Raw genomic sequence first — 136,350 nt, 5'->3', positions numbered from 1 at the left:
CCCTGCCATTGGGACATTCATCTTTTAGGCTGCTGTTTCCTTAAGCACTCAAAAAGAGATTTTCAGAAAATAAAGCATAAGAAGGGTCCTAAGCTGGGTACTGACCTTGCTACTGAACTCTGTGCCAGTTAGACCCTCAGTTTGTGCTGCTAAATATTGATTTACAGCAATATAAATAGGACACCTGTTTTCAAACTGGCTTTGAGATTTCACATGCACCTCTTTTGGAAAAAAATCCCCTCAGTGTTTTTTCCCTTGCATATATTTGGTGGGGCAGTGGTGAGGGGTGACTGTCACTTTCTTCTCCTGAGGGTGTTTCACAAACAGTGATGGTCACAAAAAGACACAGGCTTCTCTAAGAGCTTCTCCCTTGGGTGGTTCCTTGGGGTAGAGCTGGAGGCAGGTGCTGGCCATCTCCTGTCACTCATTCCCATCTGCAGAATTCCTCCATATGCAGCCTGTTTCCTCCATAGCCAACAGCAGCAGTGAAATCCCACTGCAGTAGGTGACGTGTTGAAGGAGGGGGCTCAGCAGATAGTGTGACACATGAGAAGCATGGGAAACTGTCTTTTCCTGTTTTCCCTTCTGCCTGTGTGTGGCTGTGATCTGGCTGCTACCGAATGCTTTTTCAAGAAGCATCTGGTGGTTTGGGTCAGTTAGTGGCAAGAGAGACTGAGGCTCATAGCTTGAGCCCCTTGGAAAAACAAGGAAGGGGTGGAAACAAGCTTAGAAGAGTCCTTCAGTGCTTCAAAATGCTTCTCTATGCACTCTAGTTTTGGGTAGGCAAAAGCACTGAAGCTGATCTCTCCCACCCATCGCTCTCCTGAGGATTACTATAAATGATGCATGAAGTAAAAATTAATTGCATTTTTCCTGAGATGAATGCCATGCAGGTAAATGTCTTCTGAGCCATAGATGCACCTCGCCTCTGTACCTGGACTTTCATGGCGGGTCAGAGCAGGGTGAGGGTCTCTTCAACAGGCTGCTCATGACCACACAAGCTGAGGTCTGAGGAAGTCTCAGTCCCTGTAAGAAGGCACTGAAGCATAGCTTCCCAACTCTCCCACCTCTGAATTTAGGGGGCCAAGGGTGGCATAATGATCTGCAGTGCCTCACTGGAACAGGCAGGTTTCAGAGCGGATGGCTTTTTCCCTGCCATGTTAAATATTCAGGACCAGCAAATGCTGCCCTTTCCCTAAATGATAGCAATAAATAAATCATTGGTGTTTTTGTGGACTGAAACTGGCTTCTCTAGCTCCTTTAACAATTATTCTGCTGCTGAATTAAAACAAAGCAAAAGCAATAAAACCTCAATAAAACCAGTTCCTCTAGTTTAAACTTCCTGAGCTCTTCGTACACTGGGGTAGAGGCCAAATGTAATGATGTTTTTGTTGCCTGACCACAAGTTCTAGGGGGAGGTATATTACTTAGTTGTTCATTTTTTTCAGTCTATTTACTTCTTGTTAGTTGGCACCTTTCTTTCTTGAAATATCTATTGAAGTGTAGGTATTTTGTGGCACGGTCCTTGCCAAAGGACCAGTGTATTGCTGGCAGGATGAGTGTGACAGTATCAGCTCCCTGGAATGGGTATCTCTCCATCTCTTGCCAGCACCTTAATTTTGAAGGAGGCATAGTGGGAATGTGACTTCCCCAGCATAACCTTCCACGCACCCCATGTGTTCCTCTCCCAGAGCTTTCTTGTGACCACACCAACTGTTCAGATTTCACTTTGTTTTCAATCTTCTCCCTTCATGTGATAGCTGCCTTTCTCAGCCCATTTCTCAAGCCCTCAACTGTGGTTTCATCCTTTGGCTTGCAGAGCCCATGGCACTTCCTGCCTTCTCCCATTTGTGCCTGTTGGATGCCATTGTTTAAATCATTCTCTCTGCTTTCTGAAGCCAAGCAAGTAACCTCCTTTATCAGTTTTCTCCACATCTGCAAGGACTCAGCTCCGGCTGATGTCAGAAATGCAGATATATTGGAGTACTGATGAAAATCTACCCAGTAAGACTCCCAGTAAAGAAAAGGAAGACATATTTTGGGGAAGAATGAGATATGGTTGCCTAAATCCAGCTTTCATAAGTGTCTCAACATGAAGTGCAAATGTTTTAAGGTATATTTAAGGACTTTCTACCATAGAAGACATTCTAATTCTGTCATAATTCAAAGCCTATGAGCAACTTTATACTGCCATAAAGCAAAGGTGAAGCAGATATTCCGCATGGCAGGACATAAATCCTAAAATACTGGCAAGTAGGATCAACAATGAAATTCAGTTTTCAAGCATTCTTTCAGTGCTCATGGTATAACACTTTTTACATCTCGGTTTATGGTTGAAAGGCAGCTGAAGCTTGGCTTCCTAAATTTGATCTGAAATCAGAGCTTCTTAAACTAATTTTGAACTCTAATATTTTGCATCTTTATAATGCATTAAATCTGAATTCCTGCCTTCCCGTGAAGAACACAGACTTACATCTCTTTGAAGTAAGGAAGTACCCTTCATGTGGAGCAGGAGAAAATGAGGTCTTTCAAAATTGCTATGCAGCTGTTGCAAAATTCTGTTTTCCTACCTATCTGAGAGCGTTGTTCCCTCCTTGCTTTGGTGGGTTTTCAGTTGTATTTTTTTTATTTTTTACATGGACAAAATATTGGCTTTGGGTTTGTGGTTTTATTTTTAGGATTTTTACATATCTCTGTTCACAGATGGAATTTCTTGTGCTTAGTTTAGCAAATTGCAACAATAATTTCATCAGGCTGAGACAGATGGATTGCTACCAGACCCACTAGAAAACCTACTTTGGTTCTTCTGCACTATCCATCAGACACCGTGTGAATGTAAATGTCAGATCTGCAGTAAAACAGCATTAGTGCTTTCAGCTCGATCCCGTTATGAATTAAGCTCACATCATATATCCATGACTCCTTATAAATCAGCTGAAGCATCCTGAGTCTCATCATCTTGAAGATGACAAAGGATCTTGCTGTGCCAGTGTTGAGAAGTAGGGCTGTAGTCCTCACTGGACTTGATATCACACTCTCTGGTTCATTCCATCCTTGTGAATACAGGCCAGTAAACCACTGAAGGAACAAGAGGTGGTAAATTCTGGATAAGTTAGGGTTATAGCAAAATGAGTCACTTAAAATAAATTGTTGGATGCTACCGCATGGCTCTCTCTTTTGTGCATCAGAGGAACTAAATCCAGTTGACAGTACTGTGGTATAGGTGATTTATCTGTTTTTCTAGCCTAACATACACCTGAGGAACACTTTGATTGGAGAAGAGTCTGTCAGAACAGACTCAGATGTGCTTCATCTGCAATTGAATCAGAAACACCTTCTCACATGGAAAAGCTGCAGATTTTGAACTTTTCAGACACAAGAGTAAGGGGTTTTTTTTTGTTTGTGTGAGGGTTTATTTGGGGTTTTTTGGTTTTGTTTTTTTAGTTCAATAAACTCTGCCTGCTCAACACCATCAGAGTGAAGGGTGGAAAACAAAGATTGCCATGTGTCATCACCAGAACTCTTCACACACAAATATGATTCATCTTCTGCAGAGATGAGCCTGCAGAAACAGAGAGGGTTTCACAGCAGGGTAGCACAGGGCAGCACCTGCAGGCTCCAGAGGTGTGCACGTAGAGCAGAGAGCTGAGTTCATCCTCCAGACAGAAAGTACTCAGCAGGAACCCCTCGGAGTGCAGTCACAGCGGGGCTGCCAGGAAAGAGAGCGAACCTCCTGGGAGCAGCAAACAGCAGGAGTCTCTGTGTAGAGACATTTCTCATCAGCACCTTCTACCTGGCTACAGGGTCTCTCCTCTCCCAGGAATCTTGTCTCTGGAGCAGTGCAGGTGATCAGATCAGCTGGGTCTGCATGTGAATGTCCTGCACAAGGGTGCTGCATCTGGGGTGCAAACACCCAGCTCCAGTCCTGCTCCCTTGGGTTTGGTGGGTACCCAGCTCCCTGCAGCTGATAAGGATTCCTCCAGGTCCTGATGCCTGACAGTTTTGCTGTCTTTCACCTGCATAGCTCCCACTAGGACAGTAAACTACTTGCTGAAAACCACACAAAAAATCTTTGGCAAAGCATCACATTAAACCTCTATCTCATACCCCTGACTAGGACTACAAGCACTCGTTCTTTCTCTCTCTTCACACAGGCAGGAGACTAAAGCATAGCTTTCTTATCTCCCTTTGGGCTCTGCCACTCCAGAAAATACATGTGGAAGATTAGGAGGCAGTGATGAACTTAAAGGGAAGAATGAGGACTAGCTTTCATTGCAAAGATGGCTCATCTCACAGTACTTTCACAAAAGGATGCCAGCCCCCAAGAAAGAAACTAACAAGCTGTAGTGGAAAGCAAGTGGGAAACACCAATTGCAAAGCCTGCTGTCCATCAACCAGAATGAGCTTTATGTCTTCCAGGTAGGGAAAATCCTCCTGAGACATTGCCTATCTGAATACATCACTTAATCTTGTAGAAAGCTCCAGGACAGAGAGGTTCTTCCTGTTTGAAATTGCATCAAGTAACCTTATTGAAGATAAATGGCTTTGAACTTTCATAGCAACAGTGATGAAATGCTTCAACATCCATGCAGCACAGACTGAAAAATCAGAGCTTTTAGACAAAGAAATAAACTTATTCAAATGCAAATGTGAGATTTAGGGCAGAGTTTCCAGGTGATCTTAAAAGTACTTTTCTTATTGCTGAGACTGGATATCTGCATAGCAAGAGATATTTCACTGCCAGCCAGGTCCTACTGGCTTGAGTTCAGGAAAATCTCAGATATTCTTTCTTTCTCTGCTAAGTGAGACCACTTTAAAAAGTAAAACAAGCACTGTAATGTATGAAAAAAGTCTGGAAAGGATCTTTGTTTTCAGATCAGACTGCCTGGTGAGCAGACTATAGGGAAAGCACTACATCTTCCACCTGTTCAAGATGAATCCAGACTGGGAAGCACAGTCTATTAGAAATTTTCTTCATGTTGCAATCTCTGCTTCAGCCACTGAAGATAGCAGCTGCCAAGCAGCTGGTTTGAAGGCTTTGATGACTCTGAGACTGTTCCCTAAATATCTACTGATATTGACTTTTAGGCTGAGAAGGTTTCAGGGCAGGAGACAGCAAGGCTCCACAGAGGCTCTGCAAGGCTGCTCAGCATGAGTGCATGATGCAGGCAAGCCTTACATCTCTGCCTCTGCCTTTCACAGCAGGACCACTAGATACACCCACAGGGATCAGTCTGGGTCTTTCCCAACAAACTGGCAAATAGCTGGGCCACAAAACTAGATGCTACCATTCTAGAGTGGTTCAGTTTAACAGCAACCAAAATCAATGTGAATTTCTCCCTCAGTTTTGAGAATTAAACCAGGATCTAGCACATCAGAAACATTAGGTACATCCTTATCACCATCAGATACTTCCTATTTCAGGATACAGGTTCCTCTCTGGCTTCTGACAATGACAGAAGACTACAAAACGTGGCTGGGTGCTACTGCAACTTCCACAGTATGGTTCTGATCCAGAGAGAGATCTACAGATCTCCAGAGAGAGAGGGAACTACAGTAACACAAATGAAAAACTGTATAATATACTAACATATAATAACGCAGTGAGGGCTGATAACATCTTTAAAAGTAGCAACTGTTATTGAAAGGGGTCTTAATTTAAAGTGAGCTTCAGGAGAGGTGTGTGTTTCTGTGTAATTGAGATGTGGAGGGAGATATCCAGAAGATTGACAGTCTCAGGACTACCCTGATTACTCAAAGAAATACTGAATGAAAAGAAAATCAGCTACAAGGGTCCTGAGTGAAGCAGAAACACATTGCTGTTGCCTCTGGGCAGCAGTTTCTTATGGCATGTGTCCTTGGAAAAGGAATTCCAGTAGGCAGAGAGGGTTGAATTTCAGCATGTCACAGCTACTGCACTGTCACTTTCAGAGTTTTTGCTAAGAAATACTTAATCAGGAGTGCAAAAGAAGAGTATAAATATCCACTGGATGGTGTGACTGGTATGAGAGCTGCCAAGGAGATTTATCTGGCTTCCTCTGGGTAAGCCTGCACGCAGCCCCTCTGCTGGATTGGCAGAACACAGGGACAGCCCCAGGTATGAGGAGGACTGGCTGGATTCCTGGCAGACTGTAAATTGTTGCTGCAATTGTACAGTGACTGTGAGTGATAAACTCCCACGCTGAAAACCAGTGGAGATTAAACCTGGGCCCTCCAGCACTGTATGTCTGCACTGGCTGATGCTGACAGCCAGGCTGTGGATTATGGCAAACTCATTGGCCTTCCTGCCTATTACACAGGACTGGCATGTGTTGGGGGTTGTCTAGTCACTGAGAAGTCATGTTGAAAAAGGATTTCTGCATGAGATATGTCCTTAGTGTACTGAGGGCAAGCACATAACCATACTGTCTGTGCTGGATCACACCTCACCCATGCCTCCTGATTGCTCTTCTCTCCCCTGGAAGCCTGGATGAACCACAGCTGAATCATCAGCCATGGAGATCTCCAGGCACTGAGGCCTGCAGCGAACACCTCAGGAGAGTGTTCATCCTGGAGAACCCATGGCTGTGCACAGAGAGAAACACCAGAGAGCACTGACTCAAATATGGAGAAATCTTTGTATATGAGCCATATACACACATATTCCACATATCAGAGGATTTATTTCTGCAAAACACACTCATCTTCACTCAAAATGCAACCTAAGTGAAAGCCTTGCCATGACTTATGAAGTTTCCACATGCAGTGGTGGTTGCACTCCCCATTTGGCCTCAAAGGCTGCCAACTGAGATGAGCTCTCAGTTCCTCAGTGACATGACTTTCCTCTGTGGGCACAGTGTAGCTCTTCTCCAGACTTAGTGATACTCCCCTAGGTGCAGACTTGCTGCAAACGCCCCCTCTGCACCATCTGGCCACGAGATCAGAATGATCCTTCCCATCCCCAGACCTGGAAAAGGTGTTATGTTCACCCTGCCTTTGCTGGGAGGTCTGTGGTCTGACTACAGCACAAGCATCAGAAGCCATCCTGCCATAACAGTCCCACCTTTGTCAGGTTAAGACATTTGCTCAGCCATGGTGGGCCAGCTGCCCATCCTGGAGCTAAATTAACCCTACACATTACACCCATCTACAAGGCTGATACACTGTCTAACAAAACAAACCCCATTCTCCTCTCCGGTTTGCCTTGAACAGACACATCAGCCAGTTCTAGAGACAGCTCTGAACCATCACAGCTAAATTAGAAGCTAATATGCAGGTGAAAATTGACAGTGGGACAAATGATAGTAAAATTTAATTTGGGTGCAAGGACTAGTGGACTTCAGCAGCAGCTCAGAACAAGAACGAGAAGTGCTGATACTGATTATGGTAAATGGGGATTATGGTAATGTGTTCAAATGCAAAGGTGATAGGAAAAAGACACTCCTAGGTCAAGAGGTTTTTCTGGAGCAACCTTTAGTTTTGGTGTTAATGCCCTGGCAGAAGGCTGACACAGCTTGGCTTTTAGACCAGTCAGGTTGGGCAGCAGCCAAGAACAGCTTTTATTCATTACATGTAAACTGAGCAAATTGCTCAGGGAAGGGAGTCAATAAACATGGAGCCTCATGGCACAGTTTTCCCAGAGTGACCTTTCAAAGTATAATTGCATGTTAAAAGACTCGATGGGAATTGTCTCTGATCAGAGAAGCACTAATCGAACTGGACTGGGGACTTATTTGTACTCAAGTGGGAGTGTGTCAGAAAAGGGCTCTGTAGTTAGTGACTGCTTTTGGCTAGCTCCCATGTGAGGCTGTGATCAGGAGAGCTTCAAAAATTTTTAGCCTCAGGCTCTCTGGGGAAAGGAAGAAATTACAGTGGTGATGCTGGGAAGCATCTTCATTATCACTAAAATCCCCATGGCTTACTGCTCTCTTCTCATCCAGTGGTGATAACCACATTCAGATCACTTTATCTAGGGGAGTTTTGATTGTGTTCATGGAGATGCATGACCCCAAGCATCATCCTCAGTCCCTCGGACCACAGACTTCAGGCTGCAGCTCCAGCTCAGTGTCATGGGGTATGGGGTCACCACCCACAAGAAGAGCTGGCTATCCTCTCATTAGCCCACTCCCACATTTCTTCCCTGGCAAGCAGCCTTGTCCCCCTCCCAAACACCCCCCAAAACTGTCCTTGTTCCTCCACAGGCAGCAATCTCATCCCCTTACAATGCTTAAAGGCCCTCTCTTTAATTCCCTTAAAATGAACATTTTCCAGCTGAAAAAGTGAACCCAAATCACCTTTTTAATATGTCAAGATAGTTGCACAAGCATTCATATCCCCAGAGGGTTAGGTGATCCTGGGCTTCTCCTCAGCCTTGTGTTAGATACCACATGCCATAACACAGTGTCATTTCCCAGAACAGACACACTGAACCCTAAGGCAGACTAGCACAAGGCATCACAAATCACACAGCAGTCAGAAAACCAGAAAGAGACTGAGAGACATCCTTCCAGTTCCAGTGAGTTAGAAAGAGACATCAAGGAGTGCACTAAGGAGTGCTTGGAGCTGGGCTGGCAAGGTGAGCACCCCTGGAACTTGGCAGAGGACTAGGAAAGAGAGGGTTTTCTGGAAGATGACTGCTGCATCATTAATGACAGTTCAGGGCACTTAATCCAAATGCTTAGATTATTCTCTGAGATGCTGAGGTGTGTCCATCTGTGAGCATCAAAGACAGAATTGCAAAAGCCCATTTCCTCTTTTAAAATTCAAGCAGTATCACTGTGCTATTATGTCAAGAAAATGAACCCTTTGAGAAATCGAAGCTATTCTTTTTTTCAGATAGACAGTGCAAAGCTAATCCTTACAGAACCATAGAATTGTCTAGGTTGGAAAAGATCTCTAAGTTCATTGAGTCCTACCATTAACACAGCATTGCCAAGGCCACCTCTAAACCATGTCCCTCAGTGCCGCATCTCAAATCTTTCAAATACCCCTGGGGATGGGGGATTCTTCCTGATGTCCAACCTGAACTTCCCCTGGAGCAGCTTGGGGCTTCATCCTCTCATCCTGTTGCTGGTTACCTGGGAGAAGAGATTGACCCTACCTGGCTGCACCCTCCTTTCAGGCAGTTGTAGAAGTGATAAAGTCCAACCTGAGCCTCCTTTTCCATAGGCTAAACACCCCTCAGCTGCTCCTCATCAGACTTGTGCTCCAAACCCTCTCCCATCTCCATTGCCCTTCTCTGGACACACTCCAGCACCTAAGAGTCCTTCGTATAGTGAGGGGCCCAGAACTGAACACAGGATTTGAGGTGTGGCCTCACCAGTGCTGAGTACAGGAGGGCAATCCCTGCCCTGCTCCTGCTGGCCACACCATTGCTGACACAGGCCAGGATGCCATTGGTCAAGCACAGACTTGAAGACAAGCACAAATAACCTGCCTGAACTCAGGTAAATGATGCCAGAGTGGAATTTCAGTAAAGAAAGTAGCATAGGAATGGATTATTTACTGTACAAATCCTAAGCAATGTTTTTCTCCACACATATTTTGACATATATTTGTATTTGTTTCCATTCATATGCCACTGTTTCTGCAAATATTTGACTTTGACTTAACATGTTACATTGCATGAAGTGCTCTAACTTAACATGCAGTGGTACCTCAGAGAGAATTTCTTAATCTGAACCAATGTATATAATCTCCTAGAAATCCGTATGATGATGTATTATGTGAAAGAGCAGCAATAAAGCTTTTTGTGGGTATCTGTAAAACATTTCACAATATGTGCCATGCAAATCCTATTTGACATTCTCAGCTTGTATCACCTGCTTGCATTGGAGGGCTACTTTTATGAAGAGGGTGGTGTATCATGAGACACTTGAAATGAAATACTAGGAAGAAAAGAAAAAATTGCCAAAATGCATTGCCTGCTAAAGCTTTTCTTACAATTTGTTTGCTGCATTTAATCTTCTACAGTCACAATTGGTTTGAAGAGAAAAGTGTCACCATCACTCACACAAAACAGAGGTCCCTGTACTCCTGCTTGGACTGTCCCTCATCAGCTGGATTTAGCACCACCTGCGATTTGTGTCAGGAGCTCCAAAATTCACGTAAGAATCAGAGTTTTGGACCTGTGTATGGCCCAAAGCTGGTCCTGTGGGGAAACAAAGAAAGGGGCTCTTGACATTTTCTAATATTTCTGTCATTTCATTAAATGGAAACAACTTGAATCTGCTCCTCATTTCTTGCAGGCTTTGGGCATCAATTTTTGTCTGTTTGGGTTTTTTTCTTCTGGACAATTAACAGGGAATATACTTTAGCATTACCACATAAGTTATCAAAGACCTTCACAGATTAATTACTTAATTTCAGGTTGGTTATTTGCAAGTTCAGATTTGGGCAGGATCTCTAACCCTATTGCCTGTCAATTCCTTTTAACATAATTTTTTTTTTTCTTTTCCTTCTTATTGCCAAAACCTTTTTCAGGCACTCATGAAGCTTGATAGAAATTGCTTGAAAATTCATCTGAGTGATCAAAACTGACCAGACATGCAAGATGAATATTCATGGTTTATTGAAGTAACCTCCACCCTCCTCTCAGAGCAGGATACCTTCAGCTGACCTGTTGTCTCTCATACAAATTACTGCCTCATTACCATTCATTCCTCTGGATCTTAGCTGAAAGGGACATCAAGCTCATGTTAAATAATTCAGGAAAAAAGTGAAAGAGAACTCCATCTGATCCAGAGTGGAGGCACCTGAAATTCCCTGCTGTATCTGCAAATGGAAGTAGACTCAAAGGGACTACAAGAAATAGCTTCACCCACTGGGCATGAAGCATGGGTGTTACCCCCTTTGATTTTAGACACGTGGAAGATGTCTGCATTTGCTCAGGTGACCTACAGCTTCTCTTGTGGAAGGTGGAGGTAGGGCACTTTGAGGATGTGATACATTTCTGGTATTTAGACATCGACTTTGGGAGGCAAGGAATAAAATCCTTACATTGCTCACATCAACCTCCGCTCCTCTGGGGGTTCAGATCACCAGGAAAAACAGACTGAAACCTATCCCAAACCCCATAGGCTAGGAGCAAAGGATATTTTGTGCTTGCACTCTTCCCATACGTTAAAATTGCCAAGGAAGATCACTCCTTTACCAGCTGGCAATAACAAAAGGTTACCAAAGGAGCATCTTGGGCTAGCACTGGGCTCCAGTTCAGCAGCAAACAGAGAATTTGATTTTCATTGTCCTCATTTTTCTGGCCTGCCAGAGCAATCTTAGCCTTTCTTTCACCAAAGTTCGAACAGGACAGCTGCACCCCTTTCCTGATTAACTTTCTTCACAACACAAAAAACTGCTGATGATAGAGGAAGGAGATGTGAGAGGTGATTTTCCTCCATTTACCCAGAGACAAACACACTGTTGGTTGCAAAGCAGACACTGATTTGCAGAGAAGTCATTTTTGCCTTAAAACCTCAGGCAGGAAAGGGCACAGGGCCTTTTGTGGACCAAAATGATGTTTGGGGCAGGCATTGTGGTAACTCCTTTAACACAGCCAGATTTCATGTGCAGCAAGATGAGGGACTAAAAATAGTGCAAGATGCTAATGAGGGCCTGGCGCACACCATCTGCACAATGAGATGATGATTCTTTTTGAAAATGCAATAATTTCAGGGGTTGTTTCATTTTGTTTCTTTCTGCTGCTGCAAAATGTTCAGAAACATGAGGCTGTTTGGGTCTTCAATTTTTTCTCCTTAATCTTAGGAAAATGAAATTGTAATGGACAAAGAAGAAAACAACTAGAAGCAAGAGTTCCTTTATTTTTCCTGAGGCTGCTCATATGTGATCAGCAAACAAAGTGGGTCAGAGCAGGCTTTCATAACACTTCAGATGGATTTCCACACAGCCCAAGACAGGGGTTCAGGGTATTTTTTATGAAGAGGGTCTTTGACTCTTTTTCACAATTTGCTGCCTCATTTGCAGGCACCACTGGGAGCTCCCTGTCTTCATCTTGGTCACCTCTACACCCAAAACTCACTTGGCAGCTGCAGGTTAGCCTGGGACGCTTGCTTTTGTGGCACACCACTGATTCCTTGTCTGCCCCTTTGGCTCACACACAGACTTTCCCTGGGAATGGACATCCCACTGCTCTGGGAGGGAGACAAGGCAGAGGGAAGGACTTGCTGATGTCTGTTAGGAGCATGGGCAGAGCAGAACCCAGATCCAGGCTGGGATGCAGCTGCTGGTGGGGAGGCTGAGCCATCCCCAACTCTGGTGTACCCAGGCAAAATTGCCCAATGGCTTGGGCATGATAAGGACTTTGAATGATGTAGGCCTGTGTAAAGTACATCTCTGAAGGAAAACCAGCTGAAAATCACAGCAGGAAGAGAAGTGCTCTGGAAACATATCTTTTTTTTTCTTCCTGTCAGAGAGAGCCAACTGCCTGCCTGTTAGCAGTCTGTGCTGGTGGGCCATAAAAGCATGAAGCAGATCAAGAACTGTTTTCTGTGCTTTCTGGCACAGGCACACTCATCTCACACACTCACTCATCTTCCTTATTTATAGGAATAATTGCTATTCTGGGAGGGAACAAAACAGGTATTGTCTCTTAATGCTCCCATTAAACAGAGCACACAGATGGTAATTAATACATCATGGCATGGCTAAGTTGTAAGGAGAAATTGCTGCAACAAGAAGTCACCCCAAGAACAGCAGGATTCTGATTAGTGTTCAACTGCTTCTTCATTCCTTGAAGAGCTAGGGACCAGCAATTCCACATTATGGAAGATTTATTTGTCTACTTTCATGAGTTTTGTGTCACGATGGAGCTTTGTTAACTTTAATAGATTCATGTACTCCTTCCCTAGTGCTTTGTCAAATAATAATACTTACAAGGCAATAAAAGGGAAAAGAAAACACAAAGTAAAAAACCACCCCCCGTGCCATAAGTCCTGGGTAGGTGAATGTGTGTGTGTTTGTGTTTGTGTGTGTGTGTGTGTAGGAGAGGGGTTGTTTACTGCACGGTCCGGCACAGAATTAAATAATTTATGTACCATCTACATGCAAATGTATCCCTTATTTAGGTAATAAACTGCACCCTTGTATGATTTACCCAAACAAAGGAGCTGCGAGGACACTGCCACTAATCTTCAAAAATCAACTGTGCCTTTTCAAAAGGGATTTTTGTCTTTCTGTGAATTGATCAAACTTGACAAGTAATTTCAACCTAATGTTCACGGCTACCCTCCTCTCTCCTCACCATCTGTAGGTGAGAAATCCTATTTTCTGGAAGTGACAAGGTAATGCAGGAGGCTGCAGACATCTGTAAAAAAAAAAAATAAAAAAAAAAATTGGTTTTCCCAGAGCTAAAGGCAAAGCAAGGGTGGATTCAGGAAGGATATGAATGGTTTTTAACAAATGACAAATTCTTTATGCCTGAAACTGTCCAGATGGAGTCACGTATTTTAAGCTACTAAGTTTAATGAGAGCATCTGAGAGATTAAAACGTCTCTGTATTTAAAATGCTATAGTAGAAATGCTTCTCTGGAATTGCCTTGCTCTTGTTAACAAATAAAGACTCTCAGAAGAAATTAATTCTGCAAACTTATTGCATCAATGAAAACTACATTATAGACCAAGAGACTGAACGCAAACTCAATTTGCTCCCAGATTTGTTTATAAAAATACCGGCTTTGACTGAAAGCTGATCAGTCCTGCATCAGGCAGTAGAGGTGAAATAGGAAAAAGGTCAATTTTCATGCCAGCAGGATCACTGACATGACTGAGATTAATCCAAAACAATGACAAGAGAACCTTGTGCAAATTTTGGTGCTTTCTCACAGGAAGTACAATAATCAGACTTAGGGCCATTTTGGGCCGTATCAGGACACTTCAGGGAATACAGTGGATGGAGATTCTTGTACCCCTAGGCCGAGAGTATCCAACCTCAAACATGGGCACATCTCTTTGTAATCCATATAAATACGCCCATGCTGAGGGAATCATTATTTTCTTTTTACTATGCACGTGCTTTCTCCCTTTCTGGATCACTGCTGCTCCTGAGAAATTGTTCAGGGTTATTTTCCCGAGCAAGCAGGAGGTTTTCATGTGATACATCAGATTCTCTCACACCCTGCTCAAAGAAAAAGTGTCTTTTATTCACCATGCCTCAATCTAGAGAGCTGGAGCCATGAGTTCCCTCAGCTGCTGGGTCCTGCTGCATATGTTCTGCCTCCAAGAGCCAAAAGGAAAGCTCTTCCCCACACACCCCACACAGAAGCATCCCCTACATCCTCCTCTCTTCAACTCCCTCGTGGGCAATGCTTATTGGCATCTTTGGGACAGATCTGCCACTCATAAGCTGAAGTGCTCTTGAGTAGGAGGAGGTGAAGGGGTGGCCAGCAGAGGGGAGTTAAGGCCCAAGGCCAGCTGAAGGTCAGGTTAAAGCTCCTGGCTGGGCACGGCACAGGGGCGGCTGGAGAGTGGCAATGCACTTCGGTGTCACGATAACTTTTGAAGTTCTGAAATCTGCTTTAATTTCCCCATTAGAAGAAATCCCATAGCTTCTGATGATTTTCACAGCAGAGGATTATGTCAAAGGAGATTGAAAAGGTCCCTTGGAAGATTGAAAAGGTCAAGGTTTTCAGGTCTCTCTGTATTTCTGTATTTCTCCTCTTCCTCAACGATTTTGCCAGATGGTCCACCTCAAACTTCACTAAAACAGAATGGAAAACACGGTCAAAATCAATACATAATCACAAAATGTCTTCTTCACAAAAAAAATAATAGAAACTAGTAAAAAAAATTACATTTTTTGATTAAAAAGAAAAAAAATCTCTGCCACTAGCCTAAATGTATTTTTGCAGCCATCCCAGCTGAAAGAAAAATTAAGCTTCTTTTTGTTGTCAGGTAGATGGACACTATGTTAGCTCCTCAACCAAGACAATTATCTTCATCTCAAGTTTGGTCATTGCTGAGCCATTGGTTTTCTGATTGCACAATGAAGAGCTGACCCCTCAGATTTGCCCTGTGAGGGCACTGGCAGCAGTGAAGTCAGTACAGCAGGGCAGACTGGCCATGCAAAGACAGAGGTGAGACTGGGTTTGGCCACAGAACTCAGCAGAGCAGACCTCTGAGGCAAGAAAAGGCCAGGTATGTTTGTTTCTACTTCAGTAAGGGGGATGAGATTTCATTTTCATTTTGTGTAAATAAATAGATATTTGCCAAAATATATTGACCTATACTAAGAACATTACTATTGCACATAAAACAAACCATTTATAATAATTAATCAATTTCTTGAATCATTTGGTCCTGAATAATGCTATTTTTTCCCTCTTTGGGCTTCCTGAGGTTGTGGGCTTAAACCTATCATGAGGTCAGAGAGACAGACTCCTCTCCTCTCCTCTCCTCTCCTCTCCTCTCCTCTCCTCTCCTCTCCTCTCCTCTCCTCTCCTCTCCTCTCCTCTCCTCTCCTCTCCTCTCCTCTCCTCTCCTCTCCTCTCCTCTCCTCTCCTCTCCTCTCCTCTCCTCTCCTCTCCTCTCCTCTCCTCTCCTCTCCTCTCCTCTCCTCTCCTCTCCTCTCCTCTCCTCTCCTCTCCTCTCCTCTCCTCTCCTCTCCTCTCCTCTCCTCTCCTCTCCTCTCCTCTCCTCTCCTCTCCTCTCCTCTCCTCTCCTCTCCTCTCCTCTCCTCTCCTCTCCTCTCCTCTCCTCTCCTCTCCTCTCTTCCAGGACTGGACCTGCTGTTCTCACCACCAGCAGAAAAAGGTTTATTAAGTTTTCCAGATCGTTTGGGTCACTGAAGGGAGCAGGGCAAGACCTCAATGCCAACAAAACCTTCATTTTTCTCTGAAAGGAGAGGCAGCAGCCTAAGTTACTGCCAATTTTCACAAAGCCATAAAAGTCCAGCAGTATCACGAAGATAGGATTCAGTCCACGGCTCCTCATTATTCAAAGGGATGGGAGGATATGGAGACACCAGAGTAATCTGGAGCAGACAATGAAAGTTGTCAAGTCTCCTCTGATTAAAACTGCAAATCCCAGCACCCTAACCCTAATCCTCTCCCGTGGAAAGGGGAGATTAGTCTGGGTCCCGAAAAAAGATAACTCTATCTTTTCCTTAAATTACATGTTAAAATTCAATCTCCTCTCAGGAGACGGCAGGCATGGATATTGCTTTTTCTCTCCCTCTAATTAGAAAACCATAAGTAAACACTGCTGCTTGCACAGTGACTGCCAGAGCAGAGCTCTCTGCCCTCTGATTGCTTCATTAGCACCCCAAGACCACCAGCACGGCCAGGGAGCCCAACCATAGGGATCTTTTTCCAGCCCTTGGGGCTTACAGAGTGTTCTGTAAAACACTGAAGCAATCTATAAACTTTTGTTTCCATGAACACAGGTGTGAATCATCAGCAAGTGGGCATGCTGTCAGGGGGAACCCCAGAGTGCCAGGGCACCTCAGCCCCTCTGCCTCTTTGGTTCTCTCAAGGAGGGAAGAACTCTTCTTCATTAGGAGCAATTTTTCAGTGGGATTATATTCCGCATGATCTGCATAACCAGGGGTGATCTTGATGTCTCTGAGGCTCCCAATCCAACCAAATCTTAACATCCCTAAAAGCTGCCTTTAATGTCAGCAGGACAGGCTGTGAAGGCAGCTTTCTCAGCAGCACTCTGAAGGGATGCAATTATGTGTTCCGTAACAGGGCACTCACAGCCCATGGCAGAGCCTGCAGTGGCCAATGTCCTGTGGGGACAGGGACAGAGGCAGCCCCATAACACAGCTGGCAGCCAGTGGGGTGAGATTCAGAAGAGGCTCAGAGCTGGTCCATGGTGAAACACTCCCCTCACTGGTGTCCTCTGCCATCCTTAGGTCCAGTGAGAGCCCCGTGCATTCTCTCCTGGCTGACACCTTGGCAAGAACAGAGGCAGGCGTGCAAGGTCACTAACAGGGAAGGACCGTACAGAGCAGAGGGGCTTTGTCCAGCTCCCACTGGTGTCAACGCTTCCTCCTCACAGCATGGCACATCCCTGACAAATTTCCTTCCCTCAGTTTTTCAAGCCGCTGTGCTCACCAGTGCCTCCATATGGGGCTGCTGTGTTTCAGCAGGAAAAGGCCAGTTTCGGAGTGTAAGGTGGAGCAGAGAAACCCACCTGGAGAAGTGCAGGGCAGGGGTACCACCACAACCCCACCACAGTAGGGGTCAGTAAGACCTGCTGAGGGGCACTAGAATGAGTCTCTGTCTGTGAACAAACCCTTCAGAAAGCCTGGAGAAGATGACAGAGTAGCAGCCTGCATTGATGTGACAATTTTTTTTTGTTAGCCCAGCTGTGAATGTGCTCAAATAGTGACAATAATAAGTCTCTGTGTCTTGGTTTCCAAACCAAACACAGATGAGACCTTTGTGATCAACTGGAAACCCTGCTGATGTCTTTAAAACATGTCCATAGGGGGACTACAAAGCATTAGCATTAATATTTATTTTTCACAGCATAAGTCTTTTGAGAAGGGGAGGGCAATGCTCATTAGCAGCACAAATGTACCAACCTGTATTTTCAGGCTATTAATATGGTGGCTAGTGTTAATGGAAATATAATGGAACGAGATGCTTCTAAAAGTGTGGGATTTAGCACAGTCAGGGAAAAAAATCAAAGACATTACTGAAATTTTAATGAGAAAATCAGCTTACAGTAGTTTTACAGGTAATGATTATTTTCTTGATTTGACTGCCCTGAATAGCTTTGTCTTTGGTATGATGCCCTTGCAAGGTGTGCACATGAGGGCAGTGAATGATGCACTACAAGTCACAGCCATGACTGTCCTGGGAAGGAAGCATGGTTTGATGTACAGAAGATTGTCTGCCTGGATGAAAGCCTAGAGGCTGACCCCCCCTTTTCCACCAAAGAGCAAGTGAGGGATCTTGGACCTGCTTTGTCCATTGGCTGCTGGTGACACACCATATCACAATTCAGTTGTTTCAATATTTGGAATCACCTACCCTCCTCCTTTGGAGCTGGAGCTGAGGCTCTTGGCATAGGTGGTGCATTCTGCCCTCCAGCAGCATGTGCTCCTAATTAGGCACTCAGTACAAACTCAGTAAGACACAGGATTTTATCACTACACCTACAGACATACGCCCATCTTAGAGAGGTTTTCTCTTTTCTAGGAAGTGGCCAGTGCTTTCACTCCCCGCTGGGGCTTGCTAACATCACAGCTGTCCATCCGTGAAGATGATCTGGAAGGATTTGTTTCACCTGCCTTAGGGTGCCAACAGAACCATCATCTCTCTCAGCTCACTTTAACTCTCTGCAGGGAGAAGCAGGTGCATTTAGCACCTGTCCCACCTGACTGCTTTTGGACCTCTGGACTAGGAGAGACCTTGCACCTTGAAGGTGCCTGATTGCCTTCACTGAGATACCACTGTTTCAAACTGGGAGTTTGAAACCTCCGCAGGAAACTTCCCGTTTGAATGCAGACAGACTTGGTCTGCCCTCCCAAGAGTCTCCTGTAGTGAAGCTGGTGTACAGACCTACATCAGTCTTCTCTGCTGATGGCACCAGAAATGCCCAGGGGCCCAAGGAGAGAGCAAGAGGGACGGTGTTTCACAGACAGATCCATGATGGTTTCTACCCTACAGTTCCAAGTGAGGTTGCTTGAGCCTGCTCTATAACACCCTCTAGGTAGGGAGGATCAGACAGGAAAATGTCTCCCTTGTCACACAGAAACAGCATCACCATGAGCCTCTGCTTGGAACACATCTCACTAACCTTGCAGGACTGAAAAATTAGTTGAGTAGCAGCTGTGTGCATCTTAAAGGACATAGCCTCAAAGAGACACTTAGTGCTGTTCCTGGAGTCTGACATCTGGAATATCCTCTCACCCTTCTCCATCTCTGCACTAATTACAGGGATAACTTCTTCTGTAAGACATATTGTCTCTGGTCCCCCATAAAGAGCTGGATCATTGTAGTTAGCCAGGGAAGAAACTCCCTGTCACAAAGACTTAAAACTGCTGGTGCCAGCCACTACTGGTCCAAAATTCATACATTTTTTGGGAAAGGGAGGAACAAATCCCTTAGAATGAGCCCTTCGACGACATTAAGGTCCAACTGATTTTGCTCACTACTCTGAGCTCAAAACTTCTTGCTGAGCTGTGGCACGCACTTTAGGAGAACATCCAATGGCTTTCCGAGGTCACTAGTGAGAAAACAAGACTGAAGGCATCCAGGAGGACTGTCACTTATGGTGACCTCTTTCTGAGTACTGGTCATGCTTTGCATAAACAGAAAACTTCAGCCCTGTCAGACTGAAATGATTTGTTAATTTTATGCTCAGTGTTCTGCCTCCACTTTTACTGCTCACTCAGCTGAACGGTGTGTGAGTCTGCAGTGTGGGAGCTGTGTGCTTTGACAGGCTAAAATCCAGGAAATGTTATTACCTGAGCTTTTCTTTTTTTTTTTTTTCTTCTTTTTTTTTTTTTTTTGTTTCTTTTTTTGTTTGTTTGTTTTGTTCTGGATTTAAAAGGATTGAAGTGAAAACTCAGCCAAACCTTCATGCCTGGACTTCAGTGACTGTAATACAGCAAGGTAGCTCTGACCATTTCAAAACTGTATTACCCACGAAATCAAGTGGACATCTCTGACACTCAGAAGTCACCAGAGGGACCATCCATGATTTTATTTTTCCCAGTGGATCAATTTTGTCACTAATTTTTGAGTTTTTTTCTTTCCAACATACCATGAAATTTAAAATTAAATATCTACTCTGAGGAGAAAGAAGTGTAAGAAAAGTTTTCATTTATCTAAGGTGCTAAAGAAGAAGTGAACAATTCAGCAAAGATGTTCTTTTATCATCTGCCATTGAAACTTGAGTGTATTACTCTGAAACATTCTGCAAAGGACCCTTAGTGCTATTTGCAGTATTGCTTTGAGCTTGGCTGTTTGCAACTTAATTTCTCCAACAGTTTCTACCTAAAAGCAAATTTCATATTAGGAAATGGCACAGCAGACATGGATCACTCAGAAACACTTTTCAGTATCAGCAGAAGCATCAGGGGAACTGTGGGGCTGTGCAGAGCTCTTGCCTATCCGTGCACATGGAGCCAAAAGAGGTGAAGAAATCTGTGCCATTATCCCGTGACCATTTTCTTGTGAGCTCTCCTGCAAGTATTATATTAGTGAAATATAATCCCACAGAGTTTTGTTTTAGTCCTTATCACAGATAAGTATACATAAATAGCCACATTTATTTTTTTATTTTTCAATTTGATTTCCCTCACTGAATTTTTTGTGGACTCAACTTTTTTGCTTCAAATCCTGTATCAGCAGAGTACACAAACATGCATTTATTACTCAATGGGATATTAGTAGAATTTCTTGTAAACACTTTCAGGATGGGAAACTGCCTGTGCTAAAGCTCTCTCTTCCTATAGAGGAGGTAAACTTATGGTAGTGTGTGAACGATAGTGAATCTCTTCAATTTTTTGCTGTTGTCAGCTTTTTTTTTTATGCAGAAAGCTGGACTTTGCAGCAGCAAATGTTTTAGCATGAGGAATCAGAGAACTTTCATCCAGCTTTATAGCTTAGAAATGTAGATGTTTACACCTAAAGCAATTATTGTGGCTTTCTTTATACCCAAGGAAATAAGCACTCGGGGGTTCTGGCGCAGGTCCCCCCGTGGCTGCAGACCCTCTGCATGCTGGAGACCAGAGCAGTGATGGGTCCCCACTGCCTTCCTCAAGGGTAAGCCAATCCTTTCCTTAAAACTTGAGAAGCAAATGTTTCCAGCACTGAGCTCGTTGATTTCTTTCTTCAGTGAAAAAAAATGAAGCTGGTTTGCTGATAGTGGCGGTATTTCTTCCTTCGTAATCCCTTTGAGGGAGGCAGGTAGCTCTACCACACTGTTCAGTTCATGGGATTTATTTGTGTTTTCAGCTCACTGTGAAGCTTCAAAGTGCTGTGTACGTATTACTGGGGCTGTGTTTTCATGACTGTCTGTTGCCAGTCATATTCATCCATGCTTGAGCACACAGCTATACTTTGTAAACATCAAACCTCCCCCACCCTGGTCTTGTATGGGCATTATTTATTTATTTATTCCTGGACACCTTTAAAGGATATGGAAATTAATTATATTGAATTCCATACATATATATGTGTGTGTGTGTACACATGTGCATGCACATATGTATATATGGCTCATATATATTTTATGTATTTATGTGTTATAAATTGGAATTATGTTTGAAATAGGTGATCCAGAAAAATAATTAACGAAGCACAGGCTGTGCCTCTTCATCTTCATTTTGCCTCTGATACACGTGTTTGCCTGAGTGCCTTGTTTCCACTCTTACTGCCTGCATTAGTGCAAACAAAACCTGGTAAAATAAATGTGGGATGGTGAAGCTGCGGTGCTGAGGAAGCAAGACAGCTCAAATGACTGGGAAAACCCTAACCATAGTACTTCCTGGGGTGTTCACGTGGCACACATATTACTTAGGTTATTAACAGGAGGGTCAGAGGCCAGGCAGACAGGAAAGCTATGGCTGCAGATGAACAACCCCCAGCAAAGAAAGTCATCCCAAGTGATGCTTGAACTCCGAGAGGCTGCAGTGCTGCAGCCCAAGCCCCGAGACTCGTTTCCCAAGCATGAATGAATGCAGCAGGCAGGTAAGCCCCTTTCTGAAGACCTGGAAGTTGTCAAGGAGCCTGGCAGAATTCCAGGGCGTGTCAAGCCCTAAGGTAAAACAGATAGGTCTTCAGACTGTTTTGCATGTATTTAAATCCCTTTCCCGGAGATTGTTACTGGGGATAACTTTTATTAAAGCACTGTAAAAACAAAATGTTTTTTACATCTGCCTCTGCCTTCACCCCATCTCTCCCAGAGCAAGTGGGCACTGACTGTCCCTCTGTCATAGCCATAGGGCTGGAAGCAAGTCTTAGGGAGGGCCCTAAGGGTGCTGCTGTGCTGGGACAGTCTGGGTCTCAAGGGAGGGAGTGGATGAGCTAAAGTTTTGAAATCTGAGAGCTGACTTGCCAGGAGGTTGCAAGTCCTGGGAAAGGGGCTTGTCATCAGTTCCTTTGCCTAAATCCATGCTTCACATCATGACACATCCTCCAAATCACTTCTTGCAAGACCAAAACTAATAATGCCTTTTGTCTTTGGGTGGAAGGACTCTTTGCAACCCATAGTGAAGCACAACATAGCAACTTTTCTAACATGAGATCTCCCTTTTCACGGAGAACTCAGCTGGATTCAGGCAAACACAAGGGCCTTCAGCCATACCTGGCTGCTTTTTCTGTTCAGAAAAATTAGCACAGCTGCATGTCTGAGCAAGTCTGTCCTGCTAGGAGCTAAGGAAGTTTAAAAGAAGGTGGCAGGTCTTACTAGCATAGCACAGCCCTCTACACCTATGCACTTGTGAGCTACATCTACATCAAGTTCCACTGTGTTGGAGTGACAGCCCTGTGGCTGCACTCACCCTGCAGATTTACCACAAGTTGAAGTGGTAGTAATCTCAAAGCTAGATTAAGAGGAAACATTTCAAACAGGGCAAGGCCCGGCCCTCCCTTTTGCCTGTAAAATTTGTATCTCTATGTTTGCACTTGCAAAATTCTTCTCTGGGTACTTGCATCTCTCCCCATTGCCATTTATCCCAGTAAATAGCTGAAGATGGAAACAATTTTATCTGAGCTTGCTTTTCAATCCAAGTAGAAAGAGTCCATGCACACTGCAAGGCTGACCTTCTGAATATGAGGCCTTGAGTTACCCCTCTCTTGTATTTAACTTAAGATTTACCACATGGTGCAAAGATAAATTAGATAGGTTAATTAGGAAGCTCTGGAATACTGTTCATCATTGTGCTATGCAATTGTAGATACATCTTGCTTTTAGGACCCTGAATATGCTGACATGAAGCCTGTTCTGCATGCCAGCCTCATGGCATCTGCATCACAGTAAAGCAGAGGGAGGGGAGGATGGAGTAGCCAAGCAAATCAGGAAAAACAACCAGCTAAATTGGGTGCTTTCTAATCTAATGCATATAAGTCATACTCAATAAAGCTTGCCAACATTCCCTGGCCTCTCTGCTGCAGAGTTCACAGAGGCATCTGATTAGAATAACATGTGTCTTCTAAAAATCCTCTTTTAAAAAGATTTTCATTCTGGATAGGGAATATGTAATGAATTGGAAATGTCCCTCTGGGAGTGTGGGGTGAAGAGGGGCATTCAGCAAGCCCACCCAGCCCCAGAAGTCTGACTGCTCTCTGCGTGCCACAAGATGGAAAACCCATCAGCTATAGTAAGTCTTTATTCCCTGACAAAAAAAAATAAATATAAGAGAAATAGCCCTGATCAGTTCTGTATTCAACTGTCTTCCTGAAATTATGTGAAATCCAAGCCCGGTTTCCAATACCAGCAATGGCAGTGACATATCCAAGAGTACCCAGGAACCTCCTTCTTCAGAAAAGTGTCAATTTCAACATGTGTGTTACATGACTATGGGTAACTTGTTCCAGGAAAGGCTTTTGAGGTTTAAGGGAAGACAAGGATTTGAGGGGAGATTAAGGATATAGTGAGAAAATGGATAACCACTGTATCGTATCATATCATGAGCAGAGGGGAGAGCCAAGGTGTGGCATGGGCTGTCAAGAGTAGAGAGAGATGTTTTTTTCTTTTTTTTTAAGACTAGTTAACTTTTGTGTCTGAGTCTTGAAAACCAGACCACGTGGTATGTTGTAAAAGAGATTGTGCAAAAAATGCTTTGTCTGTGACTGTATATTTACCTGGAGCAGCTTCATGGACTGTGTGCATCCATGCTCTTTTTTTTTTTAATACTCCCTTGAAGAGTTTGAGCTTTCTCCACTTACAGAATAGTTGGTGTCAGTTCCAGAAAAAGAGCACTTCTCTGGGCAGCTTTGGTCAGGATAATACTAAAGCTCTGGAGATGTTCTCTAGCAGTGTCACTTGCTGCTTCCCCTGCTGCCACCTTAGCAGAACACATCAGCCTGAATAATGTCATAAGTGGAATGTCACACCTTCGTGAGCAGGATTGGGTTGGTCTGTTGTATTTCACACAGGTATTAGAGCCAAGAAACCCCTCAGGTGTCTCAGAGCACACCTGAGCAAAGCTTTGCTGGCAATGATGATGTTCAGCATACCTTCCCTTATTACAGACCAGTTTCTCCAGACTTCTGGTATCTTTGCAGCCTGGGAATCTTGGAGGACATAGGATGGAGAAGCTGTTTCTGTCCAAGACATGCCTATAGGTGTAGTGGAGGAGGGGAGAGATGGGTGGATATTCAAGAGAGATCCATACTGGCCTTGGACTCAATGACCTTAGAAGTCCTTTCCAGCCCAAACAATTCTATGGTTCATTGCTCTTATCCAACGACTTCCTGAACTGAAATACAGCAAATCTCAGGGCCATTTGGAGGTCTTTATGCCAAATCAAAACTCTAGCTGTGGCGTGGTGGGACAACCTCTTTTTTCTAATCCAGCTCTACCTGTGGGAGGTGATCAAATCTGCATGGCCCTCTGCTCCTTGCCCAACACCCACACCACTGTAAAATCCAGTTGATGATAAAAGCCTGAAATAGCTGAAAAATGTACAGTCAAAACAGAATTTCTGTGTAGCGGTGCATGAGAAGAGCCTGTGATATCAGCCATATTCTTCAGTTGCATCTGCAGTCCTCACGACCTCACAGTTTCTTCGGAAAACTGGACAGGAATGAGGACATACCTCATGATATCTGATACCTGGAGGACCTGTCTTGGATTTGCAAACACACTTAAACTGAGCAGTTAACCATTCTTGAAACTTGGTACCAGACTCTGCTTTTTTGCTCTAATAAAAAGGTTTCAGTGTAGTGCTGGTTTTGCCAGGAATTAGAATGCCAGCTTTTGCGTGGCATATGGCATTTTGTTGTATCAACAATTCAGTATTTACAAGCATGTCATTTTATGCCTAAGGCCAGCTTCTGCCAAGCAGGGAAGATTTGCACATATGGTGCAGATTTCTATAAACAAGGAGCTTAGGTAGAATAGCAAAGTACTGGAAGATTGTGCTCAAGTCTGATTGTACCATGAAGGATTGTAATTTCTCCTTGCTTGTTCCATCTTGGTACAGCAATGCACTACCCTTAACCATTCCCTACAGTGTGTGACATAGAAAATAATTTCCCATTCTCATTATGGAATTAAAGTAGCACTGTTGCAATTCCTCCTTCAGGACGTTTAGGAATATATAAGGAACTTGTTTCTAATCAGCTGACTCACACACACAGTTTTATACTTCCAGTATAAGTGAAATTTTCTCCAATCTCCTGGTTGCTTCCTTGTCAAGTGCTCTTTTGCAGTGCATATGAAATCTCTGACTTTTAAAATAGCTAAAAATAGCTATGGGTTAAGAGCACTTGAACCTTCTCATACTCTTTGAAGACTAATTTAGGAACCTGACAGGGTTCATCATTCTGCTCCTGATCACTACAATCTATTAACAGCGTTGTCAGTGAAGTACCAGCTAGACCAAGGGAAAATGACTGCTCTCAAGTAAGCTGTTGAAATAAAAATATATTAAGCAAAATGCTTGGACATAATTCAGTAATGACCTTCATCAGCTGAAATGGTTTTGTGTTTTAAGTGAATTAATGAGCTGTAATTATTAGTGGTCTTGGAGATGGTGATCAGAGAAAGCATTTTGCATAATGCAAACAGAACAACAGAAATGGAAGCCCCGTCTGTCTCAATCAGACACGGTCTCTTTTTTAATAATTAAATATTAGCACCTTCATTACTTTTTAAAACGTGCTTCACAGTTTATACTTTGACATCCTCATACCACCACACCATTGCTATTTATGGTACAGTCACATCTGCCATAGCAATGGAGGTTTTGAAAATGTTTTACCTGACTTTTAACAGATGGATGTTAATGGGATATTTATTTACAGAATAAAATTAAATTGAAACTGAATCTTAATGCATAATTTACATAATCAGCTTTGTTCTGAGCTGGTGAGCTGTTTTTCCAGCACTTGGGACCCTTCAGTCACAGCTGCATCAAAGAAACAGCCACTGAGAATGGAGATTAAACAATTTCCTGAAGCTAGAAGTCTTGATGAGAATCTATTATTCCATATTAGAATCTCATAATTTCTCCAGACACTGCTATAAGATCAAAGATGTATGTTAAAGCTTTGGCATAGCCCACAATCAAAAGGAAGATGTTCAATTTACATTCAGAAAATATTTCGGCCAATTATATTTTTCTGATAATTTGAAAGTTTTGTGATTTTTACCTTTTGCACCAAAAGCATTAAAAAGATCTATAAAATCAGAAGCACAGGAAGTCTGAAAAACCAAAAGGTATGTACTTGCAACAGATTATGAGAGATTTGCTCACGCTATTTGTGCGACCTATATATAACCCTCTGTCCTGATGATGCTCAGCTCAGCTGGAGTTTTGGCACAGGCTTCAAGAGGCACAGGACAGAAGTCTCAGATGTAATGCCAAAAACTTGCTAATCCCTAACTCTGAGGCTGTGTGAATGGCTGTAGGGCTGCATGGGGTTGTTCTGACCCAGGTGTAGGACCCAGAATTTTTCCTTGTTGAACCTCACACAACCGGCCTCAGCCCACTGATGCAGCCTGTTGAGATCCTTCTGCAGAGCCTTCCTGCCTTCCAGCAGATCAACACCCCCTCTCAACTCGATATCATCTGCAAACTGACAGAGGGTGCACTCTGTCTCCTCACCCAGATCATCAGTAGATATTAACCAGGACCTGCCCCAGCTCTGAGCCCTGGGGACATCACTAGTGACTGGCCACCAACTGGAGGTACCTCTTTCACCACAACTCTCTGGGCCTGGCCACCCAACCAGTTTATAACCTAGCACCCATCCAAGCTGTGAACAGCCAGTTTCTCAAGGCGAATGCTGGGAAAAACTGTGCCAAAGGCTTTACTAAAGTCAACACAGACAGCAGCCTTTCCCTCAGCTGTTAGGCAGGTCACCTTGTCACAGAAGGAGATCAGGCTGGTCAAGCAGGACATGCTTTTCACAAGCCTGTCCTGGCTGGGCCAGACCCCTGGTTGTTCTGGATGTGTCATGTGATGACATGCAAGAGGATCTGCTCCATAATATTTTCCAGTACCGAGGTCAGGTTGGCAGGCCTGTAGTTTCCCTGTTTGGCTCTCCTTCCAATTGACTGGAGGTTGGAGAGTTGACTCACAGTTAGCCAGGACTGCTGGGGAATGATGGGGAGTGCCTTGATGAGCACTTCCACCAGGTCCCTCAGTATCCTTGGGTGGATCCCAATCGGCCTCATACGCCTGTGTGTGTCTAAGTGATGAGGCACTGACCGTCCACCCTCGGACAATGGAGGCTTCATTCTGCTCCCTGCTCCTGTCTTCCACCTCAGAGGGCTGGGTGCCCAGAGAACAGCTGATCTTACTGTGAAAGCCTGAGGCAAAGAGAGCATTGAGTAGCTGAAGTCTTTTCTTCATCCTTTGTCACAATGTTTCCTCCCACATCCACTTAAGGGTCAAGATGCTCCTTAGTTTTCCTTTTCTTGCTGACAAATTGATCGAAACATTTTTTACAACAGTAAGCACATTAAGTTTGATTTGGAATTTGACCCTTTTAATTTTCTCCCTGTATCACAACACAACATCCCAGTGCTCCTCCTAAGTTGCCTGCCCCTTATTGTCGTAAACTCACTTTTTTTTTTCCTTAGGTCCATCCAAAGCTCTCTGTCAGCCATTCATCAAGCGATGTGGCCATCTCCAGGACTCAACTCTCCCCACCTAATCTTGGCCCCTCCAGGCTCTCTGCAGTCAGCAGGGAAAGACCTGTACCCTCTGGCAATCCTTCCTACCTCCACAACTGCAGAAGTGACCTCGGGTGGCCATGGGTCACAGTTACTGATTTCATTTAAGTGTTTCCACCTAGGTGAGATGAATACTGCTTTGGAAGATGTGGTAGAGTTTTAAAGCTTTCTGCTTTAAAGCCAGCCAACAGCCACTGGAAGAAAGAATTCCTTTATGAAACTTATCTGAGGAATTACTCCCCCATATCTTTTCATTTCACTGCAGGAATATTTTGAGTAGTCTATGCTCAAATTGGATGTCAAAAAAAGACAATGACTAGTTCAGCACAAAGACTGGGTGAAAGACTTCCACTATATCCTGCATTTAAATGTACAGTTATGTCTAATTCTGAGCTAAACTGGAATTGGCTGGGAACTGGCTGGGGAAGAACAAACTGGGCTGCTGAGAGCAGCAACAAACAGTCTGCACCACCCTGGAAGGCATGGCTTTTGGCCAGCACAACTGCTTTTGTAGTATGTCCTCAACTTCATGAAATCACAAGCAAAATTCTGGGAAAATTATCTTCAGCAGTTAACAGGAGCAAACCAGGGCTCAAGGAAGCTCATAACACTTTGAAAAAAATTTCAAAATTGCAATTTAGGGATGAGAAGATATAGTGGTGCTGCTGAGATGAGCACAAAAGGCCATGGTGGGTATTCTGTGAAGATAGTACAAACCCAGATATATTAGACTGTCCAGTAAGAAATGAGAACAGGAAAGTCAGCATTTCTACAGAGCCCAGCTAGAGGCAATCATCAAACTTACAGGGAAGTAAGAAGCTGCTGGTGATCTTGCCAAAAATCCAGTCTTCCAAAAATAGTACTGATAAATGAGTAGTAAAAAATAAGGACCTAATCAGCAACAATAAGGAGAGAAACAGAAAGTTTGTCATCCTGCAAAAGGTAAATTATGCACTATAAGAATGACATCCATCCATTCCAAGCCAGAAAAGCTACCAATTTCCAGGGACTTGTAAACCACTGAGCAGACTAGAAAAATGTATTAAACTTAGTCCATTTTTTCCCAAACCTGCTTAAATTTTATGATAATTAATAAGATCTTCCTGTGAATGCCTGCTTTCTTCCATTTGTACCTGGAACTGTACAAAAGCTGTCAGTCCAACCATTCTCACCAGCACACGTTCTAGAGATGGAGACCTGTAGGTTGGCTCCCACTGAGCTGGAAAGCGGCACTGACTGGGGACATGGAACAATGCAGAAAGTGGGCCCTGCTTAGGGCTCTCCCCATGCAGTCCTGTGGCACTCTGCAGTCCACTCGGACAGATCTCACTGTCTGTGCCCTTAGCATTAACAAGTCAAGTAATACTCGTGATCATCTGCCTTTCCAGCAGCACGAGAAATGATCCTCCACTGTTGTCACTGAAGCCCAGACTGGAGATTTTGTACCTTCTGGGATTATGAGAATGTCCTGGGGTGACTTTATGATGCTTGTATCCCCAGTTGTCTGTTCTGTTATGCTGCATTTAAGTTCTGCACATTTAAGACTGGTTCTGAGAGCAAAGAGGGGGGAGAAGAAGCCACAGTTTGTTTGCAGAAGCAGCACTTGCTCCTCCACATTCCTTCTCTGGACTGTGCCGTCTGCAGCACGAACAGTGAGAGAGAGCTCTCTGCTTTTAGTTAGTTTTTTAGCCAGTTGAGGCAGAGAAGTTCCCTGGACTGTGGTTTTCCTTGGAACTGTTCAGTCCTGCACTGGACTGAAACAAACACCAGGAGCTCACACCTGTGGCCCACCGGGGCTCAGGACGCGGCATTTTCCAGTTCAAGAGGGACTGACGATAGACTGAGTGAGCTGAACTACACCCCACGGCAAGGACTCTCTCTCTCTGAATCTGCCATCTTTTCAGAGCAGTGAATTAAACAATTCCATTGTTTAATATTATTAATTTTATCATGATCATGAGTACTTTGCTTGTTAAATAAACAGGTTTTTCCACTTTTCTCAAAGGACATTTATGTCTCCTGAACTGGTGTGGGGAGGGGTTGCTTGAATTTGTTTTCTAGAGGGACGCCTTTGGAGGTTTCCTCCAAAATTTGCCCTAAGACAGGACAGAGAGTTTGAACAGCATGGAGTCCTCTGCAAGATTAAGTGCTGGGCAATCTTTTAGGGACAATGTCATCTCACTTGACAGACTTGAAGGGATGGGAAATTCAACTTCTCTGTGAAAGATGCCAAAAACATATACCAGGTATAGACCTTTTTATAACCATGATGATCGAAGATCCAAAGAAGTGATCAGAGAGCAAAGGACTCACAAAACCTAATTCCTTCCAAAAACATCATTAGTATTCAGGAGAAGTAGTGTGCTCCCCTCAGGATCCTACATGTGTCTGCATGATATTTAAGCTCTGCCCAAACTAACTCAATTTTATTCACAAAGTAATAATTTCTCTACACAATAGAGAGATCTGAATCAGCTGCTTAATGAAGGCATCTCACGGAAAGCTAAGCCAGGGACTGGGACACACTCCCAAGCCTGTGCCACTTCACCATTAGATGAAACATCTCCTCTGCTTGGAACTGCCAACTTTCTCACTCAGAGAGCTCCAAACCAAATGTCTATGTTGGAGTTAATTGTCCTTGAATTAATTATAGAGGCAACAGAGAGAAACAAGGGACTCCAGCTGGTGACAGAGCCTACTTTTAGTCTAATAGGAGGCAGATTAATCAGAGCCTGAACATGCCCATTCCTTCCTACAGGACAGAAAGGAACCCCAGGGAGACTAGCTGAGATCTGGATGTCCTGCCTGGATGGACACCTGACATTAGATGAGATGACTCCTCCCAAACACCTGGTAGAAAGTTACACTCCCAAATGTCTTTTTTGCCCATGTAGAGGGACATGGCAGGAGTCAGTATTCTGACCACTGGCAAAAGAGCAGTTCATTTCTTCTAATGGGACACAAATTAGTTTGTTAAGATATGAACACATGATCAGAGCTTTTTACTACTGTTACCTTCCTCTGAACCTCTTCATTAGGGTCTCCATAGTCCAGTTTCTCTCTCTTACCAAACCATGTGTTCAAACCTGGTGATGGAGATGGCAAAGAGAAAAGCAACCTGTCTGAAGGCACAAAAAATGTTCTCCAGCACAGTGCTGAGGTATTTATCTATTAATAGCTGTGACCCAGTCATTAAGCAGAAGCAACTTGCTGTCTGCACATCCACCTATTAATGAACATCTCTCCTCTTCTTCTCCTCTTCTTCTGATCTTTACAGATGCAGCCCTACCAACACCACTGAGAGCCAGCCATTTAACTTCATGCATGAGAGATTGGCCTCAGCACCCCAAAACCAAATCAGCAAAAGAAAATACCTGTTGTTTTAAGCCTCTGAAGTAAACAGTCATCACTAGTACTTGGCATGGTCTTGTCTGAATGAAATACAAGGTGAAAGATAGTTCATGCTTTAGGTAATTCAGTGCCAAATCACTTAGAGATTTTTAAACTAGAGTGAAAACCTGCTTTTGGGGTCCTGTTGAAACAGATAAACCTCACTGTAACCTCTCCTTTGCTTTACAGTAATGCTCCTACAATTGCTCTGCAGAAGTCTCACTGCATCTGTCTTGTCAGATTACTTAAAGGCTCCCATATTCTGCCTGAAAGATTGTGACAAAGTGCACTGCATCCAGACTGTCCAGGACAGAGGAAATGTATTTCCAGCCACTCTGGCCACACAACTGAGACTAGACCAGAATTTCAAACCTGAGCAGATCAAAAGGCTCTCATTTCTGTGTCAGCAGATCATTGGAGATTGACTTGTCCATTATAGTGTGAGTAGATGCCCTTTTAAACACTGGGTTAAGCCATGGAACAGCCACCAAAATGCTGCTTTTGGCAACCTACTTTCTTACTCTGGGGCAGCTAAAAGCCTGCTTTATCTGACTAGCCAAGAAATCAAGAGCGACCTCACTGCTTTGTGCAGGAGAAGTCCTGCTGCCAGCTCCATTTCTTCCTGTGGCCCCCACCATAATGCCTGGGAGCAGTCATCCTCCTTTATTAATCCACGCTTTTTTAGCAGAGACTGTGAGTATGTCCTTGGACTACAAGCTGGCACGCTGTAATCAGAGTTAAGATCCTCAAGCAATAGCCTTCTGAAAACCTAGACTTTACTGTAAGAAACTTTGAAAAAAAATGCTGAAAAACATTATTCCTGAGGCTAGGCAAATTCATTACAGTCACCTACACCATCTAACCAGGAGGTGAAATATTTCTAAGTAGTGCAAGAAAGTTTCAGAAAGAACCAAGGTTCCCCAGATGTCTTCAGGCTCTACTGGGATTTTATTAGGCTCCTGAAGAAAGGAGGGAAGCTTTCTGTCAACTGAGCTAGCAGTTCTTAGCCCCAAGCTTCACACATGTCCAAGCTGATGCTTTTGCCCTGCTTCTTCATACACTGGGGAAGTGATGGCAATGATCTCCTTTTCCAGCATATCCATTTGAGCTATAATGTCTGACACAGTGTTTTTCACAGCTTTCAGCTGCAGCTTCAGTTTATGGTAATCTTCTTGGAAGGATCTGCTCACATCACAGACATTGTGACAAGACTGTTTCTCCCCAGAAGGATGGTTCATTTTTAGGAAGGTGTGGAGGAGCTCACACAGGTCCTGAAGAACTCGGAGGATTTCATGCTCTCCCAGCATACTTGGGGCAGACTCAATCTTATTCTGAGTTGGAGTAGTGTTCTTCCTTCTACTTTCATGTTCCTGCTGGGGGACTGGGCTGGGGTTACCTTTTTCCACAGCTGCAGTGGTGTCAGTGTTCTTCTGAAGGTCTGAGCTGGCATCTTCACTCTCTTCATAGACTGTGATGGCCTTTTGGCCCTTCCAGGTAACAGGGAGTGCTTTATTCTCCTGCTGGAAATCCTCAAATAATTTATTCTTTTTCTGGACTGACTGGAGAGCTTTGTTGTCCAGGCTGAACTGAAAGCCTGTGCTTCTCTCTTGGAAGAGTGGAAATGGCTTATTTTTGCTCTTGAGACATTGCTGAAGAGCATCAGAGTAAATTACCTGGACAGATTTGTTCTGTGACTGGAGATACTGTAAGGCCTTGTTTTCTTCCCAGAGCATCCTGTTTTTGATCCAGAGGACTTGGTTTTCCTGCCAGAGTGCTCTATTCTCCTCCCAGATGCTCCACTCATTCTGTGCCTTCTTGCTAAAGAGTCTCTGGTGGGAAGGACAGGGTGGCTGGCAGCAGGTGTCATTCACCCATTTCCCATCAATAAAGACGAATATCTCGCCCCTTGGCTTCACCCCAGGGGTGATGTATCCTGTCTCAGGCTCTGTGTGCTGCCTGCTCTGGTTCCTCTGGTCAAAGCCAGACATGGCCCTTCTTTAGCAAATAGGGGGAAGGTGGGAAAAGGCTTCTTCCAGGGCTTCTGCAAGAGGCTACTGACCACTGTCAGGGAGGAGGTGGCACAGTGGGGCTGGAGAAGCTTGATTAGGGCTGAAAGAACAGGGAACACAAATGCGTAGATTTACTGCCAAAATTCCAAATCAGAATTAAACTACATTAATGACAGGAACAAGCAAATATATCAGTTCTCACAGGTAACCATGTTGCCCCTTTGGTGCTGAAAGGTAAGGAATCCACCAGACACCTAGCTAATAAAAGCTGAGAAAACTGGCATTGGTAGATAAAGCGGCACAATGGCAGCATTAAAAGCTTTCTTATAAAAACCTGGACTTTCCCTTTATCTCTCTACCTCATCTTTACAGACCTGTAGTGGACTAAAATGAGAGAATATTTTCTGCCTCAGAATAGCCTGCTCCCAAATGACTGATGCACAAACACATTAAAAATTGTTATGAGGCTGAAACAAAATTTTCAGAATAAAGCATTTTTAAAGGTTCATATAAAAATCTGGCCTTGAAAGCAGGTTTCTCTTGCTGATGCTGAGTAGCCTGTGTTAACAGGATGCCACAAAAATGCAGTGACAGTTTTGCTTTTTGATCTTAAAATCCACAATATGCACAGATCATTTGAAACTCCAAACCAAAGCTTTGGGACATCACAACCAAGACAGCTTTGTTGCTCTTTGCGCATTTTTTTGACAAGTTCCCATCACCATGGTCCAAAAACTGTCACAACCCATAGATAATTCTCCACCTTTCATTCTCATTTCTCCCATCAGTCTTCCTCTTTATATCTTTTGATAGCTCTGTTATTTTTCTTGCTTTCTAGCCCTGCAATAGTGATTGCTTATCTTTTTCCTACAGTCCATCTGCCTCTTTTTCACATCATCAGAAAACTCATCTCTAAAATCCATACTGCAGGGCCAAGCCTCTAATGCTTCTCATTTCAGACACAGAAACCTCAGACTTATCTGTTGAACAGTCTCCCCTCCTTTCCCTTACCCAAAATATTGCAGCTTAAATTACCTAACCATAAGTGAACTGGGGAAAATGAAGGATTTCAGTTTTTTACATAGAAAAAAAAAAAAAAGACCAATCAGACAATCAAAAATTTTTGTTTTGCGCAAAAAAACCCCTTGTTTTCTGCAGCTTTAACCAAAATTTAACTTATGTGATTTTCATGATGAAGTTATTTGATCAGAGGTTGAACTATTTTTTATAACCAAATTGTTGGAATCCTCTGGCTTTCTGCACAGAGTTTCTAACAGGACAAATGTGACTTTTTCTAGCTAAAAAGAAAAAATAAAGCAGTTACTTGCCAAATTTCACTCAGGTGTATTCTCCTCCCCCTGCTGAGGCCTCCCAGCTTCCCTGCTGTCCCTTGGAAAGCCCAGTTCTGCCTTTCTGTCTGTGAGGTGAGTTTTACCTTCCTGAATCTTGCCCTCATATCTTTACCCCAAGCACTAAGCAGAGAGTGATCACAACGCACAAGCCCCTCATATCCTCCAGCTCTGCCATCACACTGTGCACCCCCTGTGCTATTGTTGCCCTCTCCTTTTCAAAACCTCTTGCTGTCCCTTTCCCTGTCATTTCCACCAAACAACACTGCATGTTCAGGCTTCTCCAAATTGAGAGCCAACATCCACAGATGCATCCTGCATCCCCTTCCCAAGGTTGTCCAAACACTCATGAAAGTAGTACTTCATTTAAAATCCAAAATTCCTTCATTTAAGAGAAGAAGGAATGAAAATTATTTAACTTAGGAGATATGTCTGTTTGCAGTAACATTTGATTTTATTGCAACCTGTTTACTCTCTGGATTTCAGGGCTGTCTTCCACATTCATCTGCTGCTTTATCTCACGTCAGACTTGTGTTTTCATAATATCATGCTTCTGCTAAAAAGGTATTCCCCAAAAACTCTGTTTTGGACATTTCTTTTCCACTTACACTATGTCCAGAGCCGTGCATTGCTCCCTCTCTTAAACCCTGCAGCCTTTCCAACACATTCCATTCCATTTGGGTGCCCAGTCCCATTTTTTTCCCCTAAAAGTCCCAAATTGGGGGCATGGTGAGGCATGAAGGGGAAGAGAGCAAATCAGCCACAGAGGTAATTTTTAATATTTAATTTATTTAATTTTTAATAATTAGACCCCTAATTATCCAGGGAAGATGCAGAACACATCCAGCATCAGAAGCCCAGACCCACGTGCCTATCATGGACAAGCAGCTACAGTTCTTAAAGTCACTTACAGATAAAGTGTTTAGATTGCACATTTTCAGGACAAACAGAAATGTATAATAGATATGACTTTGAAGGACATTATCTAGGGGACAATTAAACTTGACAGTGGCTCTGTCAGCTCTTTTGCACTGCCAGAGATATATTGACCCAAGGTTTAGAGAGATACTTTAAGTTTCCAACGCCTCCCATCAAATGTTTTTCTGTCATCTCTGAATAATCCCAGGAAATGCTGGGCAGCTGGGTGGATGGGCAAGGCAGCCAGCTGTGGGGAAACCACACCAAACCAAGACAGGCTGGGCAGTTTAGAAGCACAATGTGACACACCCAGCACATGCTCACCTTCTCAGCGAGGCCAGCGGTGTTCCCTCTCTCCAGAGCCTGGTGAAGCAGCCCGGTCTGAGGTCTCGCTGCTCCTGGGGTGTCCAGAGGTGATGGATGCACAGCCAGGGACAAGGGACTGGGGCTGATGTGACCACTGGCAGTGACCTTGCCCCAGAAGCAGCCACCTGCCCCCGACCCTCCAGGGGCTGGGAGCTCCTGCACACCCTCCTTGCACAGCTCACTTCTGCGCTCCTTTCCCTCAAGACTGGCTTTGACTTTTCTCAGCATTGCTCTGCTGGGTTATTTCTCATGGAAATGACCTTTCTGCTAGTTCAGCTCCCATGCCCTTTCCTGAACCCAGACTTCCTGATCTCCCTTTGATGCTCATAACTGAGGACAGTTTGGACAGATTCTTTCTCCATCACACCCTCTTAAAACAAATTTTGCTTTTGATTCTGAATCTTTCAATTCTGTCTGTTGAACTGATATTGATACATTCACAAATCACTTCCTTGTATGCGCTGTGAGAGTTGAAGTTATTTTCCAAGGACAACATGAAATTCTTTTTGACTGTAAGTTTAAGAGCAGACTATAGCTGAAACCTACTAAGAAGAAAATAGAATATATAAGGGATTCACACATTGCAGGTTTAGGTATTATTTGTAGCAGCTGTTTCCACTTCCATGTCTTTACATTTCTAATGAAGTCTTTCTTATTTGCTACATCTTTCAGAAGTGTATTTTTTTTTTTTAATCAAGGTTCTTGAATAATAAATATAGCATTTAATTTCTTTTTCAGTGAAAATTACCAAGTTGACATCACCCTCAAGGTGACTGCTTTTGCTTTAGGAACTTGGGGGCATAGTTCAGCTTTGCTGTTATATGAAAACTATAAACTCGGGTATAAAATCCTTCTCTGTGATTGTTCCCTTGCTTATATTTAATCTTAGACAACAAAAACACATCACAGGTTACTCAGGCAACTCCCCAGGGAGTATCCTTCTTTATTTGAACTCCACTATCATGTACAGGAAAACAGAAAAATGTCCTCAAAAGAGAAAATATTTTATCATGGGCTCTTTGTGTTTGGCCTGCCATTAGATGAAAATTTAAGGGTGCTACCCAGAGCAGAGACTTCTCAGGAAATGTCCAGTCTGAACTTCTGCAGAACTGGGGCTATGGACCACCAAAAGTGATCTTTGATGAACATTTTAGGATCTAAGAACTGACTAGAAACTGAATGAATAGAGAGAAGTGCAGCTGCTTGATCCAGAACCACAGAGAACTAACTTGGTAGGGAGTGTACCTTTGCTTTTCTTATGCAGTATTTTCCTCAAAGTTTTGCTAAGTTCTTCTGCCAAGTCATTTTTTTTCTGAAAATTATGAATTTGAGTGGCAATACATTTGGGTCAAATTTAGTGAATATCATCAGATATGTTTACACACACCTCAGAACTGGAAATGCTTCAAGAGCTAATAGCAGAATTTTTAATAGCAGCTACACTGATTTCTGAGCTGGGCTCTCAAAACGACTGAGGTGTCATTCACAAGATTACAAAGGCAGAAATAATGCTGAGTGTGTTCCAATATCTGCCAAGAGACAAGTAATTCCTGCTCTGTAAGAAGGTTTAGAACTTGCCAGCTGAGTGTTTTGTCCACGGCTTCAGACTATTCAATTTCTCAGAGATGTTTCACTGTACAAATAATCAAATATTAATTGGAACCCAAGCTTTTTCCCCCATCCTACCTGCACACTTTATTCCAGGCTGCTCAGCTGACTTTGCTGTCCTTCTTCTTGGAGATTGTCTGGTTCTAGAAAGGATGCAGTGGGAAGGAGTGTGTGGTCCCAGACACACTCATATAATATTCTGCATGCTCCGTGCTGGGGTGCAAGAGGTGACCATCCAGTGACAGGCTGAAAGCCAGGGGGAAGAGCAAGGTATGATCTGCTGCCATGAAGATTTTGCAAGAAGGACCCTGAAGACCCCACACCAGCCTCCTTTCTATTAGATAGTGGCATGTACCTGCACTAAATGTCAGCCCTTTCCGTCCTTTGCTTTTGGTTTAGAAGACCTGGTAAAGTGTCTGAAGTCAAAATAATTGGGGGGGGGGGGCGGGGGGGGGCAGATTTCTAGTAAAAAGCATGCTATAGTCCCAAATGTTTATTTGATAAAGCCAAAAGCATCTGCTGCCACTTTCTACCATGCCAAACACATTTGTGCTTTTGAAATGCCAGCCTCTGTTCATGTCAGTGCAGGCTGGTCTCACCCCACACTCATCCACTGTTCTCCAGGACATAAGCCTGGATGTGAATCCCACCTAGTCACTAAAAAGATTCTTCCATATCTGAGTGTTCTTGAATCATTTCCTGACTTCAACAACTGGCTTGAGAGTAAAAATCATGTTTTCTCAGTTTCTGAGTCAGAGAAGTGTCTGAAGGGAGAGGTGACGATATCTCAGCATTTGTATTCTGCCCAGGAAGAGACAGTCAGCACTGTGAAAATCAGTAATGAAAAACTCCAGACGATTTTCTTTTCAGGCAGATAAATGGCCTGAGTGACACACCTATGTCATCACCTATTTGGACTAATTGTCCTTCCAGGAACACTATCACAGTGCTGCTGCCAGTATGGCTCATACAATGTTGTGCAAATCACCAGCCCTGTATTCATCTGTCAGGACTGGGTCAGCTGAGAGCTGAAATGAAAGGTGGAAATATCTACTTTCATACCTTCCCTCTGATCCTAATTTTACTGTAGACATTGGGTAAGTCATTGTTTCCTCAGGTTCCCAATGAGTTTGGGATGCTGATTTTCTGATGCAAGCTGTCAAGAGAATTTAGTTCTTCCTTGTAAAGTGCTTTGAACATGGAAAGCATGGCAGCAAAGAAACCCTACACACCACTCTTATTTATTCCCCTGATTGTAATACACATATGGTTTACAGGTTGAAGCAAAACGTTTTAGTATTGCTAGTAAGTGACATCTTACAGACATGACAGGCTTTGTGTTGCTCCACCTTAGATCTCATTCTCACTTTGCTTGCTTTGTACTTTAGCTATGAATATTTAAAAAAAAAAATCATCAAAACCCGTGTGCAGTCTCTTGGTCAACTGAAAGCCATTTCCTGTCAATGCTGTTGCTATGTGTTGAGCCTCTGTGAGCCTTGCCCACAAAAACCTGCCCAATTACCATGTCACTCTCCTAGTCCTGTCTGAACAGATCAAAATTTACAGAGCACTCCATGCTGCTGAAACAGCCCTTTGTTCACTGCTGAGTAAATACTAGAAGAAATGGTCACTGGTGCACTTGTTTCTGTTCTGAGGGCAGAGGGGCAGAGCTGACATTGCCTTTCTGTACACAGGGACAATTTGGAAGGGCACAGTCAGCTCAGTGTGCCATGTGTGAGCACGGGGTACCCCATATGGCCTCCCTGGGACACCCCAAGTGCAGTCTGTGCTGGACATTCTGGCCCTGATCTCTGATATCCACAAACTCCAAACAGCAATAGGCAGGCAGGTCTCTGCTGACTGCATTTGAACTCTGAGATCCTGTAAACAGGTGCAGTGTTTTGGGGGAATTTCAGCTGACTCTGAACACAGAGCAGCTCTTCCATGTGACAAGTCTCTCTTGGTGAGAGGAAAAGTCAGTGGCTCCATTCCTGATTGACAGGGAGAAAATTAAGGGTTCAGGCTTATTAAACAGTCTCTAATAGTGATTTATGGGGTCCTGTACATTTTAATCTAACAAAAAAAAAATTTAAATCATCTAATTAGCTAAGTGTGTAATCCTGTATATTAATTGTCTATTAGCCACTTCTTAATTATAATGGAATGCTTATCAAATAACATGTGATAGCCACGTAGCACCAATTTAAGTCATTATCAGACTAGCTCCTACTTTAATAAGGATCTGTTAAACTGTAGTCTAACCATTTCATTTTATTTTAAAAGCTCTACAGAAGAGGAAGCAATCACCTCAAAAAACCAGAATTCCATTAGGACTTTCTAGTCCCTTTACCGTAAACAACACTACATGAAGAATCACAAAACAAACATAAAAAATCCAAGGAACTATTTAGGAACCTGGAAACCCAGATCTTGTGTTTAAGTTTGTCCAGTCCTTGCTCATGCACACAGGCCTTCCAGCATTTTAGCTCAACTTTGTCTTTGTTGGGATGCATCACCCCTGAGCCTGAAGGAGGTGATCCTTGATTATTAACCAGCTTTTCTGGGCCCATCATCTTTCCAGAGTATTCTACCAAGCAGATTCCTGAAGAGATCACAGTCTGCTTTCCCAATGTCCAGGTGAGTTTCTTGTGTGCTCTCCTCAATTTCCTAAGTATTCTAACTCTGTAATTTTGCGGTCACTGCTTCCAAGGCTGCCCTATGAGCTTCACATTCCTCATCAGATACTCTTGTTGGTGAAAACAAGGTCCAGCACTAGCACCTCCCCTCATTGGCTCCTCTATCACTCGGAGAAGGAAGTTATTATCAGCGCGTTCCAGGAATTCCCTGGATGGTTTATGCCCTGTTGTGTTGTTCCCCCAGGAGACACCAGGGTGGCTGAAGTTCCCTATAAGGACCAGGGCTTGTGAACATGAGATCACTCCTACCTGTCTACAGAGGAACTAATCCACTCAGTCTTCCTGGCCAGGCAGCCCACAGCAGACCCCTACTATAATGTCACCTGTCCCTGCTCTCCCTTTAATCCAGACCCATAAACTCCAAGGTGGCACCTGGTCCATCTCCAGGCTGAGCTCCATGCGCTCCTGCTGGTCGTTGACATGGAGGGTGACACTTCCTCCTTGTCTCAGCACCCAGTCCTTCCTTAAGAGCCTGTATCCCTTCACTCCAACTACAGAACCCACTCATCACAGCCCTGCATGCACAGGTCCTCTAATTCCTCTGCGTTAATCCCCATTCTGCTTGCATTCGATAGAGATGTTTAAGCTGGGCCCCCATTAAGCTGACTTGCTGCCTGGAGTGGCTGGAATCACCCTGTGCTGCTCTTCAGGTGCTCTCCTGCTGACCTGTGATGTCTCTCCAGGCTCTGAGCATCTCTGGCTGGAACTGGCATCACACTGGTAGGAGTGGGATGGATTTAAGTTTCCTTCCCCTGGAAACATTAGTTTGCAGCCCTCTCCACCAGCCCGGCAAGTCTATGGGCAAAGACACTCTGGCCCTTCTCTGGCAGATAAACCCCATCAGCCCTCAGGAGCTCAGGTTTCTCAAAGAGAATCCCATGACCTAAGTAGCTGAACCTCTGGGTGCAGTACCTGTGCTATAACCATCCTAAGATTTTATATGGACTCTTCCCCCGCTGCCCTTTCTGATTACTCATGTGTCACCTTCCAAGAAATTTTGAAATAGCTTACTCAGAGTTGTACCCATGTTCTAATGGGCAAACACAGCTGAGTGCAACTCTCTCAGTCCTTACAAGCATGCAAGATTTGTTCTCCCGATTTTTTTATCACTAGATCTGCAGGAGCAGACTTCTAACAAGGCACCAGATCCGTCTGGTAATCTCATTAAAAATCAGATTTGGCTTTCAGAATCAATCTTTACCCAGTGAGCTTCTCAAATGGTCAAAAAACCGCTGTCACCTGGTTTTTGGAAAGATCTCTGCACTCAGCTCCCACGACTATCCTTCCACAGCATTTTTGCTTGTTACAATGGTGCACAGAATTTTACTGGAGCTGATGGGCTTGTGCGAAGCAAGCATCTTATGAAAGATATAAATATCTTGAAGGATGTCTGAAGCTTAGTGCTAGACAGTGTAATTTTGCCAAGCTAGAAATGCAAAAAACACATTAAAAAAAGATAATATAAGCTCATAACTAAAATTAAATGTGGAGTGGTACTGAAATGAGATAGTTTCAAGCACTGTGGAGCACTGGTTTACCTTTTCTAGCACGTATCAAGCTTTGATGGGCCACGGCACACTTTGCTTAGAGGAACACAATTTTAACATCTGCTCATCTGAGGGTTTAAAATTGGTGCCAGAGTACCCTTTTAATGGTATGCCAGAAGAAGAGAGGTTTCAGAAATGAAATAAGAGAATAAACAGTTAGAACCCAGGTAATACTGTTAAGCACACCTAGGAACAATTAAACAGGCAATTTTAGAAATATTATGTAACCCCTAGGAATTATTTTATGCCAGAAAAGCAGCCCCTTTTACCCATTTCCCTCATCTTTAAACCTGCAAAGTCTGTCCTGAGGTGAATGGAGGTTACAAAAGTTACATGGTTTTCCAAAATCGCCTGCAAATCTCTGTGCAAATTTAGGGTCACTGTGCCCAAGTGCTCTGCAGTGGCACTCGAAAAATAGCTGGAACCAGAACACACATCCACCCAGAGATATGCAATGAGAAAGAAATAGGTTAACCTCTCTTCATATGTGTCCAGAGGATATCATTAACATTAATGTAATCATAAAGCAGCACCTGCTGGCTCAACGCAGCACATCTTTGCCTACTACCAATTAACTCTTCAAAAAATAATAGAGAACAGTTTTTGCCCTTCTGCCCCAAGCACAATAACTTGTTTCCTGTTAAGCATTATTAATTATAATGTCCCTGCTGCTTTGCCTCACTGAAATGAACAGTCCCATTAGTGACATAAGCTTCATAGCAAGGTGCATCTCAGCAGGAGCAAGTGCAGAGTTATTGGGCTTTAAAAATACTACACTGCTTTTTACTACTATTGTTGCTCCTTACTTGTTGTAAAGGTTTCACTCTTAACCATCCAGAAGGAAAAAAAAACCCACACATCTCAGTCAAAGCACAATTCCCACCTAGGTAAAGGCACAAATTCCACAAAGAATTCATATTATGGTAATGTCAATGATTCAGTGAGCAAAGTCCAAGAAAAGGGCTTAGGTGTGGCAAGTTGTGCGCTGAGATGCGCAGAGACACACCCCAAAAAAACCTGTAACTGTTCTGCACTGCTAAATGTGAACTGCAGTCAGACTGCTGATGGCAAGAGTGAAGGTGGGGGTGACCCTTCCTCTGTGGTCAGGTGTAAGGTCCTGGGTGCTACCAGCTTTCACAGGCCCTCGGATTTCCTCCAGGCTCCTTTTAGGATCAGCTCTTCCCCAGTGCACTCAAGCAATGCAGCCACCCCTTGTGCGAAGTTTCTGATACAGTGTCCAGTGAGATCACTGACATATACACAAACTTTTTATCTCTGATTTACAGTGTGAAGGTCACTGTCTCTTCTGCAAGGTGTCGCTCACAGCCTATTTCATGTTCTGTGGCTGAGCTGTCAGCCCTGTCAGAGCAGACACCACCAGGTCTGAGCACTCCTGGTCTGAGCAGAGTTGCTGTACAAGAAGCAAAGCTAACCCTGTACTGCTTAGGGAAAGGGCAGCTCTTCCCTTTCCACCTGTATGCAGTGATGAGGTGGCAGATATATGCAATGCCTATTAAAATATTTTGCATGGTTTTTAACCTGAGCATTTTGGCAGAAACCATAATCCATCTGAGCTGTCTGTACAACATAAACATACAGTACATGGCAGCCAGCCCATTAACTGGAGTGCTGTTTGGCATAACACAAACACTGAGATTACACATTGTGCTTGTGTTACCCTTCCTATCTTACCAAAATCACTTTCTGCATACACAGGAATATGATTTGCTGTTTTTACCAGGAATATGATTTACTGGTTTTGCCTGTCAGTGCATTCCAGGTGATCACAGACCAGGTATCAATTGCTGAATGGACAAACACCAAGGATGCTGGTTCCTGTATTTAGAATAGAAAAACAGCAATGTGCAACTGGTTTCTGTCTTAATCCAAGTTGCCATTAGTAGCTTGTAGAAAGCTGCACAATTGCTCCTCTAAAAGAGTGCCTGTTTGCATGTTTATTCACCAGTTTGAATGTACAGAAAAGTGCAGTTGTTTTGGCTGCCGAGTCTCTGTCAGCCCTCCTTTTATGAGACAGCCAAGTCTTTCCAGAGTCATGAAATGTTTTGTATTATTTTCTGCCAGGATTGTCACTACTTCTGTATCTAACAAGGTACCTGGAGACCGTCCATCTATTTCTAGCAAAGATTTCTACCTGACACTAATAAGAAGACAGCATCCCAACACCACCTTTTTGAGGCAGAAAGGGGCACTCCAGTGAACTGGGAAGGCTCATCTGAAATTACTAAACCAAAGCCTTACAGACAAGGTACATGCCATCAGCCCATATCTCCCTCACCTTCCACCTCAATGCTGATTAATTTCTCCAAGTCTCATCCCAAGAATTGCTGAATGACAGAAAAAGAGATATTTCTGTGACTCACAGGCTAGTTTTTGCAGTGCATCTTTATCTGCTTTGCCTGATTGACCAGAGATACCATTATCTGCTGTACTCTGCAATCTCATTGACTAGGTTCAGCCTTGCTAACTTCTAGCCTTCAACGATCATAAAGCTTGCTAAAAATAAAGTTGAAAAAAAAAAAAAAAAAAGGGCCCTTCTTTTTTTTGACTGGATTCTGGATCTTTATAGAGGTCAAATTTCCTTTCCACCCCTCACAGAAGTCACTTTCTCTCTGATGACAGTGGATGATCTCTTGCAAATGTTGAGACATCTGCCTACTTACTTGTCTTTGTTTTTTCCATTTCTTTGCATCAGCTCCACCACACCAAACACAGAGCCTTTAGAAACCATAGCCAGCAAACTCCATTTACATCTACACATATCCCCCATATTTCCTCTTCTGGGGAAGCCCCAGACAGTACTGTTTAAAGGCAAAAATTCAGATGCAATAAACACACTTGGGCAAATGGGATCAGTAATTGCTTGCCTCATTGTCAACTCCCGTCATCCTTGATGCACAGCTGCCACCAGTGGACAGCCATACCTGGGGGATGGCAAGGGCTGAGCTGCAGATCTCCTGGGAGGCCTGCTAAGGAAACAGCTTCTGAGATCTAGGTGAATGGTAATGCCAAGTGAAACTGCTCTTGTTCTGTGGGATACCTGTGTTCTTCATGAGGAAAACACAGAACTGGAAGCACAGGCACTTACAGAAATCTGAAGCAGCACTCCTTCCATATTATGCATGTGAAACATCAATATCTGAGAAGTGACATCCCACAACCTTTTCTTTCCCCCAAATAACAGAATCACTGCAAAACTTCCTAAGAAAAGCAGATGTAGTTAACAGAAGAACTAAAATATGGTTGGCACAATAAGTTTATTAAAAAGATAGTTCTTTTAAATGCCTTGTCATTTGCAAATACATTTAAAATAAATGATTGAGGCTCTTCCTTATACTGACATCTTTTGTACTGTGTCTGAGAAATCAGGGGTACAAGTTCACATACATGGCACCGTGCAAAATGCTTGTGGCAATCATTTTCATGGGGAAAAATAAGCACTTGAAGGATCATATATTTTATGTCATGAATTCAGTTAATGCACACATCAATCAGATTGTCAAAGCTGTTTACAGCCTATGACTGGATATTTCAAGCTTTTGACATATTATATCAAAGAGAAGCAGAATCCTTGAAACTTAATTTTATAGCACTCTCCCTCTCTCTCTACTCACAGCTTTCTTCCCATATTCAATTTTTCTGGTAAGCTCTTTATATCATTTGCAGCTGCTTCAGAATTCCACTGTCACCAGCTTATTAACAACATCAAGATCACATTATTCCTCTTCTGAGAGCCTGCCCTGGGTTTCCCCCAAAACTTACAAGGACTATGATTCACAATATTTAGGTAGGTTCAACTACCACATCCTTCTAAATTAAATTGCTTTGGTATTCCTTCACGCATCTGCACATCACTATCTAGTTTCTTCCATCCTAGTTCAAAAATGTACTGTTATTCTTTTTTCTCCATGGTTCTCTTTTTTTTTTTTTTTACTTTTGTACTTAATGACTTTATGTCTGGCTGTTGACTGCAAGCTGTGTTTCCTTTGGGGTTTGTTCAAAGTTTAGAACTAGGCTAAGATATATTAGTCCCAAAAGAGTGTGTGAGAAGGAAGAAGGGTTGGAGGATCTAAATTTTTTCTTGGGAAAATTTAGAACCCTAGAATTAGAAAAGACCCTTTCTTCTATATTTTTCCCCCAGATGAAAATGATGAAGAAATACCAAGTTTTCTCTCCATGTATACCACAAGTAATAAAACAGGGATTTTGGAGTCAAGTATTTCAAGCCATGAAGACACAACACTCACTAAATTAGTGAGTACCAGCATAGAAAATTTCTAGCAAGGTGCACTGGAAAGATAAAAGCTCAGATGTGCTTTACACCATCTCCAAATGAGATCAGCTCCTCCTGATGACTGATGGACAGTGCTGATGGACTGTCTTTAAGAGACAGACACTGCACTTGACAACCAGCCAAAATGGTTCAAAAATGAAGATGTGTGATTTATTCAAAGGACCAAATATCTCACAAAACTGGACAGGGGGAAGGGACAAAAATGCAGGAGGGGAGAGGGGTCAGAAACAGTCCAAAACCTGTGCAGGCAACAGCAGCATAAAAACAACCAAACAGTACTACTCCAAGAATTTGGTCATAAAGTTTAATGGCTTGTTATCTATGCGAAGCCTTCAGCAACAGAGTAAGAAGTGCCTGTTTTCCCTCATTTCACATCTTTACTGTTCAATGCTTTCTTTTCTCTCTGTCTCTCTCTCCATTTTAATCTAAACAATATATCTGGTTTGAGTGTGACTATAAAGCAGACACTTAGCAGGGACAGAGGTGTGTGCCAACTGGAAACGGCTCCGCTCCCATCCTTTCCCAAGGTCGTTCCTCACCAACCACACCTGAGAACAACAAGCCTGCAGTACTGTGATCAGCCAAGAACGTGCTCCAAGGGTAGCAAAGAGACAGCATGTCCCAGTAGCTTGCTGGGTTGTGCTTGCAATACAGCAGGATTTCAAGTCTTTGAGGTGTTGTCAAACACTGTTTTCCTCCAAGACGTTCATTTAACACTAGATTATAGAGTGCCCTGGTAGGTTTGCATGAAGGACATTGCGAGACTGACTGATAGACTGATGGGATAAAGATGTCAGGAAAACATTCAAAATTTACTTTTGGCAGAAGTCGAGAAAAAGAAGTTGAAAGCCTTCCAAATCTTGTTGCAAATAGGCTTTCCCACAGATTTAATGGGAAAAATAAATGTGCAGATTCCGAGACCCTAATTTGAATCACATTAGTGATTTGAGATGCTCCATCATTCTCTACATCATATGAGCTGCAGACTTGTGATTTCCCAGACTCTGCTAATAACAAGCCGTATAATTAGGTATCTGTCCTTTGCAATTAGCACTACAGCTTTCTGTTCATAGGAGTGAAATTGTAGGGTGGGAGAACCACTCAAGAGCATAGGAAACCACTGCTGTACTGTGGCTGGCTAATGGTTAAAAATGTTATTAGGTATGTAGCATGCTAATAAAAATGTTCTTGCTCATTTGTCTGTCTGATTGAGCCCACACAAGTTTTGGGTGCAAGCTCATTTTCTCAGACTCCAGTTAAGTAACAGATTTCTTCTGATTTTCTGCTCCCCTGTACCCATGAGCCATTTGCCTGGATGACTGGCCACAGACTGTTCCTGCTCATTAAGCAAGATTTGCTTTTGAAGTTTGATACTGCAATATGATGTGGAAAGGCATGATGGAGAGATGCTGCCTAGGGATTTACTCTCCTATTTTACCCTGTTTTTTATTTTGCCCGTGCAGTTTGCTGGTTTCTGTTCTTTGGCTCAAAAAGAAGAGCCCAAGCATGTCAGCAGGTAAAAATCAGACTGTTACTTGACTATCTTGTAAAGATTTGAGAGGTAGCAACAAGTAGGCTTCAGTGTAAAACCTTGGCCTGTTGAAGTCACAACAACATCAAATGTGTGAGGGATTTTACATCCAAAGGGAGAGACATTTTGCCAGTCTTATCACAGCCATTAGAAGCAAGAGAGAAAATTAATCCGATTACACTGCCTACAGTAAGGCAAAAGTCTGCTGCTCACTGCATTGCACTTGAGATCACAGCAACTCCACAAGCCATTCTGGTGGTTTCTCTGGACCTCTCTTTTGTCTGGAGAAGTAAGTTTCCTCACCAAGTTGTCTCTGACTACATTTTAAAACTAAATTTAATGCCAGTGCATCCCATTCTTCACTCCAGCAAAACTGCCTTCGGAGAAAGCAAGGACAGCTCTCAGACGTAATTTTCTGCCCAGCACTTGCTCGAGAGTCTCTTCATCTCTGAGGTTTCCAAAGCCAGGAGGGTTATTTTCAGGGACACAAATATTAAAATTAATGCTAAATCCAAAGGACCGCATGCTGTGGGGCTTGATTGGGTTTGGACAAAGACTGTCACTTTCTGAAGTCATCCTGCATGTAGATAATTTTTTTTTTTCCTCACCTAATCATAGTTGCGAGAACGTAAATCATGCGAATTACAATGAGCGCAGCTGATGAACGTGCGCCACAGGAGCTCCAATCCCTCTCGAGGTCACCACTGAAGAAAGTCCCTTCCCCGGGGCTTGATTTCTACTGCTGGGCACACTCCCTCCTTAGCCACACTCTTTTGAGCACCTTTGTTTCTGTTTTGTCTAGTGTCTCCTTTTAATGGGAAAATGAAGCCCAGTAAGTAAAGGCTTCCTGTATTTTTTCTCCATTCACTTACAACCAGGCTCTTAATAATTGGATATAAAGTGAAAATCCTCAGGAGCACAAGAGTGAAGTCTGCAAGTGCACGGGAATTCAGTCCTCTCAATATTTATGTTTAGCATTAAATACTTCATGCAAAAACAATGACTTTGACTCCCAAGGCCTTCCCTCTCTTATCTCAAAAACTGTTCATACACATGCTCTGGGATCCCTATGCAAATATAAAAGGGAGATTAAGTTGTATGTGCAGTAAATCCTGCTTTTACACTAAATAGGCAAGAGCTAACAGAGGGCCTTTGGATTAAAAATAGGTCCTTGTTTGCTGAGCAGACTAAAGTATTCTTACCTCTGGCCTCCCTGCCATGCAGGAATTGACTTTTTCCTGATGAGAAATTAAAGTGAATTATAAAATCTATAGTGTATTACAGGTATGTTCTGTGAAATAAAATATTTTAATTTAAATAACTGTAAATTAAGAAATGTCCCCTGCCTCCACACTTCTTGTTTTGCAATGGAATTCTGTGCCCCAGCCTGTGTATGACAGTACTATTGCATAAGATACTTCCATACCCTTAAGGAAATATTGGGGACACAAGGTGAAAGTTAACATCACAGCTCTCTGAGTAGGAAGCAAGTACTGCCCCTGGACCCAAACATCAGTTTTGGCCATCATCTGGTGTTTTCTTTCTACCCTTTGCAGCAGGACCCAGGAGGAGGAGAGCTCCTCCAGCCCCACCAGAACAATTGTTACATCTAGGACTGCACATCAAACACATTGGCATTTTGGTTCAATTTTTATGGCTTGTCCCATGGTGAGGAAAATCAGGCTGTGGCATTCAGCTGAAGAAGGACACAGAAAGCAGAGGGCTCAACAGGCAGCCCAGCTGTGTGACTGCTGACCTGCTTAAGTGCTTTTTTGTTTCACCCATTTTTATTTGTTCCCGAAAACATTTTTTTGAAACACCAAAACACTGCTGAGCAGAAGGCAAATTCCTCTCTCTGAGTCTTGTGAGACCAACCCCTGGGTCCACAATGAACACAGTTCATTGCCAGAGTAGAAAATACCCCACAGAGTCAGATGGAGGGACTTAAAGGAACTGACTGCAGAGGGTACAGCAGAGCTGGAGGAGGCAGAGATGCACAACTTCCTGACAGCCCCAGTCAGGGGGCTGGGGCTTCCTTCTTCTTCTCACAGCTGGACTCAGGCAAACATTCCCTTTAAACCTGCTCCTCTCCCTCTCCCTCTCCCTCTCCCTCTCCCTCTCCCTCTCCCTCTCCTCTCCTCTCCTCTCCTCTCCTCTCCTCTCCTCTCCTCTCCTCTCCTCCCCTCTCCTCTCCTCTCCAGAAATCTCTGGGAGAAATGTAGAAGCAGTTTTTGCCCAAGTCATTGGCCTTTGCAACTTCCCCAGGCCCTTTCAGCTCAGACACTCAGCTGCCAGAATAAACAGCAGCCTTATTTCACCTCTGGATGGTAGGGAAAAAAAAGACACATATACAAAAGACCTAAACCCAACAAGCTGGAGAGCTCTATTTGAGGACAGCAGGGGTTACTGACACACTCCAGAGGTGTGAGGATGTTGAGTGAGAGAGGGTGAGGATGTTGGTGTGCTGTGGCCCACAGGGGCAGCTCATGCCAGAGAAGCTCAAGATGTAGCACAGAGGAAAAAAGAACAGCAAGGCACCCTTGGGTGGAACCTGCCCACCATGACTGAGATGATGAGACACCCAGGCTCTCCTTTAGGGGAAGCACAGAAGGGCAGTTCACCCACCTCCCCTCAGGGCCTGCCAGGGCCAGGCTGCCTCAGGTGCCGGCAGTATGATCCTTCCTCCAGACAAGCTCGCAGGCCGGTGTGACATCTGGCCACTTCCAGCATGCCAGGCAGGTGTGACATCTCTGGATGTGATCTCACACGTCCTCCACCACTGCAAGTCACTGTCCCCTCCATCCCCCAGCCCTGGCCAATCTCCCACAGCCCCACCCAAATATCCAGGTAGGGCTGCAATCTGGCAGGAGCCCCCACCTCCTTGACTGAGAAATGTGTCAGTGTGGGAACTATGGCAACAGAATCCCCATAGAATCCCAACAGAACCCCAGTGGAACCCTAATGGAATGTGTGGGGGTGGGGGGCCAACAGCCCCGCAAAACAGTGACAAGAAGAGTTCCAACAACACCCAGGGACACAGAGAGCAAAGAGGGTGCCTCAGGCCTCTCCCAGCCAGCAGACCTTTTCCTGGTCCTTGTGGTGAGAAGCCTCCTGGATATTCCTGCCCAAAGAGGTAAGCCTGCTCTCTGACACCTGTGCAGGGTTTGATGGGGAAAAAGCTTTTTTTGTGGCTATCAGATGCTGCTTTATTATTTTTCCCCCATGTACTCTTGTTGAATCCAAACTTGCTGTTCTCCTTCCCTGGTTTCCCTTTCACATGGGAGATGAAAACCAAACCTCTGGTGGGAAAAAACCCCATCCTGTATGGGAGTTAGGTAGGATGGAGGAGGAGGAAGCTGCAGGATGCCTCAAGGGCCATCGCTTCCCTGCTGCAGGCAGGGGTAGAGACAAAAGAGTGGGTAATGGCAAGTGGAGAGATACAGAGCTAACCTCCTCCCTCAGCCCCTCAAGCATCCCTGAGATCAGACTTTCCTGAGATGTACTTTAGCAGTTGAGCAGACCACACTATAGCTTAACAAAAATTAAAAACAGAAAGGGAAAACTAAGAAAAACATTCTCAAATATACATTGAGCCAATCCTTGGGAGAGCTGGAGTCAGTGCACCCTCTGCCCACTCTGCTGTGGCTGCAGATACTGCCACAGACCCGCAGGTTGGCAGGCCCTAGAAATGGCACATGGGGACAACACATCCTGGCATGTAGCTTTTTGCCAAGGTGCCAAGGTAGGCAAGAGGTTTTTAAGGCATCTGGTAGGACTGTGCCTCATCAGTGCTGACAGCATTGTCCCTTGGCATCTTTCTCATTCTCCATGTTCTCATCGTAAACAATATTCACATTCCTTTATCTCTTGATTTTCTTCATCACAAATTTCTATTTCAGGACTTGCAGTTTTAATAGACAGTTCTGTGAATGTAAATATTTTTACCTTTGATGTAACACAACATTAAAATATCTGGATGTGCAGCATAAATAAGAGGCTCTGTTGAATCGCCAGAGAGCTTCTCAGCTCTCAGTACAACTGGCTCAAAATAACTGTGATTTTTCTGCTCTAAACCTAAACAATTTTAGTTATTCAGAATCACTGCAAATTTATACCACTGGTATAAATTGACTTGGTTTGACTTGGGTGCATTGTGACTATGATCTTTAGTTCTATGTTCAGGGACCAATGGATTAGTTATGTATTATTTGCCACCTCTTAGAAATGTTCTCATCTCCACTAAAATATTCGGCAGCTGAAGAGGGCAGGACAAAAGGCAGTGGAGCTGGGGCTCCCTTTTTGCACTGTAAGACATGAAGCAGGAGAGACTGTCCTGCCAAAAGTCCTTTGTGTCCATGAGAGGATCGGGTCCTGCAAGCCAAAATGAGGAAAAATGTTTCTACCTGCAGTTCACTGCAGTGTTAGAAATCAAAACCACAGCCAGCAGTAACCTCAGCTTCGTGTTACCCAGAGCCAAACCAAATAAATCCCTTGGCGTTGCTGTCAGATGAGTCCTTTATTCTTCCAGAGCATGAAACAGACGGCACCACTGGCAGTTAATCGGGGATTTCTGCGCTGTCAGACAGGCCAACTTCAGACCACTTCTTGTGTCTCACGCCACAAGTCCCAGTGCACACACAAACAACCATGATTTATGGCTGGAGCTGCTTTGCTTTTCTGTGTAGTGTAATTGCTGTGCTCTTGAAGTGCCAGGCTTTCGGAAGAGCGTTCATGGACTCTAGCTCCTCAGCTGTGTGCTCTGCCTGCTCTGTGGCCCAGGCAATGGCATCTGCCAAAGTCAGGTTTTAAATCCCAGCAGAAGAGATGCGTAGTCTGATTCCACATACCCCTCTTAAGCTGTTTATGCTTACACGTTACAAATGTAATTTTTTCTGACTTACCAGAAAAAATGGGTTCCTTTCTTAATTGTGGATGTTGCTGGTTGCAAGCAGAGGCAGCTGGTTCTCATCCCTGCACCTGCAGAACTAGCATGACCTTTAAGACCTTGAGGCTGAGTGAATTTTCTGAGGCCTGGGTCATCACAAATTTGCCATATATTTCTGTATTTCTGTAAGTCTACTAATGGCCACTGCATGTTACAGAGAGGTAATCAGCCACTCAGTTGGAGCCAATGTCACTTCCATGGTGAGACCCAGGCTTTTGGATACAGCCCTTCGAAAGGAAAGACTGCTGAGATGAGTATTGCTGGCTCTGCTGGTGCTTACAGGACTGGTAGGATGCAACAGGCACAAGAGCTGCACAACAGGAGACCACTCAAGGGTCTTCTGTGTGATTTACAGCAACCAATTGCTTTCCAGACATCTTTCAAAGTGTAAAGTACAGAAACAGAGTTATTTTAGGAGGTTGTTTTCTCTACAGGAGTTGTGGTTATAACTCAGAATTTGGAGACCTGTTCTGGACACAGCTGCAATGGCAGAAGTAGATGAAACAACCTGCTTGTTTTTAATAGGTTTGTTTGGCAATTGAAGTCCATAAATGTGTTGGGGTTTTTTAGAGAGATATATATTCTATTGCATTATGTTGTGTTTATGTATATGTATATTTATGTATATTATGTATATAATGTGTGTAATAATAACAACAGTACAGTGTGCATAATGTGCACACTACTCTCAGTCTGTAAATAAATGCACACTTGTATGTATAAATACACAAACATATCTGCCTCTTTGGCACTTAAGGAAGTGTGGAGTCCCCCAGCCCAAGCTGCCCTCGGTGGGTGGTGCTAAGCTGTAGCTCTGAGCATCGCAGCACCCGTGGTGCCAGCAGGTCCCTCTGTCCCAACAAAACGGGGAGACTGCAGTGACGCTTTACTGGAGACCCCAGTCCTTGCTGGACTGTGGGTCTGGCACCTCCTGACATCAGCTATTGCATTGGAAAGTCCTGACAGAAAGTCACATCTAAATAAAGTCGAGGCTCTGTCAGATGCCTTTCATTGCAGTGGACTATAAACTAGGAGATTATAAATCCCATAGGATCAAGCAGGCATTGCTCAGTGGGCAAGTTTCCCTCTACAAGCACAAATACCTTGAAGATTGCAGTGGAAAGCAGAGGCTGAATAAACTCCTATTTACACAGTATTCTCTCCAGACCTGCTGTGGTACAGAAATTCCACTGCAATGTCTGTCTGTGGATGTCTCTCTAGTCCTGTGTACACAGCACTACTCTACCTTTCGGGATATGTGCAGGCATCTTACAATCGGAATTAATTTAATTGACATTTTGAAGTGTGACAGAGCTTAACTCTCATTTGATGGCATTGCACTCTCTGTCTTCTGCCTCTGCCTGGGGAGTTACAGACATACAAATAAAACCATTTCCCCTGAGATGATCCCACAGGGAAGGTGTGCTCTCTTTTGCAGCATCCTGCAGAGCCTGCCTGGAATACTGGGTCCCACCAGGTGCTGCCAGTGAAAGAGCTTGCCAAGGGATGTGGTCATAGAAAGGGTCAAGTCAGCTCGATTCTTAATGGGGGATGATGGGAGAGCTCAGAGTAAGGAAAACAAGGCTTTGATGGTGAGGCTGGCCAGCTCAGATTGCCAGCCTCACTTTGTTCAGGGAAGTGCCACAGGATGGGGATGGCAGGAGGTGCTGCTGTGGCCTCCCCTGGACACATCCAGCCTGGCTGTGTCTGAGAGCACAGGAGTGGGGAGCTGTGAGATGAAGCATGACAACAAGAGCTAAAGAAATACCGGGGAAACGGCACCAGAGAGGCAATTCCACTGTTATTCACACAAAAACATCCATTGCTCTGCCTTTGTCTCCCGATGAATCAGAGGAAATTGCCTCCAGAGCCCTTCGCCTTCCAGCTACTTCAGCTGTGTTTTGTTTCTCTAAGATTCAAATATTCTGACGAGATCTCAGCATATTATTAAGAGAACAGAAGAGCTATAGAGAAAGTGAAGCTTCACAGAGGAAATAGCCAGTAAATGTTGCTTTGAATTCTCTTGCTTTTTCTGGCAAACTCTGATGTCAGGGACAGATAGGGCTTTGGAGAAGATGTGTTGCAGTGCTGCAGATGTGAATACTTAGTGACAATCTCCTGTGACATTGCAATAGGCAGCTTACCATCATCTATGAGATTTTTAAGCCTGCCATTTGGATGTAACTGATTCTTCTATTTAATGCCATCCCCATGAACGATGAGCTTACAAAAGCAAAAGCACTCTTCTTTGTGCTGCAATCCTATCTGGCCAGATTAGCAAAATGTTCTATTTGCATTTTACAAAAATATTGGACTTTGTAAGAAAAATATGCATCGGGTCAAGTGAAAAATGTGAAGGTTTGATATCAAAATCCCAGAATGGCTCATGATGGAGAGGGTGAGGCAAACTTCCAAAGTAGGAATATTTTATTTTGGCACTTTCAAAATGTGGCATTCTGTCCCTCTAATTTGCCATGGGCTTTTTGTTTCAAACATTTCTTCTGATGAAAAGAAGCATAGAAACAAAAAAAAAGACCCACTCCACATTTAGAATTCAATAAAATACTTCATTTGATCCTCTTCAGTTTCTTTGAAAAGTTCAACATGAACACTCAAGTGCTGCATTCCTTCAAACTGTGCGGAAACTGCTGATCCGGGAGTTGTGCAGCTTTCATGTGCCAAATGCCAAGAGAGGGTACTCTAAAAGCTGCTGTAATTCAGATTATTCAGTGGGACTGTCCTGAGGAGGGGGGGAAACCTCAGTCTGGCAGGCACAGTACAAGAACAGAGACAGAAATTTTTTGTGCTGGGGGCTTTACCCTCCTGATCTATGATTCCCATAGGGTCAGGTATCTGTTTTTGTGTGGAGTGACACAGAGAGAATGAGATAATCCATTCAAAACATTTTTCCACCACTGGAAGAGCACCTCTTGTATGAGGTGGTTTTTCTCTTTTGTTTTGGGGAAAGTCAGGATAGAAAGGGTGACAAGGCAACATATAAAGGACAGATCCTGTCCCACTGCTGCTGCTGCATGGGGCCAGGCAGGGAGCTAAACCCCCAGGTTCACAGCTCATGCTCTTCCACTGGGTTTGAGAAATGCTCAGCTCAGTTGTGTTTTCATTTATTCCAATTCCCCATTTTCAAGGTTGCGAGAGAAAATATTTTAAAAGCCTTACTAATAATACATTATAGAGCATCCTTTAAAACATTCATGAGGAGGAAGAGTTCAAGGAGAGCAGTCAGTGATAAGCGATGGTGGTGTGCAGGGATGCACATCAGTGAAACTCTGTGCACAGACACAAGGCCAGGACAGCCCTTGCACACAGACACTGTGAAAGGGGCACCAGCTTGCCCCAGAGCAGACTCTGAGCTTGCCCAGATCCATGCACTGCAATCCCAGGCAAATGGCAATTACAGGGCACTGCAGCAGGCACACGGGCAGTCCTGAGTTGAAGAAAGCTGCAGCCAAAACAGCTGGGTTAGATTTGACTTCCAAACACAAGGTGGGGAAACACACTTGTTACCCTCTGCTTAGCAATGGAGAGGCACATCTGGAATGCTGTGTCTTGTCTGGGGCTCCCCAGTGTGAGAGACTACATACTGGAGCAAAAGATCACCAAGACAGGTAGAGGCTGGAGCTTATGTGCACAAGAGGAGGTTGAGAGAAATGGGTCTGTTCAGCTTGGGGGAGAAAATACTCCGTTTCCTCTCATTGCTGCCTGAAGCTGCCAAATGAGAGGGTGGGGACGAAACAGACTTCACAGAGCTGCACTGTGGTGGTATAAGGGGCAACAGACACACACTGGAGTATGGGAAATTCCAATTAAATATTAGCAAAAATATTTTCAGCATGAGGGTGGTTAAATATTTGAGTTGGAAAGGTTGTAGAATCTTAGCTTTTGGAAATACTTAGAACTTGCCTAGGCGAAAGAAAACCCAAGGACTGATCTAGTAGACTTGCTTTGAGGTGAGTCCTGGACCCTGGTGACCCCCAGAGGCACCTTCCAGCCCTGCTTGTTCTACAGCTCTGTGACCACAAAAACTTGACAGGGAAAGTTAGAATGACAGCAGTACAAAGATCAGCAGAGCAAATTACATAGAGATGTCTTAAAGTCTGATTAAAAAGCAAAGGGTTCTTAAAAGTCTGTTACAAGAGAAATGACAGAACTGTTCATGAAAGGCAGAAATGACAGACTTTTCCAAAACCAGCTCCCTAAGGAGATTAAAATTAAGAAACATAATTAGATTACATGATAATAAGATGCTTTATGTCCCAGCAATGAGGGATGCAGTGTAAAGCTAGGTTCTTCACAGTCAGGTGTTGCCAGCTAATTTAGACCAAACAGTAGTGAGAGAAACCTTTGAGGATATTTCTCGGTCCTTTACAATCAGTTTTCACCATTACCTGGATCAGAAGGAAAGTTCCAGAAAACTGAAAAGAAAATTATCCCAAGAGAAGGATAAGAGGAGAATTAAATGTCATCCTTAATGTGAATTCAACACTGAGTTAGGGAATATGGCTTTTGCCAGACCAATTAATTCAGTGATTGCTTTTAATGAGATATGGTATAAGTTTGATTGACAAAGGTGAAAATACCGATACTCCATATATGTGTTTCTCCATAGTGCTTGAGTTCATTGTGTCAGGCACTTGTATTACACAAGTAGACCAGTTTAGCCCTGTGGATTCAAACATGCTAAGCACTGTGTCTCAGACTTGCAGCCTTCAGTACACAAGAAATGGTGACAGAGGAGCATTGCCAGAGTACCTCAGAAACAGCCCTGGCTGGGACCTTGCCTGGGCAGGGTCCTCACCTTGGACAGTGCTGTGCTGGTCCTGCTTGGCCCTTGCCTACTCCCTTCTCAGAAATTACTCCACTGGGGAAGCCCAGCCTAGGGGTGAGGAGCATGTCCCACTGAGGGATCCCAAGGGCACCTGCAGTGACTGTGTGTGTCTGTGGGCTCCCACAGTGCTGGCAGAGACCCCTCTGCCCAGGCAATGGAAAGTTTTGGGTCTTCTGCATTGATAAAACACCTGGAAACAGCCATCTCAGTTTGCAGTCAGACAGAGCAGAGGAGCATCTTTCCTGATGGGAATTGACAGGGAGGGGCAGGCCAGGAAAGAGGAGGTTGCAAAGCACTAGTTCTGCCAAACTAACCTTATTATTTTCCCTCCTTTATCTTTTGACATTAAACAGACTGAGTGGGTGAATGGAAGATGCAGACACAATTAAGCAGATATTGCAAACAGGAGGGTGAGTTGCTCTTTATGGCTAGTTTATGTTTCAGACACACAACTATACAGAATAATGCAATAAGAAAAACCATGCAGTATTTACCTTGGGTTTATTCACTGCAGGTCCTCTGAGAGCTGCTTTTGTTTGTCTTTATTTAATTGGCATGGCTGGATGGCCACCAGCAGGTCCAATTAAACAGATTCAATAGATTCCACTGTACATTTTTATTCTTTTTCCCCATCAGTGTGTAGCAAAAACTGTCCAAAATAATTTGTCTGAGTACTAGTAATGAATATAAAGTGCACTCTATTCCAGCCTGCACACAGTAAGTTTCAGCTGTACAGCATTTTACAGCCAAAGCAAACTGGGTTAATAATGAAATCACTGATGCAATCTTTAGTACAGCCTTAGTGAGGAAGAGGGTAACACAGTGCACTATGATATGAGATATTTGATTGCTCAACTTTGGGCATATCTGAAACACAGACAGGCATTATGTCATCCTTTGTAGCTATCTTAAGCTTTGGCTATAAGTATTAGGTGGGAACAATTTAAGAAAATCCCACCAATAGGACCTGATCATGCCCTTAATATCAGGTATTTGTTTAAGTGCTTTGTTGAATTGGAGCCTAGTAGATCCTCTTGAAAAGAAAGTGATTTTCAATCTAATAAGGTTATCTTAGTGTGAACATTTTAACTACATCAATCAATATGCCCATCAGGAGTAAGTGACTAATGGGATTTCTCCTTTCTTTCTTTGTTGCAAGAATGATGAATTGACTTTGCCTGTTGCTAAAGATTCTCATCTCCTTAATGCATTGCAGATATGTTTCATGGACACAAGCTGTCAGACTCTCGCAGTAACCAGTCCCAACCAAAAATATTTCCCTTTCGGATTTTGTCATTATATCCCAGATCTGTTCTCACAGTGGAAAACTTGAAAAGGTTGGAAGAGGAATATGCAGCTTCTAAAAAAGCCTTCAAAATGCAGAGAATGCAAGATTATATTGAGCAGGTTAATCTTGCTCTCTTCAACAAAGAGACAACTAGGACAACCAGCAGAGATTTTGTCTGTGATGCAGAGCCTGAAGGAGCCTCATCATCTCTTCCTGCAAAACAAGCAAACATTGTAATTGAGTTTTCTCAAAGACCTCTGAAGAAAGAAGAGAGATTGACAGGTATTTTTAGCAATCTGTTACAAGGAAGGAGAGAGAAGTCATCTGTTCTGGAGCTTTCCTACATTTCTCTCTGCATATCATAGAATCATAGAATGAACCATCATAGAATGTTTTGAGTTGGAATGGACCTTAAAGATCATTTCGTTCCAACATCCCTGTCATGGGCAGGGACACCTTCCACTAGACCAGGTTGCTCAAAGCTCCATCCAACCTTGAACAATTCCAGGGATGGGACATTAACAATTTTTCTGGACAATTTGTTCCAGTGTCTCGCCATGCTCACAGTAAAGAATTTTCTCCTAACACCTAATATAAATCTCCCCACTTGCAATTTAAAACCATTCCCCCCTGTCCTATCTGACTATTTAAAAAGTCATTCTCCTGCTTTTTTATAAGCTTCCTTTAAGCACTGAAAGACTTCTAGAGAAGACTCCCTGGAGCCTTCTGTTTTCTGAGCTGAACAATGTCAGCTCTCTCAGCATGTCCTCATAGGAGAGGTGCTCCACCATTCTGATCATCTTCATGGCCCTCCTCTGGCTTCAATCCAGCAAGTCCATGTCTTTCTTGTATTAAGGCCCCCAGAGCTGGACACAGAACTCCAGGTGGGGTCTCACAAGGACAGAGGGTCAAAATCACCTCCATCAGTTAGGAGGAAATTCTTTACTTGGCACAACCATGCCTTTTGGTGCAGCCCAGGATGTGTTTGGCTTTCAGGACGACAGAAGAACATCAACCAGGTCATGTCTAGCTTTGCATCCACCAGAACATCAAGCTCTCTTCCACATGGGCTGCTCTCAATGAGTTCTTCCCCCTATCTGTACTCATTATTTGGATTGCCTCAACCCAGTTGGATCACCTTGTACTTGAACGTGAACTTCAGGAAGCTCTCATGGGCCCACTTCTCAAGATTGGGATCTTCTGGATGATATCCCACCCTTGAGTTGTGTCAGCTGCACTGCTCAGCTTCGTTTCCATCTGCAAACCTGCTGAGACTGCGTTCCATCTCACTGTATCATTGATGAATATGGTAAAGAGCACCAGTCCCAAGACAGAGCCCTGAGGAACACCACTTGTCACCAGCCTCCGTCTGGACTCAGAGCCATGTACAACTCTGCCTGCATCCCCCAGTCAATGCCTTATCCACTGAATAGTTTACCCTTCAAATCCATGTTTCTCCAAATTGGAGAGAAGAATCTGTGTCAAAGGCCTCAGTCTCTCTCTCCTTGTTGAGTGTTGCAGTCGTTCCATCATATGGTGAAATATGAGTGCCTGGACACCTAACCTGGTGATGGGTTGTGAGGAACAATACATGCCTGCCTTTCCCTGCCTGAAAGTGGGGGCTGCATTTGTGTGGACTGCTGGGCTGGTTTGTACCATGTTTTGGGCAAAAAACACGGAGCTGTGAGAGCATGGTAAGGCACACCAGCATCCAGACCTTAATCGTAGCCGATATCACAAATGTGAAGTATGAATCTGTAAAGACAGGAAAACCAGAATTCAACCAAGAAATAATTTAAACACAAAACCCACCCATCCATTTTAGGAGCATCCCTTTTAATTTTGTTTGGATCAGAGCTGCTCTGTTGCATGTAAATGACAGCAAATAGACAGTTATCTCTCTTACAAGACTCTTCAAGCTCTGTTTACTTCAGATAGATAGATAGATAAATAGATATACAGGTAGGTGGATATAGGTAGATATCCTGCTTTTAATGACATTTTACAGCTCATTCAGTAATCCAGCCAAGACAAGGTCACAGCTGTCCCCTGTGAGTGGGTGAGGAAGGGACAAGGGGCTCCATCGAAAACGCCGGGAAGGGGACAACACAGCAGCCCTGGGGAACCACGGCTGATTGTACAGAGAGATGTCTGGCCTTCTGCAACACAGACTGGATAACAAACTGGGGTCCAGGTGGGACAGCTTGGCCTTAGTCTGAGTCTAAACCATGTTTTTGGAGGAAAAATTGGACTTTTTCCATTAATTCTTCTTTGAACATAGTATGAGCAGGGATCTCACCTGCTATAGGAGAGCCCCTGGCACAGTTTGCTTTGGTACAGTCAGAAATGCACAGCCAGCATGAAAGAGTCAGGCTATTCCTTGAAGTAAAGGGTTACCTATTTCCTAAGGAATTCATACATTGGTTCTCCTTGGGGGTTATCAACAGAAGTGTTTTCTGCTCACTTCTGCATTTTTCTCAATTCAAATTTTCCAGCTCCAGAGAATGAGAAATTTAAACTGTTCACACACGTAAGGTTAATGTTTTAAAGAGCTTTCCACATGGAAATCAAGTATTCTTATCAGGGATACATGTGAGCTGCATCCTTGAGGACAAATCTATCCTGGCAAGAGGCTGAGAGTCAGAAACTACCACAAAAGACAGGAAGCAAATGCATGCAGAAACCTCTCTCAGTGCTATCCTAGGCAGTCATTTCTTGGATTTGCACATCACAATTAAAATTCAGATGATATATGAAGTTTGTTTCAGTAGAGAGTTAGTATGTAGACACAGGAAGATTTACCAAGGAAAATCAAATATGGGAATGCCTCATTAGGGACCCAGTGTCAACATTTAATATGTCTTCAAGAATTTGTACACTTCAGTGGTTCACAGGGCTTTTTTGGCTTCTTTTGATCTCTTTTCATTGTTTTTTGTCTTTCATAAGAGTGGCTTATGTAATCTGAGCAGTAACCTGCATTTTGATGCTTTTTCTGGCTCCCCATCACAGCTATCTATACCTCTCTTTTTTGCCACGTGTCTTACTCTTATACATTTTCTTTTCTACCGTCTCCTCTGCCCCCCTGCTGCCCTTGCCAAATGCTTCTTTGTCCATCCTCTTTCCTCTTCATGTCCACAGGCACTTCCCCTCTCTCCCATCTCCTTCTGCATATGCCTGCCCTACATCTCTTCCCTCCGTCCCCTCTGATTTTTTTGGAAATAAGACCACTTGCTATAGAGACACTGAGGTAGGTTGCACGAGATCTGTATGACCTGACAGAGCATGTGAGACAAGCCTTCAGCTGACCCAGAAGGTGTAACAGACCCCAGGTCTGCTGTGCTCAGAATCAAGGCAAACCTGGAGGAGAAAGGTGCTGCTCTGGCAGCAAATCCCTCATGGTACCACACGTGGTTGTGCATCCACACGTGGATGTTTGGGCCAAAATCACCCATTTGGGTTCACTTTCCATTCTGGCAGCATCGTGACTTTCCCACAGAGGGGCACCCCCAGCCCCCTTCACCCCATTGCCCCTGTGCAGCCACACAGGGAAGGTAAAATAGCCGTGGGAATGTGCCCTTCCAAAGAGTCTCTAAAATAAGGAGATCCAAGCTGTTTACAGATGAAACCTGAACAGAAAGGCAAAGTAAATTAGCCTGTTACTCTTGCTCCTTCCACTGCAAAACCTGCCCTCAGTCTCCAGCAACCTTTTTTACAGTTCATTTTCAGGACCTTTTTCTTTGCTCTCCCTCAATTTATTATACCATTAAAACCGATGGAGAAAAATGTTCCTCGTTAAGGTGAGAGGGTTTTATCTGAAATACAAAATAATGAAATGGCAAGAAATCTCAAGGCAGGAAAAAACCCCAACCAACCCACTGTTCTACACAAAAAGAGGATTTTTTTTTTTTTAATTTTTAAAGAAAGCTCTTTCTCTCCCCTCCAGCACTGTATTCTCAGCCCACTCAGCCCACAAGACTTGTGCCAAAGAAATCCAGGTAAGCAGAGTAATTGGTAACATTTTTCTATATAATTCAGTCACGTTAGGCTGTATTTATGCCATACACAGGAGGAACACCAAACAACTGGAAATTTACAGTGTGCCTGAGACACAGCCTGGCAGCCTCCGCTGTGCCCTTGCTATTAATAAACTGGAAGTTATGTCTGTCCAAGGGGCTGTCTTTGGGCCCCTCAGCATCAGCTGTTTTAAAAGGGATGCTGCCAGCCTCTGCAGAAGGGTTTTTTAATTTTTTATTTTATTTTGCTAGACAGATAAATCCTACGCAGCATCTCTCAAATCAACTGAGATGTGTGATTTTTATTTTACAGGCTGCTCTTCCAGCTGAGGACAAAAAATAGGTCTGATTCCCCAGCCACAGTAAATCACCATAATACCACCCATCCCACCACCAATGCTGCTGCAGAAAGGCGGATTTACACCATCTTGGAGACGTAGCTCCCTCCTCCCATCTGCCCCTTATAAACATACAGACGTATCTAATCCTCCCTGCAGAGAGAAGGTAGAGAGAGAACATTGAAAAGACAGCTGATTCAATTTAATAATAAACAACAAAAAACAAAGACCAAATTCTTCTTTTCAGTGACTTTAAGCAGCACTCAGTTCATTAACAACAATCTTTATAGAAATATCCAAATGATTTTTTTTCAGACTTCTTTCTTCCCTTGGCACCAAGAGAAATGGATATAAGCAGCTATTTTTGGGAAAGCTGTTACAGTGTTACATGAATAGACTGCAAGGTGGTTTTTGCATTGTATCTTATAAATTACATTCATATAAATTGTAAATATGTTACAGATTTTAATAAATATTTAAAACATGCTTCACTCCTTACCTTGAATCAGATCACAGTCAAGCCCCAAACACAGTTTGCCCAGTATGTTATTTTCATGATTTTGCAGTTTGTTTTTTTTCATATGACAATGCCACAGGTATCTTTAAATTAGTATATCACAGGGTCTGTAAAAAAATTATCCCTACATAACACAGACAGCTGTGGCTGGACACCTTGATAGTTCTGTGTTGTAGGCTCAGAATGATCTTGTAGCCTGAGTGACAGCTTCAGGTGAGAGTGGAAGGGTGTATGGAAAGCCTCAGTTGCTGCTGGACATGCTGTGGTAAAAGAGGGGTGTCCCAGCAGAGTCCCAGCCCAAGTGCATGCAGAGGGATACCATACTGTCAGCAGAATGGGGGACACCTACTGCCATTTGCAGAACTGTGTAAGCTGAGATTGGCAGGAGGGTGATTTTAGCACTGATAAAATGTTGCTTTGTCCAGTGGCAAGGAAAGCAGTCAGACCACAAAAGAGTCTGCACAGCTGCTACCAATACTCTCTGTCCATTCTGGTGTGCTGTCCTTAGCTCTGTGAGGGCAATTCTCTCCTCTGTTTGCTGCAGAGCTAATTTCACAGGGATAAATGCTATTCATGACCTGTATCCTGAGTTCTGTTCCTCTCCTCTTAAGCAGAGTACCCTCCTGGTCAGCCAGGGCAATGCTAAGCCCCTCACCTGATAGCCCAGCAGCTGAAGAGCATCATCAAGAGGGCTCTGAGGAAATGTGACCCCAGTCCACTCTGTCAAAGAGTAGGGACTGGTTGATTTTGCTGTGAGATGCTCCTGGAGGCTGCTCTCCATCACCACCCCAAGCCATGAGGCCACAGCTGAGGGATGACAGCTGCTGAGGTGGGAGGATGCCCAGAGGTGCTCGTCCAGCCTGAGACAGCGTGGGCTGTCTCAGCCAGCAGAGATGGCTGATTGTGACCCAGAATGGAGGAAGAATATTCCAGTCTTCAGCTTCTTGATTTTAACAGGCCTCCTCAGCCTGATGGTTCCCTCACTTTTTGCCTGTAAAGGGGAAGTTAATTCATTTGAAATTCACCATCAGTTTGATGGTGCTGTCAGCCCATCCATCAACGTGCTCCTCTCCCCCCTGGCATACCCAGTCCTCAGGTTGTGCCTCCTCCTTGCCACCAGGTAAGGCGGGCTTCAAGGCCAGCATCTTCTTTTAGGCTAGCACAACTCCTGACATCCAGATTTCAAAGGACATCTGAGGGCCTTCTGAACCATTCACAAATGTGATTCAAATCAATCACATTGATTTCCAGGGGCTCATTAGATGCCCCATTGTTTTAGGGGCTCCTGGCCTAAGGGTTTCTCCAGGAGTGAAGCACAACATAGTCACCAGGCTGTCTCAGCCCACGAGGGTTTATGAAATGCTTAGCTTGCAAAACAAAAAGCATTAACTTCTCGGCTAAAGCTTTCTGCCAAAAGATAGGCAGGTCGTGCTTCAATGCAGATGTCTGAGGGAAAAAATGTGCAGTGCATTAGAGAGCTGTGACTCATAGAATAATTATCCTTGTTTCTCATAGTTTATTAATAATTTAAACCCAATCTTGATGTTATTGATCTATCATTGAATTGGAGATTTATTTCAGATCTGTAGTCACTGAAGCAGTAAATTTAATCCCCCTTTCCTCCCGCCCTTCCATCCACTAAACTCACTTTATAACTAAAACATGATGTTTAGGCTGTTTCAGTAATAGCACAGGAGAATAAGAGCTCAGAGGCAGTGGGTGGCAGGAGCCGCCTTAAGCCCACAAAATACCGAGGGAGGGCATATAAGGTTCTGGTTTTAATACATCATTTTGACCAAACCATCCTCTTGCCATGGTCTCAGGAATGACAAAAGGACTGGAACTTACTTGCTGGCATGTGCATCACAACCAGATCCTGGACCAATTTTGCCTGTTTTCATCTAGATTGGATTATCCACGCCCACAGTTAGCCATCAGTTTTGCATGCATCACACCGGTTGTGTATCCCACTCCTACTCTTTGTCACAGATACGAGTTCACCGAGGTAAAAGTGCCCACAATACGTAGGCTGTTGCAGGGCACATAAGCTCCTGGGCCCGATAATAATCTTACTTAAACTGGTAAAAACCTGAAGCAGCTGCCTGGGTATCCCAGGAGCACCATGAGTGTAAAATCCATTTATGTGCGTGAAGGATCAAGCCTAGAGAACTATAATGTGAAGACTCCTACAGCAGTGCTCACTGGGCTGTACCTTGTGTCTGCTGAATTCAATAATACAGCAGCAAGACTTGGCCTTTCAAAAGAAGCCAGGAATAGAAAACAACATCTTTTATGGCTATAATGTGCCCAGAAGGGTGATTTTTGTAGGCAAATGAAGTACATTTTTATTAGACCAATTGTAGCGTGTGGTTGGGTAGGAAAATGTGTTCTTGTCTGTACCAAGTCTTTCTCAGGTCTGAGAGAAAACAAATGAGCATAAACAAGTCTCTGTTCTTTTCCATCTTATGTTAATGATGATTGATACAATTAAATATATTTCCATCCTCTGCCAGCCTATCCTTGCTGCTGACCTCAGACCTGCAGCTGGAACCACAAGTGGGGTCTCTTGGCCACCCTCGGGGTCCCTGCAGCTATAGAATGTGTGACAGGGCCAAGCTGTCACAGCCTTGCTCCAAAAACCAAACCAGATGGATGTCATAGAACAGAGAGGATGTGCCGGTGTAGTAAGTGCTGCATGCACCCACAAGTGTGTGCTCTTAGTGTGCCTGGTGTTTCTTGCCCATGGAGGAGACGTTCCTAGAGAAGAACAGCAGGAAAACAAGGCACAGCAAACTCTGTGTTTCCCAGAGGTATCATTCCTAATGAAACTGTCATGAAGCTCAGCTTTCCTTGGTTTGGATTTGGGGAGGTTTTGGGTTTCAGTTGATGTTAGCTAAACCTGAAATAAGACCAGGGAAGTGCTGCTTTTTCTTTGATCCTGAAGGACAAGGGCTGGTGCCAGCAGTAACACATCGGGGTGCAGGTGCTGGGTGTTGCAGGGCTTTTGTGAAAGGAACAAGCTCAGGGAAGTCCATGTCTGGAAATGCTGCTGGATGGCTGGGTCCCTGTGTCACTGGGTCCCACTGCACTGATGTATGTACAATGTTTGTACAATGACAATGTACCATTGTCATTGGCAGGTAACAGCTCCTGCAAGGCCCAGGCTCAGTGGCATTACACCTTTCTCAGAGGCCTGGGAGCCTTCTTTGGTGAGTTTTCACCTGAAGCCATGAATTCCTGGGAACTGGGGCTCTCCTGCAGTTGGAAAAGAGTGACCTCCCTTTCTCCCTGCCCTTGGTGAAATAGGTGGAGTGAGTGATGGCAGGCACAGGTACCCATCACCAGTTCAAGTCTGTCCTGAGCACCCACCTGTGATGGGAGGGAATTGGTGCCTCTATGTCTAAACACATAACCTCAACTCCCAGTTTAGTCCCACACCAGGCAGCTTGGAGAATGTTTTCAGTACTGAGCAGCCAGGTAGAGAAGCTGAGCACTACTTCAGGGCTTGGTCCCCCCAGAATATGCCATTTAACATGTCTAGGTCTCATTGCACCCTGGTAAGGTGAGGAAATGTCTTTTGCTGCCCTTTTAGGGTGGGCAGCTAGAGAGCTATGTCTGCATCTCTTTCTCCCCAGGCTGACTGCCTCCCATTCTGACTTGCTTGCTGGAGTTGTCTGCTCCTTGCTGTTGACAATATTAGGCTTCTAATTCAGGTTAAGCTTCACTTTGGGTGTTGACCTTGGGCCCTGGTTCAGCTCACACAGGACGTGTTTGCCTCTCTGAGCTGTGAGTACACGTTGCTGGGTTGTGTTGAGCTTCTCTCAACCAACACCCCAAGTCCTTCTCCTCAGGGCCTCTCTCAGTCCACTCTCTGCCCAGCCTGTGTTTGTCCTTAGGGCTGCCTTGTCCCATGTGTGGGACCTTGCACTGGCCTTGCTGAACTTGGTGAGTTTCACATGGACCCACCTCTCAAGCCTGTCAAGGTCCCTCTGGATGGCATTTGTCAGGCAGAGTGGCTGTCCAAAGCAGAGGATGTGCACTGTGGTGAAGTCTGCTCCAGCATATTCCAGAATAAACCAGGCAGCAGGAGTGTCAGCTGCAGAGTCACTGCCTGTGCCACTTTTTTTGCCCACCCCAAACCTCTCAGTCTCCCACCACTGGGGTGCAAGAGCTTGAAATCCACTGAGGTAGAATTCCTGGAAGTCTGGCTCTATGCCTTGCCCTGCCCTGCAGCTTGTCCCAGCAGCCCCACTTTTGCTTGCCAGGCATTTGAATAAATAGGATTAACATCCACAGCTACAGTTAGCTAGGTTGCAAATTACACAGGCTATCAAGGCTCGTGCTTCAGGGCATACACTGATTACCATCAGAGGGGCAAAAATGAGTTTTTCCAATAACAGAATATTGCGTGATTGACTGGGAACATTACAGGGCAGAGTGGATTAGCCTTTGCCATCAGTATCAGTTAGATGTCATTACCACATCAAAGCAGCAGCCCGCTCCCACTCAGGCAGTGGAAGGCAGCTGGGTCTGGAGGAGCAGGGCTGGTTGTCAAACCCGACACAGATTTTGGAGCTGTTTACAAAATGTGCCTCCAGCAAGCCGTGCTCCCTGCTGCTGCCTGCCTGCCTCCTGGGCCGCACACCTTCCTCCCCTCCTTTGCCTCCTGGGGTTCCCTGGCTCTGCTGGGATCACTGCTGGGCTATCAGTGGACCTGGGACTCACTGCAACAGAAGGCTGGGAGGCACCTTTACTTACAGGTCTGCTGGTGCCATCCTCATGGTGTTTCCAGAGGCTTGCAAGAGGAGCTGAAGCCCCTGTTAGCTTTCTATTATGGATGAACAGTTTTGCCCGCTTTCAGGTCATCTCATTTCCCTCATCTTGGCAGCAAACGATTGTCTCATTTGAATGGAAGAGCTAGAACTGGCAGAAAATCTAAAATAAGAAACATAATTAGCAGCAAAACTTTTAATTCTCCTTTCTAAGCCGTTTCTAAATGTGTTAGTGCTTATTTATTGAACCTGGCTTGGCATTTAGACAGCTCCTTTTAGTGCTAATAGGGTTGATTACTGGGTTGAATACTACAGCTTTGAGAAAACGGTTGCTCAGTGTTCAGAGATGCCAAGTTCCCTCTACACAGACATACCCACCTTCCTTCACAGGAAATGTGTTTTATTTAGCACAAATATATTAAAATAAGGCTGTCACAGGAGCCACAGAAGTCACAGATGCCACACCGGCAGCCCATGCATGAGGTGTGTGACTGTGGGACGCCAGGGCTTGGCTTTTCTGGGGCTAAAAACTCCCTGCAGCACAGGCAGGACAGTGCCAGCCTCTGTGATGGGATCTGGGACGGGATTTGCCCCAGATCATTGGCTTGGCTCTGGTGCCAGGGGTTATCTGGGGTGGCAGGACCCCAACAGCGATCCATGGGGAGATCTGAAGAGGAGAATTAGCAGAGAGGATATAAACAACCAGAGATAAGAAGAAAGGGGAGGAGGAAGAGGAAACTGCCTGGTTTCTCCAGGTTACAGTCAAAATCTGGGGTTTCCTACCCTTGCCCATTTGTAGCTCACGCTGAAATCCAAGACTTTTGTTTTCCATCCAGAGCCAAACAGAGCAGGGTCTCCTTCCTAGCAGAAATCTGGGAGCAAGAAATGTGGGTGGGGATTTTTTTCCCGTAACAGTCATTTTCAGAGTAGTTGCTTCAGTGTGTGTAATGGACCTTTTTGTGTTCCCTCTGCTGAAGATCAATCAACAGGACAGATGTCTGATTGTCCTCCTGTTCCAATGTATATCATCATTACTCCTTTCGGAGCTGCTGCAAAATAGCACAGGTGTCAATAAAAATGGAATTTGGACTTTCATTTACTTTCATTTAGGCTTTATAGGTGAAAATGGTAGGTTTTCAGAAAATAAGCCTCACCTTCACATTACTGAGCATGTCAACACAAGGCTGCTTGGGAGATGCAGCAGCCTCCAGAAACAGGGCAGGCTCCTAAAATCTGTGAGTGTCAAGCCAGCCTGGCTTGATAAACTTTGCCAGTGGCTAGCCAAGTGCAATGAGATTACCCTGATCTGGGGAACAGAGATACTTGAGCTCAGGAATTTCTCCCTGGGTGTGATTATCTTGAAATAGCCACTATCCCTCATTCTCATTTCTAGCTGGGAAGGAGGTGCAGAGTGAGTTTGCTGGTTTATATCCACCAGCTTGTAAACTGCCAAGGCATGGCTTTTAAGGCAACCTTGGAAAAGTGCACAGGAACACAAATGTCTCTGTCACTAAGGCAGTGAGATTTCAACCAGAAGGGTCACTTGCATATTGTGTCAGTGCAGCATTCAAGTGTTTTTTTTTAATTTACTGGGGAAAATTTAGCAAATCACTCAGATTTGGATTGACCATTAGAACCACTGCTTTTTTTTCTCCTCCATCACTTGTTGCTCATACCCAGGCATTCTCTTTCAACAGTGCCTTGGAACAATAAACCCAGGGTGACCTGGGCCAGAAAAAGTGGGATGCACATGAGAGGTCTGCATGGAGAACAAGGCTGCAGCCCTTGGTTACCTGCTGCATTCCAGAACATCTTGCCCTCCAGCTGAGAAGCTTGTCTGTGCAGCTGAAGACTTTCTTTGAAAAGTGAAAGTTCTTCTTTGGGAGCTAAAGAAAAACAGGATGCACCTGCCTGTGGGTCTTGGTGGAAAGACTTTTTAAAGTGAAAATTGTGCCTCATATGGGAATGGTGACCGGCAAGAGCACCAGACACCCCAGGCTTCATTTCAGCCCTTCCCCTCAGTGAGATACATGCCCTGGTGTGAAATGCACGACAGAGGGATGACTGAAAATAGCCAGCCCCCAAAATACACCTGGCCCAGCATTCTGCCCTGAGTGAGACCCAGCAGATGCTCAGGAAATAATATAAAAATAGAGCAAAAATTTCTTTTTACTTCCCAGAATACTTTCCATTTCCCCAGTGGTTTGTGACTCAGGAACTTTCTGAACTGTAGATGCCATCTCTGCATTTAATAGCTCTTGATGCATTCCTCTTCTATCGATCGGCTTACACCCTATTGAACCAACACAAACTTTAAACATCCACTGTACCCCATGGCAAGGAGTGCCACAGCTAAAAATCTTCTTTGTTTATTTTGAACTTGTCACTTGATAGTTTTCTTTGATGTTCACTCTCTTCCTTTGAAGAGCACTGAATAATATGAACAGCTGTTCCCCAGTCACATCGCTCTCCCTTTCACAAAACTTGGTCATATTTCTTCTTCAGTCATTTTTTTCCTCCAAGATAAATAGTCTTAATCTATTCAGTCATTCCCTGAATGGAGGCCCTTTTGTGCTTTTGATCATCTTCAATTTCCTTCCTCTGTAACTTTTCTATTTCTTCTGTATCACATTTGAGATCAGTGAAACAGGACTGCACAATGGCATTCAAAGGGAGGGAGTCCATGGAGTTATACAGCAGCATAGTGATTTCCCCTGTTTTGCTCTCTCCTCCTTTCCTAATAATTCCTAGTTTTCTGTTTGCTTTTTTTGATTGCTACTGGGTCTTGAGCTGACATTTGCATAGAGTTATCTATTATAACCTGAGGATTTTGTTCCCAAGTGGAAGTAGCCATCTTGGAGCACATTATTTTGGAAGTAAAGGTAAGATTGTCTTTTCCCATGCATATCACTTTACATTTATCTTCATCAGATTTTATCTGTGATTTTATTATCCTTTCATTCCGAACCAAAAGGATCTTTCTGAAACTATTCACAATCAGCCCTTTGCCTCAAACACCCTTAAAATCATCAGCAAACTTCTCCTCTCCCTGCTTGCTACAGGGATTATTTCTGAATATTTTGAAAACATGGGACAATGTTTTGGCTAATTTAACAGCTTCCCCTCTCAGATTTGAAGTGCCAGCTCCCAGGGAGAGGGGAGAAATGCCACTTCCTGAGCTCTTGGGGTGTCACTGGAGAGCAGCTGGGGGTAAATGGCATTGTGCCTAAGCAGCACTTCTACCTCTCCCCTTGCTCAGGTAGGATGGGGGGTGATGGCACTTGCTGGGATGTGTTTGCCCTGTACCAAACCAGCCTAAGATGGGCCCAAGCAAAGGAGGTGAGCAGAAGCCCTGGGGCCCCAGGAAAGGGCGCAGGGGGGAAGCAATGGATGGCAAAGCCTTTCTCTGGGAAAACCCCTGCACCCAAAGTTGTGTTGAACAAACAGGAGCTAACTGGGAGCTCTTCCTCACAAAAAGCTCACTCTGGGAGCCTGTTAAGCTTGCCCAAGGGAGCCCAAGGCCAGAGACAGACAAGGAGCCTCTCTCCATGGGATGATGGAGCAGTCACTGCCCTCTGCCCAGGCAAGGTGAGACCCAGCCCTAGTTGTTTGGTGAGATAAAACCAGAAACGATCAGTGAGGGGCGCTTTCCCAGTGGTGTGTTTTCCCTGGGAAGCAGCACCTTGCAGCAGTGCCTGGCAGGGGATCAGAGTTGGATAGCAGCAACAGGGACCTTTCTATCTTCTGGGGGCGTCCTTGTTTGGGGGAAGAGGCTGGACAGTTGCCTCTTCCATTTGTAGGCAAAAGGAGACAGACTGAGCATCTCTCCAGCACTGCAGGGGAGCATGAAGTTAATTCACCTAGAGGGAAAAAACAGGACAGAGTTCCTCACCCTTGTCCAGTGGCACTACTCAGAGCCACAGGGTCACACAGAATTTGTTTCCTTCTGATCTCTGGTCCTAGTAAATGCATGTTGTAGCCTCTTGAGCCAGGCAGTGCAGGATTTTCCATCTCTTTGGTGAGATGCCTTTCAGAAAAGGCACATGGCTTTCAGAAAAATGCTCTATGGAAGTGATTTGATGTTCCCGCACCTGCAAAGGGAAGAAGAAAGTGCCTCTTCTATGATGATAGAGCAAAAATTGCTTCAAAGGGCAGAGGCTCTCCCCTTTTAAGAGAATTAAGCTTGACCATCAGAGCACCAGAACCCTTTTGCTAACAAAAGAAAAGAGCAGGCATCAGTGACTCAAGCACAAAGGGTTTCTCGTGCTGTGGGAACACTTTAGTCTCCTAGCAAAAAGATGTCTGTGCACATCAAAAAAAAAAGACAGAATGGTTTCACAGATTCAGGGGGCAAAACAGAAATCTAAAAGAAAGCCAGTGGCAGACTCACCAATATTGCAGCCGCCAACCCCCTGCTCATCTGAGTGGGGAAGGTGCTCAGCTACCGAGGCACAAGTCCTGCTTTCCATCCCAGCCTTTCTGCTCTGGCCATGCCCCTGCCCACTCCAGGGACTGAAGCTGAGGATCAGCACGTCACCAGAGCTCCTCCAGAGTGGCTGAGGATTCCAGCAGCACCTTCACCTCTGTAAGGGTAAGGTTTGGGTTGGGAACTGTGTGGTGTGCCCAGTGCCAGCCCAGCACGGCTCACACATCTGCACAGCCCTGTACTGTCTGTACTGACAACAGGCATAAACAGGTACAAAATCAGCCCCTCTGGCTCCTGTTACAAACTTTGCTCTTCATTCAGGTCAGAACTGGAGGGTCTTTGCCTGTCTCTCTCAATGGGAGGATTTGGGGAAGAATGAATATAAATGAAGCTCTTCTCACCACCAGAAAGGCAGCTGTGGATCATACACAGAGCACAGGTTTTGTATGAGCAGAGGTGGCAGCAGCCTGTGCAACTCAGCCAGCACAGACCCACCATGTCTGCAAATAAAGCCAGAGGAAGATGCAAAATGTGCAGGTGTCATCCATTGGTCCTGGTGGCACCAGGGTTTGTGCTGCCAGCCAGCTCACCCAGCTCTGGACCACAGCTGGCTGACAGATAAAGAAAACCCATCTGGAAAGAGTCCTGGGGAAAGACAGGCTGTGTTTAGGTGACAGGACTGATCACAGTAGAAGGCACCAGAATGGCCAGTACTATACCAGTACCATAAATACTACAGAGAGGAAAAAGGCCCTCACTGCTGTTGAGCCATTATCATACAATCACAGAAGGGCAGCATGGTTTGAGTTGGAAGGGACATTAATCATGTCATTCCAATCATGAAATTCCAATCATGTGTTCCAATCTCTTCACTGTTGGCAGGGACACCTTCCACTAGACCAGGTGGCTCCAGGCCCCATCCCAGCTTGGCCTTCAACACTTCAAGCAATGGGGCATCCACAGCTTCTCTGGAAAATCTGTTCCAAGTACTTCATCCCCCTCACAATAAAGAATTGCTTCCTAACACCTAATCTAAATTCACTCTCTGACAGTTTCAAGCCATTCCCCCTTGTTGTATCACTACATGCCTTTGTCAAAAGTTCCTTTCCAGATCTCCTGAGCCCCCTTTAGGTGCTGGAATGTTCTATAAGGTGTCCCTGGAGCCTTCTCTTCCCCAGGCTGAATGTCAGGCTGGAGACAGGCTCTCCCAGCCTGTCTCATAGAAGAGGTTCTCCAGCCTTCTGACCACCTCTGTGGCCCTTCTCTGGAACAGGTCCATGTCTTCCCTGCTCTGAGGCCCCCAGAGCTGATGCAGCCCTGCAGGTGGGGTCTCAGCAGAGCAGAGCAGAGGGACAGAATCCCCTCCCTCATCCTGCTGCCCCCACTGCTTTGGATGCAGCCCAGGACAGGTTTGGCTATCTGGGAAGCAAGGGCACATTGCTGGGCTATGTTGAGCTTCTTGTCAGCCAGCACCCCCAGGTACTTCTCCCTAGGGCTGCTCACAATCCATTCTCTGCTTGGGAAATCCCCAGTCAGGAAGGAGAAGAGCTGACCATGAATGTTTCCATTGCAAATGCTTTGCAAGTGCAGGCTATTTTACTTTCCAAAATGCAAATTTTCTAATTTCCCTTGAAGATTCTTCATATTAATGTTGTCTTAAAAACTGAGTGTGTCTTGACTTCCAATGTAGTTTCTCAGGGTTTTATTTTTAAAGAAGAGTCAGGAGCTTTTTTTAAAAAAAAATATTTTAAAGTTTTAAGCCTTTTAAAAAGGCATAAAGCTTTTTTCTTCCCACTTTCTCACTGCTTCACAGGATGTTAAAAGAAGGCCAAATTCCCAAGTTGTCCACATTTTCATATGAAAAACAGCTACAACTTTCCATTGAGCTCTTAAGGAAGTGTAAACATGCCAACTGTGTTTATGTAGGAGCACAGATAATTAAATATAACCTACATTTCCTGACATTTTACATATATATATATATATATATATATATATATATGCCTTTATGAACACAGTCTAGATCTACCGTGGTTGATCAGAAGGAACAGGCACCAGGAAAATGTGAATCTACCCAAACTGTGTGAGCATGGCTGTAGCACAAGTTTCTCCCTGGTAAAAAGGGACAGTGACCATCCCAAGGCAGTGGCAGGGAAACAGACTCTCCACACTTCCACACCATTCACCTCTCCTGCCCTCCAAACCAGGTTGCTCCATTCAAACTACCCAGGCTCCTCAGCTAGGAATCACAAGGAGAAGTGCTCCTGGTTCCAGGCCAACAATTTAACACAGGCAAAAGCTTTCCAGGGCTCAGGCTACCTTGAATTCCTAAGCAAGGACACCACCACTGAGTCCAGCAAGGGATGGGTATCCTAGGACATCCCCTCCAACCCAGCTTCCAAGAGAAGCAGCTCCCCAGGCCCTGTTGTCCCAGCTTCTGTGACCCTGGAAGGGCAAGCAAGGACTGGAGCTCTGCCCAGTGAGCCAGGGGCTGGAAGGGATCTGCCTGACAGCTCAGGCCCCTGCAGCATGGCTCCTCTCCTCCCTGCCTGATTCTCCTCTCCCTTCCCCAGCCAGACAGCACTGCAGTTTCTGTCAGCATGCAAGAAAATTACCTGTGATTTATCACACAATCAATGATTTTGTTGGCTTTTTTATTCTGGACATAGAAGCATATTATACTGCTCTCCCACACTGAAATATAGGGGTAGCAAATCTGCCTGTCTGGGACTGTCTTTTTAGCCTCATAAAAAGCCTGAAAAAATGAAAGCAGGAACAAAATCCTCAGTTTGTTGCTTTTTTGTTCCCCTCTATGCCTTATAAGCAGGAAGGAATTCTTACCTCTGCAGAGCCAAAGGCTGCACCTTCAGGTTATGAAATCGGGGCCAGAGCTATGGCTGGAGTCACCCACTTCAAGCATGCAAAATGCCTCCCCCTGGGAGCTGCTGAGGACCAGTGCCTCAAGTCCCTGCCACAGACACAGCCCGAGCACAGTCCCTTTCTGCAAGTGAGAATTGGCTGCTGCATTAACAATGATCTCTCTGCTTCCCCCTCTCCTAGCTGCTCCCCATTCTTCCCAGAGAAGCAGGTGCTAATGCTGCTTATTTCTATTAGAAAGTATTAAACCCTGCTCCCTTGTAATGCTGGGAGCTAAGCCCTTAGTGAATAAATGTTTCTATGTTCCTTGTCAGTACCTTGCAGGATAAATTACTTTTGTGTCTGATGAAAAGAGGGCCCTCAGCAAGTTATATCATCAGAGAGCAGCTAATAACATAGAATAAAAAGAGTTATCTTTGTATATGAGATGTGAAAACACAGAAGTGAAGGATGAGTTTCCCTCAGTTATTTGAAAGGGTTTAATAAACAGTAAGCAAACAAACAAAAATACCCAAGGTGAGGCAGAAAGCACAGAGTGTGATGGTCTGGCAGAACTCTGAGGTTGGTGCCAGTGGAGGGGGGAAGAAGGCCTGGGGCATCACATTCCCATCCCCTCTGTCCAGGCAAGCATCCCCAACACATTTCCACGTGGAGCCCCAGGTGACCAGAATGGAAAAATGTGGCCTTGTTACCAGCACCTGTGAGGGGAAGCTGCAAGAGTTGGTTACCTTTAGGTTGCTGCTGGATTGTTTCTCATCTCCAGTGAGTGCTCCTCGCTAAAGAATGACTTAGGTGACCAATTTCTTGCAGTCTACGTTGTTATATGAGGTGAGTGATGACTTTAGTAAAAGCTGCAAGCATCTGAGCCATCAAATAATAGTTTTTGACATCCCATTCCCAGTCTCCAAAGTTTCCCTTCAGAAAGCTCGTATGTGGGGGAATCACTAAATCCCATCTCAATTTTACAAGTCCTCCCTGTGCTGAGGCTAATTAATGGACATCTTAAATGTCTAACCAGCTATAACAAATCATTTTAAATAGCTTTTGCAATAATGCTTCCATCAGACTGCTGCAGTCCTGCCGTTTGCCTGCAGACATGTTGGTGTTCCATCCATCACTCAGCAGCCAGGTTTTACAGCCTGACACCGAGGAGATCCTGGGCAGCACTAGAGCACCGCTGACTTGCCACGAGTCTCTCCCGACCTCGCAGGACCGCACGCTGCCCATCGGTGCCAGCCACGTTCCGGCTGCTGGCTCACCTCCCAGCTGGGGCTGGCTGCTGCAACACACACAGCCTCACCCAGCACCTGCAAATTAAGGGCAGGGCTAAGTGGCCACTCTGATAGATACTTGTGAATAGAATGTGAGATTTGGGATAGGAGGAAAAGAGAAAACAGCCAGCTTGTCCTGCTGACAGACAGGCTCAGCCTTGCCCACCGGTGCTGTAACGCATCACAGATGCAAAGTTAGAGTTTTTCCTTCCTGTTGATTCTTCTGAGCTGCAGCACAAGGAAACACCGAGGGAGACCAAGCCACTTTTGCAGCCTGGTGGGAATCCACTTCTTCAAGCCTGGGCAGGAAAAACTCAATGCAACACATGCTGTGAGTGATAAAAGTTCCCTGTGTGCCACAGCTGGGGGATGCTCCAGCACCCGGAGCCATCTACCCAGGCTGTCATGAGATGGGGAGCACCAGTTTGTACCTGTATGTGTAAATTTGGGCTGCTTTCCCTCTAATGCTGCCTTTCCCTCTCCTCTGTAGTTTGGTGACTGCAGAGGGCCATTTCCCACACCCAGCCACACACACAACCATACACACATCTGTGGAAGACCTCTTTTCAGGGACTTTCAGCTGTAGATGTGCAATAGGGAGAGACAGACTGTAGAAAAATAACCAGGGTAAAAAAGATAACAGTGTGGAAGTTGCTGAGGAAAGCACAGCTGCTACTCCCTGGATGGAACATGGTGAGCATACCCAACCTTCCACACACAACACAGCACCATCTAAGGGGGACTAAGGGAGGGTGGAGTGGAGGTACCATGGCCAGGCTGTGTTGAAACCCTTGCAGAGAAGGGAACTCAGTGCTGGTTTCCAGCTGATAAGCCCCACAGCAGCTGAAAACCAAGGGAGATAAAGGAAGATGTCCTGCTGTTGAATCAGCAACACTGGTGAAATCACTCTCCTCGGACTGGCACATGTCCCCATCACAGAGGTCCTAGCTTTCTCAGGGTGTTGGCAGACCAATCAAATACGAAGGGTTTGAGTTAATCTCCGCTTTCCACATGACAGGGATTTACACACACAGCCCATACTCCACCCACAGGGTTTTTCTGCCCTGTGGGTGGAGTATGGGCTCATGGTACTCCAAGAGGCCATCCCATTTCTGTAGCATGCATTTATCAAAGGACAAAAACCTACCAAAAACCAGCCTCTGACTTGATGCATCAAGTCCCAGAAGCAACTCTTGAATGGAAAACTGGAAGTTTGGTCCAATTGCAGACAAAATGTGGGACCTGGGACCCAGAAGTTGTTTGGACTAAATTCACTCAGCTGAGTATTTCTCCCCAGAGCCACCCGGGACCCATGTACTGGGATCTACTTAGGGCAGGAAAGGGCCAACAGAAGCACTGATCTGGCCTGACTTCAGCCAGCACTCTCACAGTTCTCCTTTCCAGCCCCTCACCATGGAACAGAAAGGCCACATCACCATTAAATCCCAGATTCAGGATCAAAGTGACTTACTTTTCCTCAGGCACAACAATCCTGTCCGTTTCAATGCGGGGTCCCAGCTCCTGGTGAGCACTTGCTGTGATATCCCTGCTTGGCCAGCTCCTGCCTACCAGCTCCTTGGAGAGCAGCAAGGAAACCACCAGTGGAGATAAACCTGGGACTGCTGCATGGGACTGGTCACAAATTTTCATGCAGAAAAATCGCTGTTTCATTCAAAACTAAATTTCCTGCCTATATGATTCTTAATGAAATTCCTTCCTAGGAAAGCATTAAGAGAAGTTGAGATGCTGTCACTGAAGGGTAAGAACAAAACTCACAAATCCATTTTGAAACATGGTTTCTTTTCAAAGCATTAATATTAAATGTCAATATAAGCACAAAGCTTCTGATTTTATCTAAATAGCATTTCACTTAACATGAAACAAGCACGTGGGGAGAAGAACACCAAAGTCCTTTGTTATTTGTTGTCACCCACTCAGGTTTCCCACCTCTGACCCTTAGAGGTGGAAATGCTGTTCCGTGCCAGTGTGACTGTCCCAGACTACTGGTCCGTAACCCTGTCCCTTACTAGAGGCAAGCACGACTGGTCAGCACTGAAATCACATATTGTCCACGCTTGGCTGGGGGCTGAGGCCTCAGGGGGAAGGATTCAAGCTGTCTTCCCTGGTGCAGGCATAGACCAAATGTTGCCAGCCCTCACAGCAATGCTCTGTACGTGGTCATAGGCACATCGTTAATGGAAACAAACTCTGCAGTGGCTGCTCAGGAGGGTGGCAGCGAGCCAAGGCTCCAGGTGTGCAGAACCATAAAGCTCTGGCTACTGCTCTTTGACCCCCAAAATCCAGACTTCTTCTCAGGACCATCTGCTTTGTTAGGTAAGGAAGTCATCTTCCTTGTCCCACTACTTCTGGGCAGCCTACTCCCACCCAAGCTGGCTCAAGCCGTGAGTTCTTTGCTCCTCCTTTTCCCCTGGTACATGTGCTGGAAGAGGATCAGCTCCCAGGGGAAGCTGTAGGTAGTGTGCTCCACGGGCATGAAGGGAAAGGGCACATTGCATGGTGAAAGGCTGGGTTACAAGAGATGCAGGATACTCTCCCTCTCAGCCCCCTCAGAGAATCTAGCATTAACATCCTTCACTCTGCACGGCCTCTCTTTGCAGCTGAAAGATACAGAGAAAGGATCTGACCACTTAGGAGGCCAGAAAGCAAAGAGGAGCTCCTCCTTCAGTTTAAAAACATTCAGCTCATGAGCCTGCTCTCCAATAATCAGTGCTGCAATACTTTTGGCAATCTCTTTCTCAGTGATATCACGCCTTGCATTTCGTTATCTTCTACCTGCATGAAATAACTGAAACGCAAGAAATCAGTGCTCACAGGAAGCAGCTACATCAGCATTTCAGACCAACTTTTCCCTTATCAGGGTGGTAACAGTCACTTTGCAATAAAAACAAAGCTACTTTCTTCAAGCTCACAATGCCCATCTGTACCCCAGGTCCTTGTAAGCAGGATTGCCTCAGCTGACAGCATGTGATGGATCAGCAGGGTTACACACCAAACCCACGGTGCCTTGAAGCACATGGCTTCCATACTGCAGCTGAGGAACTGGAAATTTGGGAACTGGTTGTGCCAAGTGTGACCGACCAGCTCGCTTTGGCTCTCGGCCAGACACCTGGGCTGGTGCAGAGGGGATGGCAAAGAGCAGCCTGGGCACAGGGACCAGGGACAATCCAGGAGAAGGAAGCCATGAGGTGTCTCTTGAGTTTTCAGGCTCCAGCTGATGACAATACCCATGGCTTAGTGGCACGTTGGCCACCACTGAAAGGGAACAACTGATTCTTTTTCCTTTTGCTCTATTTTGAGGTCTTTATATCGAAGACCTGACTTGCTCCACACATTGTCTTGGTTTTAGGGCTCAATGAGAATGAAAATGCATAAGAGTAGAAAACAGCATTTGTGGAGAGAGCTGGATCTACCTGCTGTCACCAGGATTTGCGTCAGCAGCACAGACTTTTCCCCCTTTTCACACCCACATCACTTTGTCAATATCAAATATGCATTTTGAGAAAAGGACTATTAAGTTTTGCTTGGAAAACACATGGCACAGTGTTAAGATTTTGCTGTTGTCCAAAAGCTGGCCAAGCATTCACTTCATTTACAAGATGCAATCCAAAGGGCCAGACCCCTAGAGGAGGCTCCAAATGACCAGGAAGCTCTAGTCACACATCACTGCCCCATACCTCTCAGATAGAAGCTAAATTCCACAGGGAAGGAACTTTTACATCGATAGTTCATTCAAATGACATTGTGAAAGCCAGAGGGTAAAGGGAAGCCTCATGCTGACATTACAGGGGACAAACCACAAGCTCCTGCATGATGTGTACACCACCAAGGGCCAGAAGAGCACCACAGGGTAGTGAGAAACTCTGGGCAGTTGAGTCTGTGAGTAACCAAGCAAGAACAGTCATCAAACACAGTAGTATTTTTGTTTTCTGCCACCAGCTCTCAAGCTCTCTTAGTAAAAGCCAACTTAGTTAAAATATGTTCTTATATTACAGCTGTGGTTCAAACCTGTGGTTTCTTCCTCCTAACTAAACTGCAAGGAAAGAGACCATTTAGTCACACAAGACTGCTTGTCAGTAAAGAAAATACAAATTTACTTTTATTATAACCATTAAGAGGCATTAATTTAACAATTAGCTGTACATTCAGCACTCAGGTATATATCTGTGCCAAACAGACTCAATTCTCTTACTGCTAAAAAAAGAACACTTCTCAGCAATGCACAACTTGTGCTTACAAGATGTTTATTATCTCTGTATTACAGTTATCTTGACAGACAAGCCTCAGGATACAGAATAAAGCTTTACTCTTGGACCAAAATAGGAGGCAACATTTTTATTTAAAAAAATTAAAAACGGCAAGTTTCTAGTCAGATAATATAAAGCATCTTAAATTAATCTTTTGAAAGTACTTACACTATTTGTAAACGTAAATATCTGAAACTGTACATGTTTAAACAAATGTTCATTTAGCAAACAGGCTGTATAAACTGATTGCTCTTCTAATCCTTCCACCAGCTGTCCTAGAGCTGTTTGGGTACTCTAAGAGAGAAAAAGATCCCAAGCACAAGAGCAACTGCTGCCATGGTCTACCCTTCACGTCTCTTCTGTACAATGTCTGTATTAAGTCAGTCATAACTCTGTACAGTGACCATGCAGTCCTTCTGAAAAACTTTATAAAAAACAAATATACATATATTACAATGCACTGGACATTATTTTACAGCCTGTATTTCTACATAAGTAAAGGGAGAGGGCGAGTTTTTCTCCTTGTTAGTTCCTTTACTTAATTTTTAAGGAGTCATATAAGGTCCTATGAGTACCATTTATGTATCTCAGCACTACTGCTGTAACACTTCTTGTGGTACCTTTCAATCCCACCATCTTATACTCCAGCCTTGTTATTTATAACAGGAAAATTATTAAATTGAAATACCACCAATGTGCAAGGAAATTTCTTCATATTCAAACGTATACAGAGCAGGCTTTATAAATAAGTTAAAAATCTGTCACATCACCCACTACATTTTCATTTTTCAGTGGTGCACAACGAAGATTTACACACTGAGACACCCTGAAGTGCTCATTCCATTAAGAGCCAGGCATTTAGCATCCAGCTTTCCACACTAATGTCCAATTAATGTTCACTCAACAGTTGCACTGTTTACAAGTTACTGAGTACTTATCCTCTCTTCACAATGCAGATTTGACAGCCTTGCACATCAGGTTTCAGGTCCCCACAACCCCTGATTAGCACTTTCTCCACGGCACAAAGGCTGTGCAATTCCAGACCTCATTCCCACTTTAAGTTATGTGACATCACCACTTGATCTTGGGAAAGGCAAAAAAACTAACTCTGCCCTAAAATTTGGTAGCTGAAAACCTCAATGCTAAGCACTGCTGTCAAGCAGCTGAAAACATGTGGTTCCCTCAGAAACAACAGAAGTTATGTTGCACAGCTTTCCACTGCAAATCCCAAGGATCTGAGACTCTTCACACGGAGAAAGGCTAGAGTATGACACTTCAGGTCAGACCTCACAGCTCCCAGTCACAAGAGTGTAAGAAAGACAGCCCATCCTGTGTTTCAAGAAACACTTCACGTGTGGGAAATTAGGTTTTCCCAAGCAAGAACCTCTGAATTACTTTCAAGCACATGGTGGATTACTAGGATTTTCAGGGAAGTCAAAGAAAAATTCAGAGTATGCCTGCTTAAGTCGAATTGTCATACCAATGTGGTCATCTCCCAAGTCTCACATATATCTATTGCTCTCATTTGATTCCCTGCACTGTATTTCCAGCGTCTCTTTGAAAGTGTGGCTTCCCACTGCATATATCAGCTCATTAAGGGAAAGCAGCAACGGTTTTTACATTAAAAAAAAACAAATAAAAAAGGTTTTCAGTTTTGAAAATATCTGGAAAAGGCAGTAACTGAGCTTTCACATGAGTGATCAGCAAAGGGGTTTTTGTTTCATTTTCTTCTGTCCACTGCTCAACCCAGTGAACAAGAAGACCTTTGCCATATCAACAAACCTGTTCATTTTGGTTTTTTTCCCTAAAACAGGGTTAAGCAGCCTGGATAGTTTTGATGCAGACCAGACTGCACAGTGGGATCCTTCATTTACTTCAAGCAAATGTCTCTGCATTCCCTTCACTGCCTAGCATTTGGCTGAAGCTTATTCCAAGCAGCCTCACTGCTGGGCTACTTGGACATCGACAAGAGTAAGTTCACCTGAAAGACAAAAAGAAAGCCTATGTTAGACAGAGCAGCCAAGTTTCAGAACTGATGTGTCATATTTTAACATTTAAATAGGATTCCTAGGAAGCACATTAATCAGAAGACAGTTACAAAGCAACAGCCAAAATTTCCAGTCAAATGCCTACTCACAGGCTTTTTAAAATGTAACTGTTGACCATGCTGATCACTTATTTCAGCAGTCACAAACTACTGTGATAAACTTCCTAAGATAACTTCACGTGTTGTCAAGAAATTCCAAAACACAGGCACACTGGCAAAAAATGTTACCATTCACTTCAAATATCTGAAACACATTTGGGATCCTTCATAGTACTCGTTTCCCACAGATTACAATACGGTTTCCCACACACTTCAGTTTGTAGAGTAAGTGATCCTAAGGTTCATCAGATAAACAATTAGAGGAGGCCATCTCCCTCAGGATAAGCCCAGCTCCTTATGGTGCATCATTCCCACTCAGTGCTCCAGGACAGTTATCACACATTGCTGTGGCCGCACACACTGCAAGCAACATCCTCTAATCCATAAACTAGATTACCTGTTTAAATACTGGCATCCTGTGATAATCAAGATTCTACCCACATCTCCTAGACTACTAAGGTCAAAGTGACATTTTTAAAAGCCTACTTGGTTTCTGACAGGGAATCCCAATACAGGGAATTCTTAACCCAAATTATCTCTGAGACTAAAGACCACATAGGGTTATACTTCCATAAACATCTGCACACTTTCTCAATACAATTCACTTTAAATGCACTCTAGTAATTCATTCTCATGCTTCCTAAATGTACAAGTTGCTGCTTTCTGTATTTGTCAAAAGAAAGACTGCCTTCAAGTGCACAGGTTTTTTTTAAAGGCATATTCACTGGCTTGATACCTTTCCAAGACAACAATGCCAGGAAATGGCAAGACTCTTCTACAATGCTGTACAACTCAATCCCCAGCAACATCAATCACCACCTTGGTTTAAGAAAATCTATCAGACATTCATTAAAAAACCCCAACCAAACAAAGTCCTCTCCTAGCTGAGAGTCTTAAGATTAGATAAAGCCCAAAGTTTAATCATCCAGGATTAAGGGGGATAAGAAATAAATAATGATTCTGAAAACTAGAAATACGAAAAATGAAAAAAAATCAATGTTTATGAAAGCCAGTCACATGAAAGAGTAACTGATAAAATAGGGAGCTTCAATATATACCTGTTCCATTGAAGGACAAGCTATGATCTGGAGGTCTTCATTACTAAATTCTTCCTTTAACAGAGCATGGAGTTTCTGGAACATTTGCTGAATGTTATTCTTTTAAAGGAAATGAAAAATCAGTATTAAAAAACACAACACCCAACTTAAACATGAAGCAGAACAAACACAATGTACACACAATAGCTACTGAAGTGACCTGGTGGGGAAAAGCAGTCAAGCTTCAAGAACTCTTCTAAAACAAGCCCCAAAACAGCTACAAGGAATCCACATTAGTCCTGTGATAAAAACTTCAGCTAAGATGTGCTGAAGTGAAACAATGAGTCCTAAAGACTTAACCTGGAAGCTTAAAACTCAAGCTTGGCTCTTCAGGTGGTTTACAGCAGGTTTTCCACTGAATCTGTATCATCCTCTCTGACACTGACGCTCCTGCCCATGCATAATTGACCAAAACTGACTGGTTTGGTGTGGGACAGCATTGATTTTCCTTATGGTAGCTCATTTGGTGCCAAGTGGAAGATTTACACAGCAAAGAGCAGCAAAGTACACCCTGTACTACGTGTGTGTTGTGTGGAACAAGAGAGAGCAGTACAGCTGTTTGGATTTGGCATTTTTAAACTGATGATATCACCATGAAACATCTGCAGGAAAACATGGCAGCAATACTCACCCTGACTGGCTTAAACAGAATTAATTCTGTATCTTTATTGGACAAGTATAAGGACATGCTTCGTAAAGTTGATGGCAACTTTGTTTTTATTGTCTTGTAAGTGGAAGAGACCAGATCGTTGATCTTTGCTGAAAGTAAAAGAAAATGTATTTAACAGGCTAAAATGGAGTTCTGCTTGCTGAAACCTACACTCCAGAAAATCACCTCCGCTCTCCTGGGGCAGATCATTACCACAGATTTGAGTGGAAGGGAGAGAGGGGGTGCTGGGATGTGCAGTGTCAAACCCATCACAGGACACAGCCTGCCAGACACTGCTGCCTTTCCCTGCAGAAAATGTACCCACCCCATTTCTGAAAGCTACCACATCCTCCTGAGGTTTCTGAAACCACAGCCCTCCAATAGCAATGAAGTTTTACATAGGCTACAACCCAGAAAACTTACCTGGAAAAGAAACTGCTGGGAAACAGTGCTAGTAAAGAGAACAGAATATCACAAATGTTCCTTACTGATTATAGGCCATGTCTGTGAGAGGAAAGGCTGCACGGAAATCTGGATTTTGAATTAACCAGACAGGAATCCTCTGTCAGACAAGACCTTCTTTCTTTATTGTTAGGAATTTTAATGATTTTACAAGATCATTGCTTAAAGGCCAGGGGAAAAATATATTTGTAGTTTCAAAGTACTGAAGTTAATATCCTATGTGGGTTTTCCCTCCCTCAGCTTCTGCCACATCTAAATTTTCTGCCTAGTCTCACTGCCCAGACAAATGACTCCAGGAAACAGCAGAAGCTCTGCTTCAATCTGCTTCTACACACATAATTATCTCCAAACAAACATTAAAAATACTCCTGAAGAAGCAGGAGATGTTAAGTAGAAACTTGAGTTAGCCCTTGAGAGTGTCTGACCCATGGAACAGCACTGAATTATGTATGAACATAGCTGGCTGGCTTTGCATCTTAAGAAAATGATGCAACAGAAGGTTCCAATATATGATTTGGAATAATCAGATTTTTTCACCCAGAAGCATAACTTTGTCATGTGAAGACAAAATAACCAAGGAGCATCTAAAACTGCTCCAAATGTTCTCATGAAGTGTTCATATTTGAATTTTTAAAATGAGGGAAAGAAACCCAGATTCCATTTCTGCGTAGTGACAGGAAAACTGAAAACAAAGTAAATACCAAACGTACAGACAATAAGGGCTTCAATGGGCATTCATTCTTTCCTACAAAAACAAAAGCTTCTTCATAATGTAATCAACTAATTCCTTAAGCACATTCTGTATGCACTTGCAGAAATGCTGTTTACATGCAAGAACAATCACAGCTTGAGAAATACTCGAGGCATTCATCTACTGCACCAATTGAATATATATTCTGAAGTTTTTCAGGTTTTTAGAGCTGGCTTAAGACATTTCAAATAGCACAGAGGCTAAAATGGAAGTCAGGATTTGCAAGAAAAAGGTAGATAGTTCTTATATGTAGAGTTTTTCAAAATCAATCAGTCTCTCAGTCCAAGTTATTCTGACCACCTCTTCAGTCCTAACAGTAACATGAATACAAACCAAAGTAAATACCTGGTTGTGCCCAAGGTTGCTGTGAAAGGCTGTAATTGGGACCTCCTTGAGTGGCCATTGTTTTTAAAGCAGCTACCTAAAACAAGTAAAATCAACAAAATCATTTTTCTTTCAGTTGAGTTCACAACAAAATGACCAAGTAAAAATTGCACAACTCTCTTAGATACCACTGTGTACAGAATCTTCACTGCTCTGTCTCCTCTACGACCTGACTTAACAACACACAGGGGAAGCAGCTTGACAGAAATGCAATTCAAAATTACAACCCTGATCAATTCTTGAAAGTAAAATTCAAAATGGGATTAAATTTACAAAGATGCTTAGGCACCTAAGGATACAAAACCTCAAAAGAGATTTATCCTTAAGCAGCTTAGTGAAACTCCCCAGATTCCAAATGAATCATTGAGATCACTCAGACAATCTATCAATCTCACCAGTTACCCATCTATACTTTACGCATGCCACTGACCCCTACCCCAGCATGATGGGCATGAGTAAATTTAATACTGTAATCTTCTAAATTCTAAAAAAACAGAAGCTGGGATATCTGCAGTCCATGCAATGCTGTAGCCCCAGTTGCTGAGAGGTCATGTCACTTACCCTCAGGACCTAAGGTTCAGAATAGATCCTACTGTGAGGCTTTTTCAAGGTACCTAGAAATCCTGACCTCTAGAGCAGGTTTCTAGAAAGAAATTATAAGATATCTAATGCTCTAAGATCTCCCTCAAGAACACACATGACCCAAGGGTGATTTTGAAGACTTACAAATGCAGTCAAAAGTAATTTCTGCAAAAAGAAAAGCTCCTACCACACACCTGTTAAAATTCAAGGAAAAATTAAAGCTTCTTGATCAAAGAACACAAGGGTTGCTTTTAAAAACAATGACATGTTACTTTAACTCATTAATCTCAAAAATGCCTGGAAAATTGCTGTTGGAACTTAAAGGAAATCACATTATCTTCAGCTAATCACATAGCACTAGCAGCTTGTCATATACCCCATTTAAATACCAATTCCCTTATCCTACCAGTATTTCAGTTAGGTTAGCAAACATACACACATTTGTACCTTTGTCATGAACTCCTCCAGCTGTTCTATAAACTGTTTGGTTTGCTGCTGAATAAACTGCTCACAAGCTGATTTCAGATGACGATCTACGTCTTTCTTGGAGTCAATATAATGTTCTCTGATTTCTGGAGTACCCTTGAACAGAGAACGACAATTCTCTTCTTTTACTTGCCAGAGATCACCACACACTTACATGACCCAATTTTTCTTAATGCAATAAGACTGCATTACCTCCAGTAAGAACTGTATCAAGGCGTTGTTGCTGTTTAGTCTAAAAAATCTTGAAACTGCCTTAGGATTCAGGATTTTAAATGCTGCATCTGTGAATCAGAAAGTCACTCACACTGTAAGTCAATGCCACTCAGCTCCAGAATCTACAAACTCTAATCACTTATTTATGCATAAAAAATGGCCCAGCATGAATGATTATGACTGTAACATTAATGATTCTAGCACTGCTGGGGGTGGATGCACAAGCACAAAAGCACACAAGGCTTAATTCACTCCTTTTCAATGGCACCTATGATACACCTAGACCTAACAGTTGCACAGTCTTAACAGATAAACACATTACAGGAAACTAACAAGTCGCTGATATTATCTGCAGTTGAAAATTGTGCAGCATGAAAATTGTGTGAGCTCTCCTCTTCTTGTTACTGTATCTTCTAGTGGAAGACCTTTACATGTGGAAGCTAGTTAAGCATTTACAAACAATATACAAAATTTTGCACACATTGCCTGGGAAAGCCAACTATAGTTGCATGAAATAACTTTGAATTGGCACTTTTTTTTCCTCTAATTAGCTGTTATAGTTAGGACTAAACAACAAAACAACAAGGTTGAAATAAATTCATGTTTATATTCTCTACAGAAGTCTCAAGAATGAAAAGCAATAATGTCTGTAATTAACACAAGATACTGAAATTACACCTATAGTCCTAACAGGTTGCTGTCAAGATGAAATCTAGCTAAATTGGGAAAAAGAAAATTATTAGTTGCAGTATAGCTTTTTACCCTACTGTCAGCCATTTATCATCCTACACACCCATCTGCTTTTTTTTTTTTTAATTTCAAAAGAAATTCTGCACTCTATATAAAACAGGGGGAGGAAAAAAAGACATAAGAGTAAAAGAAATGCTCTTTGAGGCATTAAATAAACAGAGAATACCAAATATACAGGTTTGTAGTTATTGCACTGAACTAAGAATCTGCACTCCTATGCAGTGAAAGGTGAACACAGAGCAAGACTATTTCTGTTCTCTGAATTTTTTACCAGCAATTTGAGAAACCCCAAAATTTCACAAATTCTTGATTAGAAGATTATGAGCTAGTCCTTTTTCCCACTGAATATTTCAGTTCCATGAACCTTAACATTATACTACTTCAAAGAAATGGGGCAAACACATGACTTTTAGAGTAAGCAGTATCACTTCATCTGTAAATACCAAATAAAAACTTAAACTTGTGTGCAGCAAGTTTGGCTAGAACACAGAAACACTATTAGCCGTGTTATTCTTCTTCTACAACTCATCCCAAACATAAAAGCCCTACTGGCCTATGCTAAACCACAGTAAGAATTAAGCACAACATACATCTTTTCAATACCACTGCCACCACCAGCCAATATAAAGAATTTTTCATTACTTACCACTATCACCTGCAAAGCACTGGCTGGCACAAAAATTTATTCCATTAAATGAAGATGGAGAACAAATTTGTGTGTCAGCCAGGGCAAGACACCAAAAGGATGTATTTGCCCTTTACCCTCCAGTCAACTAGAAACCACTCAACAGGTAGGAGGTTTCATTGATGTTCAAATGCAACAAGTGAAATGGTTAGTGTAAGAAATGCTTGCTTCAGAGTAAAGACTGCAGCATATTAGCAGGAAAGAGAAGTTATTTCTTCAGCTCTTACTTCTGGAATGAAAGGAGAGAAACTTGACATGCTTCCAACAATTTTTCCCATTATCCTTACAACTTGGAAAGTGTATGACAGTTCAATTTTGTATTGAGAGCTTTTTTCCTGAATTTTACAAAGGAACAATAGTACAATTTCAAAAACCATGAACATGGCCACTACTTCTATTTTCTTACAAGAGAGATGATTCCTACATAATACCAACATTGTTTACTGAACTTGCAAAATAAGAAATCCTTCTCTAATCAAAAACCTCACAGAAAGGTCCAGGAAATCTTAATTTCCTTTTGCTAAGTTGGCTACGTATTGTTAGATGCACCTGGTAAGCAGCAGTAAGGAAAGATAGTCCTTTAACAAGTCAGAAAAGAGGAAAGACATCTCTGTGCAATAGATCTGTAGACTACTTAGCTGCTCTTAAAAAAGACTGGACAAATGAGTTAGGTCAGCAGTGAAAGCAGGCAAACGCATTTCATACAAAAATAAAGAATTTATTAGACACATCTTGAATTGCCTTGAGTAGGAGAATGGTTTTGGGTTTTTTCAGAGAAGCTAGAAACAAAGCAAGAGATTAGAAAAAGCACACAGGTCATTGCAAATGAACATAAAATAAACCCAAAACTTTTGCTGGCACAGAGGGAGGACAATCCCATCCCATTTTGTAGCCAGCAACTGTTTAGTACCTCTAGTTTTCTTAAGGTCCAGGGAAATCTCCTTAATGGTGAAATCTGTGTGGAAAGGAGCAATTTGTTCACGAAGAATCAGAAGGTGTTTTATTAAGAAAAGCTGTCCATCAACCTGGGTCTACAGCACAAAAAAAAGAATATGCATTACACGTAAAAAATAAACCCCAAACAATTAAATGAAGAGCAAAGTTTCAACGTTTCCACTTTTATTAGTTAACAAGCTTTTTCCATTAGCCTGTAGAGTCATTAATTACACTCTGAGATCAACAAATCCCACTTCTGTACTATTCCTAATACACTGCACTATGGAAGCAGATTTTATTCCCATTTCTTAGAAGAATTAGATTATACAGCCATATTACTAAATGTCCTCATTAAGTAAAGATATCCACTATTTGAAAGATAAAAATTTATTCTTCTTCAGAGAGAGGAATTATTTCATGTAATTCATATAAAGTTGAAAAACATGAGGTTCTAAATTTGTTTTCATCATGACAATGACTAAAAAAAGCTAATGTTCCTGTAATAACCTTGATTAACTGTGCTTTTCTGCAAAGGTCTTACAACACATTTTTCTCATGTCATTAAACACAAAGCTTAGTTAATTTCTAAACAGTACAGCAAAGATACAAAGAGTAAAAGAAGGCCAAGATCACACCATCAAAATGATCATCTTTGTACTGCTTGTTATTTTAGCTACATGCTTTACACTGTGTGCAGGTTTTAATCTTTAAAGTTCATGGCTCATTGACACAAAACAAGGACTCTAGAATTCAAATTCGCTTTTGCAAGCTGGAAGAGACCTTTCCTTGATATGATGTTAAATAAAACAGAAAAGGAGAAACCAGATTTAAATCTGCAATTTCAAGAAACAGAAATTTCACTAAAAATGAGTGGTGGAAAGGGCTTCTTGAGTAGTTTGGGTTTGTTTGTTCATTTCCAATCACAACCAGAACCTTTTTCATTACTAAATATTTACCACTTATAAAAATCCAACAGTTTTAGCCTACTAAGATTTTTTATTTTTTTTAGTTCACTTCCTGGCTGTTAGGAATTCACAAATTACTACAGGATTTAAATGAATTGTGACAGGAAAAAGAAAGTTTACTCCAACTACTTAAACACAATTGAAGTTTAAATGACTTGATGCATTGAATTCTGAGCAACACACGAGATCAAATCTTTTCATAATACAATTCTGAGCAGAGAATACTTAAAATTTCTTCCTAGTAAATATAATACAGAAAGATTTTTGAAAATGCAAATAATGAAGGCAGAGAAAAAAAGAATAAATAAATACAGAGAGCAAAGTCCTCTTGCAGAAATTTCTCTTTAGGCATCACTTTACTGAATTCCTATGAGTTAGAGCAGCCTGTAAACACGATTGCTATGATCTGTATTCCACCTTTTCAGACAGGCTAGCATGTGAATCATTATCTTTGCCCCGCAATACATTAACCATAACTAAGAACCGGGAAATCCATCAGTCTCTGAGGGCAGAGCAACATGTTTTGACTGAGATTTTAACAGAATTCTGAACCACTGCTTCGTGACTTTAGACATACAAGGGGCTGGGGGCTGTGGGAATCATAGCCAAAGCACAGATTCTGACCTTATTTTTGCTGATGGAATCAGCAGCTCCCAGCAGTGACTGGATGCAGGCAGATAAGGCCTCTTGCGATAATCCCTGAAACACTGCCCTCTGCAGGGAAGAGGAAATCAGACCAACAAAAGAGGTTTTAGCAAAGCTTAGGCAGAATTTTAAGAGTTGCACTTTGTGAGCAATGTGTTTACCAGTTTATAAAACTCCGTATTAACTAGCTACATACATGTTGGCTAAATGCAGTGACGCAGGACAGAACACTCACATACAAAAGCTTGCTACAAGCACTCAGGCTGTATGCAAGTACCCACACAAGCATGCCCTGCTCACCCTGCAGCTCTGAATTGGCACCTGGGTAGCAACACAGTCAGTGACACCTCACACATTCAGAGCCAACAGCATGAATGGTGTGTGCTGGGTAACCTGACCAGACACCTCTTTGTATGTCAGGGCAACTACCTGTGCGTGCAAGCCTCATCTGCAATAGACACGAGATCATTTGAGTGAGCTTAACCTCAGGCAGACTCAAATTACCTCACATTTGTGACAGCTTAGTAAACAAACATGACAGCTGCCATGGCCCAGGGGACACAGAGCAAGTCCTTAAGTGGCAGCAATATGATCCTACAGCTGAGCCAGTCATAGGAACACAGCTTGCCCCCACCAGCACTGCAACAGAGCACAGGAGAGCCCTGACTGCCCCAGACTCGCCAGCTCCACTGAATTCATGTCTTCCCTACCTACTGCCTGCGCAGGCAAGGGCTACTAGTTCTTGCTACAGTGTCTCAGGGGAAAACTAAATTAACCTCTGTGCAGACACACAGTAAATGAGCCTTGTGAACAATGCAGAAATCACCTCATTTACAAAGGTCTAGCTGAAAACAAGGGGAAATATTCATCTATCTTTAGCAGGATTGACATTTTAAGCAATAAAGCATTAGCATTTTCCAGCTTCTTTTTTAGCAATAGCATCTTGGCAGGAATTTCATGTAACACCCACCAAAGATATTTTTAAGTCCATTAAATGTATCTAATAAAGATACAACACAGGCAGAAAAGCAGAAATACTTGCATTAGTCTCCTCAGTGACTTATCAGCTTTATATGCTGTTAAGTGAGCAACACAAAACAGATTCTAATGGGAAAGTCTTAAAATATGTGTTAAGTAAGCACTGCTTTTGTTTCTGCTAGACATGAAGATTTCCACTGTTATAAACTTTGGAAATGGGTTTCTGTTTTGAAACATGAAGAGATGCACCACAAAAAAAAATTTCACAATGTTTTCAAAATGTAGAAGTAGTAGAGTCACCATTTTTGAGACCAGAGACATCACACAAACACATTCATTCAGTAATTTCAGCAATAAAATCAGTCCCTGTAATTGACCCAGAACTTTCTATTTTTAATTGTCCTATTCACTCCTCAGCTTTGGTGAGACCAGTATCTTGAACATCAGACACTAAATTATTTCTCTAACGGCAAAAGCAATAGATGTATAAATCAGTGTCATTTTTCTAGTTCTACAAATATAAAACTGTCTTGGAAATGATGACCTAAATTTGTCAGTTCCCTTGTTTTACACAAAGATAGCAGCAGAAGGACCAAGAGGTTAGAGGCCAGTAACTGTCCACTCCTAGTTTATATTAAAATATTTAGACATGGTGCTCCCCACACTTTATAACTTCACCTAAATAAATTAGAAAAATAAATTTTTGCATACATCTATACATCTGTAGAGTTTTGAGAGACACACTAGAGTCCTTCTGACAGTAGGATACCACATTCCATGCAGATCTGCAGGTGAAATCGTGCTCTGATGCCTGGGATTAAGGGATTCCGCTGAACCTGTTTAAAAGTAAATACACACATGAAAAATTTGCCCATCTGTCCTTTCAACTAAAGGAGACTGTAATATCAACCGCATTTTATACTCTCTACACAGAAATATGACATTTTATTTTACCCAAACAGGTTAATTATTTTTTCCTTCTGAGCAGGTCAGTACTAGATTTCTGATGTGAAGAAAGCACAAGCCTGTGAAAGACATGAATTTGCTTTCAGGGGTGGCCCAGCTCGACCTTTTTTAATGAGTTAGTTTTACAGGCAGGTCTCCAATGGCACACACCTTTCACTCAACTAAACAGCTGAAATGATCAAACAGTTGATGAAAAAAGAATAGCATAGGAGAAAAGAGGAAAAATAAATGGTTAGAGATCACAGAATTACAGGAAATGCTTAGAAAAAAAAAGGAAAAAAAAAATCTATTTTATTTCTTCATGCTTTTCTTTCTGCTGGGGATAATCCTACATAGATTATACAGTTGCAGAAAACATAGGGTTTAAACATAATTTTAATAATTGTAAAAATAACGGCAAAACCAATTTTGTGATGAGGTTGTTATAAACATAAAAAAGTTCTCCTCCTGGGTAACCTTCTTAATAATTCTGTATGCTCAAAATAGATTTTCACAACACCTAACAGACAGAAGTCTGCTTACATTTTCATTGTCCCTAAATCAAGCTGGGAAACAGCTGAGTCAATAACATCAGAACCAACCAATAGCATCAAATACCAACCATTTAAAAAAAGTAAAATTTTTATAGTTTTACAACTATATATATATATATATATATATATACTGATGGAAAATGCACTTGTGTTTATGTGATCAGCACAGAAATCATCTGAAATAATCCAGTAATATCTTTCTACCTTTTGCAACTATAAATTTATCGTCACAGTAATTAGGAAGCCTGTAAAATCTTATGCTATCAGTTTGAGGTTCCTAGGCCATTTATTAGTCACTCCAGCTACTCCTCCAGGTACTGAAATGAGAGAGGCACCTCTGAAGGGCAAATAATACCAATTATCTCAGACACATATCTTCAAATTATACCATATAGGTTCCCTCCATTTCCTGTGTGCATGTGAGATTTACAAGACTTGCAAGTTCCATACACCTGGGGTGAAGTATGATGAACTCAATGGGATTTGTGGAGGCCAGCTAGAAACACCTCTGCAGACCTTCCAAACCAAAAGCAAGAAACCACCATGTAATCAAAAGGAATACAAGAAACAAGTGATAAAGAGCTGAGAAAGATGCTGCTGGGGAAATAATACTGTACCACTCTGAACACTGATAAAATAAAAGGAGAAATTCTTCATGGATCTTCAACAGCAATTTAAAAATTTGTAACATTCAAATGACTGGCATCAGAACAGCCACATTTGATGAAATTTTTTTTTTGCAGTTTGCTGTAATTTACAGACACATAAGTCACATGTTTAAAATGTCAAGTCCTAAATTCTGAATTATTGTAAATATCTATAATTTAAGAGATGTAACTGACACATTAAATCACCTTTCTCAGCACAGCTGACAAACAGAAGCATCCCCAACTACACATCGTGATAGCAGGGATACTTTCCAGTGGAGAATACAAAGCTCAGGTTTATACTAAGCACAGCAGATGCTGTTGGCTGCAAAAGAAGTTGCTTCACATAATGGACTGCACTGGAAGCACAAAGAAATGGCACCAAAAGAACAAGATTAGGCTGTTTCTCATAAAAAATACAAAACTAAAACTTTGAGACAAAGTTCACCTCTCAAAATCGCTTATGAATTTGTCTAGCAAAATAACCCTTTAAGATACAAGCAAGTTTCTCACAGATGGTTCAAGTTAATGCTCACATCCCATGAGCTTTATGCATTAAACTGACAATATGAGATGCATTTCATACCAGATTTAACTAAGCTGCAGGACTCGGGATCTTCTAGCCGGACATCTGAAAATGAAGCTTCAGATGGCAGCTTCTTCTGTTCCTCTTTCAAACTCTGTGCAATTTGCTGCAAAGAAAGATACACAATAATATTTTAATATCACATAACACTACTTCACAGATAGAAGCATAATGAATTGCAAAGGAAATCAGCTACACTCAGCTTCCAGTGTTTCAAACACATTTAGAAGAAAAAGGCAGATGTTTCCAAAATAGTAGCAGAAATATTGCAATACAATAAAGATTCACAAATACATATCTGTGTAAAGCACTGTTCTTTCATTTTGCCTGTTTTACTGATCTCTCAGTAATGACCTATAAAGCTATCTAGAAAGGAAAGGTCAAAATAGGGTAACCCAGTTCCACACTTACTTGGATTTTAAACAGATCATTTTTGATGGCTTTATTTCCATAAATGATATGTGCAAATGGCCCAGAAGTACTCTCTAGTTTATTCCCTGCAGGAGTTCAACCAAAAGCTTTCTCCTAACATTACTCAACATTTCCACACTTCAACCTTTTCCACTGCTTGGTCTGCTTCAAAGCAACAAGAGGCAGCAAGAATGGGCAAAGAACTGCATTAATATCTGAGCAGAACAGCACAAGAAACACTTCTGCCCTGTGCTTTTAACATCTTAATAATTCATTTACTAAGACAGAAGGTCTCTCTAAATAGCAAAGTTTTGAGGTTTAAAAGCAATCAGTAGAAAAATGAATCTCAAAAGAGGCAAAAACTGATGTCTTACGAGGACATATGAAGAGCAGCATCATTTCTCAATTTGGCATGAACTTTCCCTTGCTTAGCTGAAAGGCCATAGGACCACTTTTAGAAAGTAAGGCCTCATACAGACCAAACATCAGAATCACTTGCCTGAAGATGTTTATTACTCCTTAAACTTTCAGTACAAACAGCATGTACTCAACAAACTCACTAGCTTCAGGGTTTAAAACCCTATGGACATCCCACAAAATTGCCAAAGTACAAACTATAGCAAAGTAAAAGCTTTAGATGTGTATAAAGACAATATCATAGCAACATGGGTTCACTACTGATAATTTTCTCACAGTGTTTTGTCTGTTGGCAGGCAAGAATTGAGCACAGGTACAGTTATACAATGTTAACTTCTTTCAGCCCACAGCAAAGTACATATTTTTTAGGAAGGCAGAGAGAAGAGAGAGAGAGAGAGAAGATAGATAAGACAGACAGACAGACAGACAGACATAGATAGATAGATAGATAGATAGATAGATAGATAGATAGATAGATTAATAGACAGACAGACAGATAGCTTCTGTATTTTTTATAAGGAATGTTCTGATTCTGAAGTCAAACAGCAGTTTCTCTGCCAATTGGTACCAGGTGGAACTAAGTCCTACAATTTTCTAAGCACCCCCAGCTATTCTGGCAGCTAGGTGCAAAGCAGAATATAGCAATAAAATTTGGATTTGCCAGTCCATGTTGGAAAGGCCAGTCTCAGTCACCTCAGTACTTTGACAGCTTGGGCCTGCCATTATAAAGTGAATGGCAATAGTTATTTGGAGCGGGATCTTAACTATGCTTTACTGCTTCCATGCAGTCCTCATGCAGTTGCAGCTTGTTCTAGTCAAAAACCCATTAAAGGTTTCTCACTGGGCATTTTTTTATTCCTGTGAGTTGTTTCATTCTGAAACTTTCATCAGTATAATATTAACCTTTTAAAGTAAGTAGAATTAGTTTGATACATTTCAACAGGAACATTGACTCAAAAGGCTTGGAATGACTAAAATAACAGCTAATAGTGATAAGAACTTGAAAAAGGCTTCTGGAAGCCATTGCTAACATGTTTAATCATTTAAAGCAAGTCTCCTCTCACACTGCCTGAGCACAGGGTACACACATGCCTACCAAAAGCCAGTTGACCAGTAATTCTGAAAACAAACTTGCAGCTAACTGTGACTGTCTAAAGCATCTCTTCAATTCCAGCTCAACTAGAAAATACATTGGGTAATACCTATAACTTATTAAGGTAAATAAAAGTTCAGAAGCTTCAAGTTTTGATAAAACTGTTAACTGTGAACTATTGCCACTGTCACTAAGTTTGACATAAAACTTTGACATCTAGTTTAGAGTCATAACTTAATCAGCAGGTGTCAATTTAAAAATGCCAGTAACCCTAAATACACCTAAGAGCAGGAAAACCCAAGCTGCAAAGCACCATACTGCACTACTGCATACACTGCATGTACAAAGTCAGGGAGAATGAAAAAGCTGAGGCTGTACCTCCATCATTTCCAGTTTGTCAGGATAGGCGAGATCTCCTGGTGCAGGCTTGTAGCCAGTGATGTCAGTCTGAATGTAAATATGTGTCCGATAGACAAGGCGCTCTTGTACATCTTCCAACATCTGCTTGACACCAGCCGCAAATGCACCCAGTTGTTCAGCTGACAAAGGCAAGACAAGGCACAAACTTGTTAATTACAAAACAAGATCACAGAAACACACGTTTGAAGTATCACATACAGGACTGTAAGAACCTGACTCGCTGTAGAGGGAGTCAGGCTGTTTTTGGAACAGTGGCATGCAGACAAATCTGTGACAAACAAGGAATTTACTCCATACTGCAGCTGGTTTGGCTCTCCAGATTTTCATTAGCCTATGAAAATGCAACCTCACACTGATGACATCAGATGCCTTGTTAGAATTAAGGGCTCTGCTTATTTCAGACCTGAGTACATTAAGTGGAATTTTGGTGGGAACAACAAAGCAAGGCGGCTTTGGTTCTATCACAACCAATACCCGTGGTGTGGCTGTTGGAAGGTGATAAAAACAGGTGAACCAAAGCATCAAACTTAAGAAACAAAGCTCACATCAAATGTAAGAATTATTGTATCAGCCCAAATTTAAGTAGTAGGAAGACACTTCTTATAATAAGCCAAAAGATTAAGTCAGCAAGTTTTTGCTCATTCCCAACAGTGTTGCAATTATACTTCCAGGAAAGTGAACAATTCTTCATGATTATTGGCACAGCTTCAGCGACAAAGAGCTACTCTGGGTGATATACCAGCTACCAAGGATGATTTCTGTTTATTGCCTGGTGCAATAAAGACTGTGAAAGGATTCCATTATGCACTGGTCATACTACAAAATGAGACACCAGGTCTGCTCACTCCCATGATACTTTGAGCTCTCCATACTTACAAAACTCCAAAATATACACTGCTACTTAACTCCTCTGCTGAAGTTACAATTTCTAGTCTGGGAAACATGACATTAAGGAGAATTGAAAAAAAAATCAGTTTGCATTCCTTCGTTTTATCCTCATTATGCAGAAAGCTCTACATGGATGATGCATTAGCAGGGCCAGGTGAAACAATTTGCTCATTTGAAAAGTTAATTTAAATCAACCCTGGTGCATGCATACACACTGGGTGGATGCTTGCTAGCATTTGTACAGTCCAGAGAAAACATGACTAATATCAGTATGTTACTTTAAATGATGCTATGAACAGACCCAAATATACAGAACTTCACTATAAATGAAAACACATAATTTTACACAAACCTGTCAAAGATGAGGTTAGGCTGAGATCCACTAGAAAGAAATAAGCATCTAAAATTTCTATGCAATTAAGTAATTTTGTCAGTTAAAAAAACACTTAAAAACGATCATCTTAAATCTATGAGTTACCATTGTTCTGTACATGATCCTCAAGCATCTCATTTTTGAGAATCCCACAGAGTTCAGAAAGTGTCTCTAAGTGAATGACATGGATGATCATTGGCCTCAGCACATCATACAATGAAAGACACAACTTCTCCAATAGTTCACTATGAAGGAAAAATAAAGCAAAATACTTTCAGGATCCCCCAAAAGCAAAAGAAAATTTTATCACAAACATAGATTATTTTGTGGCAAAGATTTTTGAAAGGAGGGTGAGAAAACAAGTGTCACAGAAGACTTCAGACAAGACTGTTTAAAACATAAGCCCACTATTTCCTACAAAGTAGGAAAAGTTTTCATTTTAAAAGATGTGGCATACCAATTGCTTAAAAATGGTGTTACAACTTTTAATTAATTTTAAAATAAAATTTTAAAAACCCAAATAGACTAAACAAAAAACCTACACACACCAACTCAACCTGTCACAAAGGGAAGATGCTGCAAAGTGGTTTACTTGGCTTCTGTGTCAAAAAATGCTCCTGCTGAGCTCAGAATCATAACCCAAATTTTCCCTTGAAAAAAGACTCATCTGATACCAAGTACTCAACAGTGTATTAGAATCAGAAACACACAAAGAGGGACGCAGGAGGAGAAGCTTGGTAATGTTTTCTGTAATAGCTACCAACACCTCAGAGCACACTTTCCAATCTAACAGAAGTTACAATATCAATGCAGTGACACACCAGATATCCCACTTAAATTTATTTTTTCTTTCATGTTCAAAGAGATGCATATATTGTTTAAAGACACCAACAGCACTCACTCTAGACATTTTTGCCATTCTCAATGCTCCCTTCACTAATCATATATTAGGCACTAATGCTATTGCCAGTACCTGAAAACTCAAGTAATTTCCCAATTAGAGATGGACATATAAACATCAAGAACACTGAAGTAATTGCATGTGATAAGGATACTGAATTTATTGCACAATTTATTTTTTTTTATTCACTAAGAATGTCTGTCAATAGGACAAGGATACTTCAGTTCCTCAGACAGGGAACAAAAATGCTCATGAAAAAATACTCAGAAGAAACATTTTGAATGCCTCTTCCTTTGCATCCTATAGCACTATAAGCAACTTGCTAAAAGAGTAACTCTCCATGTTAAAAGCAGAAACAAAAGAGAAAGTTTCACCAGCCTTATTATTAAATACAATTACTATACAATAATTGTTATTGAATACAATACTCAATGTAAGATCTCTACTCTTAGGTAAGAATAGGTAGAAATTGGGGTAAACTGTTATCTCTACATAGACACCTGGCTGTAATTTCTTCAGAGCAGCTTAGCATTGCAGAAAAGAAAATGTGGCTATGTATTATGCTTAGAGAAACCTAGTAATGTAGCTACTATCTGAAACATTTTTCTTAAAATATTTTTATTTATATAAATATATATTTATATATTTCTTAATATAAATATATTTATTTATATGTATTAATGTTTATTTAGTTCTTATGAAATTAGGTAGTTACATTCCATCAAAGTTAAAAAAAAAATCGGAAGTCTATTTTCATTCTTGGTGTGAATAGCCCTAGTGACAAAATTTCTGGCTGAACAACATTTTACACTGATTTCAAGTAGGGATATTTACTCCAGGGTTGCACTGAGATAGCTGAACTGATTCTTATCCAAATTTTTTTTGGTCACCTCAAAATCTGAGCATGCCCATAACTCAGATAATTGAGGCCACAATTCCTCAGAAAAGACTGGGCTTACTCTGGCACTGTGGTTTATCTCTAGTGAGGCTTTATGCAGTTTTGGTTTTCCTTTAGCTTTGAAGGATGGGGAGGGTTGCAGGCAGTCTTTTTTTCAGGTTACACATTTGTCCAACTCAAGCTGCACTCGATTTAAGACATTGCAACACTCAAAACCAGTGTCTCAGTTATATTAATAGGAATAAATTTTAGTTAGGAACTTTCTAGCACGAGAACGTGACCTACCCGAATTTCAAAATCAAGTACCATTACTAAAACATACCAGAAAACTGGAGGAGGGGCATAATCTATTCAACTGCATTAGTATTACAGGTCTGTTGCAAAAAAACTTAACAATACTTTACAATGCAATTACTGTGTGAAGCAACAACCTGTCCCTCTTTTCGGTTTAGACAGAGGAAACTGGGACACTGTTCTCGTCAGGCATCCACTACCCTGCCTTCTGTTCAGCCAAAATACAGGCAACATGCAAATATTCCTTGACAGTAAGGGCAGGTCATTAAATCCTTCTGGAAAAACAGCTGGAGTTCAGCAGCCTAATTTTGGACTGAGGCAAATGAAAGTACTTGTTCAACAGGCTGTGCAAAAGAGGCTGTACAAAAACAGCTGAGAGCTGTAAACTTCTATAGCTATTTTCAAAGAACCTGAGTATCTTTAAGTCTTTCAGACTATTTACAGAGCATTTTAACGATTATTTATGGAGAATGGGAGCTACCAAGCTTTTGCTTGAACAAAAAAGAAAACACAAGAACATCAATTTCTGACGCTTAGTGACTAAGCTGGTTTTTTATCTTACTAGTTCTTACCAAACCACTTGAACACAGCCCTGCTTGCCATATAGTATTGTCTGCTACATCACAACACATTAAACACAACATGCAGTAAAACAAAACCAGCATGTACCACCTACTCCAGTTTTGGTGTTGGTTTTGTGAAGAACTCATTGTAAAGCTGGTGTTCATCCTGGCATACATGGACCATAAAGGCACAACCACTTCGTACCTGTACTCAAAGAAATACAAATACTTGATTATTAAATTCTTTTCCTTGAATCAGTATCACAAGAGATATTACAGGTATTATTACTATATATCATGTATTGTGTTGTGATGATAACAGCTATGATTAAACTGAAGCTTTGTAAAATTCAAAAGTAACGAGACGAACTCTAAGACTATGAGCTGAAAAGAAGTTACTAGCCAAATAAAAAAGACAAATAAAAGCTCACTGCCAACTTCTGTCTCTTTTTTGTTTTTGAAATTTAAGTAACCATATTTTATGCTTCTTTTTTATCTTCCCCCTTCTGTGAGGTATGTAACAAAGTGGAGTTTTTACAGAAACAAAACATGTGTGGCTTGAAAATATTAGTAGAATGTTAATGATTCAAACTCACAGACAACAGTAACTATTCTCCATGTAAATGACTGAATGAAGTAAGTTCATTTTGCCTGGGAGAGAGGAAATTAAAACATAACAAAACCCACACAACACATGACTACTTTACCTACCAGAGCACAATGATCTCTATTATTCTGACTGGTTAATTCTGTAACAGTGCTAGCGATACTTGGACCGAGTAAAAGCTCCCGCTGGTCGAGGTAACATTGATGGATTTCATTGAGAACTTGCTGATATCTAATCAAGAAATTAAAACAGTAACTGCATCATTAGGATCATTTTCTGGCACACATTAAATGCATTCTAACACCCTCTTTAGGTCTATGTAATTTCAATTTTTAAAACTTTCTTTTAAACAAATAATGTGTTTAACAGTACTTAGACAAAAGCATTTTCAAAACTTAAAACAGTTGAAGATAAATTATGTAGACATACTCACTCTGGCATTTTCTCAGATCTTTGCTCTACTTGTTCAATAAGAGTCTACTCAAAAAAAAAAAAAAAAAGAGAAAGAAGTATTAACAATAAATTACTTTTTTTGTTGTAATTGGAAAAGAGTTTGTAGTATTTTTCCATGGATACAATATGCAATCTTTGGACATTCACACTTGCACAATATGCAATTCTTCCATTCGCACTAATAAATTCAAGCCTCGTTTTCATGACTTCATTTTTAAAAGTTAGTTACCAGCTACTTACCCTGACTTTGGGAGCAGCTGCTCGGAATTTCACATAAAACAACGTGAAGGCATTGTCAGAATTTGGCACAGCTGAAGGATCCTGAAAGAAGAGATGAGTAATTGATTAAAAAGCAAAATACTATACTTGGCTTCTAGTATATAATGGCTGAGTTAATTAGACTCTGAAACAGGGTATTGGTTCTTTATTCTTATGCTTCCAGTGGAACAGCTCTTTGCCACTTTTCACTAACAAAGGCATGCTAGTTTGAGAACTCAGTCAGATGGAAGAACAAAACCCAACCCAAAAGTTTCATCCAACAGCCTCTACAGAAAAAGGAACATTTTCAGTAATTATTACATTCTCAATTAAAGAAAACGATTTTCTCTAGACCTGCCAGAGTAGTACTGATTGTTGGTCTGTAACATTTAGTACTAAAATGGAACAAATTTCCCTTTTATCTGCTGGTCCCAAGGCAGAGAAGCTAAGTTCCAGCGTGTATTCAAGCTCCAAGCAGAATATCAAGTCTTCAGGCAGCTCCCCCTATGGCTCCCCAGCCCAGCAGGCCAGACAGCTTGAACTTGGATAAATACTAGCACTAACAAAGCACAGCAGAGACCCAATGTACACACCAAGCTTTTTTCCCCTTATCTCTACTGAAGCAAGACAGAAGAGATGGTCTTCTTTAGAAACATGATGGGGACAGCAAATCCACCATCCCCACCTTCTATTTTCATCCCTGTGAGCAACCTCATCATCCTTCTGTTACAAACATACATCAAAACCTCCACTCACATGTGTGCATCACCAAAGAACATCCAGATCTCTGTCCCTTTCCAGTCCTGACACTCTTACTCTGTTACAATAGGAAAACTCAACACTTGATCACAACTGAAAAACACTGGTCCAGTACTGCACTTCCAGCAGAAGGAGCAATTTGATTTTTCAAAGTTTATAAAATATCCACAAAATCCCCATGTACATGGAAAGGAAAAGGTCATCCGACTCTTAAAACACATATCCTTCCTGACTTAAAACTCCTAAGCAGCAATTCAAATCCAGAAATTAGGTTACACACTTCTTTCTGTAGACATGCTGATTATCAGAGATGGTCAGTTTTGTTTAAATTCAGCTCAGTCAGGGCAATCCATTGGCATCAAACCAAGTTACGATAGCTTTTCTTTTTCATAAAACCTAGTTTTGTATCCAAACACAGAAGATGTTCAATGCCACTTAACCAAGATCTTCACTGCAGGATTACCCTTTCATAAGCTTCCATGAACACTGCCTAGAATTCCCTTCTTTTAGGTGTGCCAGTTCTCAATTCTAGCATCCTTCAGTTTCACTGATTATCCCTCAGTACACCAAGTTTGCCTGTAATAGAACTGAGCACGAGGTACATAACAATTATTGGAGCAAGAATCAAAGTGCGTAGGAAGATACATTCCCCTCTCACTTCTGCTCTGCCAGAATATTGCAGCATGAGACTATCAACATTATAATGAGACCAAAAAACCTCCCTGCTCACATTTATGCCTAAATCTCACTGGAGTGAGGGGGAGTGAACACCTGGGACAGGGTGTCTCTTCCCTGGGACACTCTAGCATCATTGTCAACATTTTTAAATGAAACAAGAAGTACTGTCAAAACTAAATAGGAACCTGGCACAGCTGTTGTCTGCAGCTACACAAACCACTGCAGAATAAACGAACATTTACATGACCAAAAGCACCCAAGAAAATTTACTGGAACATAATAATAAAATGATCATGGCTTGAACTCAGAGTTGTGCTTTACAATTACCATCCTGTAACACCCAGTTCCTGTATATTTTTTTCAAGGATTCCCTTCAATCTCTCTGTCTCCAAAGCAAACCATCTCCAAAACAAAACACCACAGTACCTCTATTTCTCTTGTGTATCTTCCCCATTTGGCAACAGACCAAGAGCCAGTTCAGAGCTCCAGTGCACGCTCTGGCTCAGGAAAGCAAACTGTCTGGCCATCTGGTGTCTCTAACACAATCCTTCATCCATCCCTGGCCTTCACTCATTTACTGCTCACCTACTTCAATTCACCAACTTCGCCTCCTGCAATCATCCTTTACATCATTTTTTAATTATTACTGCTTTTAAATCTTTTGGATCACTAGGTCTCTGTCACATTTGGCTGAGTATTGGACAACCTACACAAACACCATAGCACTGACCTATTTTCACAAAAAACTGCTGACACATCCCACCCTCAAAAAATAAAAAGAGAACTGTGTGATGTTATAATAGACATTTCAGTACAGCTCCACTTCCCACTTACTGATTCACCTTACCCTTTTCATTAACTGGGTTGTGAGGTTCTGTAGTGTATTCACAGTGTATGTCTTGATAAGGTGCATAGCTTTAGAAAGGCATTGTTTAAACTTAGTTAAATATACAGGATAGTCTTTAAAATTTGGCTGAAAGAAAGAGAGAAAATCCATTTTAAATAGAAATAGTACATCAAAAGTTTATCAAAACTTAAAATACTCACGTAACTACCTACAAAACAAAAAGCAATGTTTTCCAAAAATTAAGCAGAATAACAAACATATTCAATCAAAATTTCCTAAGTCTATAAAGCACCATCTTTAACTTCTTTCTGTATTTGGCAGAGAAATTTTTTTCATGGAAAAAAAACCATTAAAAACTATGAACACATAGTTGTGACAATTTAACTAAAATTAATACAGAATGACTTACATGTGATGAAATATATGCAATACAATCATCAAGCTTAGCCAGCATGGGAATGAATCCTTCACTGTTCACAGACAGCGTAGGGGAATTCAATTTCTTTGGAAAACAAGACAAAGCATCATTGTAAGGAACCTAAGTACATTACTGTTGGTGACTAAGTTCAAAAGACTGGAACACTTTCGTTTTCTAAGACTACTAACAACAAAACAATACTTACAGTGTTGATGTTTTCCAGCTCATTAAAGTATGAAAGTTTCTGCTGGATGTTTTCAGCCAGGTCAACAAGTTCTGACTATTAAAAAAACAATAAATAAAAGAAAATCAGAAAATCATCAACCTAGCAAGTAGCTTAAGATATATATATATATATACACACAACTATATCATTAAGCCTCCCTTCCAGCTCTCAGCACATACCACTGTTAAACAGCTCCAAGTGACTTGCAACTAATTAAGTACAACAAAAGATGCAGAATACAGCAGTGCTCTCTTGCTCTCTTACCAGACACATTATTTTCAGTAGTGTATTTAAAATAATATATACTACAGGTTTGTCAGAATCTTGCACACAAACAGTAGAGCTGCCACCAGTATTATGAAGAATTGCAGAAATCCTGTATCTCAGGAATGGAGTCTTAAAAAGTTCTCACTTATCCAGTCTGACTATAAAAACAATATGTTCATTCTATCACTGCTGCAGCAGTTCATCAGGAAAAAGAAAGTATCTGGGAAATAAGCTCTCAACTTTAAGGATCTTGCACTAACCAGCTCAAAATACTTCTGCAAGCGATATGAATTATTAATTCCAATACAGTTTGCACTTGTCAGGACTCAGTTACAAAAGCTGCCCTCAGCTAGCTTTCTTCATTAAAGCATATCCTGAACTTTATACTGCAGAGCTTGACACCCCAGTTGCAGGTGAAACACACCCAAGAAATTAGGTCCAAAGCAAATGGATGGATTGTTACCACAGCTCACATGCTTTCCCAGCCCAAGAAAAATAAACTTTAATTTAAGATGCCTTAGCAGTTCCCAGCAATCCTTCCATCAAAGATTACCTGCTCTTTCAAAAGCTGTTCACAGGCCTCATGCAGCGTTCCTGTCTTTGTGGACACAAAAAGATACTGTTTTTGCAGTGACTCCAGGTGCTGAAGGGCACTATTCACATCATTCAAGATAGCATCACACTGATCCTGAAAGCCAGACAAGTAATCCCTCATCTGTCTAGAAAAAAAGAGAATCAACAGATAACAGAAATAAAACTTCCCTTTCTGTATTTGCAAATCCAGCTGCCTGCAGGGACACTGCCACCACTTTTCTCTCTCTAGGAATAAGAGATCACTTGCATCAAGCAAGAGTGCACAACAACCAGATGTTTCATCTCCTCAGAAATAACAGAGCTGAAGGGTCTGGAATGGTCACTCTATCTCCCTGACATTCCTCATAGCAAGCCTACCTAGAAAGGAGCAGCTTGCACCACAGCTGGTCTGGAGCATGTGAATTCTGTCTAAATGGGCAGCACAAACACAGTGACTTCTGCAAGCAGCCAAATTCCTTAGGCCTTGCTCCCAACTGGAGTGTAAATTTGGGTCTCTTCTATATAATTTTCAGTTTCCATTTAGAAATTGTTTTTCTCTCCTGAAGCAGCTGCAATTATCTAGAGGATTCAAAACTTACTGCAAGGACTGAAAGAGGCTTAGAAACAGATCTGGTGTTTGCTGTCACCAGATTTGCCTAAGGCTCAATGCAGACAAAATCTCTAAATGACAGCTGTTATGTCAAGCATTCAGTTTATCTAAAGCATATTAAAAATTAATTACTCTTGGATGTCAGCTAAAACTTCTGAGTTCTACTTTACCATTTAAAAAGCTGCAAATAAAACAATTCCCTGTATCCACATGCAACAGGCAAAGAACTTATTTATTTTCCTCCTGCACCTTTGGCCTCCTGCAGACAGTAGTCTGCTGACTAGTAGTGAAACCACTGTGCATCTTTGTTACACTTGAGCACCTGTGTGCACCATTATGAACATGTCAAGTGCAAGCCTGCTACTCCTTTTAGGTTCCTAATGATCAGATCACGGGATCAGTATATGCCTCACCCTCTGCTTTTAAGAAAAGTCATGACTGCATACATCAGAGCAAAAGAGAAAGAAGCAGCCCAAAGAAAAGCAGATGAAAAACAGAAGTGAGAATACAGCAGCATCTCTCTGTGGCCAAGGGCAAGTTTGTGAAGTCTCAAAACAGAAGCCAGTTTCCATAAAAGCCACCAGCTGATCTAGCTAAGCCTTTCAGCTGTACTTCAGACTCCCAAGAAGTAACTGTCAAAGTCAGTGGGAAGGGATTCTTCTGAGCCTGATGGGAAGTCAGTTACACAAAAACAGATGAGAATGGCAAGACTCAAAACTGAAGCTGAGCAAAGTGTCAAGGAATGCAGGGAATGCAGGTACCAAATGAGAAACACAGTCACTGGTGAGCCAAATGGTGAGGACAGAAATGACCACCACCCTCATCTTACACAGTCTCACCCTCAGAGGATGCCATTGCAACAGCAGCAGCAGCAATCGAAAAATCATAGGAAAGCTCTTAGATTGCCTTTGTCTACACCCCTTCTGTAAGCCAAAACTAATTTCCATCTGTCTAAATATACTGGGCAGTTCAGAAGGAAATCTGCACCCCCCTTTAACTGCTCTGTCACCTGGGCAATGGCCTTTGGGAGTCAGGCACACAGCTTTGGAAAGCTTCAGCTGCCCCAACACATTTCCCCACTCCCCACCAGCTGAATGTGAACGTGTGCTAACATTAATGGACAAGATGAAGTCCTTCAAGGGTGGAACTCCTTATAGTGAAAAGAACTGAGGAAGAGCACGTACCTATACTTGGCACCTTCATCTTGATCCATCTGTGTTTGCACCTGAGCAAACCAGGAGAAGAACTAGAAGAGATTTTATGGTGTGAACAATATAGATATCACATGCAATCAATTAAAAAAAAATCAAATCTATGATCTATGAAATGAAGATGAGCTTCTGTTTCAGAATTCAGTTATTGATCTAGGAAACAAATTCCTCACTGCGGGTCTCTTCCAAGTAAAATACTCCATTCTATTCCTTCACTGAGTTAAAATGGGAAAGACTGAATTTCATTGGGCTTTATTTGCACAAGAACAAGGGTATCACATTAGATAGTGGGGGTTGTTCTACTTCAAGACCAGCACCACTTTACTGAAGGCGTACCTTATTCTCACATTAGATTCCATTCCAAATGTAAAACGTACCTGTCACTTCAAAGCTAAGACTACATTGATGTTTTCCCCCCAAAGTTGTCCCTAATGCATCTTGAAAACAGCCCAAAAGATTTAGCAAACCCACCAAAAGCAAGACACACAGAAACTAACAGAATTCTCTGAAGATTACTGCATCTTGGAGGTCATTCACTTACCTGCTGTGCTGTTTCAATCCTTTCATCCTCCATCCCTAGTGTTGCAAATCCCTTCAAAAGGACATCCTCTGTGGATTCTGGCACCGCAGCTGTCAGCAGAACAGGCAGCGACTGGGATGTTAGGCTGCACAAGTCCTCAATGGGAAGCTGCTCACAAAACACCACAAACTTGGGTCAGATAACTCACTGAGCATTCGTATGTGCAGCTCAACTACAAAGCAATCCAAAGCAGTAAGATGAGAAAATTACAGGCATCTACTTCTGAAGAAAAAAATGCAACTGGCATTGTATCTATCAACATGATAATCACGGAATCATGAAGTTTAGAAAAAACACTGAGATCACTGAGTCCAGCCATTACACCAACAACTACAGATCCATACATTTAGAAACACCACACAGGAACCATCAAGATTTTTTGCCAGACATTTAAGGAAAATTCAAGACTGCTAACATAATTTATTCAGAAGACAAAGAATAGCTCTGCTGAACAGGAATTATTTTTTAGCCATAATTATTTTGTTTAAGTGAGAAAAATATGGAAAAAATTAACTTGAGATAAATTCTATTTAAGTATGTCCAGAGACTATTAATTAGCCTATATGGAAGAAATTAATTCAAGAAGACAAATAATGTTATATACACTTAACTAATATAATATCCTCTTTAATTACATGATGATGAACTGTATGTTTTCTGAGAACATCAGTAGGGTAAAACCAGAAAACTCTGTTTAACTACAAATTGGTATCTCTGTAGAAAACAACTCAGTAAAATATCCCCTGCCTGGTAATATTAATAATAAAAAGAACCATTAATAATAAAAAGAACCATCAGGATTTCAACTATTTGAGAAAAAAAGACATACATTGTCCAACTTCCACACACCTCTCTACCCTGCCCCTCCAAAACAGGGCTGAACCCAGCAGGGCTGCCAGGGTTTCTCTCATATCTAATACAGAGGGAAAGGTGAATCTATCAGAGCGCACTGTTTCAGGACAGCTGGGACACCACAGTCTCAGTTCCCTGAAGAACTCAATGTCTTGGCTTTGTTGTTGTCCCCACTGGAAAACAGAGTATCTGCCTTACTGCAAAGCTGGTTTAGATCCTTAAGAACGTCCTCTGATAACAGGACATCCTTCTACAATCACTTTGGATGCTTGCCACTATTTACTTTCTGTATACTGCTTACACAAAAAAAAAAAACAAGGAAGGATTAAATGAAACAGGTGCATTTGAGGAAAGAATTGCTCTACACTCTCCCTTTTGCAGTTCTGAGCTTTCACACTCTTGCTGAAGCAAGCTTTGTTGATTTTATGGCACTGTATCTTGCACTACCATCCTGTTTAAATACAAACGCCCTCCTGAAAAGTGAAGTTAGGAATGCGAGCATTCTGTTCCACCTCCCTTTGCAGACAAGGAAGTGTTCATAAATAATCACCTTGTCAGTGTTTGGAATTTTATACAGTGGAAGACCATGTTCCCTATGGTGCTGACAAATTATTAAGCTTTTTACCACTATTCCTGGCTTTCCTCAGTTCATTCGAGGAAACAGCTCGTACCAGGAAATAACGTTGGCGCCAGCAGCTCTGCATTGGTAAGGATCAACTTAAGAGGGCCAAAAGAATTAACTCCACGACTAAAGGTCCCAACTTCAAGAGGACAAATGCAGGCGGACTGAGGGAAGCAGCGAGGTCAGGCAGATAAAGCCCGTCGATTCTCAGGGGAAAGCTCCCACCGCTGCCTACAAACGCCTGCCAGCCAGGGCAGGCGGGCGGTGTGAGGCTCCTGGGGCAGGCTCCCGGAAGAGAGAGCTCTCCCGAGGGAGGGCGGCAGGCTGGGGACGCGGCTGTGGGCGCGACCCAGAACACAAATCGCTGCTTAGCCCCACGAAGACCGGGAGCGGCCGCGGCCCCGCAGGCCCAGCCGGTCCGGGCCGTCATCCCCGTCCGCCTGGCGACGTGGCACCGCGACCGGTCCCGCCCTCGCTCCCGCCTTCCGCCCCGCCGGGCCGGGCAGCGCCGCCGCCTCACCTCGGCAGGCACCGGCAGGTTCTCGGCCGCCGCCTTCAGCTCCAGCACCGAGTCGGTCTGGCGGTCGCTGAGCGGCGCGGTGGGCTGCGGGCGGCGGTCCCAGAGACTGAGGCGGTCCCGCACGTCCCTGCCCGCGGGCGGCGGCTCCGCGGGCGGCGGCTCCAGCATGCTGCCGGCAGCGGGACGGGCGGCCGGGCCGGGAGCGGCGCCGGGAGCGCGGCGGAACGCCGGGAGCGGGGCGGCGCTTCCGGGGGAGGCTCGGAGCGCGCCGCGCCGCGTCGCGTGGCAGCGGCGTCACGGGCACGGGGCAGAGAAGTGCGTCATGAGGGACGGACGGGCGGGATGGCGCCCCCTGGCGCCTGGGAGGAGCGCGGGCGGCGGCCCACAGGAGGTGTGCCCACAGGATCACGGACCCGTCGGGAGAAGGGCTCGCATCGTCGAGACCATCCCGTGACCGAACGTCAGCGTGTCCGCTAGACCATGGCACTGAGTGCCACGTCCAGTCATTCTTTAAACACCTCCAGGGACGGTGACTCCATCGCATGCCTGGGCGGCCCAGTCCATTGTCAAATGACCCTTTCTGAGAAGAAACTGCGCCTGGTGCCCAAACTAAACCTTCCCTGGTGCAGAACTGGAGGCTTTGTCCTCTCATCCCGTCGCTGTTTTTTAGGCTCAGGCTGTTTTAGAAGAGATAAGTTGCACCTGAGCCTCCTTTTCTCCAGGCTAAACAGCCCCAGGTCTCCCAGCTCCTCCTTACAGGCCTTGTGCTCCAGACCCTTCACCAGATCTGCTTCCCTCTCCTAGTCACACTCCAGCAATGCAATAAACTTCACGGAACTGTGGGGCCCAGAACTGGACAGAACACTTGAAACACAGTTTCATCAGTGCTGAGTAAAGGGGGCCAATCCCTCTCCTGCTGGCCACACTAGTGCCAACACAGGCCAGGATGCCATTGGCCTTCTTGGCCACCTGGGCACAGCTAGTTCACAGTCTGAACTAGACTGTTTTGTTGTCTTTGGGGCTTAGCAGTCAATTCCAGTCCATCTTGTCCAGCTAGCCCACTTCAGCTTCCCCACAGATTAACTGGTACAGTGTAGTCACCATCACTCCAAAGTGGCAGACTCCTCATCCCCCTCTGAGCTAGTCCATGACCTTTGTCCTACCACACACAGTCTCAAAAAATACAGTCTGGCTACAAAGGTGATAAACTTACTCTGTTGCTAAGCTGATTGACCTGTTTCAGACCAACCAGTTTCTGTAACAGAGGGGGAAATGGTCCTGCTGTTAAGATATGCCAAATAACACCAAAAACCTGTGGTGACAGCACATGCTGTTCAGCCACAAGTCACAGGAACACAGGCTTTTAACTAAAAGCAACTTTAGTATGCCTTGGCTAAATAACCAATAACATGGAACAGTTCAATGGCAGCAACAGCTTTCCTTTGTTAAGTAGATTGAAGTATTTGAAATTTCAAAACTGAAAGCAGTTCTAAGTCATCACACTTTACATTTTAATGCTTTTAATAGGCTTGGAAATGTAAAACATATACTTCACTTACATAGCATACAAAAATATTTACTTTTTTTTTTATTGAAGCACAGAAACAACTCTAAGGGAAAACACTGTACATCAGCATATCCCTATATATAGAAAATGTCCAACCTTAGGAAAGAAAGTGCCTTGTGCATTTAAAAAAATCTATTTGTGAATTCAAAATTAGTAATTTTAAGTGATTATAGCAATTTTGATATCTCAACAAAACTTCTTTAAGTGGAATGCATGAGTCTATGAAAAGTGTGTAAAATATTAACACAAGGCCACAAAAATCCAAAGCTATGGATCCTGCTTTGCTGCACTCTGCAAATACAGAAGATCCCTCCTATGACTTGCATCTCACATCCTCCTTCTTCCTGGAATTGAACAACAGCACCTAAGAAGCTTGATATAACTGTTGAGTTAATGGCCCTGAAGTTTTGATATACTTTTAAGCCTAAAGATAACATTTATAGAAGCTGTAGGTTGATTTCTACATCAAGTATTTCCTTGCATGTAACAGCAACTTAAGCCTCTTTGGTGTAAGAAAGTGTTCACTAGTTCTGGACTTGGGTGTCTTTTTAAAGAAGGAAAGCAGTCTTTCTATTAGATTCACTTTTGGAGGGGTTGGTTCTTGTCACATAGGCACCCACATGACAGAGCCTGACTGCTCCGTGTCAAACAGACAGTAACCAATAGTTCTTCCCAGGAATGGAAGAGGCATGGGAAGTTTCTCTGCAAGATCAGCAGATGGGCATGAACTTGTTTGAACTTCATTCCTACTTGCAATTTCCATATGAATATGTTGAAGAATCACTTATGCTGAAATCAAGAATTATACATTGGAAGAAAAAAAACCAACTTTCTTCAAGCTATGAAAAACTGTCAACTCTAGCAACCACGCTTGCTAATGAAGCTGGATTATTCCCAGAAAATTATGCAGACATTTCAGGACTTAGAACACAGGAAAGCTTCAAAACCAGAAACAGATTTTATACTGCAGTAGTTATTTTGCCAACCTGAAAGTCAGCAGAGATGTCTTGTGACAATTCCAGTTAACTGGAAGCTTTAAGCTATTACAAATATATATACAAATTGTATACATTTCTGAATGCAGGAAAAGTCCAGCTCCTTGGTTCTGCTTTTCTTCCCTTACAGAAATACATTTTTCCTTTACAGAAATATTTTTCTTTTCCTTCCCTTATGGAAATACAGAGGGAAAAAACCTGTTCTTTGACTCTTATAAAACACTATGCTTTGAGACTCAGATGCACAAAGTTGCATCAGGACACTGAAACAGAGTCGACAGAAGGTATTCCACCATGTTAAGTTCAGTCTGAAAAACAGTGCACACATCCACTGAATCACGTGCACAAACCATGGTTACAGGAGCCAGTTTGCCTTGAAATCACTTCCAGATTCCTCTCAGTCAGTCTTGCAGTGACCTCTTCCTTTGGCCAGCAGTTCAGACAATAAAGAGCAAACACTCAAGACAACTTGCACATTGCTCTGAACTCAGTACATTCACAGAATTCTGTACACAGCACAGCATGTCAGGCATCCAATTTCTTCAGCTGTTCATATGTCAGAAAGAACTGGCACAGCTGATTAAGGAAAACTTTAATGATCATGCAGTGAAAACTGGTCAGCTGCACCTGTGTGCAACTGTGCTCCACTCCTTGTTCTTCCTATGCCATGCTGCAGGTTGGCCACTTTTTTTACACAACACTAGGCAGAACAATGGAACTTGCTTTAAGGCTGGTCATACAAATTACTTTGTATTAGTAATCCCTCCATCCCTCCTCCTCAGGATCTTAAACCCAGGACTGAGGAGGCAGGACAATACAATGCTAAAGCCCTTAAGAGTCTTTACTTATCTTTGATGGGCTAAAGAAGGCTTGTTTACTGTAAAAAACATTTCTACCAACGCAACTTCCCAGGGCTCTGATCAGCTGGCTCTTGAAACCAAAATTGTGAGACTAAGATAAACAAAAAGATTGTATCAGTAACTCTCAACAATTTCCCCAGTTCTGGAAATAGCCCCCATTCCTAATTCACCTGGTCAACTTTGATTAATACTAGGCTCATAACAAAGGGGAATGGACAGGTGTGAAATTGGAAGAACAGAAAATTATTTTGCAAGCTCATATTTCAGTATTGACTCTGTGTAAATCACAAATTCAATCTGACTGGAAGCTGCTGACTCAGAAAAACCCTGTCAACTGCACAATTTTCCATTCATTAAAAAAAGGGAATATCTGTGCTGATATGACACTTCCCACACTGAGAAATTCTGTAAAACACAATACTTGCTGTTATATGGCTAACTTAGTTTTGCACACCTGTGGAAAGGATACAATGATATTCCAAGGACCAAGTCTTAACCAGTTTGGCCAAAACCCTTTATACAGCGCAAAAAAGCCTTCATTCTTCCATGTCTAGGGAAAAACAAAAACAAAACAAAAGACATTAGAATACACTTCTGCAATTCTTTTTTAGTGAGAAATCCAGACAGCATCTCAGCAAACAAAACTGTACCATACAAAGGGGTGGCTTAGTCCTGTAGCCTTCATTTAAATTTATTGTCTGACAGGACAAAGAAATACATTTAATTAGATGTAAACTTGCAGTTCACGTTTGCCAGCCCCTTGAAATTTGCCATTTGTAAACCGGTAGCTAACATTTGGCAGTCCCTTGATATATTTCAGCTTGCTTTATGGACGTCAAAAAACTTTAGTGGACAATGTGACTTGGACTGTTCAGTCAACAGGTAGACAGCAACAGCTTACTATCCATTCTTCTCCATGTAAAAGGCCATCATGGTCTCACCTCATACAAAGTTAGAGACTTAAGAAACCAAATCAAAGTACTCAAAATCAGAGGTTGACCTTGCCTCTGGCTGTACTAGACTTTCCATTATACAGCAAGAAATATGGAAAACCATCTGCTCCTGAAGATCTTATTCAAGGACTGACCTATGAAATTATAATTTCCTGTCAGCCTGATACAGTGTGAAGTTGAACAAGAGAGAGTGCTGCTGAGAGCCTTCCTCTCCTCATCCAAGCACCCAAATGAAGTAGGGTTCTGCAGCAGACACTAACTTTCTTCCTGCCTTTCTGTCAAGACAGTAGATACTTTTCACACTTGAGTGCATTGCTGACAGCATAGTCCTTTTAAACATTATGGCAAAATGCATATCTAAGTTATTACGGAAAACAGAACAATTCTGAGCTCACCAGCAAAAATAATTGCTTGGTGGCAGCAGTTTCTATTTATGATGATACACAAACTACTTACCTGTAACAAGCAATCCAAAGTGCCCTTGTAGGTTGAGTGCCCCCCATGTTGGCTTTTCTGATTCATCATGCGTGTTCTTACAACATCAACTGGGTTGGATGCAAGGGCTCCAGCTAACCCACAAAGAAAACTGGAACTAATAAAAGAAGGATTTAATGAAATCTTATCTACCACACAGATATACAAGAATTTTCCCTTCCCAGGAAACAATAATAATAACTGATGTTTTTAGTTAAAAATTAAATCTCTGAAAAGTTACTTTCATTTACTATAAAAGTGTAATTCTGAAGATTTGATATACAGCCCTTACATACAGTATGCTTGAAAAGATGTTTGTGCCCCTAGGAGTAATATTTGACTATAAATTTCTTCTAACCTCAATTTACACAGTTGAATGATTCAGACCACCCACAAAACAAATTTCCATATTTCAAAAGAAAGCTAAATCCAAATGCTAAATAAAATTAGCTTCCATGCTACCATTTGAGATGCTATTACATTAAAAGTTATACACGCATCAGAAGTATATTTACAACTAGACAGATGATAGATAAATCAAAAGACTCATCTCCCCTGTAGCAGGACCTAACAAATCACGAGCTACATGAGTACAACCAATTATACAAACTTACAGGAAGTGAGTATATACCGTATCTCCCATATATCCAGACATAATTATGTGCTTCTTGGTAAGGTCATACACTGGCAGCTCCACTCCAACAACAATAGCAGCTCTCTGTGCTGTCAATGATACTCCCTGGGAAAAGTAAGGATATAGCTGAAGTTTAAAGTCAACCTTTGTGCACTGTTAGAAAAGCCAAGTTCTTATAATACAAAACAAAACACTACAGGGAGCTACTAAGAACATTGCAAATTCAAATTAGGCTAATTAGTACAAGTCTTAGATGTATGTGCTCCAAAAACACAAATTTTAAATAACAGCTAAATCACTTCTCCATATAGAATGGCAACTTCAGGTCTTTTAAGTAAATTTTCTATCTCTGCTTAACACCTCAATTCTTTCAACAACAGTCTGCTAAAACCTCAAAACCAGTATTCCTTTGCTGCTAGCTGAAAAACTGATGATGAAGGAAGATGAACAGAAAACTGTAGATCAAGAAACTTTGTGAGAAAGAGCACACTAATAGAAAAACATTCCTATTTTCCAGCTGTTTCAAAACAATTTTCCATTTGGCTCTTCAGTTGTTATACTGTCACTGACTATAACTGGCCCAAGATTGTAAGACTGTAAGACCTGTAAGATTGAAAACGAAAATTCCTGAGCTAGAGGGGATGTTCAGTAGCTCCTTTGCTTCCAAATGTTCTTTAGCATATGTTTTAGAACAGACAGAGCATACAGATTGAGAGGTGTCATGCAAAGGGTTGTTGAACTATTCCTAGAGCCAGCCACCCAAATTGAATCCTACATTTGTCTTTCCTAAGTGGCAGCTAATCCTCGCACACAAGACTGGCTGTAACCCTTCACCAAAAAGCACAGACACCAGCAGTGACGCAGTCGTGACAAATGATAGACATTACATCCTCCATATTTGAGCTGAGAACACTGTAGGAATACATGACATTCAGCTAAGCAAAAAAGTGTAGTTGAAGTTTAAGATACATTTAAAAAAAGACTTGCCTTCCATAATCCTTTAGTGCCTTCCTTTTGGTAGATCTCTATGAAGTTTCCCATCATTCCTCCTTGAATCATTCTACCTTGAGCTTGCATTCTGATCTGAGATTCATTTGAAGATACAATTAAAAGATAAATATAACCAATAAAATCGTAAAACTAGATTAAAGTATAAGTTACAATTGCAAGTAGTAAAGTCAGTTTCTCTTTGGGTATAAAACCAAGAGCTGACATGATCACAACAGTAGTGCAATCTTTTGCCTTAACTATATCCAAATGCAGCTGCTAATTTTGAACAAGTATGTGGTAGAATTCTTAGCTGCATTAGGTCACTTCTATTTCTGTATGGGTACATGGCTCCATTTAGATAAGACTGGCAGATGGGTTCTGCAGGATGTCCTTTACAGTGCTCTCACAGAATATTGTGAAATCAAAGGTTAAAAGGATTCATGTTTCAGCCACTGAGAGCCATGGTCTTCAACCATGATTTATAAGAACATCTTTAGGAACCTACCACAGCAACTTCCAAATACAAGTTGTCAACAAGTGACTTGGTAAGTGCACATAATTTTAGGAAGTAGCTAATTGAAGTACAAGCTTCTGTTTGAAATGCCACTACAAAACCACACTAGCACTATGAAGGATTAATTAAGATTTTTAGTAGTTTCAGAAGAACATAGAGAGTTTTCTTGACTTCATTTTCATTAGGAGCAGCTGTGTAAGTCACAAGCTCCAGTTTTATAAGATAAATACCATCAACCCTTGCAAGTAACTGACTGTGACAAAGCTAACAGATTTCTTAAAGAGGTGGTTGTTTTATTAATTCACTTTAAATGACTGATGCTGGAACACCATTTTCTTGGAACACAGGTTTGCAAGGCCTCTCTACAGTGTTAAGGAATCATAGAGTAGCAAACAGCATTCAGTGGAACTCTTGCCTCTTAATTGACCGTCACCTATTTTGAGCTCTAGAAACATCTAAGTGTAACAGTGTTACCAAGAAGTACAGATGAAATATGCAGCATGGCTTCCACACAAACACTACAGCATCAAAGTTATTTCCCACCCCCCCTCAATAATGTGGATCTAACTACCTCCCCAGCCTTCACCTTCCCCATGCATACTTCCAAATGATTATTATGGACCAGAAAGAGGTTCCAAGAATTCAGGATGTTACTGATTTTTGAAAAGTTAAGAGAGGAGAATAAATAGGGTTACAAAACAAATCCTATATTCATCAGGACACTGTTTTTACCTCAGGAGAGAACAAAAACTAAAAAGACAAGCTCTGCATAATTACCTTTAAGACATCTGTAGGGTTGGCAATAGATGACGAGATGACTCCCGAAAGAACGCCACACAGAACATTCATCATGAGGGTTTCATCTATTTCACAAAAAAATATTTCAGCTGCAGATTTACAAAGCTTAAGATGCATTAGGACAGGATATGTTTCCCCTCATTTAACCAGAAAGTGCCAGTTACAGAAGCCATAAAACCTGCTCTGACGAGTTACCCTTGCTAACTTTGTTGTAACTGGTATAAGGAACGTTTTCTCAGTAGACCCGTTCAAATTCTACAGTAAGACACCAAATGGAAACAATCAGCTTCAAGCAAATCAGTCCTCAATTAAACAGAAAATAACTACTCACCTTCTGGATTCTCTACAAACATTCTTTTTAAGCTCTGGTAAGTGCCTATTTTTATAGTTCCATATGAAGCTTGCCGTAGCATTGCAGGTGCAATCCTGTAAAAACAAGCAGCAATAATGTTTATGCTCCAGATCTCAAAATTCATCTGAAAATTTTTCCTAGTGCAGAGTTATCTAGCTGACAAAAGTTTCTACATTTAAATCAACAATTTAAACTCACTATAAACAAAACAAGCTTTGGAGCTTTTTTAGATTTTGGGTTTTGGTTGGTTTTTTTTTAAATAGAGCCTGCAAGAACATGAATGAACTGTGAAGGGTTTATTACTATTAGACCATGCTCTAACTTGTAATCTATAAAACAGCTGGCAGTCATGTCTGAAATGTAGTTCCCCCACCATCCTGCATGAAAGAAGAAAAGCATGCTCATTTATAGACAAAGGTAAATTCAATTTTAATACTGAGAGATGGAACAACCATAGCAGCACTGTAGAGAATAACCTTATGTTTAGCTATTTTGTTTCATGTAGGTTTTGTTGTTTGAGGGTTTTCTGGGGTTTTTTTTAACACATGAAATGCTCTGGCAGTGTGCAGCACTGAAAGTATCGAAGCTGGGTCTTCCAACTTCCAGATTAAGACCAGCCAAATATCTTGTAATCCTAAAACCCGAACATTCACATACAATGGGCTTATTCTTATAACAATAAGACATTGCTGCAACCCAGTTAATCTTACCCAGAGTATAAGGCTTTCAATCCTTCTTCTCTGCATATTCTGACCAGGGCATGCATCATTCCACGGTAGCGGATCTCTTTATATTTGGCATCATTAACTTGACCCTGAACTTGGAGACGTGTTTTCGTCAGATCAATGGGGAAAGTACCTTAAAGGAAAGTCAGTGAGAAAATTAATGAAGTACCTACTAACCAAAGACAACAAAGAACATCATATAAGAAACAGCAACATTTATTATATATCACAATATATAAAAGTACTCCCATGGGAAAGAAGCCTTCCTTACCAAGACTTTCTTTTAAAGAAGCGATTCACATTCTATCACCTTCACCTTCTTCTGAAGCCTGTCAGTGGCCCTGCCTACCTCCTGTGTTTACATTCCGTATTCACTATATTGTCAGGCAACACAGCACTGCCTGGTTGTAAACAGCCACACTGAACAGGACTCTGCAATCCCAATCAAGCACTGCATTTGCACATGTATTCTACCAACACCTGTGAAGAGGACATCACTGGAGGCAAAGAAATGCCACAGGATATGCTCCACAGATTCTGGCCTAGTATCTGAAAAAGCAATAGCAGCAGTACCTACTTCTGTTACTGCCTTCCTGTAGCCTTCTGCTATGTTATGTTCAATTCATATTCTCCATGCTCCCCTTAGGAAAGGATTCAGAAACTGTATCCATCCAGAAAAAGGACCACCTCAATATTCCATACTCACCTAAGCACTAACAGGAGTCAGGATTAACTACCACTCTTCAAATGAGGCTTACCAAACAAGCAAAGCTTTCATGAATTTTGTCTTCCTTAAAAGCTTCTGGCATTATTTGCCATATTCAGTCAAGTCAAATAATGACAGGTTTTGAACTCAAGTTTGCACAGATTTTCTAAGTAGAAATCCTTCCCATCCCTAGAATCATTCAAAGTCAGATTGGACAAGGTTTTGAGCAACCTGATCTAATTGAAAATGTTCTCGCTCAAAGCAGGGGGGGTGGACCAGATGACCTTTCAACCTTACTCTGAAAACAAAATAGTAGTTTGAAGTGTAATTTTACACTGCATCTACTTTTCTAGACAGACCTTGCATGCAAGCCCACCACATGCCAAATCATGTCCTGCTACAATGAAAATCCAGATTTCCTTTATTTTCACGTACATGCATTTCAGATACAACTTCACAAAGATGTCGATATTTTAGGTTTCCCTTTAGAGCAGGCCTAAAACATCAGATGCACTGTCTCACTACAGCAATTAGTCTGTGTTGCTCACTATTGAATTTAAGTGTTCAAATCTAAGCAGCCACTTACATTCAAGAAAAGATTATTTAGACTTTAAAATGCAACATAGATACTCAGCAAAGCTGAAAGAAAAGTTTACAAGTTAAGGGTGCAACTTTTCTACTGCAGCAAAGCAGAGGCTGTATCTACTTATGACTACTGTATAGGAACATATCAAACAAACACCAAATAATAAAGTACCAAGATAAAATATGTATAAAAATAAATTCACCAGGGATGAGAGTTTACAGATACAATTGTTCTGACATTGCAACAAAGATCAGAGCAACTCTTCAGTCATCATTAAGCAAAAAGCTTTATGCTGCAGACCACCATATACTGCTGTGTCACTGGCAGCATGGAACCAAACTTGCTTTACGTAGAGACTATCCAAGTAAAGGAAATCATGTCAAGAGCTAAAGCAAAAGCTTACCACATTCTGCAGTGATTGATGCTAAACCTCCATAGATAAAGGGCTTCCAGTTCAGTGCCGGCATTATTGGTTCCTCTTTCTGTGAAAGAGGAAGATTTAACACTACTGTAAGTACATGCCATAAATATACATGCCAACACTTAGTAAAAACTTTATGCCTGGTCCATTTAAAATGGGCCTTTCAAACATGAGTAAAGATTAAAAAAAAAACATAAGAGAAAAAAAAAAACATTTAATACCTTTGACAATCAGAAGAAAGACAGGAATATCTTAGAAAGGCAACTGGGTTCAAGTCAGTACCCTTTATGTATTTGGGACACCACTCCCTTCACCATGAAAGGTTAAAGCAGTTTGTCTCCCATGCACAATATCAAGAAGCACTGCAGTGAACAGTCTCCAAGGATTTTTTCCCTAAGCCGAACTAGTTTGACTACATCCTGCAGTCATTACAGAACTTCCTTTTTTCCAGTTACCAACATTATTTAGCATGAGCTAAGCTGGTACACTTGGACAGAAAATAGAGGTGCATGCACCATTTTGCTTCCATTCAGACCTATTTCTGCTACCAGTGTTCCTAATATTCATTCTTGTGAACGTTACATGAATATTGTGTCAATTAAGTGAATTTGACAAAGTGACTGCAATTCATGATTAACTATAGCATATGCTTTGCAAGATATTAATGTAATCCAATTGTATTAGAAAAGAGATAAGAACGTTAAAACCAAACTATTCCAGCCAATACAAGACTGCCCTTCCCAAGAGCAAGCACGTGTCTCAACATCTTATTTTCCCTTTCCTCACAATATAAATAGTTATTCTTCCCCATTTTCTATAATATCCCCCTAAACATTGCATCCTACAGTTATTTTTGCCAATTAATTTTATGGGAAAATTGTATTTGAAAATACTTCCTTTGGCACTCAAACTCCCTATTATTATCCCCTCTTTAATCACCCATAGTGCCCAACTGGAAAATATCACAATTACACCAGTTACTTAGACCTGTGTTTTGTACAGCTGAACCTGAACCTTCTTTAGTCACTTCCTCTAGAAATACCAATAACCCAGCAACTAAATGAATTTTCAGAGTTGCAGACACTCAGCAGGCCTGAACAGTTTCTGCAGCTCTAATTTTCCTTAAATCATCTTTACTTCATGATGGGTACCTGGGCCTTCTGACACAGGAGGAAAAGAAAGAAGCTAAAATCACACAATTTCACATACTGAACAGCTACACGCACAGAAATCCATCTCACTCTTTAGACTGCTGCAAAGTACACCACTGATGAAGGAAAAAAATGAAACAAACAAACGAAAGCAAACAACCAAAAACACCACAAAACAAAAACTAAGGAAAAGGCATCTAAGGTCACCCCACTAACACTGCCAAAAAGAGGGCACTGCAGAGGTCTAGACACACAGGCTTAGACCATGCCAGCTTTTCAATACGAAGGAGGCAGAGCCACACGGGTATGACATTGTATCAGAGGGAGGCCAATTCCAGCCAAGTTCCTCATAATCCTGTTCTACCATGATTAATGGCAGATCATTCAATTAACAGAGACAAAACTAAGCTCAGTTTGCCCACTATCCACTACCCACCTGATTTTAAGTCCTGAGAAACTTATCAAAACTGATAGTTAAGCCACCCCAACATACTAAAACAAGTTTTCATCTATCACAAAAACCATAACACTAATAAAACTAAGATAGATCCTTTTTCTGTTTGCTTCATTTCACTCTGCCTAGGCAATGAAGGCTACTCACTTTTTCTATGTAATTCTGAGCACAGTCAAATAAGCTTTCAACTTGCACGCAGACTTACAAATATTAGTTGAAGCTTCAATATAGAAATAGGATACCCTAATGCATAAATTTTATAGCACACTCTTCCTTTGACAGATCCAAAGGTGAAGGTCAAGGTGGGTACATCTGAAAGGCTTTCAGGTCTCATTTCCTGCCAGTATGCTAAACTAACCACATGAACCATTCAACTTCTAACCTCCAGCCCCCTTCTTCTAGATTTCCATACTTTAGAAAGAAGTATGAAGAAGAAAAAAATAGAGCAAAGAGGAAGATTTTTTTATCAGAAAATAAAAAATAAAAAAGACACACCAGCCAGTAATTTCGCCCCATGACCTCAGGTGTCTTATTTCCCGCTTATATTCCAAATTCCTGGTTTGCTTCTTAGTCAGAACTTCTTCCCTATATCAATAAAAATAGTAAGTGTCTACTCAGAAGAATTCTGTATCAGCTGTGTGAGTGACAAACTAGTTAAAAAGAGAATCAAGCCATCATTATAGAAAACATTAAGGTCCCTACTTTTACTAGAAAGATACTGTCTTTACAAAAATATACATTGCCGTACCCTGAGTACCAACGATGTCAGAGGGGATACTCAACACTAAAGGACTTTGGGTTGAATTAATACAGAGATTCAGCCACGCACTTTCTGCAGAGGTCAGAAGAGAATCTTCTTTCTTTTAACCACAGCGTAACTGGACTAAACCCAAAAGTCCGAGTTCCATAAAAGGACAAATCACTAAAATAGCTCGGTATTTCCTCGGCGGGGAACAGGCTTGAGAAGCCACACACCGAATTATATACTGGTTGAAAACACCGCTAGCCTACTAAGCACGTACTATACTCGAGCTTTTAGTAGTTTTAACTATTTTAAACGGACTCGGGTCTAGGGAGACAACGATTGTATAAACTTCACAGGAAAAATGGTCTCCCACCCTCCAAGACCTGAGGGCAGCAGCAGCAGCCTCCGCACTCACCGCCGAGCCGTGCCCGACCGCCCGTCCCGCCGTACTGACCGGACCGCTCCCAAATCCAATCCCGGCGCCGCTCCCAAATCCAATCCCGGCGCCGCTCCCAAATCCCAGCGCCGCTCCCAAATCCAATCCCGGCGCCGCTCCCAAATCCCGGCGCCGCTCCCAAATCCAATCCCGGCGCCGCTCCCCGCTCCCCGCGGCCGCGGCGGCTTTTGGGGAAGGCGGGGCTCCGCCCCGGGGCGGGCTGGCCCGAGGGGCCGAGCCTGGAGCGGGGTGTGCAAGGGGTGGCTGCAAAGCCGCAGTTGTATCGAAGGGCCCGCCGAGCCGGCTGTAATTACACGGGGAAAAGATTAACCACGCTGACCTTACAGTCAAAGGTCTCCCCTCGCCGCTGGCCTTGGGAGGCTGCTGGGCTGGCGGGGCAGGCTGGCATTTTCCATCAGCATTTCTGGAGCGGCTGTGTCGGCTGTTTCAGCGCTCCCCGGTTAACGAGAGCAGCTCGCTCGCCCCGCAGGGTTTCTCCTCATCATTCATTACCTGTAAGGACATTGATTTTTGCCCCTCGCTTTACGATCATAGGGGCGCCTGTGCCGCCAGTGACAACTCAGCAGTCCCCGGCTGAGCTTTCCTGAGGCGGCTCAGAAACCTTTATCTACCCGAATCAGCAGGGTGGGCTTAAATAGCTACTTTGTTCTTTAAAATACCCTCTTGAATCTTTTTGGCAGAAGGGTTACACAGATGGCTCAGTAGTAGTAGTAGTACATAGTTCACTATATTTCATGGCATTACTAGGGCAGAAATGATGGATTCAGTACATAAGCTTTACGTTGTTTTGTTATACATATCCAGCGCCTGTCCAGGAAAGGGGCTCTCCAAAAGGGCAGGTCTCAGCCGCTGTGCAGGTGGCAGTGACCAGTCCGTGAAGACTGGATGACAACCAGTACCAGTCTGCTCCAAAGCCCAGGACTCCCTGTGAAATAGTTGGAATCAGCTCTTTTGCTGCCCCTAAAGGCAGAGTGTTCTGGCAATTCGGTGCTTTCTGTTTCTGACTGAAGAGCTGCCAGGAGTGCTTGTAAAGACCTGCCCCTACGGAGCCCTGCTGCCGCTCAGTCCGCTGCCCTGCAGGCGGATGCCCGGAAAACGCAAAGCATCCTGCGAGATTGCTCCCCGCGCCAATCTCGGGGCGAGGCTGGAGGCTGAGAATCTTTATTTAAATTTACTGGCTGGTGGAGAAAGGGGATGACACCTGCTCAGCCCTGATTAAGAACTTGGAGGTGGCTTTGCATGCAATCCTCGATAAAGGAATCCAGAATTTGGGTTCTGGTATGCTGTAAGTGCTTCATACAATGAAAATAGTTCTCTAAAGCAATCCAAGTCTATTACAGACTTCACACAATTTTTACATTTCAGTTGTTAAAGGATGAATAGCCTACAGAGTTCATGCTCTAACCACAGTGTTGCAAAGTTGTCTTTGCAGGTGCACTTCACAGAATGTTGCTACAAACTCCAGCCTCAGAACTGGTATTCAAGCTATAATCCCCTCCTGAAACTCATAGCAACTGGCTAGTACTTCACAGGCCTTATACCTACAGCAAGTAGTAGTACAATCTTACTTGAGATAAACTTTGAATGGCTCCTTTCTTTCTTTTTGCACAGAGACACTGCTTCTAGCATTGAGTCATTTTTCACTTCAGTGCTGCTGCTTTGGTTTTCTGACTTCTAGAATTTCGGCCTCCTTTTAAGGAGGACTTGCTCTACTCTGATCTTGAGTTGGGTAGCTCCTTCTGCAGGCAGATGGGTTTCATTACCTCTTATGAAAATCAGTTCCTGTTCACATGTCATATCTTGCACCCAATCACATTTCTTAAGTACCTAGTTGCTTGTTCTGTGTATTTCTGAATATAGAAGAATTCAGGTTAACTTTTGTTACCACTAGTGGCTTTTGTATGGGTCCTCTGACAAATGTCTTTTGTTGTAGTCTCAACCCAATTCATACTACATATGAGGTATGTAATGCTTTTGTCCACAGACAGTGGACTACTTTTGGCAAGCTGCCTTGAGCCTGGCATCTGCGTCATACCAGCACTGACTTAGGTGCTCAGCATCTTTCCACATGTGCTACTGATTACACACTCTTACAACAGCTTTATCCAAGTGCCAGTTCTTTCCCAATGGGCTGTGTAGGGCTACAGTTTAATTAATTAATTCCCAGACCCCTAAAATTACTGCTCCTAAATTTCATCATACTTTTTTGTTTCTTTTTTTTTTTAAGCAAAGAAGACAGCCCTCAAACCATTTTACCAGGGAACTCTGGTTTTTGTGCATTCATTCCTGTTTTGCTGTTTCCCCTGCTGCTTAAAATGGAAAATCATTTCATTTCTGGTCTCTGCAGTGGTGAAGACAGTTTTGCCAATTCTCCTACTGCTTAAATGAATGGTTAGTGGAGAGACACAGATTGCTAAAGGTATTGTTCACACTGTCTTGTTGTTTTGTTGGTAGCTGTAACCACTGGAGAGCTACCTTTTTCCCTTGGAAACTTCTGCAGTTATTTGTTACATAATTGATCTGCATTTTTCGTATTCCATTGGCTGCGTGCTGAAAGCAAGTCCAGGACACGGGAGTCAAGAGCTCCCTGCCCTGGCACAGCCTCCTCACCTTCAGTTGTTTGCACTTTCTCTCTGAAGAGCATTTCATCTGACCATCAATTATACAGCAGATGACTTTGTTGGAAAAAATAGACAGTCAGTGTGCTATTGGCATGTGTAAAAATGTAGGACATTATAACAGTACTTCCACTGTGCTTGCCAGGGGCAAAGCCTCAGCCTGGAGCACCACATCCAGCTATGTGGGGTGCATTTCAGGAGGGCTGTAGAGAAGAGCTAGGAAAATAAAGGCTAGGAATACAAAACATAGTCTGTAAGAAGAAATTGAAAGAAATAGTCTTAAAAAAAAGATTAGGATATCATAATCTTCAAGTCTGAAAGAGGAACTTAATTACTTAATTACTAATTTCCATAAAGAGGAACTTAATTATCTGTTGTCCACCACTTACATTAGACATAGAACAGACTTTCTAATGGTGTGGACAGTGCTAGATGAGACTGACTGTGGAGTTTGCAGTTTCCATCTTCATCATCACAAACTTTTAAAAACTGTTAAACAGCTGTTTTTGAGACATAATTACAATCTGGATTACCCAGTCCAAGCATTGGGATGGACTCTCAAGGGTCTTTCCAGCCCTTTTTTTCTGTAATTATTCAATGGCATTTCTTCCTCCAGCTGCTAGCATATGTCAGGTACAATGACAAGACAACCGAAGTTTCTAACTTAGTAACGGAATCTCCTGAGCAGAAGTCGAGGAGAAAGGAAAGTGAAATCAGAAGTAACAGTAAATGTTATTTTGTCATCTCTTTTTTAATAAATATTTTTTTATAATCTGACTGGGGCTCTGGCATTGACAGGAGCCAAAGGTCTTTACTGTGTCATTGTTTTGTGCATATAAAAGGGTCACATTATTTGTTTTTAATGGGTGAAGGGCGAAGGAACAGAGGGCAGTTCCAGGCTTTGAGTGGACGAGAGTCACACAGCGTACGGGTCCCAGCAAGGCAGTTCTAGTAAATGTAAACTTGTAAACCAAGCAAATTTTTCTGAAAGTGTTGCAATCTTGCAGCAGGTCCTGGGAAATTGATTTGCCTTCTTTTCTGAGACTCCATACAGAGATAATAACTCCTATGTACGTCATAGTGTTGGGCTTGATGTTATTTGAATGAGCAAATGAAAAGCTACTGAAGTTGCTCACGTAGGAAGGCACTACGGGAGGCTTTTCACTACTACGAAATACTTTCCAACCTCAACAGGTGATCCTCCAGATCCTTGCTAAATAAAGATCAGTCACAGTTGCTTCACAGAGGCTTTTGTCCAATATTGCACTGCACTAAAGCAGTGGCAACTGGAAGGAACAATGCCAATTTAAATGCTCGTAGATGGAACACAAGGAAAGGCAAACATTTTTCTATGTCCTACTATAAACCAGACAAAATATGGTGTAAGATACAGCCTGACCTTTCCCCCAAGGGAGATGATTCAACTTTGAATGAATGACAGAGAGGTTGAAGTGACACCAAGTAACATCTCGCATATGGTACATTTTCTGTCACTTTCAGTACACCCCTTGCTGGCAGTACTCAATATCCAGGGATAGTAGGGAGCATCTGTTGGGGGAAACAAATATTTGTGGGAGCGTCTGCTGGGGGAAATACATATTTGCACTGGGCTATCCTGTAGAAGCAGAGTTTCAGTTGAAGTACTTCTACTGTAAAAGAAACATGACTCAAACAAGACAACAGTCAGGGAAATGTGCTGGCAGGTGACCCCAAGCCATGTCCTTCACAGGATTAAGGTTGATCAGAACAATGAACTACCTATGTAGGAAAATTTCAAGCTTTCAGTGCTATTACTTCTTAAAGGAGCCTCACTATTCTCTTTCCCAGTTCTCAAGTTTTGATGGCTTACCTCTAGTGTTTAGAGAATTTCATTAAATCATTATTCAAATAGTACAGCTTTTCTTCTGGTAACCCCAGTCTGGCTTTGGGTAACCTAGCTTTCACTAGCTTATTCAGCATCTGAATACCATTACCTTCCTTTTAAATTGAAAAATGCACTGTATAAAATTTTGTCAAATAAAGCATTGAAGTAACTTTTTTTTTAATAAAAAGGTCTGAAAAGGCAGGATGCTTTCTGAAGAAGTAATCTCCTGTTTCACAGGCCTGCTGATCCACAGGATAATAACATCAGAACTAACAGAGTGTTTGGTTGAGATGAGCTGATTGCTGTTAACCTTGATCAAGACAGGTTATTCTGCACAGCAGGGAAAAACAGCTGTAGGATTTTGTCATTGTAGTAGTTTTCTGTCACAAAAACCACATCCTGAACAAGTCCCTCAGGATCTTTAATGTGCAGTGGGATTCCTTGCTGATACTGCAAAGCAGCAGTCATGGATAGGAACTCTCATCTCTACTGCTCCTAATAACAAAGCTTGGCAGAGTGGGAAAACAACTGTCTTGTTTCCTTCAGCTTCAGAGGCTGGAGAAGCACAGACTACAGTGATAGACATCCTGGGTTTACATGAAATATGGATGCTGACATGCTCATGTCCCACCATGTCCCACAGTTATCCTTCCCTACGCTTGGTTCAGTGGATGTCAACTTTTGGTTGTGTTCATGCCTTAGGAGGCAGCACCAGGGAGCAGAGTGATGTGCCTCACAGCTGTAAAAAGAGTCCTTGCGCTGCAACAAGGCAGCACTGATGTAGCAGCTCACTGCCAAAAAGGCAGATGCTTCCTTACCTTTCCATATTCCCCTCCTATTCCCAGACACAGTTCTGGCTTTTTGCTCAGGCTGGTGATTGACCTCATCTGACCCGCGTGGGTTCAACTCACTAATTACAGAATGCACCCACCAAACCCCAGGCTTCTGCCAGCTGAGGGAGCTGAACTGGCTTCACGCTGGCAACAGCACCAGCATAACAGAAGAAACAGCAGTAGCAGTGCATGGCTTGAAGTAGGTTCATCCTGTTGGAAGCATTGCAATATCAGACTGTCTCAACATCTCACAGGATTTAGCCATAAGTACCTGGCAGAGTAAAAACCTCTTGAGGGGTGGCAATATGCACCCTGCCCTTTAACACCCTATCCTAATACCTCTGGCCTTCTGTCTGGCTTGCAGTAAGAACAGGAGGTGGCATTAATGCCTGGACTTTACACAGTGTGCTGACAATTTTTCCTGACCTTCAAGACCAGAGAACAGAGGCAAGGCAGAGCCACCTTGCAGCCTGCACACTGCCAGCTGGATTATGTGTAAAACCTCACTGAGGAACTTTGGATGGCCTCCTACAACACTAACAATGCAGTTAGTTAACCAACTACAACCTAAAAATGCAGAGTCTAATTCATGCCAAAGAAGGGTTGGCCCTGCTTCAGCTCTAAGGCCATGGGGAATCCAGTCCTGCCTAATCAAAGAACCAGTCTACAAACTTCCTTGCTTTTCATTTCAAATACAAAGCCAGCAAGAAGACAGGGAGAAGAGAGACAAAAATGCAATTAAGAATAACAAAGATGAACAAGAGAAGATAGTGTAAATGAACATTGAGACAAGAGATATGAGGAGAACAGGCCTGTATAAATTGCGCAGAAGGTTTTACTAGGGTGCTAGACTGTCTGAAATGACAAGAGAGGTTTTTGTAAGTGAAAAGAATATGTGATGCTTTGAAAACAGATGGTTTGCCAGTTCAGTGATAGTTACCGTGAGGACTAAGACATCTAGGTAGCTTGCTCCAGAGGAAAGCACTACAGGTGAAAGCTACTTCAGACACTTGCAGGATTCTGAGAGAATAAATGTTCTAAGGAAGGTGTCTAGGGATTGAGTGATTGTCTCCAGCTCCTGGAGGAAGTGTTACGGGATCCTGTAAGGTCACAGCACTATGCAGTCACACCTCAGGGTACCCAGCGTGACCATCCTTCCAGGCTGCTTAGAGTGCAGGACTTAGCAACAGATTATGTACTCCCCCCTTGAAGAAGTTAAACTTTGTGGATTTGTAATATCTGTAAATTTAATAGGAAACTAGCCCAACTCTTGTAGTTCTTACATATCCCAGATGTTATGTGATTCCAAAAGATCCACTGTTATTATTATTTTTATATCTTATATATTTTTATATCTTAAATGACACTCCCTACCTGAAAGTCTTCTATAATGGAGGTAATTTTGTGCGTATGACAATGAGGTAACTATAGAAGCTACACAACTGTTTTCTCCAAATTTATCTCAGCAATATGCAAATGTCAGCAGTTTTGTCTTATGTTGATTTTCATTGCAGACTCCATTGCAACATTGAATTTTGGAGATGATAAACAGGCTGTTCTCTATTTCTAAAACCTTGAAGTACAAAAGTGGTTCCAGAAATAGAGGAATCCCAGAAAATGGCTTTTGATCAGTAATTATACGGCATCTGAAAGTAATAGGAGAGGTGAAAGTGTGAGCAATGAAATGTACAGTATAGATGATCTTACTCACTCCATACAATCCAGTACATGATAGAGGCATTTAAATGGTGTGGTTAAAGACTAGGTGGGGAAAATAACAGTGGTGTGCAAACTCCTGCAGCTTCATCTGGTTTATCTGAACAGAGCTCATTCAATTAGCTCAGCAAGTCTCTAATCAGCAAAAGAGATCTTAGTTTAACCATTGCCCACGTCACCAGTGCAGAAGGAATTAGGTCCCAAACCAAGCTCATCTGAGCAAGTTAGCACATAGTTATGTGTCTGTCTTTTCCATGTAAAAGTTAACACACCTGACTTCACGGGTTTCAAGTATCAGATTAGTTGTGTCCCAAAAGCCCTCTAAACAGCCAAACACAGGCTTCTGGATACCAGCCCAGAAACAGTTCCAAGAATTTTCTTAAATTTTGCACTGTGCTGTAATCCCCTAACAATTGTGACAGGAGACAGAGCAGCAGTAGCGTGAGACTTTCAAAACTTCCTTTATGTGTTGCAGGAGGACAGTATTAGGAATGAATTCTTGGTGTGCTGTCAGAAGTGCAGCACTCCTTGCAGCAGGAAAATCAGAATTGGGACTCTTACAATCAAAGCTGTTTTGCCTGTGCCACAGATGTTTTGTTTTGCTGTTTTGCATAAGAAACAATGAGCAACATTTTTGCATTTGAATTAATTAACATTCTTGGTCAAAATCATTTTACCCAGAAAGCTCAACTAAATAGCATTTTGGTTTTTTCCTATTAAATCTTCTAAATCCACTGCAAAATACATCAGTTCTCTGGAAAACAATTGTTCAGGCAGGCCACAGCATTATTGCTCCCATCCACTCTCTCAACAGCTCCAACAACCCTAGAGTGCATTTGCAAGGTTTGGATGCATTTGCCGTTTGCTGACAAGTGGCAATGGCATCAGGCCCTGGAGTTTCTGACATTCAGTTCTTTCTCCTTTTTTTTCCCTGTTTTGTTTACTTCAAGCGCACTGAAACGAATGGCCATATAAATGTTAATGAATTACAGGCTCATTAATCGGACCTGGGTTTGCCTCCAAGTTTTAGCGGATCTCTCTCAGCCTTGTGAGCAATGTACTATGAAAATTCTTGAAAAGCCGGTTTAGTTTCAGTGGGTGGTGGTGGGAGGCTGATTATTATTTTGTAATGTTCACAGACCATAACTTTTATTGTAGTAAAAATGGGGGAAGAAGCCTTGAATGAAAATCAGGAGCAAAATATTCTTGCAAGGAGATTGTCTGCTCATCCTGAATCAATGGTCTGATCTTCCTATATTAGGTCAGACACAGTCATGTCAAAATACTCCATGTGCACCAGCACTTAAAAGATGTGGCTGAATTTATGAAACAGATGATCCTGCCTAGAGTACATTATACCTAGAGACACCCTGTGATACTGGCAGTTAGTATTGCACTGTAAATACAGAGATGTGTGTTCCAACAGTGCTCTGAGCTCACAGAGGCTCTGCTCTGCTGATTTGAGTTGACTGTGGCCATTGGGGTGAGGAGTCAATGGTACAAGGCACAGTTGTAGTCAGTCACTCTGCAATTTTGATGACTGAGATTGGCTGGTTTTATTTATACTTAAAGGTTGGTCCAGCTTGGCTCCAGTATGTCTCATTTTTAAAACCTTCTGGACCACAGACTGAAATGCTTTCCATTTCCATTTCCATTTCCATTTCCATTTCCATTTCCATTTCCATTTCCATTTCCATTTCCATTTCCATTTTCATTTCCATTTCCATTTCCAATTCCATTTCCATTTCCAATTCCATTTCCATTTCCATTTGCATCACAGAACACACACACAAATAGAGATACTCTCCACCCACTCCCAACCTTACTTCATGTTTGAAGAAGTGCATGCAAACATGAACCTTAAAAAGTACAGACAAAAGGGCATTCAGGAGCTCTGTGGGTCAGGTAAAAAGATTATATTACATCTCTTCTGTCAGAACTGCACCTTAGTTCTCACTGCCTCTGTTTTTAAGCCCAGAATTGAACATCTGAACTTTCCCTCAAACAGCACATGACAGAGCCAGTTTGTGCCAGGTTCCAAAATCAGCTCCCAGAGACCTTTCCAGAGACCATGGGCAGGAGCCAGAGCAGGCAGCGTGACCTTACTGTGGGGTCACTCTGTGACCATGTATTAAAAAATAATTATCTTCTTTTTTTTGCCTTTCACTTCTGCAATTCCATGAACGTTTCACTTCCTCTTACTATACACTATTAATATAAGAATTGGTGTTTGAACTAAGTTAAAACAAAGCCATGGTGTCACTTGCCAGAGCATGGAAAAGAAAACATTGCATTGAAAATCACAGCTCTCATCTTGCAAACTATGTGATTAAAAAATATACCAAGTACAGCCAGCTCAATATTACTACTGTATCACACACTAGGCAAAACCAGAACTCATGTATTCAACAGTCTTTAGCTCTCAGATGTCTACTGGACATTTGTGTTAAAAGAATAAAGTACTTTCTCCATGAGTTCAATATGCAAGTCCAGGTGTGCAGTATATACTGTCTGTAGCTTTCATATTTTTCATATAAAAATTGTTTTTATATAAGCTAACAGTAGTTACCATGGTGTGCATTTTTATATAATTTTTAATCTTTGGGGTAGATATATAGATGATAATATATTGTTTAAATGTTGTGGAGATAATACAAGTCTGTCCTTCTCCTCTTTGTGCCTTTCTGGTAAATTCATAGCTATTCTTTGTTGCAGTTTTTAAACTAGTGGGCCCTTGACATTAATGATATAGAAAACCTATTAAAGGACTTCAGAACTCTGAATGACTGAAATTGCATGGACTGTGAAAAAAGGCTGTAACAGTGCCTGATGTTCACATCTCTGCAACTGGACTTGAACAAGAGGGTGCAATTCTTACATGCTTTGTAATACTCAGTCTCCTTCCTCAAGGCCTTAAAGGGATCTCATCCCATAGACTGCACTTGTGAGCTGTTAGCAATGACTCTTCAGGGTATTTCTTTGTGGTCTGTTACTACCCACATGTACACATCATGAATAAAGGGACTGAAACCAAAATGTGGAAATCCAAATTGCATGCCAAGAACAAGACCTAAGTATCACAGGAAGCTCCTGCCTCTGCTGGGAAGCAGAAAAGTACTTTGATTCTGAAAAACATACTTTCAGGCTTAAGACTGAACATCCTAGAAATTGGCATGGCTACAACAGGGCTGGAACAGGAGTTCCCCACTGTCAGTCCAAAACTCAGCCCTTTTTCATGCTTCTCTTTAAAGATTAACATTTTGTAACTTGGGCCAAATGCCACACTGTGAAAACAAACATTGTACCTCTCTGTAGGCCAAACTTCAGCATTAGCACCACTGAAGTATTATTATCAGGTTCTCACTAGCTATCCTGAATATCTATGGTCTCCACAGTTTTGTTTCCCTACCTATGGAAATAAGCAATAATTTGTTACAACTGCATTACACCAGAAGAGAAGCTATGAATGAAGAAACACATTTGGCCAATATAACTACCAGCCATCATGGGTGTGTTCAAGAATGGAGAATATAATCAGAAATCAAGGAAATTATGAAAAAGAATTTTCCTGGTCCTTAATTTTCAATGGGCTACAAAAATCAGAAGACTTTGCCTTTATATTTGTACTTCTCATGTGAAATGCTAAAAAAAACCCACACACAAAAAAACCCCACAAACAACAACAACAACAAAAAAACAAACAAACAAACAAAAAACACCAAAAAAACCCACCTTGCAAATAAAAATCATTCCCTGAGTCTCTGTCTGCCTAGGTCAGACTCCAGGTAGTAAAGACACCCACAAGTGATCCTCTGGAAAAGCTGACTCTCAGGGAAGCAGCTTGCTCATAATAAACAGGACTGCACACAGAAACTGAAATGGTGCCTTTTGTGTTCAGCAGCAGGAGATCTGTTCAATAAACTAATGGAGAAATTGCTATTTTTCTGTCTGTGTTTTTTTGTGTCAAGCACGTGACTGAGGGCCTTGGATGAAAGCCAAATCTTTAAATAGCACTGGCTACCAGCAGAAATCCAAAGCAGTGGAGAGTAAATTCAGATTAACAGAAAGAAAGAAAACTATCCCCATTTTCATGGCATTGATCTTACATGCCTGGTGGGAGCTCACCCCTTTGCCTTGCCCCAGAGGATTCTGAAGCAGCAGCCAGTTTCAATCCTGCTGTTTAGGGGCCCAGCACAGCTCTGGGCACCATGAGCACATCACACCCTGCACGTTCTCACCGTGTCTGCAACATCCACTCTCCCCAAAAGCAGTTTCTCTCTACGATGTTCAGAAAAACCCATCCGTGAATAGGGAGAAAATACACCAAAAAGATGATCAGAATAATTTGCATATATTTGATGTTCAGCATAGTGCATCTGTTGCATGGTTTCCATATTCATGCTGTTCTCAGAGGAGAATCATTTGCTTTGTGCTATAAGAGCTACGCCTCCACGTCTCCCTCATTTCTCTGCATTCACTTGCTTCCATATGTATTAACTTTTTCATTGGCATTTCTTCCCCATAGAGTAGTAATGATATGTTCTATGAAGCCTTGCAGTAGGTGCATAAACATTACTGGCCTTATCTCATGCATGGAGAGTCTGAGACAAGAAGGCTATGCACAGACTGCCATCGCAGAGAGGAGGGGCAGTAAGCAC

At 42.5% G+C, this 136,350-nt stretch overlaps 4 protein-coding genes and 1 long non-coding RNA gene across 18 annotated transcripts; 1 reads left to right on the top strand and 4 right to left on the bottom strand.

The window, feature by feature from the left end:
- Positions 1-25,705: 25,705 nt before the first annotated feature.
- On the bottom strand, positions 25,706-50,346 carry CBY2 (chibby family member 2). Of its 4 annotated transcripts, none has more exons than XM_086881242.1 (4): positions 50,147-50,346; positions 37,514-37,681; positions 35,786-36,369; positions 25,706-33,294 (listed from the first exon to the last, which is right to left on the bottom strand). In XM_086881242.1, exon 4 carries the CDS (start codon positions 33,171-33,173, stop codon positions 32,202-32,204), a length of 972 nt encoding a protein of 323 aa, XP_086737368.1. In that variant the 5' UTR covers positions 33,174-33,294; positions 35,786-36,369; positions 37,514-37,681; positions 50,147-50,346; the 3' UTR covers positions 25,706-32,201. The 4 variants fall into 4 exon arrangements, with proteins under 4 accessions (XP_086737368.1, XP_086737367.1, XP_086737369.1 ...); XM_086881241.1 differs by having other exon boundaries at positions 35,786-36,372; positions 50,147-50,264; XM_086881243.1 differs by lacking the exons at positions 35,786-36,369; positions 37,514-37,681 and having other exon boundaries at positions 50,147-50,219.
- Positions 45,600-63,178, top strand: LOC111937123 (uncharacterized). Of its 3 annotated transcripts, XR_002868558.2 has the most exons (7): positions 45,600-50,654; positions 52,624-52,753; positions 52,901-52,991; positions 57,666-57,722; positions 58,529-58,882; positions 62,544-62,595; positions 62,927-63,178. XR_002868558.2 is itself a non-coding variant. In XM_086881244.1 (6 exons), exons 3-6 carry the CDS (start codon positions 57,686-57,688, stop codon positions 63,051-63,053), a joined length of 570 nt encoding a protein of 189 aa, XP_086737370.1. In that variant the 5' UTR covers positions 45,600-50,654; positions 52,901-52,991; positions 57,666-57,685; the 3' UTR covers positions 63,054-63,178. The 3 variants fall into 3 exon arrangements, 2 of the variants coding, with proteins under 2 accessions (XP_086737370.1, XP_023794311.1); XM_086881244.1 differs by lacking the exon at positions 52,624-52,753; XM_023938543.2 differs by lacking the exons at positions 52,624-52,753; positions 52,901-52,991.
- A 7,006-nt stretch (positions 63,179-70,184) lies between these two features.
- LOC147654179 (uncharacterized) lies at positions 70,185-76,846 on the bottom strand. The gene is made up of 3 exons (XR_015284595.1): positions 76,272-76,846; positions 72,631-72,823; positions 70,185-72,331 (listed from the first exon to the last, which is right to left on the bottom strand). It is a non-coding gene; the product is annotated as an uncharacterized LOC147654179 (long non-coding RNA).
- Positions 76,847-80,902: 4,056 nt separating this feature from the next.
- Positions 80,903-112,353, bottom strand: COG3 (component of oligomeric golgi complex 3). Of its 2 annotated transcripts, XM_086881251.1 has the most exons (23): positions 111,280-112,353; positions 109,247-109,393; positions 108,679-108,740; positions 106,865-107,030; positions 106,024-106,098; positions 105,810-105,902; positions 105,401-105,526; positions 103,099-103,179; positions 102,839-102,882; positions 102,510-102,636; positions 101,912-102,003; positions 99,248-99,387; positions 97,840-98,000; positions 95,541-95,646; positions 93,520-93,644; positions 91,810-91,899; positions 90,195-90,315; positions 87,829-87,917; positions 87,598-87,732; positions 86,530-86,605; positions 84,954-85,081; positions 84,284-84,382; positions 80,903-83,060 (listed from the first exon to the last, which is right to left on the bottom strand). In XM_086881251.1, exons 1-23 carry the CDS (start codon positions 111,445-111,447, stop codon positions 83,031-83,033), a joined length of 2,481 nt encoding a protein of 826 aa, XP_086737377.1. In that variant the 5' UTR covers positions 111,448-112,353; the 3' UTR covers positions 80,903-83,030. The 2 variants fall into 2 exon arrangements, with proteins under 2 accessions (XP_086737377.1, XP_086737378.1); XM_086881252.1 differs by lacking the exons at positions 80,903-83,060; positions 84,284-84,382; positions 84,954-85,081; ... (1 more) ...; positions 87,598-87,732; positions 87,829-87,917 and adding an exon at positions 89,982-90,063 and having other exon boundaries at positions 111,280-111,571.
- Positions 112,354-112,782: 429 nt separating this feature from the next.
- Positions 112,783-135,669, bottom strand: SLC25A30 (solute carrier family 25 member 30). 8 transcript variants are annotated; one of them, XM_023948817.2, is made up of 11 exons: positions 124,620-124,862; positions 123,955-124,044; positions 121,837-121,915; positions 120,127-120,274; positions 119,396-119,490; positions 119,044-119,129; positions 117,750-117,845; positions 116,743-116,867; positions 116,111-116,246; positions 115,171-115,251; positions 112,783-114,408 (listed from the first exon to the last, which is right to left on the bottom strand). In XM_023948817.2, the coding sequence occupies exons 2-11, from the start codon at positions 123,973-123,975 to the stop codon at positions 114,367-114,369; spliced, it is 909 nt and encodes a 302-aa protein (XP_023804585.1). In that variant the 5' UTR covers positions 123,976-124,044; positions 124,620-124,862; the 3' UTR covers positions 112,783-114,366. The 8 variants fall into 8 exon arrangements, with proteins under 8 accessions (XP_023804585.1, XP_086737380.1, XP_086737381.1 ...); XM_086881254.1 differs by having other exon boundaries at positions 116,743-116,863; positions 117,746-117,845; positions 124,620-124,823; XM_086881255.1 differs by having other exon boundaries at positions 116,743-116,863; positions 117,746-117,845; positions 124,659-124,750.
- Positions 135,670-136,350: the final 681 nt, after the last annotated feature.

The sequence above is a fragment of the Cyanistes caeruleus genome, chromosome 3 (assembly GCF_971803275.1).
Source record: "Cyanistes caeruleus chromosome 3, bCyaCae1.hap1.1, whole genome shotgun sequence".
NCBI classification, from domain to species: Eukaryota; Metazoa; Chordata; class Aves; order Passeriformes; family Paridae; genus Cyanistes; species Cyanistes caeruleus.
Note: the sequence above shows the minus strand (reverse complement) of the source record. Positions and strands in the feature narration are given on the sequence as shown.

What these genes read in the sequence shown, in the direction of transcription:
- CBY2 (XM_086881242.1), bottom strand. Translation starts at nt 33,173, where the DNA reads ATGTCTGGCTTTGACCAGAGGAACCAGAGCAGGCAGCACACAGAGCCT.
- LOC111937123 (XM_023938543.2), top strand. Translation starts at nt 57,686, where the DNA reads ATGCAGACACAATTAAGCAGATATTGCAAACAGGAGG. An exon ending in GAAAGAAGAGAGATTGACAG is followed by an intron (nt 58,883 to 62,543) that starts GTATTTTTAGCA and finishes TCTCCCCTCCAG; the next exon opens with CACTGTATTCTCAGCCCACT. An exon ending in CTTGTGCCAAAGAAATCCAG is followed by an intron (nt 62,596 to 62,926) that starts GTAAGCAGAGTA and finishes TTTATTTTACAG; the next exon opens with GCTGCTCTTCCAGCTGAGGA.
- COG3 (XM_086881251.1), bottom strand. Translation starts at nt 111,447, where the DNA reads ATGCTGGAGCCGCCGCCCGCGGAGCCGCCGCCCGCGGGCAGGGACGTG. An exon ending in AACAGCTTTTGAAAGAGCAG is followed by an intron (nt 106,099 to 106,864) that starts GTAATCTTTGAT and finishes TTTTTTTAATAG; the next exon opens with TCAGAACTTGTTGACCTGGC. An exon ending in GGACCTTAAGAAAACTAGAG is followed by an intron (nt 87,918 to 90,194) that starts GTACTAAACAGT and finishes TCTGATTCACAG; the next exon opens with ATGCAGCATTTAAAATCCTG.
- SLC25A30 (XM_023948817.2), bottom strand. Translation starts at nt 123,975, where the DNA reads ATGGGGCGAAATTACTGGCTG. An exon ending in ACGGTATATACTCACTTCCT is followed by an intron (nt 116,247 to 116,742) that starts GTAAGTTTGTAT and finishes TTCTTTTATTAG; the next exon opens with TTCCAGTTTTCTTTGTGGGT. An exon ending in CTTTGGATTGCTTGTTACAG is followed by an intron (nt 115,252 to 116,110) that starts GTAAGTAGTTTG and finishes GTTTTTCCCTAG; the next exon opens with ACATGGAAGAATGAAGGCTT.